General features: G+C 33.5%; 1 protein-coding gene across 3 annotated transcripts; it reads left to right on the forward strand.

Moving 5' to 3' along the window:
* Window positions 1–7899: 7899 nt before the first annotated feature.
* On the forward strand, window positions 7900–80578 carry LOC118199212 (uncharacterized). 3 transcript variants are annotated; one of them, XM_035371015.2, is made up of 5 exons: window positions 7900–8055; window positions 56063–56196; window positions 61136–61254; window positions 72597–72776; window positions 78320–80578. In XM_035371015.2, exons 3-5 carry the CDS (start codon window positions 61161–61163, stop codon window positions 78559–78561), a joined length of 516 nt encoding a protein of 171 aa, XP_035226906.1. In that variant the 5' UTR covers window positions 7900–8055; window positions 56063–56196; window positions 61136–61160; the 3' UTR covers window positions 78562–80578. The 3 variants fall into 3 exon arrangements, with proteins under 3 accessions (XP_035226906.1, XP_035226905.1, XP_035226907.1); XM_035371014.2 differs by having other exon boundaries at window positions 56063–56192; XM_035371016.2 differs by lacking the exon at window positions 56063–56196.
* The last annotated feature ends 47805 nt before the right edge of the window (window positions 80579–128383 follow it).

A 128383-nucleotide genomic window follows, 5' to 3' on the forward strand; every position in this document is an offset into this window, starting at 1 on the left:
AATGAGCATATTATATTACAGCATTTATTACAAGATATTTGTCAATAAGCGATTTCAGAATGCATATACAGAATTTTCTCCTGTGTACTGTACTGGTCTCGTACTGTTCGACAGTGATGGGATTAAAGTGATTTAATATTTTACTATTATTGTTTGATCGTGTTAGTTCAATGACTGGAAAATTCGGCATTTTACTTCTTAAGCTAATGTTAGTAGATCTTTTTATAAGCTTTAGTTCGTTCATGGTTTTTGTCGCTGTGGTAAAAAGTTTATCATCGATTGTTAACCTACTTCTGATAAGCTGCAAAGTTTACGTTTTGTACACATGCTGTTTGTGGATAACAATACAATATTGTGGAGCAATGTTTTCAAAATTTGATATAATTTTTTTTAATTTAATGCTTAAGTAATTTGACATATTTTCATTTAACGAAATCCTAAAAATCTCAGAAATTTACAGTTTGCAATTTGCACCATCAGAGAGCCGCAAAATATTTTTTGAATGAAATAAGTATCAAAGTTTTAACGTAGTTTTTTTTATTTTCCGTCGAATTTTCGAAAACTGTTCAATTTTTCAACTGTTTAACGACCATGATTTTCAAAGCTCTACATTTAAAAATGCATCGATTGCAAAGTTTTGAAATTTTCACGTGTTGTAAAACAAATTCTTCTCCCTCTTTCAAAATAAGAATAATATAATATTAATTTAGCATTTTCTGTAGCTTTTAAAAAAATATGCTACAATGTGTAACAGAACGAGAAAGTATCGCTTCTTCCTTCGGCGTTGCTGGAAAACGTACTCATGTCATTACGTCACACTATTTTTTCTTTCTTCAGTAGATGTTCTATCTTTTAAACGATATTTATAAGAGATTTTATCGAAACTTCTTATTTTCTAGCTGGCTAGAATTTTAGTTACAGGTGAAAACATTGTGGCAAAATCATTGAGAATGAAAACATCGGGGGGGGGGGAACAACACAAGCAGAAAACATCGTGGGAAAAAAGAAAGCAAGGAGAAAACATTGCATTTCTAAAAATATCATGGTAGAAAATAAAATGGTGCAAAAATTTCGCAGTTTAAAAGCATCATCGTACAAATATTGTGGGAAAATATAGCACCTTCAAATCATCGTGTAATGTTCATATGTTTTAATACATTGACGTGCGTTTTCTAACTGAAAAAAAATGTAGAGAAATCTCGCGTAATGATTTGTGAACGCAATAAAAAGAAAGCAGTGTTTTTACCTCTATGTTTCATATTTTTGCATTAAAGTTTTATTGAAAAAGCAAAAAGCAATCAAAATCTGGAAGTTGGTAAAAAATTAATGCTACATATAAAATCTTAAGAATCTTTTTTACGTTATATTTTTCATGAAAATTTGCTAATCCATGTTTATAAAAGAGGTTAATTGAAAGATGACAACAACAGAGTTAACAACATAACACCCCTTGTACAAAAAATTGCAGTTGTACCAAAAATATGATAAATATATCGTTGTATCAACAATATATCGCTGTACCAAAAAGTTGCAGTTGTACCAAAAATATATTGCCTTCTCACACAGCAGAAAAGAAATAGTCCCGTGCTCAGATAATTTTACATTTTAGTCGAAATTTACAATTTACATTACAGTACTAAAGTGTTAGAGTATTAAAGCTAAGACGCTTCAAAAACCTTGTTATTACGAGATATTTCGTTTCTAACAAATCAGAGGGATAAAGGATTTTTATGATAAAGTCTGAGTTTTACAATGATTTGACCCTTTGTCGAATCTTCCGTAAACTTCCTGGGGCGTCTTACCGATTCCCATGAATGGTATTTGAATTTAGAAAATCGACCATTTATGCTTATATACTTAAAATTAAGTATTTATTTGAACACGTTATTGAAGATGAAAGATGACTGAAGTTAAGTTTCTAACATCTAAAATAACTTTTTATGATAAACAGCTTAAATGTTTTTTTAAATGTTTTTTAAACTTTTTTAGTATATACAGTCGCAAAGAAATTTTTTTTTGAGTACTTAGATAATAACCCTTTCTGAAACATAAGGCACGAATATTTTTCTCTCGCAATTTTATTTTCAGCTTTTTAAATAAGTAAACATTTTCTGAAGATGTTCTCTGTAGTGCAAGAAAATTTAGAGAAATAGCTGCACTAAAAACGTAATTTTGGTAGCTCACAGCCCGTTTTTAAGGAATAATCGTAGTTTTTGTTTAAAAACAAGTATAAACCCGGTTCTTGTCCTAAAATAAAGTTGAAGACTTCATGAGATTTGCAGCAGACTGAGTCGCCGCTTCAGAAATGTCTCTCTCATGGATTGCTTATGTCTTTCGACTTCATCCAATTTTCCGATTGATATTGACTGAATGGAGATTCGTTCTCAATGAATAATAATATAATCAATACAATCTAAGAAAATTTAAATGCTGCTTCTTTATTTAGTAACTAATGGAGTATGGAACTTTCAAAATTCGTATAATTTTCATCAGCTGATTAATCTCCTCAGTTCTTCGATAATTGCTCTTTACCACTTTTGGAAACTCTAATTTCTGATGTAATTTAAGGAAAAATAAGTAAAATATTAAATGAAAGCAACTATTTCTAACTGCTTACTAATAACGTGAACTACTAACTCATTAAATTTACTACTTCTGTGAGGTTTCCCTTAGTTCAAATAACCAGCTATACAAATTTTTTTATCTTTCTCAACTCCTTAACTTTCCCTCGCCTTCCCTCGCCAGGATGCTAATTTAAAGTTAAGTGAAGTGAGTATTTAAACGGGTGAATCTTGGAGTTTATTAGAGCGTGTTTTCACTAGCCAGTGCACGTTTCGTTTCTGACCTTTCTGTTACGCGGAATGGCTGATACGCCTTTTGACCATTGAATAATTATCACACCTGGGAGGTTGTCGAGTCAACCTAGTTAGCTGTGACTTAAAGTGCTAGTCCAGCACTACACTTTTTTAGACTTGGATTTATTGTATTACAAATTCTTAGTTTCCATCGCAAGTTGTCGGTGTTCTTGTAAAACATGAAGTATGTACCTTTTTGGTCATAGTTGAAAATAATAAAGAGCTATTTTCACTCTTCTTCTGTGCAGGTATTATTTCACCCTTCTTCTGTGCTGGTATTATTTCACCCTTCTTCTGTGCTGGTATTATTTCATCCTTCTTCTGTGCTGGTATTAGGTATTTCTGTGCGAGAACTCTCCAGGTTCATTAGTAGGATCTAGATTAGTTTATGTGGCCAAAGAGAGTTAGATCCTATTCTACTAGCTAATATTTACTACTAATTAGTAAACATAGTTATATAATATACATATAGTTTTCCCTGCAATTTTCACCGGGTCAGAGCTAAATTTATCTCCTGCCCGACGTTAAATTTATCAGCTAAGATTCATTCTCTTCAGCCCATTAGCTTACGCCCTTTTCTTAAGAAATTATTTCACATCGCATCTTGAAAAATTCTATAAAATCTATTGCTGAATGCAACATTTAAATTTAAGCAAAAAAAGAGCCCTCAGTTTCACGCAGGTTTTGAATAAAACTTTATCAATTTTGAAGGCTACGAAAGCTATCAAAGATGTCCTTGTTCTTCAGAAGCAAAACTGTTGTCTTTTTGCCTAATTTTGAATTAAGGCTGTTGTTACCAGTCACATTTCTTTACTTAACAGTGCGATTTGAACTATGTTCTTATTAAACTTATAATACTTAATGTTCATATTTAAATACTTTATAACTAGCAATGCATCATAAGGTTAAATTTCCTTTAATGATTTAATGCAATATCAGATCAATGCGAAAAAAGTACGAGTTAAGCAAAAGGAGGTGTTGATAAAACTATTGATGAGTCCTTGAAATGGTTGATAGTCAAACATGTTTTGTGATCTCTGTTTTATTAAAATCGAGACAACCTAAATTTTTGAAATGATTATCTTCAATGAAGCAAGAGTAAATTGCATAAAAACTTTTAAATAACAACGGAATTTTTCCTGAAAGTATCATTCTGGAGTATTTTCAATCAAATATTAGTTCCAGCTATGAGGATAAAATGGGTGTTCCGGATTTCGCGCATTTTCTATATTTGTATATTTTTAACATGTGATGCAAAATCTGCTCTATCACGAAACATGAGAATGAGATTCTTTGTTAATTTAAATCGATTACAGTTTGAGAATAATTACGTTCTAGCTCGAAGTTTGATCGAAAATAACTGCCATCATATAATACATATTGTACAATAACAACATATACACATACATGTTGTAATCAGCTGTAGGCTGCGCAATTCCAATTGTGCATCAGCCATCTGCTAGCTGGACGTGCTCAAAACTTTTGCTTCCGAAAGCACGCACGGAATGCAGTAAGTCTTTACATTCCTCAAAAGTGACTAGAGAGAAGCATGAGACCTAATTGACCAAATACATGTGGTGAGTAATTATCATCCCCAGATCGTGGATAATTTGAGCGCCACGGCTATTGCTTTTTGGAGCGGATAACGCAAAAATTCAGCTGTATCCTTGGCGGGATTCAAATTATGGATCTACCACTTGTTGTGCGAAAATCATCTTTTCCTACGCTGACATTCTAACCTTCCAACTACTCGCTGCACATGCTAACCACTTGCACCACTAGAGCACGCACAGGAAAATGCGAAAATGCCTTTCAGTAGGAGGTATAAGTAATTAGAATTATTAAACTAGCATGTGCAAGATTTAAAATGACTTTCCGTTACTTGTCTTCTAGTTATTTATTCCGTATATTGCCTAAAGGAAAAGGTCACAGATGGCGTACGTATCCCAAATGAAAAGAGAATCAGCAAAAATATTCTAATTCCTTCTCAAAAAAAGCGTAAGTGTGCTGTAAAATAAAGAGTCACTTTTATATCCCAGAATTTTTTATTAGCGTAAGTTATTTTTAGATAAAAATATCTTTTGTGGAACGTTAAGACAAGATACGCGTAATAACTTCAGCTAAATTCTTGAGTGTTCTTTTGTAGTACTTAACGGATATTTTTAAATAATATTATCGTGAATCATTATCTTCGTTATTTTGGGAGAAAATTCTTGGAGAAGATTTAGTATTTCCTAGACATTTTCAGCGTAATTTTTTTACTGACGCGTAGTCTCATAATTTATAACCGACAGAGATAATTAAAATGTATTCAAATTCACATTCGAATTCGGATTCAGTTTTAAATTTATAAGAATATTACAGTGCAGCTTATCTCAATTGTAATTTCTGAGAGCTTTGTGATAAATCGCTAAAAATTCCATAAAAGTTCACGACGAATTTGACCTCGATACATAGATATGCGGATAATCAAGCGCAATGTCTGTATAGGGTTTCGTTATAATATGACTATTACTTCTATTGCTCACCAAGGTAGGTATATGAGAAAAGCTGTTCTAGAGTAACAAACCTGTATTTCATTTCATTATCAGACTCTTTACATCCGCTAGTGGACAAAAAACGTTATGGTTGAATTACTGCTCCGAATTCAAAAATAGTATCGACATTTAGTATCACTTTCAATTTTCCCAAATATCATATTTAATCAAAATTACTTATTTTGATTCATTGTATTAGCTGCTAAAATGAACATTCTAAGTTAATTATATAGATTTGATGAATCGAATAGAATACGTAACTAATGCATGAAGAATTTATTATTGAATTTAGTATAAATTATGAAGTTATGATGCTTTCTGATATTTTAGTGACTCCACTGGAAGAATCCTTAAGGCAGTTCTTTTGCAAAATAAGAGTAAATATGCCCTTGCACTTGTTGGCTCTTCTTAACATCTCCATGAAAACTGTGAAAGTATGAAATCAGACCCCGCACATATAAAATAAAATCATAGCAGATATTTAAATCTTATTATATATATATATATATTGGTTAACAGGAAGGTAAGAGATGCTGTACATAGTTCTTGGGCTTCACATATGAATGTTTAATAGAGAAAAGTCAACATTTTTAGCAAAATCACTGACCATTAAGAAAATCTCTAATTTCGCAGAAGAAACCTAATAAAACAGAAACATTTTTTTTTACCACTACTTTATATAAAACGAGATGTTGTGAAATAATTTTGAAAAGTATTAACAAATAGTGGTAATTTCTTTGATTACCTTTATGACATCAGAAGCCAAACTAAAGGAAAATGTCGCTGTCAGAACAGACTTTCAGAAAATGTTACATGGAAACTTTGAATTTGTCGTGATGTAAATTGAACAGGAAACTCAGGTTTCTCTGAAGGACAGCATGATTAAAATTTTTGATACCACTGAGATTAGCTATATGTCATAGCAAGAGATATCCTACAAAATTTCAAACAGTGATTATAAAATTTCATTTTTTTTAAATACGCACCTTTTCCAGAACATTTTAATGCACTAACGATAAAGTGAGGACTGTACTTACAAAAAGGCATTACAGAACTAAAAATAAATAAGGAAACATTAGAATTGTCTATGTGATTGCAGATTACTACTAAATGTTAGAATCCAAAATCACTGCTAAAAGTCACATTTCATTATGATTGCAGATTACTGCTGAATGTTACATTACAAAAATTAGAAAATGAATGTCGCATTACAAAATCCAAATGTTACATTACATAACGTTATGGCTTTCATTACAAAAATGTTGCATTACAAAATTTGAAATGCTAAATGTTATATTGCAAAGTACTGCTGCATGTTACACGGGCACAACGATTTTACTACCAGAAAAGCTATTGATCAGGACGGCTATACGCGTTTTATAGTATTTTTATTGCTTGAAATAATCGCATATTGGTGATCCTAATTCCCTTAAAGTGTTTTTTCACAAATAAGTCTCCTTCAGCGTTAAATAATACGTTATTAGCAGTTGGATTGAAATTGACGAGTTTTAGTTTGGAATGTCACAAATTACCAATCACGCTATTAATTATTAGTTTGGGTTTCCTTATTTCTAAGAAACGCGCGCTGCGCGTTTTGCAAATATATTCAATTAAGGGTCTTCTGTAACTATGCAGAGCTTGTTTGAAATCAGTAAACGCAAAGTTGATGAATGAATAAGTTCTCTTAAAAGTTCTGCTCATCGTTACAATTATTTTTATTCGTTTCGTATATCATTCTCTTCCATTTTGCTTTCTTTCTATCAATTTAAAAACCTTTCTAGCCTTCTTGTTCTATACTAATTTTATAATATAATTAACCATTAATTTAATAGTGTCAAAATTACTAGTACTTATAAAACAGTTTACTTTCGCTTAGAGATATTTAGAAAAATGTTGATATAAATTACAAAAAACTTAATTTGAAAAATAAAGTTTATATCACATAAGAAAAAAACATATTTAAGTTTAAAAACTCTTAATTGTAGTTCATTGGTCATAATTTTGAAAAGTCAAATTTTATTCGGTATCACTGATTTTTCATGAAAAATTTCTCTACATTTCGAAACACAAATTTAGAACTCTGCGTCTTCAGGAAAAAAATTACTCCTGAAGAAGACATTGGTGCAAGTTAGAACGGCAGAAAATTGCACTTTAGAATGTTATCCAAGTCTATGAAATGTAAATATGTCTGTGCTGATCGATCGAAATTATAAACTAAGTTTACGGATTATTAAAATCCCTTAACAAAGAATTTAATTTAGATGCCTATTAAAAAACAGACCGCTTTTTATCAGATTGGTATTTGTTACTATTTACAGTTCTTTTCTCATTTTCATGACGATATTGTTTGAAATTACTAACTTTTGTTCATTCTTTTCGAGAAATATGAAAATCCGTGGTCTTGTAACAAAAATATCTTTGGCGACTTTCAAAATTTTGGCGCGCTCACCTGGCGGCTGGCGATTACTCCCCAAAATATTTCTTCGTTCCGTTATTCCCCACTCAAACTCCTACCTCTTCGGAAGCAGCGGAGAACTTTGTTAAGTTTTCTCTTCCATTAACAGCTATGTACAAAATTGATACCATTTATGGCAAACTTACAGCTTCAGAAGTTTAGATTTGTTCTCTTAATTATTGTACTCTGCTAAACTTTAATATTCTCGGTAAGTATTGATTTTTTCATACTTTAATTAAGTGCATGTTGAAATAAGTCACGCAATGCACAAGTTAGCTCAGTTTTCAGATGGAGGTTAAATAAACTTTTCTCAATATGTTTTAATGTGATTCATTTGCGTATTCCCGTCTGAAGACTTGAAAATGGTTTCAAACTTATTTCAGTTTGCGTATTTTTTATTCGCTTAGAAAATCTGCTGCTTTGTCTGCTTAGCAGTAAAAAAGCAGAAGAAGCGTTTACTTTGTAAAAGGGCTTAGTTACTTTGAAAAGTGTTTTAGGGTTTTTTATGAGAGTAGAAAAATTCTAATAAGTTTTTAAATATACGTTAACGTGTTCATCCTCATCAATCCACGTATAAATAGAAATTTCTATATCATTTCTTCTAATATATCTCTTAATTGTATATTTGTTGAATCAACTATGTGAAATTTTATATTCAACAATGAATACCATTCAATCTTAAAGCATTTTCTTAACTATTGGGCATTGTATTATATCCAGGGCAGAAAATATTCCTCCCTTCAAGAAAGAGTAGATGAATAACTTACTTCCTAGTATCTTTAAATTAAAAATTAATGTCTTATATTTCGTAATTTTTTCCTTAATTTGCTCAGTGGCAAAATTCCTTAACAGCAGTCTTGCTGACGAGGTTTTCTTTTCGGGGGGGGCTTGGTGGTGGAAGGGTTTGTAAGATGTTTATTATTGTTTATGATGTTCGATGCTGCAAGCACAGGACAATTTTGCTTAGAAACTCCTCCACAAAAGATCGCTAAGAATGCTTCCCCATGATATATTATCTCTTTGCACTTGACTACATATTCAGCTTTCATACGGTAGAAAAAAAGACGCATCATGTAAATCAGAAAAAAACTATTTTATTTTAGTATTACAAAATTATTTCATGATGTACTAAGAACAAGGTGTAAAACTAATTATACTAAGAACACAGTGAACTACAACCGTAAAGCATTTTCTAATTCAGTAGTGTATTCTACTGAATTAGAAAATGCTTTACGGTTGTAGGTTAGAAAAATGAGTAAGATAACCAAAACATGTGGCCAAGTAATGCTCTTAAATTAATTTGATTTAAGAGTATATCCCTTTGTAACTTTTTTTTAACTTTTACATAATCTACATAAGAAATTTCATAATATGTTCGACTATAATACCTGCTCTTGATTTTAAAAGTAAAAATATTATCGGAAATTTTGATTTTTCTTTCTGCCTAATACTGAGACAATTCGTTATTAAAGATAATATCAGGCTGTATTAAAGTCTGTTCAGTTAAAATTATATATAAAAAACATAAACTTTTTATATTTATATACTATTTTTTATATTTCTATATTTATAATTTTTATATTTATTTTTCTGTTATAAAATGTTTAATAAGGAATAAAATGTAGTATAAAGGAATCATAATATCAGTCTAATAAAGGAATAACCGCCTTTTTAATGTGTATTGCATATTTTTTTGTAAATTCTAATACTTTAGATTTAATTTTGTCTGCGTAAAAGAATGCTGTAATAGTTTCATTAAAAAAAATTGTTCAACGAGCAGTTTAAAGTATTGGGGTAAATCGATAATGCAATCAGATCCTTGGTTTTTGCTTGAATAATTTATCTAAATAAATCCTCTTAATGTAAGTTCACGCAGTAAGTTCAGTAAATCAAGCTATCTGTAACATGATTACGAGCCAGTTTCGTCTGAAATGCCCTCCATGAGGGCATTCCCCCTCCTTAGGCAGATGACCCTTGCATCCCGTGTTGTTATCCAAATTCAAAAATCATTCTGTTATGTAGGTTTCCATTCACTTATTATCTAGGCTTCTATTGAGACTTCAAGGCAACTTATCGCCTCATCTATCAAAGTATTACAACTCAGAAAAAGGTTTAACAATCCTTTATTAAGAGCTTAAAAAATATACGGCCTATACTTACATTATAAACTCTGCAGCTTGCGAAAGTTCAGTTAACATAAAATATAAATTTAAAAGAAAAAAAAATCTGAAAGGTTTCAGATTTTAAATTACGTCTACAGGGGCGTTTCTTTAACGTTTTGTGTGTTACCTTTATTTATTAAATATCATGTTCTTTGCACTTAAACCATACAATTCAATTCAACAGCTATGTCGCAAAATAAATTTAAAATGAGCATATAGAATTTCCGATACACAGTTCCGCCAGTTTGGAGATAACAGTTTTTTTCCCTACTTGTAGAATGTTGCCATTGCTCGCTTTTAAATCGGTGAGTTTGTTAATCAAAAATTCGTTAAAGTTTTACAAAATATAAAATCTATAATGAAACAAATTCCAAATTTCGAATTTTGGCTTTCAGATGCCCATATTCGCAGTAGGATTACGTCATTCAAATTTGGATGGCTCTAGGTACCGTTGTTTTATCACAATGCGAAAAACATACATACATTTATGCAGATTCTTCATTATTTAATTTCTTCAAATATAATACAGGGCGATAGTATTTGGTGGCAACGATTGGAAAAGTGATACAGCCTTTTAAAATTTTCAACACAAAACGAAAACAATAGTCCTTCAAGGACAAAGCCCCTTTAGACTAATAATTTAACGCCGAAAGCCCATATTGCATTTACATTAGTTTGAGCCAATTTTTGATAGCAAAAGTCTATCAAACGTGGCTAAAATTAATCTAAATGCGCGAACAACCTCGGCTAGCAAAAGGTTAATGCTAATGTTAAGTAATTCTCTGAGATGGGAGACAAAATAGACCAAAAAGAAGCTTATCTGCTAAACTCTCTCTAACTTTCAAGAACTTTGTTTACATATAAACGTACCTAATTTGCATTCTAGTTAGAGCTTACGAAACGCAGAAGTTATAGTACATCTAAAATAATAAATAAAATAAGATAAAGGGTTAATTAACATAGAGCTTAAAGTTATCATATAAAATTATGTGAAAGTGAAGTTGTCTGAATTATGTAGAAGAAATGAATTTATACTGATAAGATTTTTATAAATGTTTCGATAAACTTTCTTACAAATCAAATACATTTCTTTTATTAGTGAATAGTAAAATGCGTTTATAGAGAATGATGTTGTTAAAAATAGAGCAACGAGACAATGCATTTTTTCCAAGTTTGGGTATGCAGATATAAAAATATATTTGTAGAATTTCACAGTTAATGCTTATTATGGAATAAAATTGTTAAAGCTCTTTAATATAAAATTATGTGTAAGTGAAATGGTCTGAATTATGTATTAATAATGAATTTGTAAAGATAAAGCTTATTCATAATAATATCTTTAATACTATTTCGATATACTTTCTTACAATCCAAATACCATTCTTTTATTTTTAAGTAATAAAACACATTTATGAAGAGCGGTGTTCTAACTTAATATTTCTAAAGGAAAAAAAAATAACTCAGATGTTCATATGTTTCAAATGTTAAATAGTTTTATTAGTTCAAATTTTTGGATTTCGTATGTACTGTATTACGCAAGAAAAAATGTTTTGGTAAAAATTTAGGAATGGTTGCGGATTATCATGATGATGAAGTTTGTGCATAAAGATGGAAATTTGTCAATGAAGATGCACTCTTAGCGCATTTAGTAGAATATCTTTATTTCATCATAATTTCTAAAAAAAAAGCAAGGTAAAAGATGAATACACCCGCTGTAAAATAATTTTAAAAACGTATTTCAATTATTGCAGCATTAAAACTGGCGATAAAAGAAAGACTATAGACGAAATATTCTCTACGTGAATACAAGCGTGAGAAGAGAAATATTACTTGATTATTGTTAGATTAGGAACAGTGAAGCTACTATTATTTCTCTGTAGTTAGGCAGAGTTTCGTTTAATTATTATTTGTTTATATGGTATTTCTGCCGCCTTCCTAGCATGCCTTCGTAGAGTAGTGGTCAGCACGCTCGGCGCGTATTTGAGCGGTTCGTGTTTCGAGTTCCGCCCGAGGGCATTGCTAATTTTTCCTCTCTCTTGCTTTCAAAATTACCTAATGACTCTACAGTGGCGCCCGAACTAAAAAAGGTGATGGATGAGGATTTCTCCCCCATCAGGATTTGGGCGATTAGGTCCCCTAATCCCCAATTGCTCTTTAAAATGGGGAGTATATAAGGTATATTTCTACCGCCTTCTTAGGATGCTTTCGTGGTGTAATGGCCAGTACAATCGGCGCGTATTCGATTGGTCCGTGGTTCGAGTCCCGGCGAGGGCATTGCTCATTTCTTCAACTTCATTCTTCAAAAAAAAAAAACATCCTTCCTGACTCTACAGGTTGATAAAAGTTTCCTTTTGAATATTATTAGACAAGCATTTTCATTTTAACTTTCTCCGTAATGGAAGTACATGTGTCATTCACGTTGTGCAAGAATCACATGATATGGATTAATTTTGGAATAACACATTTCAGAAAGTTTTATCATAATCATTTTGCTGTTTTTATACTAGAAAAAGAAAGTTTTAAATAGGAGACTAGGGGCTCAACAAGTTAAAATTAAAATTTTATTTTACATACGCGTACATATGTAATATTTTATTATCAGGATCATATCTGAAAAGGTACCTCGTTTCGCTCTTCCAGTTAGGTAGACTCGTTAAAGTTAAAAATCAAAGTATGTTTGATGGTATCTAACGTTAACAAAAGTCCGTGCGTATGAAAACTCTTTTCATATAAAATAACGATGATTGACTTTTTGAAAGATTTAAAACTTTTCTTAATACTTTTTTTTTCTTCTGAACCAATTCATAATGTGTTTTCTAGAGATATTTTTCCAGTCGTGCATTTCTTAAATTTAAATATAAAACTTTAGCATTCACTGACTGAATGCTGGATTCTCAGCACCTTTCTCGAATTGGAAGCGTGGTATTGCATTCTTGACATTCGCAAAGCTCTCATGTCATCTGAATATTTTACGTCTGAAAACATGTTTCCATCGAGTAACTGATTAATCATTCAAGTCTGTGTGAATTCACAGGTATTGCCTTCACATTCCTTCAGGAAGGTTAGTTGCAGATGTTTCCTGAATTTGATCCTCAAATCATATATTGAAAAGTTTAACTCCACTGAATAGTTTACAAAGGGTAATTTTGTATAATACTCAAGTTTCTAGAAAGGACTATAGATCTATAGGTAATACAGAAAATTCTGTAGAATAAAATGTTCGAAAATTTAATTGAAAGCGAGATATTTTAAGCTTATTTTACTAAGCAACGATAAACATGTTAAGTACTGACTACGCACTATTCCTTGCGAACTTTATCTTATTCTCTAAAATATCACTCAATCTGAAAATTCACAAATTTAGGTATCGATTATCAGAGTTAGTTTCATGCTTATTTATATTAACGTTATGGCGTATGACCTCTGTCTAACAGAGATATAAATTGATTCAAGAAACTTTTAAGATTTATGGGTTTCTGTTTTTCAACTTCTATTTCCCAACGGTATGTAAAATATATTGTTTAAAAATTTAGCAAATTAATTCACTAAATTCAATTGCGTATATTATTGCAATGAAACAATTCTTGCTGCAAAATGTTTTTAAACAGCTATGAAAGTTCTTAATTTATTACGAAAATTCTGTAATATGATAATCGTTAGTTTATGCACATGGAGTGAAGTGCAAAGATATTTCGCTTAATGATTACGTACATTTATTATACAGTCACTTGAAGGCGAAACACGTAATGTACAGAAGAATAAAATGACTTATTTGGAGCGCTCCACAGAGCACAACATGCTTAGGTTTAAAAATATATAAGCTCCTGTCAAGCGAAACAGAAAAGAGAGATTAACACTGCTTTTTTTCTAATGTATTACGACTTGGCTGAAAAGGGAGAAATCAGGCTAGCACGAGTAAAATTAAATATTCTGTCTCTGAAGATGAAGCACCTGCTGGTCTATTAAACACATCAGATTCGTTTAATACGCGAACTAAAAGTTTAATATTACTTTAGTATATTGAGTTGTAGGATAAAGAAGTTAGAAATTGAGAAGTACTAACTTCTCTTTTGATTATTACTGTATGAAACTATAAATTGTATTTTATCTTCAGAAGAGTGTCTTTTCAATTATTTAAGAACATATCTTGAAGAATAATTTACCTGAGTGATAAGGTTATTGATGTCATTATGATAAAGATAAAACAGTACCGTATTTATGAAGAACATTATTGCTTTTATAAAATTATGATTTCTTTCTAAGCTCAATAGAAACTTTTTCTTGGAGGAACTGTATCATTGTATGCGCTAACAAAACGTAGGCTAATGTTAAAGTGTATAAGAAAAAGAATTTTCACAGATTCTCCGAATTGTCTCAAACTTTCTAGATACTTCTAAGAAAGGTTACGCTGACATAATTTAAAACCCACAAAAATAAATTAACTTAGTCGGAAACCTTTACTTTACTGTTTGATGCTCAAAAAGAAATTGAATTACTTATAAAATCTTCGAATGTTTTTAAAAGTCATACAAATATCTCGATAATCTTTTTAGATTAAAATAATATCTGCTGTTACTAATTCATGAAATTAAATGTTTTTTGTTAAATAAAATTAAAGCCCAACTCAAAAAGGAATTTCAGTTTTGAAAGCTTTGGTCTACGTTACTAGAAAATTACGTCATTAGTATTCAATCTTATGTCGGATGCATGCAAGTGTGGACAGAAAATGTTGAGTTAGAAGTTCTGTAAAGACTATGTTTAAAGTTGTATAAATGTTTTACTTATCACATTTGTAGCATAAAATAATACTTACTGCAAAATATTATTTAGAATAGAGATAAAGGACTTTTAAGTAATTCGCTTTCCTAAAATGATGACCAATATACTGAAGATAAATAAAAATCTTACGTGTCTTTGATTGGCAACAACCTGGTTTTGTACTTTTAATTTTCCTTTCTAACGATAAAGGAATTTCTAAATAAAGAGTTATAATCTATAAACAAAGAATTATCAGTCAAAAAGCACTGAAATTTATATTACACTGGCTAAAGCACGTGAAATCTTGAGCTTTTTGATACACTTAGCTCTCCTTTATCAGTGGTAAGAAGAACGGGGAAAAAACAAGTACCTCAAAGAGGTAGGTCAAAAGAAAAGAAAGCCCCACGTTGCTTTACCAGAAATATCATAAAAAGGGAAGCCCTGGGGAAACTGGAAAACTAAGTCAAATTTGGAACACCCACATAGGTGAAATCCAGAGAAAGCAATGTGAACATCATAAAGACCTTGAAAAAACCATGTAAATACCGGAAGAACGCAACTTTGAAATTGGCACATTGGAAGAAGTGGGGGTTAAACTTTTGGATGCGGTTTACGTGCATTTTAAACACTTGTTAATAAAGTTTGGAAAACTTTCAAGGTTCAAAAAGAAGGCGACCAGTCTTCGTTGGCACACTACTGTTCGGTAAAATGTAAACTCTGAATAAAACTAAATGGTACTCCGTAGAATGCCGATTGTCCAAGGCATGTTGATGTTCAGCAAACCGTGAGGTGAAATGACTTTTGCCCCTATTTAATTTGATGAAAAACGCACTGTTTTATTTGATTCATCTGCTCCTTCTTCTATTATTGAAAAGGTTGATGATTGGAGGAGTTGAAGCAACAAGAATCAGCGTATTTATAAATATTCCATGTATGAATATTATGATATCTATGTCATTTACTATTAATTATTAATATAAATTTATGAATATATAAAGTCATAATATATACATAAATTTATTAATTCATTTATTTATTATTACATTTATAGAGACATTAGGTTATTTCGAGGCCGGAGAGATGAACAACGAGCAACGCCTTCGCCGGGAATCGAACCACGGACCTCTGGAATACGCGACCAGCGTGCAGGCCACTACACCACGAAGGCACGATTAAGAAGGCGGGAGAAATACCTTATATACTCCCCCTTTTAAATAGCGATTAAGATTTTAGGGGACCCAGTCGCCAAATCCTGGGTGTGGAGAATCATCATCTACACCAACCTTTTAGTTCGAGCGCTACTGTAGAGTCATTATGTAATTTTTTGGAAGCAGGAGAGATGAAAAATGAGCAACGCCTTCGCCGGGGATCAAACCGCAGACCTCTGGAATGCAGCGTCCAGCCTGGAGACCACCGCACCGAGAAGGCGGAAGAAATACCGTATACATTCTTGAAAAGAAAAATGCAGTTTGTAATTAAATAAAAAGAGCAGCTAGGGGCAGAAAATAAAAATGCAACTTGTAATTAATATAGCAGAAAAGAAGCAAATTAAGTAACGTTTGTCATCAAGTAAAGCAGAAAAGAAAAATGTAACTTGTAATTAAATAAAAAAAAAGGGGGGCAGCATGCGAAAAGAGCTAAGATAGCTTTGTATTTAACAAAGAAAATTTAAATTTTTGGATTCCTTGTCTATGTAGATGTCAATGGGGCGGCTGATATTTAACGGGAAAAAGATAAATAACTAGATATACTGGTATCTGAACATGTCTAAATGCATGTCATGTAGAAAGCAGCATTGGTACTAAAGTTTAAATATGTTTAATAACAAAATAAATGTACAGACCGAAACTTAGATTAAATGTTATTCTGATCGCACACTATAGTTGTCATTAAATACTTTTTTTTAATGGAAAGACAGTTTCTAACGTAGCAATTCGTCAGAAAAGGCCAAACACATCGACTTTTATATGTCTCATTACCAAGAACATTGCCTAAGGTGCTGCACAGGGAGCACACTGGTATGGCATTTACGAGAAAAGGGGAAGGACACACACAAACAACCAATCCTTGGATGAGCATTTAACTCGAACTCGAGTTCGGGCTAGCTGTCACACTTCGCTTGTAAGGATTTTAAGTTTTATACGCTTACTTTTTTTAAAGACTTTACTATCCTCTCTTATTTTCCATTTCCGGCCAGAACAAACGCGAACAGATTTAATGGAAATTGAGCTTGCAAACTGTTAAGTATTTAAGTTGTGGCTTTAAGCCAAGGAGGAAAGAGACTTCTGGCTACCTTATCTCGTACGCGCTTGTCAGTCAGTTCTTGTCTGCCTTAGAGGCCAGAACTTAGTTCTCTTTAATACTTGAAGACGTATTGTAGTCCCCGTATTCTGCTCACTACATACGTAAACTTTAAAAGGCCAATCTTCACGTTACTATTCTCTGTAAAATACGTATCTGAATTTAGTTCTTATTTAATTTAGTTTGTAGTTCTTATTTTTACGTTTCAGACCATAAGTACTGGTCTTTGTATCCCGAAGTGCGGCAACAGCTGTAAACTGTGAGGAATAAAGGGGAATTAAAACCTTCTCATTTGTGCACTTAAAATAGTAATTCCATCCTACACTTGTACGAACATAGTTTAAAGTAAATTTCCTGTTCTTAATCAGGACTCTAGTATGTTTGCAAAAGCAATCAGAAGAAATAGCAGTCCTTATACGCTCACCAGACGATCAAAGCGACGTGTCATTAAGTTTTCGAAAACTTATCTCTCAAATTTGCAGCATTTTTATGAAAACTTGTTTTTATTTCGTTTCATCAATCGTAAGACTTTGTGTCCTCGGTGTTAAATTTCTTTCAAAATCAGCTTCTCTTTGTTTGCAGAATTTAATATAAGGAATAGGAAAAACTGATGAAAGTGAGACGTATTTCAGACCCTCGGGTTTCTTAAGAAATAATATTTCGTAGTTGTGTTGTTAATGCAACTTCATAAAGAGTGCGAGAAATTCCTTCTACCCTTTAGTTTTAGCGGATGAATGCGAAAAAAATTGTTGGCAAAGCTTTAGTTTTATTTGCATGTCTCATTTCATGCACGAAAGCGCATCATGCAGTTTTTCTTCTTAAGGAAGGAATGACTATTTAAAATTAAAGAAGCGAGTAATATGCATCAGGTTATGAAATAGTTTCATTATATCTGAGATAAAATTCTTAAATATAATTCATTCCCTTTATTAATTGTGACTTTTCAAATACATAAATATTACTAAACAATTTTAAAATGAAAATGCGTTTGATTAAAACAAGCTTTATCTACTATTTAAAAATTGGCGCTTGATATTAGGAAGAGCTTTTTCTCATGTAGGTAACGTATATATTATTAACAAAAGATTCCCATATTATATTTCATAATTATTTTGTTGTACAGGTCCCTCTTCATCAGGAGCAAAGAAATATGTTACATTTTGTGTTTGTATTATATTTGATTACATTCTGTATCAGAGTTTCAGTAGACAAATAAGGTAAAAAGGAACGGGTAAAAGAAGGTTAACAGTGTATCAGCTGTTAAGTGATATAACAATATAATCGTACCTATATATGATATAAGCGATATATAATTTGTAGCTTACATGTTTAAATAGATGAATCGTTCCCTTGTATTAATTTTTGAACTGAAGTATCATTAAAATACAAAATTCGTAGTTTAATTATTAAATTTTAAAATTAAGATAAACGTACAATGCATATGACACTCCGGAATTTCAGCAATACAACAGGTAAGCGTTTGTTCTTCAAAATCTCTGATCAGTTTAACAATAATTGGATCAAAACTGAGTTCCGGCAGAATATTATATATTTCTTGATCAAGAAGCATAATAAATCTACAACTGAAAAGCAAAAATGCTTTTAGTTATTTTTAGCTTTTTCACAATACCTCTAGTTTCAAAACACTAGATTTCTCGTGTCAAGTTCAAAATACTTGTAGTGTCATAATAGTAGCGAAGTATTGTGACTTCTGGTGCCTAGAAGTCACAATACTTCGCTACTTCACTACTACACAATGGTTATATAACCATTTTCAGTTTACAGTCAAATGTCTGTTTTAGTAAGGTTGAGATTTTTTAAGCATAATTCTTTGGCATACTGACACAATTGCTTGTACTATACCTAGCCATACGCATAAGATCTAGTTAGAAAACTTTTGAATTTCAAATACCGTAAGAGGATTTATAAAATGTTTTCAGGCTTGCGATCCAAGTGACACATGTATTCGGAAACATCCAGTTTAATTATAAGTGGGAATCAAGTAATATAAATCTAAGTAGCCAAATGAAAAACTAAATATTTCTTAAACAGACAAACATCGTGGGTAATTTTGCAGTAGAAATTACAATTCTAGAACTAAGAACTTCTTTTTTAGAAAAGTGTAATATTTTACACGGGTCACATTTCTTGTTAAAAAAACAAAAGTTACTGAAAAGTTAAATTCTCTATTAAATTCTTGGATTATATTCATGGGTCCTTAAGAGTTTTAATCTCATGTTAACATTTAAAATTATTAAGAATTTTGCAGTATTTAAATATTAATTATTTTCTGTTTCCAAAATTACTTTTTTTTTCAGTTTCAAATGAAAGCATTCTGTCACAAAATTAATCATGTGTCATATTACGTCATGTTTTGTTCATGAAGCATGTTACTGAGCTCATTATTTACATTTACGTTTTGAATAAGTTCATTAACCCAATAAAATTCATTTATAATAAAATGATTGGCTGAAAATGGAAATACATCATTAAAGGATTTGGCTGTTAGTTAATATTTTAAACATTTACTTTTTAACTGGTAGAGTTGCGCGCCTCCAACTTGCATGCAACCAAGAGGTGACTGTTGAAACTGGAAAATAGACAGAGTCTTGCTAAGGGTTTAAGTCCTTTTTATTCAACTTAAGAAATTACAATTGCGTGTTCTTGACGCTCACAAACTACGCCGACCCGGCGGTAAAATAAAAATAAGAACCTGAAAAGAAATTAATAACAAGACTCTAACTACGAGGCTCTCTAAAAGTAACTAACCTCACCGCGTTTTACAATACCACTGCTAATTCAGCAAACTTTGAATATCACGTTGAACGATTAACAATTCTCCGAGGCAAGCTCACAGGCCGAAACGCGGGGTTCTTCAATTTCTGCTTAACTACCTCCGCGCTCGTGAAGTAAGAACAGCACACCTCGAACTCGTTTCCTTTCTATTTAACTCAGAATACTTCCGCTGATAATTTGAATCCTTGCGCGTTCTACTAAAATTTACATACTCTGGCATTGGCAGTTCCAGGGCAAAGTAAGGCTTGACAGGAAAGATAGTTTAAACTTAAAATAAATGTTAGTTAAAATAAATATAAACCCTACATTTGCCGCTGCCAGAATTTGGAAAACTTGGAAGCAGGTCCTACAAACGACCTGTTGTAAAGTTTCTATAATTCTGAACTAACTCTCAAGAGCCTCGTTTACACAAAAAAAATCTTATGTAACAAAATGTATACTAAATTTCTGTCGATACTTATATAAATCTCTCTTCTTACAGCAACTTTTCCTGGACTTCATCAATCAATCTTGTTCTTTTCCTTCCAGCATCTGGAAGGAATAAGTATCAGTATCTTTCTAAATACATTATAATTTACACTTTCTTGACACTGAATAAATTTTTTTTAAACGATTCGTTTTCCTTAGTTACTGCTTAATTCACATTCATTCAATTATTCAAACATTAATTTAACTTTACCCTGGCTCTCCACCATGTGTGGTGTCAAACGGGAATATTCGTGTTTTAGTCTTACAACACTTCCCCTAACCACCATGATTTGTTAGAATTCAACGACCAAATAGACACACCTTACTCGACATTCTACAACTCGATGAGCTACTTTAACATTCTTAATAATTCAAGTGTAGGTGGAGAACCCTACAAAACACATTCATTCTAACTTCCCCCTCATTCATCTTTAGACATGCAGGCATTCGCTCTAAAGCATGATTTTATCTACAGTTGAATACTTAAATTTTGAATTCATTGCTTTTAAGCATTTACTTTTAGCATCTAAAATTTTATGCTTCTAGACTAAATTCTGCTTTTACATAACATTCAAGTATTTACGTATATTTACAAAATTTTAATACATATGATTTTTACAATTTACCATAAAATGAATAAGAGAAAATAAATTTTTACTTTACTCATTCTTCGCCAAGCTGACGGCACTGAAACTAAAATTCTTATTAATACAAGAATACGAAGTTATTTTTATCTTCGGCCAAATTTTGGCTTTAACATAACAGAATTAGTCTTTCGACCAACAAAAATGGCTTTTTCTTAGATTTTATACTTAAAGAAAATAATACTTTTGCCTTAGCTAAATAAAGTAAAACAAAATTAAGCCTCAACCGAGATATATTGACTTTCGTCAAAACATAGAACTTCGTACTTATGCATAACATTTCGGAACAAAAGAAAAAATTTTATAGAAGATTTTAACTTATCTTTGAGTTTTCGATGATTGAAACTCCGTCATTCTTTTCTGGCAGAATTGTTCCCACGTTATAGATTTCATGGACGTCAATCTTCTCCTTACTGACCTCCGAGTGTCTCCACATTAGTTTTTCTTTTGCGTCCTCTGCATGCTGGCCTCTTGCCGTAGCAATCGTCGGGTTGTTGTCGTTTTCGTTTTTCCATTGGACGGCTGGTCTTGACGTCCTCCGGTCTGGAGTCCTTCTTGAATTTTTTCTGTTGTTCCTGGTATTTTCGTTCCTCTTGCTGTCGTTTTAGTTTCCGGAACGGCGGCCTTGCTTGCACCTGATTCTCTGGCCCTAGGAGCGTTCTCCTTGATGTATAATTTCTACTGCGATACGTTGTAGGTGGTGTTTTCCTCTTTACCAAGGTTTCTTTACGCGGTGGCTTTGCATTCTTGTTTTTCTTAAATGCTGGAGTTTGAAAGTTTTCATTTTTTCTTTTTGGTACCGTCGTCTGGGTTTTAGAAGGGCTAGGTCTCTCTTCAGTTCTCTGCTTCTTGGGTGGTGGAACAGTTGTCGTTATTTCTGGACCTTCTACTTCTTTTAGACTCGAGTACTGCAAGAAACTTTTAAGGATTTCAAAATCATTTGGATTATAGTATTTTTTCACCTGGTCGGGACTTGCTTTACTGATCTCCCCTCTCTCGTTCTTAAGGTACAATACGACTCCTTTGATTTCCTGAATTACATAGGGGCCTTCAAATTTTGGAGCTAACTTTGCAGTAAAATTGTCTGGGGCACTTGATAAAGAAAATTTCTGCTTCAATACTTTGTCCCCAACTTTAAAATCTGCTTTACGGCGTTTTCTATCGTAATACACTTTTTGCTTATTTCTTGCCGTATCCGAGCTTTTAAGCGCCTGATCAATAAGTTTTTGCACATCTTTCTGTTTAAATTCTTGCTCTCTTTGTTGCACAAAGAATAATTTATCCAAAGGCGTAATTAACTTTCGGCCTAAAAATAATTCTGCTGGGGTTTTTTCCGTAGTATCGTGATTTGCTGTTCTTAAAGCATAAGCTAATTCATTTATGTAGCCATCTCAGCGCTTGTGATGTGTGCTAACGTAACTGCGAATTATTTTTACAATGTTTTTGTTCACTCTTTCTGCTATGTTTGCCTGTGGTCTATACGGAACCATTTTGATATGGCGTATGCCAAGTCCAGTGCATATGTTTTCAAATATTTGACTAATGAATTGTTTTCCGTTATCGCTAATGACTTTTATCGGTGCACCGTATTTTAAAATATATCTGTGTAAGAATGCATCTGCGACTGTTTTGGCTGACGCGCGTTTAAGTGGAACAATTTCTGTCCATTTTGAAAAATGATCTACTATTACTAAAAAAAACGATTTTTATTTAACTCGCTCTGGGGGAAGGGACCAAGAAGATTTATGCCTAAAATTTCATTCGGAAATGTAGCGCGAATGCTATTTAAGTACCCGGCCGGGCTGTAATTAATATCATTTATTAACTGACGTTGATTGCAGGACCTGACATACGCAGTTACTATTTTGTATAATTGCGGGAAATATACCGCCTCGCGTACCCTTTTTAAAGTCTTTCTGACCCCTAAATGACCCGCTGTTTTCGCGTCGTGTAATTTCTTCAAAATGCTTAATCGAAGCGAGGCTGGGATGACTGGTTTGTACTCGAGATTTTCGTTTGTTGTTTTCGTATAAAATAATAAATTATCTATTATTTCATAGTTTTCTGCTCTATTTCTTATCGCATCGATATCTGTGTGCTCAAAGCTTTCGGGGTCTTTCAAATATGCATAGATATTTCCAAATTCAGGATCAGCTTTCAGTTCAGTGATAATCGTATCTCTAGAATCTAAAATTTTTGAAGTCAACACAGCGCATTTAAGTTCATTTCCTTCATCGTCCAGTTTTATACGAGAAAGTGCGTCAGCTACATTGTTTTCCTTACCCGGTTTATATTTTATTATTAGATTATATTCTTGGAGTTTTAAAGCCCATCTTATTAACCTGGGCGTTAGGTTTTTCCCCGAGTAAAGTCTACCAACAGCCGCATGATCCGAAAAGACTGTTACTGGCGCTTTGCGGAAATAAACTCGAAATTTGTGTACAGCCATTAATACGGCTAATGTTTCTCTCTCTGTAGCTGTATAATTCCTTTGTGTCTGATTCAACGTTTTACTAAAAAAATGCCAGAGGATGGTTATTTTGCATAAGAACCGCACCCACCGCATAGTCCGACGCATCTGCTGTAATTTCCAGGTTTTCGTCCCCCTCCGGGAATTTCAAAACAGGGGCATTGATGAGCGCTTCTTTTAATCTTTCAAATGCTGTATTAGCTTCCGCTGTCCACGTAAATTTACTTCTCTTTCTTTTAATTACTAAGAGTGGTTTAACAATATTAGCGAAATCTTTTATGAAAGACCGATAGTAAGAACATAACCCAAGGAAAGAAGAAAGTTTCTTGGCGGTGTTGGGCGGTGGGAAATTCTTGATTGCTTTTATTTCTGAATCTTGCGTTTCTATACCCTTTTGTGAAAATTTATAACCGAGATATTTAAGTTCTTTAGTTGCGAACTTGCATTTTGAGGCGTTAATTGTAAGACCGGCCTCTTTTAATAATTTAAAATCTTCTTCTAGATCTTTAATGTGTTGTTCCAACGTACTACTCGTTATAATTATATCATCTAGATAGATTAAAGTTGATTTTCCTAGGACAGGCTTTAGATGTCCATAGCTCTCTGGAATGTTGATGGGGCCCCACAGAACCCAAAGGGCATGCGTAAAAATGCATAAGTGCCCGATTTTGTTATAAACGCGGTTTTATGTATGTCTTCGGGTCTCATAGCTATTTAATAGTAGCCAGACGTTAAGTCCAAAGTAGACATGTATCTTGTAGATTTGATCTTTCTAATAATTTCCTCTATAACCGGCAAAGGGTAAACTGGGAATTTAGTAATACTATTTAGTTTTCTGTAATCGATAGCAAACCTCCAAGCCCTTTTATCCGAAGGAGGAAACTCGTGCTTTTTCCTACATAGTTTGACTGGACTCGCGTACTCACTATTTATGGGCGTTATTATTTTATTCTTTAACATCTCCTGAATATGTTCTTCGATGATTACGTCTTTTTGTTTGTCATAACGATATGGTTTAGTCCTACAAGGTTTTTCGGCAGTTAATTGTATCTGATGCGTAACTATTTGACAACTACCAGGCTTTTCTGAAAACAAGTTAGAAAAATTACTCACCACTTGCTGGATGGCTTGACTTTCATGGTCATTCAGATGGCTAAGGTCCACTTGCGGTTGTTCCACAGGTTCCACCACCCTCTGGTCCATCTCCAGCACAACTGAACTGTCTTGAAAATTCAATTTGGCCCTCGCGGCCCTTAAAAACTCCATACCTAAAATAAGAGGATTTTGCAGATTCTTCACTACAAAAATTAATACTTTGAGGCTTTCCTCTTTTACCTGTATGTTTAATGATAATTTCCCGATGCAGTGACAGGTTTTTCCTTGCGCCGCTATAATTTCCGTATTTTTGGTTTTAAATAATCGTAACCTATAAAAATTCTTTTTGAAGAATGTTTCACTCATAAAATTCCCTTCTGCTCCTGTATCGATGAGGGCTTCTACTGGTACATCGCCAACCAGGACTTGTATAATTGGTAGATGTGAGTTCTTTACGATGACCATATTTAAATGTCTTTTTGAGGTTTTTTTTAAAACTTCCGGGGTCTGGACCCTCTCTTTCACAGGCCCCTCTACTCGTTTAAAGCTTTCCTTTCAAGTTCTGCCTTCTGGGTACGCGGATGTTTGTTTTCGAATTTTCTTTTTGGGCCTTGACCTTCGAGGTTCGATGAGTTAGCTTGATAGCTCTTTCCCCATAAGAGCGGTTTGCATTTCTGGTTTGCTCATTTGAAGATTTCCTTCGGGTACTTTGAGAATACGTTACCCCTCTAGCTTTTTCCGCTATTCTGCGATTTTGAAACTTCACCGCCAATTCGAAGAGCTCCTGCAATGTGCTTGGGTTTCTAATTTCGAAGTAGTCTTGAACAGCAGGTAACAATCTTGGTAAGATTATTTCAATAACCTCCGCGTCGGATTTCTTCCCATACAGCATATCCGTCAGCTTAATTTTTCGCAAAATAATGTCCGTCAACTCTTCTATATCCCGTTGATAGAAACTATATAGTTCGGCTTCCAGCCTTGCTCGATCTTTCACTATGGGGAAGGCCTTTACTAACGATTTTTTGAAATTTTCAAATGTGTATGTCTGGCTTCCAAATTCCCCTAATAAAAATTTGCCTATATTCTTCCACCATAGCGCGGCCTGTCCTCTTAGTGTGGATGTGGCGATGGCAACTTTTTGTCTTTCAGGCACAGGGTAGAGCTGAAAGTGATTTTCTAGGCCTTCTAGAAATATCGCCACCGAATTTTTTCCGTCGAAATTGACGTTTGGCTTGATTGACGCTCTCAAAGTCTGGACCAGGTATCTAAATCCTTCCAATTAGCCTGCCATTTCTTGGTGTTGTCCCGCGGCTTCCATCCGATTTTCGGCCATTTCAGTTCGAGAAGTGTTCGGGCGCCAATGTAGAGTTGCGCGCCTCCAACTTGCACGCAACCAAGAGGTGACTGTTGAAACTGGAAAATAGACAGAGTCTTGCTAAGGGTTTAAGTCCCTTTTTATTCAACTTAAGAAATTACAATTGCGTGCTCTTGACGCTCACAAACTACGCCGACCCGGCGGTAAAATAAAAATAAGAACCTGAAAAGAAAATAATAACAAGACTCTAACTACGAGGCTCTCTAAAAGTAACTAACCTCACCGCGTTTTACAATACCGCTGCTAATTCAGCAAACTTTGAATATCACGTTGAACGATTAACAATTCTCCGAGGTAAGCACACAGGCCGAAACGCGGGGTTCTTCAATTTCTGGCTAACTACCTCCGCGCTCGCGAAGTAAGAACAGCACACCTCGAACTCGTTTCCTTTCTATTTAACTCAGAATACTTCCGCTGATAATTTGAATCCTTGCGCGTTCTGCTAAAATTTACATACTCTGGCATTGGCAGTTCCAGAGGAATGTAAGGCTTGACAGGAAAGATAGTTTAAACTTAAAATAAATGTTAGTTAAATTAAATATAAACCCTACAAACTATACATATTATTTTAACATTAAGTTTCTGTAATTATAAACACTTCTTTCATCATGACATATCGCTACTGTGGGATTCTGACTTTCCTTTCAAGAATATATAATGTGAACGCGAACCAATTTCCCTTAGAAAGTCCTCCACGATGATATTCTTTTCCTTAGGCAGATAACCCTCGTGTGCTTTACCACATTAAGATAACCTAACCTCCCTTTCAACAAGTGGTGGATTCGACTTGCATGTTCAAAATCTATTTTAAATAGTTTATATCGGTATACTTAGGCAGTAGATGCAAACCAACGACTATAGAGCAACAAAGCAAATTCAGAATAGTGAAATGTATTATGATTTTTAATCTGAAAGCTAAAAAAATTAATAGAACCCAGGAACTGGAGTACGGCTTCAATGAAAATACCGTGTCGATACATTTACATATCTTAAATTTCTCATTTCAAATTTCCAAGTTTATTTGCTTATTTATTATATTAAGCATCAATTTTCCTTGACAGTTACATAATTGAAAGACAGATCTTATCGCAAAATAGGAAGAAAAATGTATTTGTTATTTTTCCTGATATGTATCAGACAGTTCCTATCCATATTATAGTTCTTTGACTCTGTTATAGACTGCAACAGCTCTGTTTGGACACACGATTTTTAAAGAAAGATTCGAAATGTCCCAGCGCGGCACTTTCTTTATGCTTAGTATACTGCAAAGGTTGCTAATGGCAACCTCACGACTAACAAAGCGTTCCATTTCACCTGCCAAGGGACAGACGAATCACGCAGCCAAAGATCACGTTTCAGATGTTCCCAGCTACAAAAAATAATAACAATTGCACGATATCGACTAATAAGTCCTTGACATCACATGTATTCAGAAACATCCTAAATAAACACAGTTAATCAATATACTGGTAATATTTAAAGATGTTACCGCCTATAGCAAACTAACTCTGAAAACATACTCAGTTTTATCATTTATTGCCCTTTAACATTCAGTTTCAGTTGCATTTGTTGAACTTCAATGCGCCAATTAATTAGCTGATATTTCACTTCTCTCTATAAAACATACAATTACTCTTAAAACAAGTTTTATAATTCATTATAGTTGAGCAAGTTTTTTCCCTCTCGTACACTTAAACTTCCTTTCTTAAACTGAATTCTAACAATGTATGTTAAATATATATTTTGGGAAAAAGGTAAGAAAAAGTGTAAAAAATAAAGCATTTTAACATTCAGTTTCTTCACTCTTACTTATGCATATATTATTTTGAGAAATTTTAAATCATCTGATTAATAAACAGTGAAATTTGTTTAAAATCTGCTAGTTCAGCACCAAACATAAATAGATTTAGAAACACAAAATTCATAATATTTTGTTTCCTTTTATGAAAGGGATTTCTGTATACATTCCATAATATAAAATAAAATCGTGACGTGTACTTCTAATATATTAAACTGAACCGCTTGAATAACAGTCACAAATACTTGATGACTGTTATATATATTCATAACGGTCATTAAGCTATTCGATTAATACTAAATGTTAAATTAATTTATATTTTTTAATACGCAACTTCTGTGCTTATTGGTCCCACCAGAGGTCGAGACTGCTGAATACTGGTTGATCGACTTGGATTCGAACCCACGTGAACGAGCTAGATGCATTGTTGGTTTTCGTGGATTTCCATGCATATCATGAATACTGGTCACTTTCCCTTAAAACGTCCTCACGAAGACATCTCTTCCTTCTAGACATATAGCCTCGTATGATTTGCCATACTCTAATAATCTAATCTAATATACTTCTTGAATTCTTGCTAAATCCTTTTAATTATACACAGTGTGAATTTTTTCTTCGCTACTAGCCAGCTAATCTGATTATTGGGAGCAGAATTCTAAGGCTGTAATTTTACGCACATTCTCCTCACATCTATGTAAGTATACTATTTTTCTGTATGAGAACTGTCTGCATTGCAGAACTTGTGGAATTTTCTTACGTTTCTCGAAACATTATCCTTAAATGTATTATGAATTTTGAGTTTCTAAATTTATATGTGTTTTCTGCTCAAATAGCAGATCTCGAACTAATTTCACTGTTTATTACTCAAGTGATTTAAAATGTCTGGGAAAATGTATATATTATAATGAGCGAAAAACATTGAACTTATTGTACACTAAATCATGTACTTCTCGTTCCTGAAGTTTAAGTTAATAACAAAATGTAACAAAATCAGAATATTTGCAAACTTGCAATAAGCTTACTTCTTTTCAAGCAAAAGCTGTAAATAGTGAAGGATTGCGACTCTGCTGTTATATTTCGCGTAAACTTATGTGCAAATAATGGTTAAATTAAATAAGTTTTAAATATTTTTATTAGAATACAGTACGGGTACAAAGCTATTAAGTCCAATCTACACTGATACTGTACAATCAAAAGGACATCTTGTCTTCTCCACTGCGTGCTCTCTACACATAAATAGGACCAGATCTGGTTAACAAATGGTAAGATGTGGGGATCGAAATGCGATGAAGACATAGTGGATTTTTCACGTTTCCTGCTTCAAATAAAAGCTAATAGCGTACATATCTCCAAATTAATGGTGTAGTATTTAAATGCGAGTATTTTATTACAGTAAAATTAAGTTGTCATATCACTTCAAGAATAAAATGGCATTTCCTAGTTTTAGTACTTGTAAATGGCTTGTGAAAATTGAATGTTCTGCGCATCCGATTTAAAAGCTGAATTTAAACCATCATGATAACCTAAATAGAAATGTTTTGAAAAACAAGGTTAAAAAAACAGGATAATATAAACACTACTAAAAAAAGAAAAAAACCCTTATATACTATCCAGTTTGATAAAATAAGACTTCAAAAAATTAAAGACACTAATTTTTGAATGAATAAAGTGAGCAAATGCTTATAACTTAAATAACATCTTGATTTTTTTTTCTTTCGAGACTTTTTTTCATTGCCCAAATTATCCATTCAGTCAGAATTTATGATGATATTGCATTATATTTCATACTTAAAGCATAGCCAACAATAGCATATTACTTTCTTCTACAAACAAAACACGACCCGCTAAACTCAAGTGAGCATATTGATTTTCAAATTTTTATTTAAAAGTTCCTTTCAAGAGAATACTATGACTGCTTTTTGTTTTGAGATGTCTTTAATATGCTGCGTATGAACTTGAGCGTTTTACCGCAATTTTTCAAAATTTGCGTGTAGCATTCCAGCGGATTTGAATGAACAAGGATTTGTTTAAAGATTTCTCTATTATGATCCAAAAACTAGTCATTAATACAAGTGAATTTATCCGTAAATTGATAGGAAAATGTTTATATAAATGAATAACGGTTCGGTTTATTTGGTTATGGCAAAGCCCTCGAGGGCTATTTGCCTAAAAGTGAATAACGGTTCTAGACATTATTCGTGTATATTTTGCCACCTGAAAGAATGAGGTTTATTGCGTTAAAATTTCCTTGCAAAATGAAAATTTTTAATGAAAGATCTTGGTCAAGTTCCAACAAAATATCAATACATGGACCTCAGGTTCTCTTGTTCGCTCTTCCCTCAAGGGTCTTAGTCAATAGATATTGTAGATGATAAGATTGCTTTTTTTAGGTTACCATCAACATAGTATCAGAGGTGCCTCTGGGGGCAAAGGCAGCCAGATCCACTATTTCCTCGAGCAAAACATTTCTTCCTCCTGCGGTTTCATAATTATGAGGCCTTACCCCCCTGACCCCCTTTGCTATCGACAGGCCTGTTCTGGAATTGTTTTGCTTTAGACAGTTTAACAACTTAAGCTGTGAGGGAAAATATGCACAAATGAAATTTTTTGAGTTGTCCTTTTCATTTTTTTTTTTTTTTTTTTTTTTTTTTAATTTCATCAGGTTTCCATGACTTTCGTTATGAAAACCTGATGAAATTTAAAAAATAACACTGAAAAGGACATCTCAAAAATAAGAATTTATCGCTTATCGCTTCATATTTATATAGATGCATAATTCAGTTTGGTTTCTCTCTTTGAACTGATTAATTTTATGCCTAATCTAAAATACTTTTAAAGAGCAGATGAGATCTTACTTATTATTTCTGGAGTTTCTTTAAGAACAAAGGTAAAGTAATGATAAATGGAAATATTATTGAAGTTATATTAAATAATCCTTGGAAATAAATTTATGTTTTTGTTATAGGGGATAGGTCGAAAATTAATAATTAAGGAGTTGGATATATTTATAACTGATTTTATTTTAAATCTCAGACACAAAATCTACCCTTACGTCATGTTTCTGTTCATTAGATTCATGCATATAATAGCTTTGTTAAACCGGGAAATAAATTTTTCCAGATGTCAGTTAGATGGCTGCCATAATTATCTCTTTTTTCAGCTAAGATTATTTCACGTATCCAAATACTACCGTAAATTTGAATTTAAAACTTTAACGACTTAATTTTTTTTAAATTGCATCTCTGAAGTTACTGCAAGGAAATGCAAGCCAAGCTACCAAAAGTTGTATCCGAACCACAGAAACGGTGGAAGATAACTCATCACCATCTAGATTTGACCAGCCTGATAAGGTTTTACTTCTACTCTTTATAGCCGCCTTTTTCAATGTAGGAAAATTGAAGGAATTAAAACCATTCTTTTTTTGTCTCCTTGTGATGAAGTGGGCAGCGCATCCAGCTAGCAACGACGGATTTGATTTCAGTTTCCGAAGAGGATATAGCTTGTGATCCAAGGTTTACAGCTGCAGAAAACTTGATGACTAAGACAAAAAAAAGCATCTAAAATACATCAAAATAAGCCTAGTGACCTAAAATTGATTTCTTAAGACAGTCCTTGTTTTCATATATTTACCTTTCAGTTGAAATCTTGTTTTATTCGATGGGTCAGCCCTGCAAGTGAAACTAGTCACACATAAGATGGCTCAAGTTTATTTTTTCCACCGTATACAATTTATATTCTTTACTTTATTATTAAAATATATAATAAAATGTATTTAAATACCTTACCTTTCCAAGAATGTGAGACAAATCTATGATTAATATTGTCGATGCTCAATGTTAAACTGCAAAATTATGTTTGTGCTATTAGCTGATTCGACCTCAGAAATTGAACGTAGGGTGAACTATAATTGTTAAATGGCTCTTTTTGTTCGACCACACATGAATCCGCGTTTGTATGAAGAATTGTTTGCTTGTTCATTTAATCAGTTATTGTAAAGCGCTCGAGGATTATCACTTCAGGAAAAGACCTTCTGACTTTCTTGTTTTAAGCTAAATGATGCACATGAGATTATTTTGAAGAAAGAAAGATATAATGAACGAAATGTGACAAGACAGACGGTGACACATATAACACTTCTTGTATTACCCTATCAAAATTTTAACGTTTAAAAAATCATACTTAGAAAATGTTTCTCATTTGCGTTTGTAAATTACAATACACCTAGAATTAAAAACGGAGTGCTAGAATCAAAATTATACCTACCTAAAGTACCTATAACTAAAAATAGAACATATGCACACATTTCATTCTCTATAATTTATAAGAATTTATATAACCGCATTGAACTTTTAAACAATAAATAAACACATGTCAGATTCTCTAGATGGCAACATTTTCATAATCAAAAGCTATATCATACAAACAAGTTCTCTGAATATTTTAGTTACCTACTATAAAATGGCAAGCACTTAGTGCAAAGCCTTCCCTTCTGAGGGGATTTACGATCATTAATCATATCAAAGTTATGAGCAGTGAATATTCGTAGCTATTTCTAAAGAACTAAGCACGTTTTCTCGTATTTTGTAACACATTTCTTCAACTTAACTCGCAAATTATTTTCCTTCAGTTCATGTCCCAAAAATGTTGTTGTTGCTTGTTGTTGTTGTGACTTATCTCATTTGTTTGACAGAAACATCAAAGCAAGTTGACAAAATTTAACGTAACAAGGAGGCAAGATTGCGTCAGGCAAGGAGGCCTGATTGCAAGAGCCTTGAATACCATACAGGTGACAGTACAACTTTGCTCACTTCTGCCCCCAGTTTTGAAGGAGAGCACCCCTGGGGGGACGGGTCCGAGGGTCTTCCACCCCTCTTCCCCAACCTCCAAACTCTGAAGAGGACTTTCAGCTTGCCAAATATTTGGAGTGCCCAATGCCGCAGAGACACTATACATTTACAAACATCCATGCCTTCTCCGAGATTCCAACCCGAGCCTTTTGATACGGCAGTCAGCGTCACTAACCACTATCCCGATTGAGAGGCCCCAAAAATCTACAAAGAAGGAAAAAAACTGCCAAAAAAGAAAGCATTTACAACATTATATGATTGAAGGAAAGAAATTACTTTATAGTAAGTGGTGAAAATATTTTATTTTAATATAGCACGCACTTATGTAATTTTCATGTCTAGTCTAGGCCTTATGAAATTTAAGAGCCCCATTCAGAGATTTTTGTAGTGTCATTTTAATTTTCTTTTTTCAATCAGTGGATGTTCATTTTCAGTCAGAGTAACAGACGTTCAATTGTTACTTTCATGGTAACAATTTCTAATTCTAATCGACAGCACTCGCTTAAAAAAAAAGAAAGAAGAAGAAAAAAGAAAAAAAAAATATGATCATCAAAATGACTTCATTCAATCCAATTTGTGGGAAAAATCGATCTTTCTGAGCTTTAGATATTTGGCTGTCAAAAGAATGAGATGGATCGACGGAAAGAATGGAACAGGAAGTTCTTGTATTCTAATTAAGCTTAGATTTTCAATTCAAAAATGTAAAAAAGACTTAAAATTCAGAAACTCTTAATCTTAGATTGGATTAATTTAGAAATCTGCTCTATATTTTTCGAAGGAATCTGGCACTTCGAAGAATCACACGTTCATCAACATTCCATCCTTTTAAAAAATAAGATAGGATAGAATACTCAGAAAAGTGCTTAAATTTTGAAAAGTTATATACACTCTTTCTAAAAAAAATCAAAGCACCAAGAAGAACTTTTGCGATCGAGACAAAATTTGGTATGCAAAAACATCTTGATCGAACATGCAAATGATAAAAATTTCAAGGCAAATGAACAGGAATTGCGATCATAGCGAGCATTTCTAATGCGCAGTTCGCAAAGTATAAAACCAGTAACAGAGGCGGGAAATTATCTTTTTCTGTTGCTTCCATTGTAATTCCGTAAAGAAGCAACTAAAGATCCCATTACGACGATATCGAAGACCTTACAGACAACTAAACGACTTCAAACGTGTTCGCATTGTAGGGTTGTGTGAAGTTAGGTGGTCATACCAAGCAATAGGCCGCCATGCAGCGTACAGACACTGCTGTGCAAAGATGTTGGCAGCAACGGTTGCTACAAGGAAATTACCGACGAAATGAAGGTTCTGGAAGGCCAAGGAGCACAAATGCGAGGCAAGATAGGATGATTGGCATGCCCGAACCGCCCCAACGGTATCATTGTCGACTATTCAACGCATTACAGCTACGTCTATACTTCCTGTGGTACCGTCCACCATCTCACGGTGCTTGTTCTGAGGCGGGGTTACGCTCACAGAGGCCTTTAAGACGTTTGCCTTTGACCCCACAACATCGGCGGAGTCGTCTGGAGTGGTGTCGCAGTCGATCAGCATGCCATGACTGGCATCATGGCATGCTGATCTGGCATGCCATGACACTGGCATCGTATAGTGTTCCGCGATGAATCCCATTTCACTCTTGAAGCAAATGAGCACCGTGTTCGCGTCTAGAGAGAACGGGGCCAGCGGTCTTAATCAGCTTTTGTTTTACAAAGGCATACAGTCATGACCCCTAGTGTGATGTTGTGGGGCCCTATTTCTTATGACAGCAGGTCATCTTTAGGCATCCTCCGTACATCTTTAACAGCTCAACGATATGCTGATACCGTCCTGCGGCCGGTTGCATTACCCTTCATGGCATGTCATCCTCGAGCCATTTTCCAACAAGATAATGCCAGCCCACATACCGCTCGCGTATCTCTGGACTGTCTGCGTGCGATTGATACTCTTCCTTGGCCAGCAAGGTCACCAGACCTTTCACCAATCCAGCATGTCTGGAACATGGTAGGCTGCCAGATTCGGGCACCACAAAATATCGCAGATCTGGAGTGACAACTGATGAATCCCTGAGAGAATGTGTCACAGAATGACATTAGGAACCTCTACCACTCCTTACCTCGACGAATTCAAGCATGCATTGCCTGCCGCCAGGGGCGGTTCGACCAACTACTAATTTGAACACTCAATGGGTGATTGTGAGCCGTGAACAGGTACTATGACCTTGATTTTTTAATCATTTTATTATCTGTGTATGAACTATACACATATTCAATTTCATCAAAACAACATTTTCCTTCATGGTGCTTCGATTGTTTTGCAAAAGAGTGCATTTTAATTTCACGCTGATAAAGCTGATGTATGGTAAAGCTGGTACACTGATACTGTGGGAAAATACTGTTTAAAAAAACTTAAGCATGAAGAATAATCAAAAAACGGCGTAAAGGATAGATTCTCATATGAGAATTTAAGTGGTCTATTACACATTTCCATACAAGTTTTAGATATTTCTGGAATTTTGCAAATTATCCCCTATTCCTAGATTTAATTTGTTGCGTACATTCCAGATTGGCCCTTAAATAATTTTGTTTTGTTTCCAGTTTTTAAATATATTTCCAAGGACCAGCAGTCATATGTATGAAAACATTTTAATGCGGAACTTTATACCTTTGCCTTTTGATTCATCTTTTAAATTTGTAACTAATTTAATAACATAAATTGTTATAACGTTCATTTTCTAAATCTAACGCAATGGATGGTTATCAGTAACTGCATTCTGGCATATGCGATGCCATAAAAGATTTTTTGCGATGTGAAATACCCATTATATAAAGACATTTTCATGCGTTTCATGAAATATTGCTTTTGAATTTTAACGCTATGATGTATTTTATTTCCTTTGAACTCAAACATTGCAGTGAGAAATCATATGTTTAGCTCTAATGCCTTGATTTGAAGATTTACTTGAATAATTCTTGCAAGGTATAGAAATTCTGCAGCCCGTGGAAACTATTAGAAAATTTTAAACGGTTCTTTAAATTTCCCATACATATACATACATGTGTGTAGAAAGGTACGTCTAAATTTTCGCCAAATACTGCTTTTGGGAATACTGCAAAAGAGTTTGCAAGTTAATATTTCACACTGATTCGAGACACATTTTAACACAGAATAAAATATGTTTATCCGTCATATGTCTTTTTCTCCTTCGAGAAATCGTTTCATGTGCATAGCGTTAAATAAATAAATTTTTCTAGATGTGGCAAGGGGAGAAGTATTGTACAATTTCTACGAAAGCTATCAGAATGCAAAAAAGTAAAAACAAAGTCCTGAATTCTCGTTTTAAATTATGTTTCTAACTTTTCTTGCATTTAACTTTTAAATTTAAATCATCAACTAAAATTATTCCAAAACTTCCATGATTTATTGGAAGCATGTTTAAAATCATTTCTTCATCTTTATATTTGTCCTTCTCTCCTATAAAATATTGTAATTAACAATAATTCTACAGGAAACGCAATTTAAATTTTGGAGATACGGACCTAATTTTTTAATCTTGTTTCCTTTTGAATCACTTTGCAATTTAAACTCAGATTTTTGAGACTTTATGTATTAGTTACGTTTCTGTGACTTTAAACGAACAATTATTTTAATGTAATAGAGCGTTTTTCTTAGAAACAGGTGAACTTTCTTGCCGAAAAAAGGCATTAAATTCTCATGAGTGTTTTATTTCGGAAGAGGACAAAATTTCTCAGAGAGAGAGAGAAAGCTTTCTCAGAAATACAAAGATTTTCTTTAATAATATAATGAAGTTCTTGCACATTGCAGGACATTTCAGAGTAGAAGCAGTGAAAATTATAATCCACTTCAGGTAATATAAAGCGTGCAAAGAAGCTCAAAGAAACGTTCAAATATAATTTATTTTTAAGTTGTTATAATTCACTTTTTTATAGTTGACGCATGATTATTAGAGAATAGCAAATAAAAGCATCTTGTTTGCAATTATTACATGTTAAACAGCGTGATCCTTCCTCGTGGAACTGAATTTCAGGAGAGTTTAATTTACACAAAATCTTCGAACGAACTTCAAAATTACTACTTGAACAATATATATTAGGCGTTTGGCATGGTAATAAAAAGGCGTGGATAAACAAAGAACTTTTTAGAGACTAATTCGTTGCATATATTTCTCTCATCACTTAAAAATGATGCAGGAATTTTATTTTTAAAATTCCCTGGCCCTTATATAGTACTGCAAGACATTGCATTTCATTTTGAAATTTATATGCAAACATGAAAGTTTGATTTCTGCCATAGAATCCAACATCATTATTGCATTTAATGGAGCAAGGGGCGATTACATCCTTTAAAACATATCATCCTAATACCTCGTGCAAATATTTGAAGAAGCATCAAGGGTTAGTGAAATTATATATGTACATAATTAAAAGAGATACTGTATAAAGCAAATCATATAAATTATGAATATCCTTGAAAAGCATAAGCTTTCCGAACATGGGGGAAAATTTATAAAATTTTTGTAGCACTTTGTGCGAAAGGCTGTTGTATCTTTATCAACACCATTGTTCAAAAAGTAACTGTTTTGGAAAAGGCGTTTGTTATGACGTACAAAAATTATAAAAAAATGGAAAAGAAAATTTCATTCTTCAAATCCATTAATAAGACGAATTTAGTGAAGCTGTAGTAAAATATGGCAAACTTGCTTAAAACAAGTCAAAAGTGTTTATTGTAGTAAAAGCAGCTGAAAAGATTTAACCGAATCGAAGTAGACAAGGATTTGATAATTAAATGTTGGCCTTGCCCACCAGCGACCGAGCGGTAAAAGCCGCTGAGCACTGGTAGTTCCGTCCGGCGTTCGAGTCCCGGAGAACGGGCTGGCTGAATGGTCGTTTTCGTGTTTTTTCCCATGTGTAACGTGGACGCGAGTCAGTTTCCCTTAAAAAGACCTCCACGGAGCATCACTCCCTTTCCGTTCCTAAGGGCAGAGCATTTAACGAAATGTTGGCCTCAATGTAGAACGAAACACGGAATAACTTATAAATTTGCAATAGCAAGAACTATATATATATTGAATGCACACAGTCGATAAAATTTATTTTGTGAAAAGAAACACTTCAGAATTCTGGAATTTTCCACAGAAATACTTTCACAGGTGAATTCAGCATCACAGAGTACAATCAAAACTACTAAGAATGTTAAACACAATGCAATGCTAAAGAGAAAGCTAACCCGGACATGTCTCAGTACTCCGACCTCACGCAGAACTGACAACTCGCAACAACAGCAACTGAGAGCAGATGCTCTTTCCGCCCTTTTATAGTTTTTACCCGGCCGCTGAGATATTTCTATAGTACTTTCTGCTTCACTGGAAGGCAATATGAGGTTCGAATTACAGTTACAGATAATATAGTGAGCAATTACATTTATTCAATTACAATACATAATGTGGTGATGCAAAGACCGGACCAAAATATCACCAATGTTGGCGACTTTTGTCAGTTTCTCGCCAAAATAGTTGCCAGCTTAGCGATATACCTCCAAGTTACCGAGATACCCATTTACTGAATGATAAATTGGACTTGCACCTGTATTTTTACTTTTCCAGCGTAGCTAGTTTCTCTAGATTTTTCATGTTAATTACACAGAAAAATACAGCAATTTCACATACAATAGCACTGTACTAAATTCGTAATCAATTCAATCAACTTAAAATCAAAATTCAATCAACTTAAAAAATATTTTTTGTAATTTTTTTTTTTTTTTTTTTTTTTTGTGTGTGTGTGTAAAATAATATTTTTTTTTTTTTTTTTGTAAAATAATATTTTTTTGTAAATAAAATAACTATAATTATTATTATGCAATTTTGAAATAAGTCGTAATTATTAAAGCTGTATTTTATTATCTTTCAATAATTGTCATTACACGCAGATTAAATTTTCGTAAAACACTTTATCAAATATTTTAATAGATAAGATTGATGATCGTGGATTCTCTCTAAATATTCTTTTGATTGCATTAATTGCTTAACATTGTCTTTCATGATTCAAATTTGAGATGTATTAAATCGCATGCAGAGGAAACTAAAGTTCAGTTATTGAGAAAAAATCATTAAAGTTGTAGAGACATTAGGTTTTTTTTTTTTTTTTTTTTTTTTTTTTTTGGAAGCAGGCAAGATAAAAAATGAACATAAAAAAATGATAAAGATAAAAAAAATCGTTAAAGTTGTAGCGACATTAGGTTTTTTTTTTTTTTTTTTTTTTTTTTTTTTATGGAACCAGGCAAGATAAGCGAACTACGGACCTCTGAAATACCGTCCCAGCGTGCAGAAACCACTACACCACGAAGGCTCGCTAGGAAGGCGGGAAAACACCTTGTATAATCCCCCTTTTAAAGGGCGACTAGGGTTTTTAGGGGACCCAATCGCAAATCCTGGGAGAGGAGAATCATGATCCAACACCCTTTTAGTTCGGGCGTCACTGTAGAGACATTAGGTTAATTGGATGCAGGCAAGATGAAAAAAGAGCAATCGCCTTTGCCGGGAATCGAACCACGGACCTCTGTAATACCGGCTCAGTGTGCTGACCACTACGCAACGAAGGCACGCTAGGAAGGCGGGAGAAATACCTTATAAAGTTTAAACTTTTTTAAATTGATTAAAAAGCAATATAAATATGCTTCATAAAAGATCTTCAGTGTTCTTTTTGGCACATATGTGGTTTAACTAGAAGTGTGGTATTAGAATATATCTTCTGTTAAAAACAAATTTTCAAACATTTTCGATAAAAGTTAGAATTTAATTCTAATTTAAGAACCAAATTCATCAAAATTAAATGAAATACTGGTATATATTACTTCTTTTCCAGAAATGTGAGGATTTTTTACTTAAATATATATAAACCATTTTTTACGTCAGAATCAATAAAACTATAATTTGAGCTTTTTTATGAATATATTTGTATCAAAGAAATCTTTTAATTTTGTCTGAACTTTGCCCAGTTTTTGAGTTACGGAAAATTGAAGTACGGATGCTAAGGAATGCAATTTGCCTATTGAAACGACAAACTTTTATCACCAAACTCTCCCATGATAAATTTTCTTGGCAGGAATACAGTGAAACAGATGTTGATTATTAAATAAAACCCGATTTCTAATTTCTCTTTACGTGTTTTTCTCTCTCTGCCTGAGACGATTAAAGTTCTTCGAAAGAGAAAATTCTTCAGAATGATTTTTAGACTCATTTATGAAAGTAAGAAGATTTTCGGAACTTTTCTGTATGTACTTTGTATTATTTATATCTCATTTCGCTACTGAGCACTGAGCAAATAGTTTCCATTCAAAAGAAGTTCCTCTCCATTTGAAATGGTGCTCTTTGGTTCAGTTTTCTTATTCGAACAAAAGTTATTCCTTTATAAATTATTTTGTGTAGAAATTTTAATAAAACTTTTAAACTAGCTTCGTATCATTAGCTTAATAAAATATTTTAATGGAAATTATTTGCTGAGACTATTATTGAACTGATGGCTCTAAAATTTACTAATAACTATAATATTTTGCTTTTTGATTCATTTGAAACCAAAGAATCATCGGAAAACAATTATTACATTTAAAATGTATCTGCTGTAAATTATTTGGCTCACTATCGCTCATTTTCCGTTTCCTGATTCTGAAATGTCGAAATGTAAATCATTTATAATTCCTTTGCTTATATGCCAACTTAAACTGATAGGCTTTTCTTCCTACATATAAATAACAACAATATTTAATATAAGCTCACTAGAAGTTAGGTTCGATTTTCAGATCTCAGCAATTTTACTGCGTACGTGGTATAACATATAAGCTATGTTGCTCTCATTCATTTATGCATGTCATATATCATAGTCTAAAAACTGATTTATGCATATTACAATCCCAGCATATGCATTATTAATATTCGTAGAAATAGCTCAGTATACGAACCAATATAAACAAGAATGTATATTTGCTTAGTTCAGTTTACAAAGCAAATAAAATTTATGTTAATGAAAACACATCATTATTTTCTACCAATTTTTAAAACGAACAGTTACGAATGTTGAAATTGCCATTATTAATTTTCCTTCCTTCTAGACACAGTTAATTAATTAAAAGCAGTCTTAGTTTTACAACAGGGTTATATCAAAGGAATGTGGTAGCACACAAAAGTATTATTTGATGGTATTAATAAACTTGCTGCATCAAGTACTGTAAATGATTAAATCTTCTGTAGTTATTTAGCATCACCATAGATTTAAAAAAAAATAATAATCGTACTTCTAAACCGTGTGCGACTAATTCTAAAAAAAATTCTTTGACATATTGTGACATCCATAATATTGACTGAAGAATTTGAATTACAGAAGTGAGTTATATTTACCTTTGTTAGCAATCGAAACTGAAACCTGTGCTTTACTAGAATACGATTTAATGAAATACGAATCAACTGGCTTCACTTTTTTTCTGGTATAAATAGCTATAAATACCCAGTATTCCTCACGAAAGTAATCCTTCGATTGATTTTGATAACTAACATGAATTGGGAATGATAAAATTGCAAACGTTTTCGGTTTCTGATTGTAAATACTCCATATCGAAAGACCAAGCATTACATGAAATTTGATACAAATTATATGTTGATAATTCTGCTAAGTCTTTATATTTTGGAGTATTCCTCAAATTTATTTCCTTTCATGAACAAGATTACCGATACTTAAATTATCCTTTAATTTTAAACAATGTTGTAGAATTGAAACACCAAGCTTTTTCCTCCGCCTGAAGTTCCAGATTATTTTAGAGAACTTTACTTTCTGAGTCGAATGCTATGAAAATTAACAATATGGCATACAGAAAATTATATTTTAGACGTAGAACATTCACACAGAAAACCAGAGACACAGTATATGATTATTCTAAATCGTTCCAAAGTACCTGACGAGATAGCATCCAATGAAAATAGAAGGAAGAGAACCTTAGAAAAGAATGGTTCTGGTGCGTGTAAAGAATTCATTAGCCAACGTTATAGCAGCTGGATTCTAAAATGGGTTCTGAAGAAAATGGTTCAGAGAGGACGAGCTAAAGAGAAATGCCTTTTTTTGATTCTGTGCATCTGAGGGGGAAAGTGGGAAGGGAAGTTAAAAATGTATAAATTTTCAGTCAAAATTTTCATGGCGATCTGATAAATTCACATTTTATCACATGACTTATGATTTCCAAACATTATTCTCTAAAACAAATCCTTTCACTTATAAGGTATTTCTCCCATTTCCCTAGCGTGCCTTCGTGGTGTAATGTTAGCACGCTGGGCCGGTATTCCAGAGGTCCGTGGTTCGATTCCCGGCGAAGGCGTTTGCTATTTTTCATCTTTTCTGGCTTCCAAAAAATCCTAATGCCTCTACACACTTCTCAGTATAAACAGTTTGAACACAAAATTTTCAGCTTACACTTTTTTTTTAACATGAAAGTAACTGAACTAAGTTAGCATTGATTTCATAAAATTAATTACACGTCCCCAATATCGGGACAAATTTAAGTTCCCGTAAATGCCTTCCGTTTTCTTTGTATCAAATTCATTAATCCCGTTAATACGTTTGTTATGTTATTGAATATGTTGTTCTAAATTTCATTTAAATGCAAGCTCTGTATTGTTACGTATATTCTCGCAAGTTACTTTCCCCCACTTTATCGCCTGCTTTCGTGCTGTAATTAGAACTTACGTCCGGAGTTCGTGTCCTGGCAAGGGCACTGCATATTTTTCACATGTCTCCTGGTGCATCAAAAAATGCCTTATGGTCTCTCCATCCTTACATGTTACCTGGAATTGAGAGAAATAGATGAAAATATACGAAGCTTAAAAACATAAGCACTAACTATAAAAAATGAAAGTTTAGGGGAATTATAATGCTCACGGCCACCCGCGAAGAATGGATGATTACATTAACAGACAAATGTTAAAAATAAAATGCCTCTAGCCTTCGCCTGTGCCGCAAAGAGTAAGATCACGAAAACCTCGGGTATCAGATAGATCCTGCTTTTAAGCTTTAACTGGAGCATAGCAATGATTCTGAAGTATTTTAAATCGCTTAAATTTTGACAAATACTAAATATATACTTTTTCATTTCATCAGGGGCTCATCCACCATGATATTCCTGAGTTTATTTCTATAAAAAAGCGAAACCTGTTAGTACCAGTATATTTACATAAAATTAACGAATGGGATTTCGATGTCTTTTTTAATCAGAATTTATAAATATGAGTTCTTTAACTACCATCCACATCCATAAAAATAGATTAATTTTCCACCTACTGGTTCTAGCTTATTTGAAGTTTCGTGAGTTTTGTTATTATAAATAATTAAAAGTTATCTCATATTTTCGATGTTGGACTTTGAATAGGTTAATAACTGTTTTTTTTCATAATTTTTAAACTTTACTTCAGATATGACTTAGTTCATATAAATTCTCTAACGTTTTGGATGCTTAAGCTTTGTTTACTCTTTCCTGAGTAACTTCCTTCGGTTATATTTGCTTCTCCTTTTAGAAACGAGTTGAAACTGGTTTCTGCAAGTTGTAAGAAATAATATTACTTCTTGAATTAACAGTATTTTATTGCTATTCGAAAAGAACTATAGATAAAAAATGTCAGTTACTAATCAGTTGGATAAAGTCCGAATCTAAAACATAACACTGATAATCGTAAATGTACATTGCCTTTATGGAAAGAGAGTCGTCCAAACTTTTCTCGAGAGATTTTTGGTAAAGGAAGAGGAGTAGAGGTACAGGTAGAAATAGGCGTGACACCAGAATTTTCCCATTGGTCATACAGTTACCCACAATTACCAATTACGCAGCTCCGCCACAGTTTTCATGGAGAACACCTCGGGAGAGGGATCCGAAAATCTCTCCACCCCTCATCGCTTGAAAAAAACTTTGGGATCTACAGCATTTTAAGTGTCCCCCATGCCGCACATGGGCCTATACACTTACAAATATCCATGACTTTCCCGGGATACGAACCCTGATTTAATAATACGGAAAACATCGCTAACTGATCAGCGACTGATCAGGTCGCTGATTATTACTGATCAGGATAGCAAAGGAAGATGAGTATGAGGCCTCCAGATATCTCCCTAAAACTGAGGTGAAACGGGATATAAAATGGATCGGTCGCTGCAGTTGCCCCTGTTCTTAGGCAAACGATACGCTCATTCGTCGACACCCGTGACTACCTATAATTACTCATAAGACGTTCCAGGATAATTATACCCTCGGACATGGAGATAAGCCTCGGTAACAGCAGCAGCAAGAGTTTTATCTTCTCTGTTCATGCTGTAGTGAATTTAAGTAGAATAAAAATCAGTTTAACCGGCAGCAGTATAAAAATTTTCCCTTATATTGCAGTCTATCTGAATTAAATCAAAATTAAATATAGACTTTAATATTATTATCATCTTTATCTTTTATATTTAATTTCATATACATCTCCAAAATGTAGTTATAGCCGTATAATAACCTATCAGGCTTGGAGACATCGTTGCAATATTTTTAGTAATCAACCAGATAATATAAGAATTCTAGATTAAAGATACTAGTTTGAAATATTAATTTACAGTTCAACTGAATTTCTCTAGCTTTTGTTAAGATGAACCAGAATTTAGTTGACAGTGGTTTTGCTTGGTGGTAAGACAGCCAGCTTTCATAGCCTCGGGCCCGGCTTCGAACTCCTGAGAAAGCATGGATGTTTGTACTATGTCTTTCTCGCATATGGGGCCCTTAAAATACTGTCCAACCGAAAGTCTTCTCTAGAGGTTCGTGGTAGAACGATCGGGTTGGGAAATCCTAGGCTACGTCCTACCTCCCCACCTCCCAAGATTTCTTTTTTCAAAATTAGGAAGGAGCTGGGCAAGTTTGTACTGTCACGAATATGTCGAGCTACCGACAGGCGTAACCCTTGCCTCACTCATAATCGTAATCCCTCGTTATGGTGTAAGAAATTTAACTGATTATTCCATCTCAGTTGAAATATCAGTTTATGAAAAGTACTAAACGCAATACAGAATTCTCACCATTCTGAACGATTAGGAAACTTGGACATATTATCAATTCAATACACGGTTATTCTATTGCTATAAGGGCAATTAAAATAAAAATTAAATATTAAAGAGAATTATAAAGAAAAAAGTTCTAAAATTATCCCAGAAATAGAGATTAATGCCTACCTTCATAAACGTTAAAATTTCCTTCACACAGATAAATTATTTACGAATATACAAGGTATTGCTTCATCTATTTCTTTATCTGGCAAAGCTTGATAATATCGGGAAAACGTATAAATAATTTCGTATGCACGTAATTAGGTGTGTCTGGTTGTTTGTTAGTTAAAGTATTACGGAAAGAACGCAATAACTGCCTACTTGAAAAGATATGTTTCTTGAAGGGTTTTTTTTAAAGGAAACTGGCTTGGGGAAAACCACAAAAACACAATACAACAACCTAAAATTTTCAGGCAGCATAGCCCTGTACGAACCACCTGAGAAGTCTTATCTTCTCGTCTTAACACTAGTAGACACTTCACTGGAAAAAGTCTTATCACTGGTAAGTTTCGCATGCCTTTGAACATTTTAAAAATTTTATGTCTATCTAAAAGTAATCAAAAATTTAAAATTCTCCAGCCTGTAGCGTATTTTAAGCGAGTGTTAGGAGGAGTTAGACCTACGGAGTTAGATTTTCCTAAATCAAATGGCACATTTTTACTTAGGCCCTAAGCTCCTACAATAAAGTGCATTTTAATTATGGCAAAGCACACAAGGGTTATCTGCCTAAGGGGAGGGATGCCTTCGTGGAGGACTTTCTAAGGGAAACTGACTCTTATACACGTTACACATGGGAAAAATAACGAAAACGCCCATGCAGCCAGCCCGTTCGCGGGATTCGAACCTCGGACCGAACTACCAGTGTTCAGCGACTTTACCGCTCGGCCGCTGGTGGGCCACTCCTACAATAAAAATAAACACTGATTATTATTATTATTCAATCTGATTTAGTTACAAGCTCAAAACTTCATACAAATATGATAAGTAGGCTTGGGACAAGGGTTAAACGAGAAAAGCACTTGTCACAGGGAACAGTTGGAAGGAACGCCAAACTGCATGGCATGAAGTACTAAGTTGCGCACATGGCTCCAATATGTTCCTTTTATTCTGCGTAAGAGTGAATATTTGCCTTTCTGCTTCAGGTGATGAGAGCCCACACATGGGGTCTGCTTGTAAGATATACTTTACTCACACTGTGTTGAAGAATATCATATAAAGAAAGGAAGAGAAAATTTAGAACTTAGAGGAAGTAGAAAATATGAAACATTCAGAAGTCATATAACTCCCTCGTAAATATTTTTGGAGAAAAAAACACTTTCTAAAATTTCAATAAAAATTGCTGAAAATACTAGAATACTTTTTTGAGTGTACTTACGATATGGTAACTTAGATCTATGAAATCCGTTAAGAAACCCTTTTACCTATCATGGGAAAATAAGACAGAGATATGCTATTAATGACCACGAGGAGTTGCTTAATTTGTGTACTCAACATTTTGATCAGTGTTGCGGTATAGTATACCAGCAGTCATTCATCTTAAGCTAAATCAGCTACAAACAAGTTCCTGCTTTTCGTAACACCCGACGTTTTGAAACTTGTGAAACATACGAAGAATAATCAACTTTTCAAAATGTGAATAATGTATTGATGAATGTATTTAAGAGCATCATGCAATTTTCTTGCCAAGTCTCACATTGTGTCTGGTCTTTCAAAGTGTCTTCTGTTTTAGTTTTAACCCTTCAATAGCCGAGGAGTTAAGATTGCTGAATACTAATAGTTCTATCCTGCTTCTAATTCCAGCGAAGAGCTGGTGCTTTCTAATCTGCGTGATTTTCCCCTGAATAGTAATAAGAAATATCTCTACGAAGTATCCTTCAGCTTAGGCAGACAAATCCGCCATAATTCAAATAAGTCAAACAAATCCTGCTTTAATTCTGCTAGGTTTTGAACATATGTTCCATATTCCTAAGCTTATGGAAGTCTACCTCATGAACCTTTTTACCTAAACTCTAACTTCCTTTAAATTTTATACCAAATGACATTGCTTCAGCTCAAATACCCTAAACTAACCCTGCTTCAGCTCAAATACCCTAAACTAACCCTGCTTGAGCTTAAATACCCTAAACTAACCCTGCTTCAGTTCAAATAACTTAAACTAACTCTGCGTGAGTTCAAATAACTTAAACTAACTCTGCTTGAGTTCAAATAACCCAAATTAACCCTTCTTCGATTCTGCTAGATTTTAAAGAGGTGTTTCACACTCTTAGACTCATGGAAGTCTGCCAAATGAACTTTTATATTTGGGCTCTAACTTCCTTTAAATTTCATACCAAATGGTGTTTTTTCTTTCAAATGTCGTCCAATCGACTTTCAACTATTGCAATTGATATTTACAGTAGACCATACTTTAAGTACTGTGCTACAAACTAAAATGCATCTTCTGAGATACCCTGATTATTAATATAAATACTGCATGTGACTTAAAATTGGTTCTTGCTATGAACGATTGCAATCAGTTCCTTGTAGCTTTGAAAAAAGGAAGACACATTTCTTGACAAATTTCATATCATTTCATACCTGAATAAGATCCGTAATTTAAGGAATTAGGTACTAAGAACGCCGGCAGCTTGTTTCTTCTCATTTCCATATGCCTGTTAAACCGCATTTTCGTCATTCATAAACTGAATACATTTTCGTAAATCGTAAATCTCAGATCAGCACAGCCTACAATCAGCTTCATAAAATTCTTACCTCCTTAATTCAATACTTTCTTCAACAAAAGTCTGATGAAAAACTTCTTACTGCATGTAGACACAATTTTTTAAATAAAATGTAATTACTTTTAAAAGAATCTATGAAGAAGCTATACTAATCACTACATTGATAAAAACAAAGTTAATTGATCCTTAAAAAGTTTCCGGATATTCTTATTTGTGGTACACAAAATCAAAGCACATATGAAGCAGGATTTATTTTTTTACAAATATTTACTCACGAATGTAAATCAAAATCGGAAAATAGTTAGAACTTAGGCTTATACGAGCGGTTAATAGATTTTGGCAAATCTCTTAAAGACTATCTGCTTTGTCTAATGGAGGAGATGCCTTTGTGGAAGACCTTTTAAACAGAAATTGGCTTCTCTTTTCTTTACACATGGAGAAAGCCGCTCAAAACACCATTCTTTTTTACCGAAACGAAATAATAGTGTATAGCGTTCTTAGCCAGTAGGCGTGTATTGAAAGGTAAAAATGAAAGCAAAAATGGTTTTCTTACAGTAAAGCAAATGGACATATTTTTTATTATTTACTGGATCAGCAAAACAAGTTTAACCAGCTACTTTTGTTCTGAAACGTGGGTTTTTTTTTCATTTATTTAAGAATAGTATCATTTGCTCTGACTTTTGTTCAGCAGTTTACATGAGGAACGGTTATTTACATAGTTCGAATTTTTTAAAAACATTTCCTCAAACTAAAATAACATTGCTGGCAAAATGTTTTGTTTCTATTCTTATAATCCAGTGATAACTTGTAGGGTTACTCTCTGAAAGTAACTAAAAGTTCTGTAGTCCTACTAAGACAATCGAAGGAGTTATCGCTGTTTGTGAAATTAACTACTGAAACAGAAGATTTACACAACCTTTTTAGTGAAAGCTTTCGAATGAATGATTGCACGACTTGGGCTTACAATTTAATTCTCCGCAACTTGCGAGAGATCAGTAACAGAAAGGATGAATTTAAAATTTAAATTAATTCGACGTTGGACCCTATAAATGTTAAAGAGCCTAATAAGCGTTGGCCCAAATTACTATGTGCTCGATTACTTCGGCTAGCTAATGCCGGATAACTAATTATCACAGCTGAGTGAAAGAAAAGTATTACGTGAGCTTCTCTCTAAAAGCTCTCTGTCTAAACTTTCAAGAAATTTAATACTCGTATCTCATTTACGTCCTGATGAAAGTTAATAGAAAGCGGAAGTGACAACAGAACTCTAAATAGTAAGAAAGTAGGTTAATTAACATAAAATACACTTTGCATTCTATTAAAGCATATGGGAAAATGTCGGTAACTGAGTATTTTCTATTCCGAGTTTTTTCATTTAAAGCATAATTTTTTAATTTAATTCTGAGGCAATGGCACGGTGCATAATTCTTAAAATCTGGGGAAAAAAGAGAAATAATATCGGTTTGATGCATCCTTAGGAAAAAAGAAAGTATATCTTATCTAAGTTTCAGGGTGTTTAAGATCACAGTTAAACGAAAACTGGCGCATTTAATTTACCCTGAACAGCATTATAATTTAAACTGAAACGATTTAATCCTTTGTTCTTGAAATACTCCACCATTGCTATTTATCCATTTTTTAATTTCATTTTTTTCTTACCCTCATCTTATATTTAATTTTCAGCATTATCTTTAGCGTCATATTTTTATTCAAAAGTTTTGAATTTGCTTGTTTGGTTGAATATTGCAAAGCACGAATGGGCTATTTGCCTAAGAGAAAGAATGGCTTAACAAAGAATTCTCTAATGCTAATTGGCTCGTATTCATGTTACTTGTGAGGAAAACCACGTAAACACTTATTCATCTAGCCCGTTGGACGTGAACCTAAACCGAGAGGAACTACCAATACTGAGCAGTCTTATCCATTCAGCCATTGATGGGCCTTTGCAACCTTCAAATTTGTGTAAACACTTATTATACATTTTACGCGAAAGCCGCTTCTTTTTCCTTCGCATATCGAAGAGCATTCCGAAGAGATCGTAATGTATCGATGTGGCAGTTCACTCTACTCTTCCCAGGCTTTTGCATTTGACTCCAAGAGACAAGTTTCAAAATATGTAATGAATCATATTTAACGCTTTTTCTCACAAAGATGTCCATAAGATTGAGAAAGTTGAATTTTTGCAAAATGTAAGCCATCAGAAGGAAATCTGGGATGCAGAGTATTTCAACTTGTTCATTGTTCACTTTTTGTAGTTGGAATGTGAACATCTGCATTAATTTGGCACATCTTCTAATGCTTTCGTGTAGTTATTATGAATGAGTTGTTTCTCATTATACCTCTATCTGTAGTTATGAATTTTCTTTTCTATAGCATGCAAATTTACCGACATAACCTCAGCAGCATGCAGATTTAACTGGGTAAAGAAAATTATCTCTTTACAGAGAATAAATTTATCTGTATGCGTGAGTCGGCCTATAGGAAAACAGAGGAAATTAGTTGTTTTCGGATGCTGCTCACATAAACCAGAGTTTTTAAATTCTAAGAATTTTAGATTTCTCCCGTGTTTATTTGTTTTGTTTTGTTTTTGACTTGTCAAAACATTTAATAGCCTTCTCTGAAAAGCCTTATGCTGTGGCATTAGGATTGATATGCCAAAACTCTGATATTTTTATTCAACTTTCAGGCTTAAACATGAAAATCAGGAAGCCACAGAAAGATCTTTCGTATAGAACTCTCTAAGAAAAAATGGCTTATTCACGTTACTTAGCCATAAAAGTAAGCCATAAAAGTCCTAATCATTCAACCCACTCACTCGCTGTTATATCATTGAAAACTCTGAAAACTGTGTAGTAAAAGGTAAATCGTTCTCAGTTAGAAGAGAATTCTATTTCATATAGTCCCAGACATCAACGAATGAATTTAGATCATCGCAAAGTCAAACACGACTCAGCTCGACATGCTGAGTTAAAATGGCCAATAATATTTGAATCAGTTAAAAGAAATTTATTCAGAATGGAACTCTAAACATCTGACACGTTTAATAGCATATAAAAGGTAATATTATGCTTAACTTACAGACTTTAAATTTCAATAATTTAAAATCGGAATTATTTTATTTATTTTGCTGTTACCTCACCTTTTCATTAAAATATTTATACTTAATCGGTTGACTATCTATAAAACACTAATCAAATTTTCTTACGTCATTCTAGCTTCACCATATAAAAATCATAAAATATTTACCTCTAAAAAGTATTCATTGGAGATAATCCTACAAATAAATCCTACAAAATTCCTTCCCTGGAAAGCTAAAAAACTTCAATAATCATACATAGACGCTATAATAGGTCCTTTGCGTGACTGCCATTGCAACTTCAGAGTATTTTTATACAAATCTTATACCTAAACCATTAAACTTTAATACTGTTTTATTAGACATTGATGTTACTTCTAAATTTTATATTTCAGAGCACTTCTGAAAAGGAATAGACATCTGGATGTCATAAATTGTCACAAAGTAATTTAAAAAGACATTTACATAGAAAGTTTTTAAATAAGAAATAGACCTTCGGTGCAATGTTTTATATAAGAGTTTAATAATTCATAGGTCTTTCCTTTTCCATTAAATTTCAGAATATAAGTAAATGTTTTGTTTTGTAATCCAACAGTATATATTTGAAACAAGAAAAGTTGTTCAAAAACGTCGTTAAGAACGTATATTCATTATTTGTTTAGTCTAATTATAAGTATATTTACTCTATAACTTCAAAATTCTTTAAAATATGTAATTTGTAAATTCGGTTTCAGATACTTATAGTATCATAATCACACTTGGATTTATGTTTTTCCTATATGCGTATCCTTCGGCTCTGTTAGTTAAATGGAATTTAAATGCTGCCATTTTTAAAACTAGCCTTTTTCGTGGTCAGCCGAATAAAATTATTATTATAAAAAAAGAAAAATATGTAGTGATTTTAACGAGTCAAGGTAGTATAATTTCTCGGCTCCCGCTAATAATTAATAGTAATAGAAATGAAGAACTGAGTTTATTATTTTAAACTACTTAGCTTTTTAATTAATAACATATAGATTAAATTTAAAACGAAAATTAAATATCTTACGCTTGCCGAGGGATAGGTGCGTCGAAGATAAAAATATTTTATAGTGGGCAGTGGTAGCACATTTCTTTTAATTCGCTGGGTTTGTTGAGTAAATTTAAAAGACAAATGTGTTTCACTTTTCCGAGTGACAACACATTTCTTTTAAATCTCTGAGATTTCTGATTAAACTTGAGACATAAATATCTTATTCTTAGCAGAACGGCAATGCATTGCTTTTAAAAAGCCGAATTTGTTAATCAAAATCGGATTAATTTCTCACAGAATACGTAATAAATAAGACTTAAATTAGAAAGTTGGGTTACGAGATTCATATGTTCAGGTGGAGAACTATAATTCAAAATGTAGGTGCCGCAGAGTTTTTTCGCAATGTCATAAATACACATACAGAACTATAGATTCATCATTTTTAATAATACAGATAAATACAGAAAGTATCAGCATAAATTATAAATTATAAATTGGATTACTTTTTGAATATGATGCCCCCTCTGCACAACACATTCATCTAGGCGGCGTTGGAAGCTTGCCATAACTCGGCGTAACGTATTCCCTGGGATATTGCCGACGGCAGTTCGGATGCGATCCTCCAACTCAGGAATGGTGACACAAAGTGTTCAGAAAACTTCTTGCTTCAGGTGCCCCCAAAGTTGGCACATGAAAGATCAGGTGAGCGAGGTGGCCAGGAAATGTCACCAAAATGGGAAATTACTCTACCTGGAAATGTCTGTCGCAATGGTCCGTCCATCTGGAACTTTCCCATAACGTCCCAAGTTGAAATGTTGCCGAAATAGACGCTGAGTAGCAATAATAGAGTAGTTATTCTTGAAATAGCTTTCAACAGCAAAGGCACGATGCTGTTCACTCCAACGATCCATATCACTGTCACACTCGAAATAGCAGCTCATTAGTACACAAATGCGGCACGAGCTGGCGCGGATTCATGCCCTGTACATCGTAGCGACTTCCGTACTCAGTCTTCTTCAAAGAATCGTCTACTGTAGTTTCAGAATATTTAGTGTGATAGTTCATGAACTGTATAACATGAATTTTCAGAAATAGCTTCTTCTAATCGGTTTTTGTTTACAGAAGATGGTTGTACAGAGGGGGTACCATGTTCGGGGCTGAAATTTTCCCTCTTAAACTCCTCAAACTGCCTTCGCACTATCTCATCAGAAACAGCACTTTGTCCATTTATGGCATAAATTTTGCGAGTAGTCTCACTAGCATTTTTTCTTTTTTAAAATAAAAGAGCATAATATGATGGAAATGAACTTTGGGGTTCTTCGTTCTTAGCACCGCAGTGAAACACAAATTATACCGTAACACTTGCTAGAATTATGTAACGGGAGCAAAAAAGATCATGTTTAAGCACGTGAATCAAAGTCACTGCTTACCAGCTGTAACAAAATGATAACGCGCTTCGATTCGAAAAACCGCAGAACTTTTTAATATATAATTTTACTTATAAACTTTCCAATATACAATTTACAGCTTCTTTTACCATAACTGACAACTTTAAAAATGTTTTGAACACGATTTCCAAGTCTCCCAGACGGTATAGTAGTTAGGGGAGCCTACTTATGGCACCGAAGGGCTCCGGTTCGAATCTGGAGAAGATATGGATGTTTGTATATGTATAGTGTCAATGCGGCATGGCGGCACTCTAAATATGAGGCGAGCCGAAAGTCCTCTCTTATGGATTTGTGGAAGGGCAGAGGGGTAGAAGACAGGCAGATTCCCCCCCCGGGGTACTCTTTCTCAAAATTAGGGTGGAAAATAGAACTCCAACCTCTCTTTTGAGTATGCTCTGGCAACCATTGTTCCATGTAATATGGACAAGACAACAACACGATTTTCCGAACTCAGATTCTAAACTGAATTCTTGGATTATCTTTAAAAGATCTCATTTTGCTTCAGAGATCAGAATTAATGAAATAGCATGGCTTTTTTTAAAACTAGATATTTTTGATGCGGTATCTGCTGAATTTATGTACTTAAATACTAAGTTAGAAGCTGGCCCTTTTTAAACACCCTTTTAGTCAGAGAGGCCTTGTGTGCTTTACCAGACTCCACCTAGCATGACCCCAGTGGCGTAGCTAGGGTGGGGCAAGAGGGGACATCTGTCCCCGGGCGCAGCCTCCAATGAGCTCCAAATTGATGGTACGAAACTTTAGAATGAAGTGTTTTCCATTCGTAGCGCACAAAAAGGGGCTCAAAATCTTCAGTTGTCCCCGGGCGCTTCAAACCCTAGCTACGCCTCTGCATGACCCAATCTTACCTTTAAAATACCTACATCCAATGATACTTGCATTAATTTTTCATGAACTGGAAATCGAGAGTATCTAGATGATACTTTATATCTTCATTTAATTGTGGTACTAAAAGATCTTCTATTTCTACTATGAAAATATATCATTCTGATAAATTAGTTGTTGAAAAGAAAGGTTAGTAAATCATATGTTCTTTTATTAAGTGATTTAACAAAGTATGCGTTCTTTCATCAACTGACATTAAGTATGATTTATTACCCTTTCTTTTCAACTTGGCTTTATATTCTATTAATATATTCATTATTTATAATTAAATTTTCGTAGTTGTCAAGAACATTTTTCGTAAAGAAAGATATAAGCCTTCTTTTATTTTTGTTTGTTTAATTCAATGCGGCAAACGCACGAGGGCTATTTGTTTAAGGAGAAAAATGGAAAATGCCTGTTGACGGACTTTACAAGCGAAACAGGCTCGTATTTACCTTTCACGTGGTAATATTACGGAAACATTGCAAGTACATTTGCCGGTATTTGACATCAGCTTAATCTCTGTATTAAGCTTGAAATCTTAAGCACTATATTTAAAGCTTTTGATCACAATGCTTTATTTACATTTTCGTTCCCTTGAAGTATTAAGTTCCACGAACTCATACATAAAATTTTAAACTGATTTGCTTAAACAGCTTATCAGAATCAACTTACTGTAATAATTTATCATTCAGCGCCTTACATAAATTTTAGTATCGTATAAATACGAAGTAATAATAATGAGGTGAAAACTATGTAAAATATGAGGTAATGATTTTTGGCCCATTTTAAATATTAAATCATTCACAATTAATTAAATATGTGATTTCATCTAAATATTGCTTAAAGAAAATTACGCGAGTAGTGCAAGTGCTCAAGAATATACAGCCCTTTTATTGATTTACATTTCTTACTTTAAAACGGTGCTCTTCGAAACATTTCGCTACTGAAAATTTATTATCATAATTTATTTTTAAATGTACTTCTAAAATTTTGTAGCTAATCTGTAGCTTCTCCTAATCTTTCACCTGAAGCAAGTGCCTCACTTGCCTTATCCTTGTCCCAGGTCTGATATACACCTGTTTATAAATTTAAAATATTAAATGAAATTAATGCTAATATAACAAAAATTTTCTCTTTTATAAAGGTTTGAATTGATACCCTGTTCTTGTACGTTAAACAGTCATTCACACGAAGTTCGACAAAATTATTTGAACTAAAATGAAATAACTTTTCACAAATTTTTGAAAACAAAAATTTTTACTTACGTTGCATTTCAAGAAAACACGTACACATTCCTTTGCGTGTATTTTCCTGGTAGCTTTTTCAACTTTTTCCTATATGATATTAACTTCACGTAAAGGAACATAAAAGTTATTTACTACTTGATCTTCGCTTGATATTTTTCGAAGTATATATAATTATAAATATTGTAAGGATTATGTTAATTTTATTAACAGTTAAATTTTAAGTTCCTTTCCTATCAAATTCTTAACTTCAACTTACTACTTCCGGCCAGAACGTAGTTTTGGAATCTTTCTGAATTTTAATGAGGAGGAGCGGTATTTAAACCGCGAAGTTTACTTGCAGAGTTAGAGAGAATCAGAGTTTCTGATTTACGCGCGTCTGCCTTTTTGACCACTCTCTCTCTCAAAGCTATTATTACGCTCGGCCGTACTCAGGCCCTTGCTAAGCTTCGTAGTCAAATAAGTTAAGGGGCCAACTCGATTTGAATCTTGATAGTTTCAGTTACATTTCTTTTTAGTTAATCTTAGTTTTAGTTTAATTCTTAGTCTCTTAAGTTCAAGCCCAAATGTCGGCTTTGATTGTACAGTCCAAGACGGAGTTTTGTTAAATCTTATTGGAATAATAAAGGGTTAGTTACCCTACCATCTTGCTGTTTCTTGACACACGAACTTAAGCGATTATTCGCTAGCTAGTTCTTAAGATTCGTCACTTTCTACAGTAACTGAGAATTACACTAAGTGAAAGTCTTAAATATATATATAAGAAAATTCAGTCGTACTGACCTCGTTAAGCCGAATTTAATTATATAAAACAATACTATATAAAACTGCCGAAACACATTCTGGTGAACGTTGAAAATAAAATTGATGGAAACACAGTTCTTAGTATTTGAAACTCTATGATTTCCTTCAAGTTTTTATTTAGAAAAATTTGCATTTTGGAGTTTTATGAAACTTTTTAATGAAATTTAATCATGTGATATTGCAGGTTTTCAACATAAGGAGTTTTCCATTATCCGAAGGAAGTTTCAAGCCATTTTAGTCAAAAAACGAAACCAAAAGTATAAGAAAGATGTAAATCAATTTGATTGTTTATGCCGTAACATCCTTCCATGACCGTAAGTACGTTCCATATGTAATTCTTCAAAAATTTAATAATATAGAAACATATTTCAAATACGTTTTCTCTTAAACTTTATCTTTTCCATGAACAACTTATTTGGATAGTAATAATAACATTTCCTTTCTGAGTTAAAAATTTCAGCAGTAATAAAAAATAAAATTCATTCCAGAATTTTAAATACTAAATTATATTACAAAAGTACAAAAGAAGTGAAATTTTTTGGGTTATAATCTGAGCCGTTAAGATCGTATTTTAGGGGTTGGACATTGAAACTGCGGTTCCTTCATATGGAGTGCAATTAATTTATTAGTACATGGTTGGCCTCGTTTTCGGGTCATTACCACATGGATTCTTCTTGGAAATAAACTATCCCATCTTGTTCAGCCGTCAAAAGTATTTTAGGATTTCCTCCTGAAAATAGGAGGCTATTTACTTCATGATGGTAGAGAAGGAAAGCGTCTTCTATTTCTATCCATTATCAGTATAAATAATTAATGGATTTACCTGTGCATGCTTTCTTGATGTAACTGGTACCACACCGCGCTAGCATTAGATGATCCGTGGCTCAAATCTCCGCCAGGGAATAATCAGTTTTTTATATTTCCTGTCCGAAAACCTTTGTAGCGTATCCAGGATAGACTCAATGATGTTCTGATCAAGGGATTATATACGGTATGGAAGACTTTCAGGCTCACTTTCATGTTCTTCAAGCCACTATGTGATCTGTTTCGTGAAATGAACTTGCGCATTGTTATCGTGATACAAGACATATTGTTTAAGATATGCAGTTTAAACAACTATGTGAACTTGTTGGTAGTGATGTGACCTTCAAGAACAATCAGCGTTACAATAGCTTTCTACGAGAAGTGGCTCAAACAGTCACCAAAGAGCATCCATGCTTCACTCTGGGAACGAGACAGTTGGGATCATATGCGTCTGAAGGGGGGAGCTACCCAAATATAAACTATTACCAATGGGAGGAAAGATGATGAATGTGGACACATCTCTGAATAATCCACATTTTTCATAACTGTCCAAGTGTAGCGTTTCTGATACCACCGAAATCAGCGTTTAATATGACAGGTGATTAGCAAAATCTTTGGAAATTAGTGAGTTTAAGAGAATGATAATATCTGACATAATTCAAATAATCTTTGTTTTATGTTTTTTTTACTACAGTTATTCTTAATCTAGCATTCCTATTTCTTCTTTTTTTCTAGCATTACTTTCAAATAACTTCCTTTTACATGAACAATAGGCAAAATATCTTACAAAACATTTTACGGACAATGAGTTCTGATATGTTTGCAGTGTATACGATAGGCTGTGGTTTATAAAAGATTTAACCTGCTGTGTTGTGCGAAGTGTTTTCAGACGAAGATGTACGAGGTTTCGAATTGTGCGGTTCTTGCAAATCCAGAGTTACGAAAGGGAAGAGTAAGTCCATGCATTAAACCCCGTCGGCAGTTTGGGAGAGGCAATTTTTATTATCCGCGTAAAGATAGAATTATATCAATGAACAATTTATCTACTTCATTTTGCTTAATTGTTACACTGTTAATTTCTTTAAAAAATTGGCGTTATTAAATTGTTCATTGAGGATAGCTAATGCTTCGTTTTATTTATAAATATTCGTTTTATTTTTGAACATTTTGGATTTATTTTTCCTGAAAAGATTATAAATTTGTTCATTTTATTTATTATATATACATAGACTGGGGCCATTTTTTGTGTCTTGATACTGGAGGAGGAAGTGTTTTAAAATGCTGTTTAAATCACCCTCGTATCATACTGCTACCTAAAGTATCCCCGCCCTCTTTGCCACTTTGATATGAAACTGGAGCATGTAACAAACTGATTTCTAAGTACATATTTGTAGTTTTTAATGATGTTGCAAACTAGTTCATTGCAAAATGTGTATGGTTATTACATATGCTTGAGAGAAATGAAATGTTCAAAGTATTTATTGCTGTGTTCAAGGCGTCATGTAAACAAGTTCTATGGCAATTCCCCTGAATGATCATGACTGTTTATAACCTTAACACATCGCCAAAATGATATCCGTGCTGAGTCGAGCCATATGGAATTGAGTGTCATTCAAGTGAGAAATTTTATTGGAAAAGAAGAAATGAATATATAACGAAACGAAAAGATGCATAAAATAACATAAAAAATTACATGAATACGTTTTAAGAAACATGATACAGCACATGTTGTAGAGTCCTTAGGTTTTATTTTTATGCTGGAGACGTGAAAAATATGCAATGCCCTCGCCGGGACTCGAACCCTGGACCTCTCGAATACGCTTCGAGTGAACTTCCAATTACACCACGAAGGCATGCGGAAAGGAGGGAGAAAATACCTTATATACTCCCTTTTTTTAAGGGCGACTGAAGATGAGGAGACCCAGTCGCCAAATCCTGATGGTGGCGAATTACCGTCTGCCATCTTTTAGTTCGGGCGCCACTGTAGAATAGTTAGGTTATATCGATGTAGGAACTTGACAAATTCTTTTTCATTTTCAATTTTTTTTTAATATTCACTTGCATTGTTTTCTTCGTTTCTGAATTTATTAACACAAATTAAATCCACGTTGATTATGGTAATTGAATCACATACAACCAAATTATAGTAATTTAGAAAAGAATTCCTTTACCATTATCTTAGTTCATGTGATTTGAAATGATTTTAAAGAAAGACTGAAATAGTTACGGAATACGAAAACCTATATTATTTTTTCTCTTCACTAGCGTATGAAGAAATTAGCAGAAATTAAGACATACAAATTACAAATTGTGATATACGATCGTATCTGCTGGATTCAAAAAATATAAATGTTTGAAACTATAGAGTTATGTGATCGGTTTATGTTTTAGATTTTTATTATTTAGATTTGAATATTTTAGAACATTTTTAATCATTGTGGAAACCTATGAAAATGAATCTATTTAATTAATTTAATGAAATTTTGTAATAGTTCTGACAGTTGAAATGTTAAATATACGGTCAAAATATGACAGATAGAGCAGTTTTTTGCTTCGAACGTAGAGTTGTTCTTTTATTTATCTCAAATTTTTTCCCAGAGGCTAAAAGAATTAAACGAAGTGAATTCCGAGTAATTCTGATTCGAGCCAAGAAAAAAATATTGAACAGTTGTTATCATAGGAGGTAAAGCCCTATTAAATGGCAACTTGATTCATGTACGAAAAAAGTTATTCCCACAACCCCGCATTCAATTTATGAAACCGGAACGGGTCGAAACTGAAAAAGGGGCAACCGTGATTCTAATATGCCACATCTGATACCTTAATCTCTAGCCTCCTATTATCTTAAAAGTACATTTTTTACTTTCTTCTGAAAACGCACAAGGCATGAATTTTTAAGTAATCTTCAAAACCCCTATCTTCTATTTTCATCAAAGATCTGAGGCGGACATATATGTATACATAACTCTGGCTCCTTTTGTTTCCGATGTTTAAAACTTTTATCCACTATCTTTCTCTGTTTAAATGTTTGTCTCTAATATTGTAAAATATTATCATCTCTAATATTAGAGACAAACATCTCTAATATTTTACAATATTAGAGACTTAAAGGTAATTCGTAAGAGCTCATAGCTGCACATACGTGTAAATAGCTGAATAAATGCTACATAAATTTTACCAAGAAATGCTTTTTCACTAACAACTTCTTTCAAGAAAATGAAAATTCAGGTACTATTTCGAAACAAATATTGTTGAAATTTACTTACCGAAAATGCGCAATGTGGAAATTGAACCTCAATTTCATTTCAGTAATTTTATTACTTTACTTTCATCAATTCGCTGACATATAAATAGCTTTAAAATCTAGGAAATAGGACTGTACATGAAAACCTCTCATTAAAGTTCTGTGTGAGCGATAATCAGCGCGATTAAATTACATGATAATGTTTCTGCCACTTTACGCAAGTGATTGATCATTTAAGATCATCATTTCCTTATGTTACGAGGATATTTTGTTGCCAATATGCAGAGAAAGTTTTGCTTCAGATTCGTCAGTATTATTAAACTAGGTATAAAAACTGAAACATGAAATTTATTGCACTGAAGAAAAACTGTGCAACAGTCGAAATTTCTAATCGTCTCTCCCGCCCTCGAGCGACCTCTTAAGTTCGAAATTCATGATATATAACCTGAACAGTTTTATAAAAATATTGAAATATTTTGAAAGGCAATTTACTTTTGTGTATTAGCTCATGCTGTTCTTTCAGTGCGATACGTTTAACCGTCACATCAGATTTTGATAAAGAGCAAAATTATCTTTTTTCCTCCAGTAACGAACATTAAAAATCTTTGATATTTTGAAGTTTAGCGAAACCAAAAATGTGCTCAAGACTGAGTTAATTGCAAACTTGATCACATTAAGTATTCTAAGGTAATTTTGCTGATTCTGATAAATAAACTCAAACAGCTATCTTGATAGAGTAATTACCAGAATAAAGATAACATCGAACATGAACGAAGCATCTTTATTTAACTTTTTGTAATGTAGCTCTGTCAAACGTTTAGACAGCGTTTAGTGTTTCAACAGCTTATTTTTAGTAATTGTTGATGATTTCATCCTTTATCACAGGTTAGCATTTTGTTTCTAAATTTATTATAACTGGTATGTGTGTTATAATTATTTCGCTGCTTATTGTATTCGCTTAGTCCGCATTAGTTGAAAGATTAATTGTGTTAACGCAGGATTTTCTCAGATTGCATTTGCAACTCTTAATTACAGTGCTACATTTCTTTAATAAAGAGCTATAAAACATAATCACTAAACACTATAATTTAAGGATCATAGTTGAAACAAATTTTTTAATGTTGAAATTTTGCATTAAGCATTTTCCTTTCTTCCTCGAGTTTTAGGAATATCGCTGCTGATTAATACAAAAATATGTTGCTTTTGCAGGCTTTTTACAGGCTTCTTGTGAAATATGATCAGAACTCTAGTGTCCCATTTTTATGCAATATCTCTGAAGAACGAATCGAATAAGCTATTTGTTTTGTTACTGACAACATACTTTTGTGGTAAGTATATCCGCAATTTAAAAAAAAGTCTTTAATGTAAGCCCTATTTTTCCACAGGAGCATGTGTTCAGTTCCAAAGAAACTCAATGCAACGTATGCTTACAGAATGCCAAAAACATAAAAAGAATAAATGTTTCTTCTTTAACCATTCTGTAAATTAAGAATGACTGTTATGTTTTCTGATCATGAAGGGTACGCCAAAAGCTAATATTTGAGCTAGATAATTGACAAGCCATCGTTCTCTCAGAAAATCATTAAGAAAAATGGCGTGCTTTCCGCTTTCATATGTTCATCATATTATACTTCGGAAAATATCGATTCAAATTCCTTTCTCTAATGTACATATATGTTTTACACATTTAAAGCGAAAATTAATTTGATACTGAATTATTTGCTTATGAATGTAAATAAAAGTATTTTGAAAATTTCTTCGAAAAAGGTTATAAAGAAAATCACAATGAAATAATAAAACGAGTGACCTTATGGTGATTGCAAGTAAATAATACTGCCGAGAAAAACGATATTTTTTTTCTAAAATTTGCAGCAAACATTACTTGGACATCGTAAACAGCAATTGTTTGAAAGGTATTCATTGTCATATAAATGATAATTAAAAGGAAAACAAAGCTAGTGAAAACTCATGTAGTAATCTCCAATTTTCTTTATGCCTCTTCTTTAATTTATTGCTGCTTTACTTAATTATTCATAAATTATAACTTTGAACTAAATAACTTAAATATTGGGAAGATTTCTTAGCGGTTTGTATTAAATAAATAGTAGGGATTTTTAAATAGTATCCTGTTTCGAAATAACTTATTTAAAATAAACCTTGAAAACTGGTTGAGAGTCGTTGATTTTGACTGCAACGAAGACCTTTAATTAGTAAAAGGAAATATATGCGCAAAATTTTAATTTCACAATTTCAGTCTAATTCTAAAAATAAATAGCATGCAGATAGATCCATTTCATAACATAGGTCCATCTTCTACAGGAGAAAAAAAGACACTTTTTTTAAAACCCTAAGCCAATCTAAGGTTGCCTCTTAACCTAACTTTAAATTTTGCATTGGCATGTTTCTCTCATTTATTTTCCGTTTGCTTTCCAATACGGTGTTGCCAGAACATTTTCAACTAAAATAGAAGGAAAAGCATGAAAAAGTAACAAATGGCGTCATACATAACGTGATAGGATGCCATAATTATGTAAGTTCACATAACCTCTGACGTCAGCACAAATTCCCTCTCTATTGGTTCCGTAAGCTGTAATTCGATTCTTAGTCGCTTAATTATGTATCTTAAATTTGACGAAAATTTTCAAACTTTATTGCTCATTGTCTATTGTTTAAATACTCATTTCTTTCTTTAATAAACTCTCATTTAATTTAGGTTTCTACGTTTAAATTAATTTGTGCATACCCATTCTTAAGTGATTCCTCGCAGTTATATTGTTAGCACTTTTGTACTAATTTTTTTGATTTGGCAGTTAATTTTTTTCATTCATTGTTTTTTGCTTAATTATGAATGCTTTAATTGTGAGCAGCTTAACTGTGAATGCTTTTCAGTGAATTTTCCATTCTGCTTGGTGGGCTTATTTCACTTTATCATATAGAGACATTAGGTATTTTTTTAAAGCAGGAGTGATGAAAAATAAGCAACGCCCTCGTCAGAAATCGAACCACAGACCTTTGGAATATGCTCCCAGAGTGCAGACCACTGCACCACGAAGGCACGCTTAGAAAGCGGGAGAAATACCTTATATACTTCCCCTTTTAAAGGGCGACTGAGGTTTTTAGGGGACCTAATCGCCAAATCCTAGGCGTGGAGAATCATCATCCACCATCCTTTTGGTTCAGGAGCCACTGTAGAGACATCTCTCTTCGGGAGCCAATGTAGAGACATTAGGTATTTTTTGGAAGCAGAAGAGAGGAAAAATGAGCAACGCCGTCACCGGGGGGGGCGAACCACGGACCTCTGGAATGCGCGTCCAGCGTGCAGACTACTACACTACGAAGGCACGCTAAGAAGGCGGGAAAAATACCCTATGAAAACCTTGTTTTTTCACTGTTAAATTTGTTTCTGATGTTATTTTGAAAAATGTCGTTGCTTTGATTTTTAAGTCATTTCGATCATTTAGTTCTGACCAATATTTTAAAGAAGAGAATGACTTTCATTTCTTTCTCTGTTTGCGTACCCAGTCTATGACACAGTCTATAAATTCTTAAGTTCTATTCGTTATTACCACAGAAATGGAAGAGAAACTGATTTGAAAACCAAATTTTTAGAGCATTAAAGGTACAATCATGCTTCATAACTTCAGAAACATTTTTTGCAAACTACAATTTTGCAGCAAATTTTTAACTTTTTTATAAGATTTTAAAAAGTATAAAAAATGTCGTATTGGAATTTTATAGATACTATACCAGGGATTCTCAACCGGTGGTAGGCGTACCACTGGCGGTAAGCAAAGAAACAAAGTATTTTTAACTATTAAATTCAAAAATATCGTGAAGAAAAAGAACTATTGATAGAAATTTCCAGTGATTGAACTCTAACTGAAGATTTAAAAAATAACACACTTGTTAACTTTTGGCTGAATCCAAGAAAACAATTTAAAGGCGTTTCAAATAAAGCTGTTATAAATTTTTACTGCCTTTTTGCACAAACTACTCGTATTTGTGTTAGCAAGTATTTTCTTGCACGTTTTATTTGAAAAAGAAATACAGAACAAAATTAAAATTGGATCCTAAATTACGGTTAAAGTTAAGTGAAGTAAAACCAGACATAAAGAAATTGATCTCTCTTAAACAGGCCCGAAATTTCACACTAAATTTTAGAATTAAAGTATTATAACTTAAATTTTGATAATAAAAATGGTAACTAATCTTTAATCTAATATTTTTATGTGTGCATATTTAATACAAATGGCCAATAGGTTGTGCAAATGGCAATATTTATTTATTTTAATGTTTCTTTTGAGAAATAAAAAAATATTTATTGTAAAATGTATTGGTGGTACTAAAGTGTTTCAATTTTTGTTTAGATGGTACGCGTTAGTCAAAAGGTTGAGAACCGCTGTACTATACGATAGTAATTCCGATTATAAACAGACATTCATGTCTCAACTTCTAAAGTTTTAACTCTATTTTGCTTAAACACCATGCATCAGTTATAAAAGTGTCTCATTTTAAATCTAATGAATTAGCATTTGAAATATATTATAGAATAAACATATTGTAATTATAGAATAAACATATTATAATTATAGAATAAACATATTCTATAAATATATTATAGAATAACCACAGTAAATACTCTCTAAGACAACCATTCATGATTCCAGATAATTATGATTTTCTGGGGAGGTAACTGTTTTCTAGAGCTAATATGTTCTCATAAATCCAGGCCAGTCTCAGATACGATTGTCTCGAAAGAATTCACCATAATCATATTCTTATCTGCTGTAAAGAAATCTTATCTAGTGTCATAGAAAAATAATTTTTTTGTATTGAATTAATCCACTTTGTTTGGTCTATATGGTATTTGGATCATACAGAAATGATTAACACAACGGCTCTCACAACGAAAGTATTACACTATGCGAAAGGAAAACAAATTAAATTGAGACAAGTGGGCGTGACAGGACAAGACAATGCATAGATGGAGCTAGCCCCAAGCCCCCCCCCGAACGGTCAGCGCCCGTCCCTTTCGCCGTCGTCATTGAGAACGTGGACAGCAATGATGGAAAGTGATTATCACAGTCAGCGTTGGACAGCTTGGTTCCTATGGTAGGAAGAGATACAGGGTAATCAGATCCATCGTCGCATGGTGTCGGTGTGCGGGAAAACTGTATCCCGTATCCTGGGGAACTGTATCCCGTTGTTTGGCCAAGTTCAGCAGTGGAATGGAGACCGCAGCCAAAGGTGTCAGCGTGGGACGACCAGCAACATCGCATACAGCAGCAAATGTGGCAGCCGTGTCGGATTAGGTCATGGCGAACAGGCGCATAACGCTCAACAAGATGTAGAAAGGGACAGCGCTAGCACAAGAAACATTGCAGGCGATTGTGCATGATCATATGGAGATCGCAAATGTGTGTGTAAAGTGAGTGGAGTTCGAACCAAGACCTCGGACTACACCTTGCTTGACAACATTAAGGGCGCAGTCAGGGGCCAACATGTTGAATCTTCTGCCGAATTGCCTGCAATTGTCCATAGGTGGTGCACCAACACCTCACAGACTGGCTTACCAAAGCCCTTCGGGATCGCAAATGTGTGTGTAAAGTGAGTGGAGTTCGAACCAAGACCTCGGACTACACCTTGCTTGACAACATTAAGGACGCAGTCAGGGGCCAACATGTTGAATCTTCTGCCGAACTGCCTGCAATTGTCCATAGGTGGTGCACCAACACCTCACAGACTGGCTTACCAAAGCCCTTCGGGACCTCCCAGCCAGATGGCAGAATTGTATTGACATGGGCGGGGATTATTTCTAACTGATGTGCTATCAGTCTTTTTGTTAATAAATTGTATACCGCTCTGTGGCAGCATTGTGTCATTTATTTCTGTACGAATTTATTTCTGTATTTATCGTGATAAAATTTTTCTTCATTTTAAAATAAATCGAATGGAACTTGAACTGAAATAATATATATATAAGCTCTCTGTAAGCATGGATGATAAGGGTATGAAATCAATACAGCAAATTTCTTTTCTTCCAATGACATTTTTATTTGAAGTATGAAATTTAGCAGTTCCAAACATATTCTATTCCGAAGTTTGTGTTTGGTAGAAGTGTCTCTTAAAAATACTCTTTCTGCAGTTGCATTAGTTATTGGCAAACTGTAACGTTTAAAGCAAATTCAGTATATCTTTTAAAGCAGGATTGCCAAGAGAATCTTTAACATTAAAACCTTAGTTCTAAAATAATATACCATCATTTGGAATTCCCGAAAGAAAAATATCATTCCAGTCAATGTTGAGTAGTTGGCTCTACTGGTTATCAGTTATATCTAATTTAGATTGATTTGCAAGTTCTATGGAAAATTCAAAAACCAGAGGAACAATATGACTGAGACACTTAACTGGGTGAAATGTTCTCAATTGTTTATAGTGCTGTGTAATTTGGGAGAATGCATTTAAAAACGCTCTCTGCATGACCTTTTTAAGGATTCGTAACATTTTTTATAAGTAATATTTGAGAGTCTGTTGAAATTTCATTAGCTTTATTTACCATACGAGATTAAAAAAAGACAAAATCAAATTTTAATTACAATCGAATTTTCTGTTAGTAAATAAATAGACCCTCAGGCCATGACAACTGCACGATTTATATCAGAATAAACTATCCTTCTGAACATGGAAAGTGTAAAAAATTCAATTTCTCTGAGGAATTTACAGTGATCATTATGGTCACGAGAAAATGACGACTAAGAAAGTCGAATACAATTTATTTGTTGAATCTGTATACATTTTGTGGAATTCTCTAGCTAGATTTTAATCTCGATGCACTTGCTCCTTGCTAGCCAGCTGTTTACAGAGAGAGGAATTAACTAGGAGTGGATACTTTCCATCATTTATTTTTTTTACCTAAATCCATTTAAGATTCCTCTCTTAAAGCAGACTGGTGAAACCAATTAGAAGCTTCTCTAATCATGTAATCTAGACTAGATCGTAACTCTTTAAATGCATGCGAACTAGCCGAGTGCAAAGAGCGGCAGATACATTTAAATACCTTTCTTCATCAAGGTAAAAAGTGAATGTTTTACTCCACATATATTAGATGCTCATCTGTTCCAAGAGCAAAACAATTTCTTAAATTAACACCAGTTTTCTAGAAAAAATCTTGTACATGCAAATACAATGCATTATCAGTAGATTCTACAACTTTAACAAGTCCTAAAAACTGCGTCGCTGTTTTATTTTTCTTTTAATGAGAATAAAGAACTTATAGGCATAGATGTTTGCAAAGTGAAAAGTCTGTAGACTCATCCAATATAAGCGAAAACGAGAATTTATTAATGTCAGTTACTTGTTCTTTGAGCAATTCAAGTGAAATTACCTTCTTTATCAATGCTGTGCATTTTGTCCTGTCTAAACGAGAAACTTCAGATGAGGAATCTGATGGTATTTCCTTGTTAAAAAATTTCACTCAAATGGTCGATGGACCGTACGGAGGCTTGGCAAGCAACAAATGCATAACGTCTGATTTCGAACTAATTTATACTACTCGGTTTTCCAAATGCAGTTTTAATAACGCTTTGGGTGAAGGATTTGTTGAGAGTTTTGTTTATGCTTTAAAGAAGTAGCGTCATTAAATCAGCTTTGTGTGCCCTCAGTTCACATTTACACAAATTTACGCAAAAAGCTCAAGTCTTGCCTGTTTTCATTCTTTAGAGTCAGTTCTCAAACCGAGGTATTTTAAGCCAAGTCCTTTCAAAGGTGGTGTTGAACTTTTCAGTGCCACTCATAGTTCACACTTTCATTAGCACAGCAGCTATAATCACATATACATTTTCCACGCCTGCCCACAGATCACCGAAAGATTAAGCAAAGCAATTAGTCAAACACATGAAAACATCAGCCACTAGCACTGAAAAATATTTGCACCTGCTCTTTGATTTTAGGATTGCCAGATACTAACATTTGCTTAAGCCTAAACAAACAGATTTTTTACAAATTAATTTTAATAGACACAATAATAATTATTATTATACTTTACACATTATTATACTTATATATATATATTATACATCATACAATACATTATTATACTTATATATGTTATTATTATTATTATTATTATACATTTTTATACTTATTTTAACATATAAGCGTTTAACGATAAATTAAAAAATCTTTGAAGTATCGAAAGGTAGCATAAAAAAATCATGGAGTCGCAAATATTTTGCAAAATCACATGCATTAAAATTTCAGTAGCACAGGTTTGTCAAAGCAGCAACTTTGTAAAAAAATCGCAGGATCTGGCAACATTGTTCCCAGTACTTTTTTAAAGTTTCGTTTGAACTGAATCTGACGTAAAATTTGAATTTTATATCAAACGAAGTACTTCGTTTAGATGGGAGTACGTCGCTTTAAAGAAAACGGAACCGATCAACCAACCACAGTATAACATATGATCAATCCGCTATTTTATCTAAACTTGCATAATCTTTGCTTTAACGAGTAGTCAGGTGTTGGAGGAATTAAATTTTATTTTATTATGAATATGTATTTAAAAAAGGGATAGGCGCAACTGTAAGATTACTTAAGCTTAAATATCCGCTCTTGAAAAGCAAAGGGCGTTTAAATCATGTGATGGGCGAAACAATACATTTATTCTGCCTGAGCTAAATCTATGTTTCTCTAGAAAAAGTAGAGCATTTTCAGTAGCGTTGTCATGAAAACTGTGTTTGTGAGCTTCAATTACTCGAAAAATAATTCTGTTAATGGATGTAGGCGTATAATAATGGACAACTGAGCAATTCTAACTACGAGGAAAGTAAAGAAACTTAAATGTGGAACACTTCTACTTTGGTTATTAGGTAATTGCGACTGTGAATAAAAACTGTTTTACTCACCTAATTAACACAAACTTGTGATTATAATGTGAAATTTTATTTTTGTTTCATTGTTTTATGGAGTAAAAAGACTCATAATTCGGAATATATATATATATATTACAGAAACACAAAACATTTTTATACAGAAAAATATATAATCATTTCTAAGTCTTTTCGCGCATTATGCCTCTGAAATTGATCAGTAAATACAAAAAGAAAGAATTTTAGAAATAATTTTTCGCAAAGACCAAACATTGAAATTGTTAATCAATAAATCCTTTAAATGTAGAATAAGAATTCTATAAATGTTAAAAGAAAAAATTAAAATAAATCATCACAAGAAAAACCAAAAATAAATAAATTATAAAAAATCTGAAAACTTTCAGATTTTATATTACTTCCAAAGGGGCGTTTTTTTAACGTTTTGTGTGTTACTTTTATTTATTAAATATCATGTTCTTCGCACTTAAACCATAGAATTAAATTTAACAAGAATATCGCAAAATAATTTTAAAAGAGCATATCTTTAGAGTTTCTGATACGCAGTCTCGTGCGCTGGAGATATTTTTTTTTCTTATAGTGTCGCCATTGCTCGCTTTGAAATCGTTGAGTTTCTTAATCAAAAACTCATAAATGAATATGAAATAGATAATAAAACAAATTCCAAATTCCAAATTTTGGCTTCCAGATGCCCATATTCGGGTGGATACTTAACGTTGGCTCTAAATACCGTTGTTTTATCACAATGGGAGAAATTTACATTCATTTATGCAGATTCTTCATTATTTAATATCTTTAAATATAATACAGGGCGATAATTTGAAAGGTGATTAACAACTTTAACGTTTTCGACGCAAAATGCCAAAACGAAATTAATAGCCCTTCTGGGCTAACGCCCTTTGGGATACAAAAATAAAAAAGAACATGAAAGAAGAGGAATCCAATTAACCCCGATATAACGTTGTCATGAGGAAAAATCTTCCATTTATGGATTTTACTTGGTATGTTTGCTTTGTTTTTCCTTGTTTTTGGGGAGGACCAGAGTTTTCAGGTGAACTGTCAATATTAAAAAATACATTGAAATGGTTCATCAGTTAATTCTGGACAGAGAAGAACAAGGATTTTCTTATGGAATAAGAACTGTAATTGAAAGTTCAGTGTATCCTCCTCCTGACGATGTTATATCGGAGTTAATTGGATTTCTCTTCTTTCATGTTATTTTTTGTTTTTTACTTCATTTATTTTTGGTTTAAATCACTAGTTAATAACAACTAGATTGTCGATTACAAACGAATTTTAGAAAAAAACGTGTTTTAAGAAAAATAAATCGAAATGATCGGTAAAATAATTTTTTAAATATTTCATGAGTTAAAATTCAGTAAAAATGAAAAATAAATGCAATTATTTCACTGCTGGAACAAAACTTTTAAATGTATAAAATGCCAATAAACAGTAGGTGATCAGAAAGAAGAATGTGTTTATTTTTGCTCAAGTCTGTGTCACTGTTTCTTATAGTGCCTCTCAATAACTGCAGTGCTGCAAGTTGTAGGAATTTCTTATTGCTTTAATAAATAAAAACAGAATTATTTGAACAGGTCTAAAGATTGTAATAAACTGAACAGGACTGTTTTATGTATCATAAATAGAAGATGCGTTTGTGCATATTATTATGTTTTTAATTTACGAAGCTTAAATGTAAGTTTTCTTCTAATCGCATAGCTATATATTCTGTTACTGTACTCTTTATGAATTTAAAAATTATATAAATGACAATTCAGGTAAATTCATTTTTTTCATCATAAGCATACATATTTCTCCAAGTCTTGAGGAATTTACCAGCATTTTTTAAAAAATTTTGTTTCTTCAGGAACCTTAAAAACTTTAAGCGCTTTACTTTATACACAGTTTTTTAATAATTATCAGTAGTTTCTTCTTAATGAAAAAACGGACAGCAAACATTTTGAATAAAATAAAATGAAGGAAAAGAGGGAAAGAAGTATAGTTAAATTTTTATAAAGTTTGGTTTGGGGCGCCTGGAGTCTGAATCTAGACTTATAGCAACTTTCTTTATTTGAGTAAAAGCAAAGTAAGGGGGAAAAAATGCATAAGACCTCCCACAGAGTCTTTTTATTGTCTATGAAAAATTACAGGAAAGTTTACCAAATTTGCTCTTTTTAAACATCATAAACCAAGTTTATAGCATTACGAGATAAAAGTCATTAGCCACGAATGGCTTAAGCGATTAGAAATTTTATCCTCTCGAATTTAAAGAAAGTTCAGTTAGGAACCTTTCTAGATCAAATAGTGTAAGGGTATTCCTAAAAGAGAGACAAGGTTTAACGAAGACGAAGTGAAGCTGTGAAAATAAAAGGAGATTCTGAATACCTAAATATTTTTTCCAACGTCCAGACAACTGCTGATTAAGCGTTAATGTCTGAATATCTAATTCATGTTAATCTATACCGTGTCTACTAAAATCCTTACCGGGCATTTATTTTTTCAATCGTTGGTCGTAGGCATATACTTTCAATATAAAAATGCTTTACATGACGCAAATATATTGAAAAATTACTAAATTTTTATACGTTTTCCCGGTTTCTATACTTATAGATAGGAAAATGTTGTACTCGCTATAAAAAGTAAAACACAAAAAGCATGATTCGTGTACGATAAAAATTATCCGACATATTTGATATTAAAATTGGAAATCATATTCAGGAACCGTACACAAATTGAAGAGCGAAATATTTGCATCTCTACGTAACAAAAATTAAAATATAGTTCATAGAAAATTTTCTAATATTAAAAGATTAAACAACGAACAATTTAATACAGATTGTTGCAACATATTGACCAGTATAACTTTCCTTTTTCAAAATGGACATCTTATTCATAGAATCTTATAAAATTCATATTCTAGAGCACTGACAAGGTTCAGCATTGGTACGTAGCCAACCCGTAATATTATAGGCATTAAATAAAAATATTTTTACTTTAATAACTTTTCACGATTACCATATTATGATTCTAAAGTAAAAAACTTCATAAAAATACTAACATCGAATTTTTAGTCTTAAAATTTATAAATTACTTCTGTGAAAATTCTTTCAGCAGACCAAATGTAAGATTATAAATTAAAGATACTAGTAAATCATAACAAAATTACTTAATGGCATTTAATGAGAGAAAAATTAAGCTGTAGCATATTGACCGGGGGAATGTATAAAAAGTTAGATTTTGCAATATTTACAAAATTGATGTCTATAAATTTAAAAATGTCAAGACGTAAATACTTGCTTCATTTAAAACATTTTTGTAACTAAAAGTATATACTTACGACTAACAGTTATGAAAATTAAATGTCGAATATGGAGTTTTGTGATCACGGGGTATATCGAATGCTCATTTATATCCTGCTTAAAAATAAGGGAATGGACATTTGCTTAAGCGCTGTTTTTACACAAACTTCTAATTTTCACTTAACTCTTTCCAAGAAAAGTGAGACTGGAACGAGATCAAAATTCTCAACGAAAGTCATTTTTAAATACATTCACTTATTCAGGTTAATTTTAACCTCTGTGCTTCCGAAGCAAGAAGCATCTAATAACTTTCACTTCTTGATTTTGGATTTGACTTCACTGGTTGAATTGATTGGGATATGACTGGATAAGACTTTCATAAACTGCCTGTATAACCTTTACATTTTTTATTTTTGTTTTATATTTTTGTTTTGAAAATCACCTTGCAACTGAATTTATAGTGAACAATGTTTTTTTTCATTTCAGGTTGCTACTGTTTGGATTGCTTTAAATGTGTTTCTGTGGGCGGAGATAATCAACCCTGTGAAGATCCCTTCCATAATAATTATACTACAGACATACTCGAGGCTCCATGTTGGGCCGGAAGAAAACAAAGAGATGGAGTTTTTCCCGCCACAGCTTGTATCAAACTTTCTGGAGTGTATGGTATGATAGATAAGTCTTAATCACGTTTTCAAATCTTTGAAGGAGTTATATCATAAAATGCATTTAGCACTCCATTTATATTATTTTCCATTAAATAACATGCAGTTTCTAAAAAAGGAACTTGATAAAAACCAATTTGCTCCTCGTAGTTATCATTATTTTTTAAAGGCATATCTGGGTTAAACTATTACCCGAACCTTTTACGCAACTTTATTTCTCCTGCCTCATAGCTAGTGAGGTCGAAAGCTCAAATATTTGATAGAAAATTTGGAATAATATTGCGACAATAAAAAATTCGAATATACTTTTATTTTATTTACAACGTACAGTTTATTTTGACTCTGTAAATTGATTTTCTTAGTTATTAGAACCAGCTTTGACTCCGTAGTTGATTTTGCTTAGTTTAATTTTGTCAGAATTTCATTCAATAATTTTATGAGATGTAAAACAGCAGGAGATTTAAAAAAATACTGAAGTCGCTACTGATAGAGAAAAATAACTATATGGAGAAAACTAAAAAGGCATGGAGCTGAAAAATTTATGTAGAGAGAAACTGGGAGATTTTGTTGCTAACAAAATTATATAGCATAATAGGTGAGTTTCACAATATGCTTTACTTATACTTAGAATAATGGTGCTGTTTTAGTTTTAGCTATACTCATAGGTCTAAAAGTTAAATTAATCCGAACTTCATAAACCAATTTAATTAGACGCAAATTTTACACTGCATTAACATCAACTCCTCAGGCCTGCATTTGAAAAGGTGATTCCACATGCAGCCATTTTTCTCTCTGATTAAATAAAGTTAAGGCATTAACAAAGAGTCAACGCTAATTCTTTTATAAGATCCATATGTTAAGTAACTAGTATGATTTTGATCTTTACTTTAACTTTTTCCTACCGTATTCCTTAACAGAATGCAAATTATCTTTAAGTGTATTTAACCCCAAGGGTTTTTGGATTTATGACAGAGAGAGCTTCTGGCACTCGCATGGCTCTGATAGACTTTTGCCAGCTCCATCTAAATGCAATTATCTCGGCTTTGCATTCTCTTGCAACCGATTTTATTAAACCTAGGAGCCGGTAAAGTTACTTTTGCCAGCTTGTAACATATTTTACTTTGCAGTTTATTTATTAGAAGTGATAAGATTATCTGGCTGTATAGCTTATTTATTAGAGCTAATAATATGTAGTTAAATAACTTATAGCTTTATATTAGACTACTCTTATCAACATTTAAAATTAAGTACCTGATATTGTTCAATTTACATCGCAATAAGTTCTACATGTAGCACAAGTCTTGCCATTTTCTATTACAGTTTAATAAAAAGTTTGTTTAAACATTCGCCAGTCTCCATTATACCATTTTAAGATGTAGCGATAACTCGCTAGTTGTCTAGTAATATTGTAGAGCTCAAACTGAAGTATCACTTCAATTACAGCCCTAGACATATGACATATTACTGCAAACTTTGCTTGAAATCTCCCTTTCAATGTGGTTTACCAGACGCATATACATGTTGTTATTAGGATGGTTGAAAGCAAGTCAGAATACAATATGAACACACTGGAATCTCAACGTGGAGAAAAATTTAGCATTCCCACCACGAAGGCATTTCTTGAACGGAAATAAATTTGTAGATTCCACAGTAGAATATGAGCAGTCTTATGAGTTGTTTCCAGACAACTGGCAATTGTGTCTAACCGTCAGGCAAAGAGACCTTCTGTACTAAATTGCGTACGCTCCCTCTCTGTCGGCATCCCAAATGAAATGACGAACGCATATAAGTACGGAAGGGGGGATATATAGTTGACCCATAATCTTTTCAAATACTGAAGGATTTGAAATCTGAACGGAGCATATTTTAATCTCAATGCTTGTAGCTGAAAAAGAATATTAATGTTAAGGATTAAAATGCATGAGGCAGCAGATAAATAAACAACTAAATTAAGTTAAACGAAGATAAGATACTTTGCTTGTCATATCTAATAAGCCAGCAGTAGAATTATGCGTGTAGAATAATCTTAGCAATAAAAGGCTCGTTTACCTGTTCCTGTTGTCAAAAGAATTGTTATGAAAAAAATACTTTATACAAAGTTTAAAAATGTTAGATGTTTTATGAATTCGTATCCAATATTTCTAATAAGAAAACTACAGTCTTTAAGGCATTCAAGGATAACAGTCAAGGCATTCAGCTGTCGATTAGATTGGCTTAATAATTTATAATATGATCCTTTAGGGTCTCAAGGTAATGGATACTTTCTTGGGTGAATTTCTAAGGGAAATTTATTTGCTTTTTGAGTTTTTTGTTATGACACCTGTTTATATTTGAAATACTCTCGTATAACAAAATTATGTACAGCTATGTGTGAGTTCTAATAAGTTTTATTAGATCTCTTACCGCGTGGTTTTTTGAAGGGAAGGAAGTGCAAAATTCATTCAGACAGAAACACTGAATAAAATCAAACTAGTTTTCATAAGCCTCTACTTGAGGTTCTAAATTAAAACATTACAAAGCAATAGTCTACTTGACTTAAATACTTTAGTTATAAAATAAATTTTTAAGCTCAAATAACTAACAATTCAATTTAATTTAATAGAAATCACAATTTTTCTATCGGATAATTACGTGTTTAAAAATTCGTTTGCAGCTTACCGTTTGGATAACTATTTCGCTGGACTCTTCTACAGCGGCCAGATTTATCATCAGTATGTAACCAGCAGCTAATTCAATACTCCGAACGCTTTCGCGTATTCGGTCGTTGTACTGTTCCGTTATACACCTACATTTGCCACTTAAAATTTGCAGAATTGTGTGGAAAGAATGAGTTGCCTGATTGAAGTGAGAAAGGGCAGTAAATATACAAATTAAAATAACTTGTTAGTTATACTAAAACTAAATTGTCACAAGCTGACGAAACCACGAAATCCCAGTCACCTACTCCATTCACTCAGCGCGTATCTAGTCCAAGGCAAACTACAAGTGTTCTACAAGCTTTAGCCATTCGGTCCATAGCAAGCCATTCGGTCCATAGCAAGCCATTCAACTTAGTAGGACTTAGGAAGATTGGAATTTTATATCCAAGGGGAAAATCTAAAGTAAAGCACACAACAATCTCCTTCCATTTCCAGAAATAGGGACCAGGATGATTTATCTCATTTTAAGGATCATTTCACTGTGTCGTTTTATAGGCGGTTAGCATGCATAGACATTGATTTTAAACTAAAATTTTAAACTAAAAATTGAAGTCATCACTTTAACATGTTTTCCTTAATGGTTTCCTTCTTGGAAATTTTTCAGACTACTTTCCTTTCATATTTTGAATAGAAACTTAAGGGAATCGAGCTAAAAATCTGAATTATAGTGCACAGTTCTGAGAAAACTTCTCTGTCTTTAACGTATTTAACTTAATCTTGCTCCGAAAAGCTACCGTTTTTGAAATTTACTAGTGATTAAATAGCACACATTAGATAAAACTCAAATTGAGATTTATTACTACTAAGCATAAATTTATTAGTCATTAATTACTGATTAATCTTACTGGCTACTAATCATACAAATTAAGCTGAAAGTTAACAAAACTATTCACCGCTACTTGCGGAGTTTCAGTGTAATACAAGTATTTAAAACGCTAAAACCCAATTTAGATTTCGTCTAACAATAGAAGATACAGAAATATGTTAATATGAAATAACTTGTTAGTTAAAAAAAAACCTTACAATATATTATGTTTCATAAGCATTTTTTATAAATATAATATAGTTTTAAATATTCATTGTGTTATGAGATTTTAAGCTGAATAAAGCGCGAGTTTTATTGAGTGGGAGGATTTCTAGAGGAAGGATTTGCAGATTATTTTCAAAACCGCTTTTATTTGATGACAGAAATATTCTCAGCAAGATGTAAAGCTTCTCCTAAAAAAACCGTGAAGAGACGAATACGTAGGTTTTTTTTTTTTTTTTTTTTTTTTTTTTTTGACATCGCGTTTCTGTTATTCCTTCAAAAGAGTATGTTGAATGTCTTTCTTCGTTCTTTCGAAGAATATTGCGTAAAAACGCAGGAAATTTTGCTGTCTCTGTTAGTAAATAAATAACTAAATAACGAAAAACGAAATTCGCTGACGGATCGAATGCTTTTTAAAGAACTGGAATTCGAAAAGAGAACATATTAGTTCATGGATGAGCTTTCTAAAGACTCGCCCTTTTATCGTACAATAAATATATACAGTTCCACTTTTTTTCCGGCCCGCATGTGTATATGGCAAGTTTGTTTTCATACAAAGGGTCTGTTAAAATAAATCAATGTATTTTCTAGCGCTGAGCATTTTAATAACATTAAAGTCAGGCTCTAACTTTTTTCTCCTAATAAAATTTTAAAGGCATGTGTTTCAGAAAGGCGTGGCAATAGAATCTATATTAGCGTTCTAGCGAAATCTAAATCTTTCTAGTACTAAACTTTCTTTCTAGTAAATTACTAAACTTTCTTTCTAGTAAACTAAAAGATCTTCGTAAATTAACTACTTCCTAGTAGTAAAAATCTACGTAAACTTGTAAAATAGCTACTTTTAAGTTCAGAAAATCCTGCATAAATGTTTACAACATATTCAGAGCTTAGAAACGCATTTTCACTTAATGATTAGAAGTGCGCTCTTCTCGGTAGATAATAAACTCGATTTGAGACTCGCGGTTAGCTTCAAAATGTTTAACAATACATTTTAAGACTTATTTTCTGGACTTAACAAATTCTAACATATCACGTAGATGCAAATGTAGAGATATACTACCTATAAGTCCCTTGATTTTAACGATGCTGTAAGTTCATCTTTCGTAATTTTAGGAAATCCAAGTCCTGAGTTTGATTGCCGACCGGTATTACCGTCGACCTCGGGGACGGTCTTCCCTCAAAAAAAAAAAAAAAAAAAAAAAAAAAAAAAAAAAAGTGCCTTGTGCCAAACTGAGTGAAGTCGTACTATCTGCCAATCATGAGGTGCCCAAACACATTCCTGAGTTCCTCGCCAATGAAACTCCTCCGCGATAAAATTCGTGAATTTTATCTGATGTTACGGTTAAACAAGTGAAATAAACCACAGCGTAACTTGTTGCAAAACGGTCTTCTGTATTCGAGTCTGAGTCCTGATACAAAATCTCAAAAAATGAATTACCCCATTTGGAAATCAGGTAGCTTGCGTGGTTCTAAAACTAGTCGTCATTAATAGTTATGATACTTAAAATTAAATTATTTGATACTTATACATAATATTAAAATTGTTGAAATAATGATGCTTGAAATTAAAATATTTGAACCTATTACTAAAAAAAAATAGGTTAGATTTTTAAAAAACACGCAGAAAAAAAATATCAGTTGACCAGCTTTCGTCATCTGTCATTAACGACATTTTCAAAAAAAAAAAATATTAATCTATGGTCAAAACGCTAACATAACAGAAGAATAAATACATATTTATATCAATGGCACTGATTTACCTTTCTTGATCAAGCATGTTATTAAAATGGAAATTAATGTCCTTTACTTTTCTTTTAGAGGATACTGGTGAAAAAATGATTATCCGAGGATGTGCCCTAGACAGTGGAACTCTGACCATCGACACAGAAATTGTGAGAATGAGTCACTGTGGAGGATTTTACTTTGGAGATCGTTATGTAAGCGGCTGCCTCCAAAGTTGTTCGGAAGATGCTTGTAATTCAGCTTCATTTTCCAAAACATGTCCTCTTTTATTAAGTTGTTTTATTATTTTCCTTTTCCTAAAATGGGTAAAGGATTAAAAAACGATCTCTGAGAAGCTAACTATGTAATTATATTCACATCCAAGCGATCATCATCTTCCCTTCACGACTAAGCTAATTTGTAATAACTGTACAGAACACGAACTCCAGTAACTACTTTTATACCACACAAGTGAAAAAACTGTTGAAAATCTTTTCCCTATAAATATAGTTTTTTAGAAATTCAGCTTAGAACAGATGTATCTGTCATTGTAGCAAAATGCTGTACTGATTCTTCCATAAAATAACCTGTAAGACGTTATATGCTGAAATCTTTTAAAGACATTTCTTTGAAGTCTCAATTAATGTTCTTTAAAAGCATGGTATCTAAATAACAATTTTTTTATCACAACCTTTTCACAATTTGCACAAGTAACTTTAATTACATCACTTAAAGTACATTTTAGCATTGACTTTTATTACTTTTAGAATATATATCTAATTAGCAGTAGAAATCTGTAATATAGCAAATAGCAAGTAGAAATTATGTGTAAATAGAAATATCTCGTTACTATTGCCCATAATTTATCTTTTTAGTCTCTACTAGTAAGAAAATATTATTTGTATTATTTTCTTTCTTACTTGTAAGTGAAAATGTGCACGTAATCCTTTCTGAGGAAGAAGCCTTACTTTTTAACGAAGAATTTCTGAATATATAAATTTCTCATAAGCTAGAAATTCGAACCTGGACCAAATTACCAGTATTCAGCTACTTTCCCATTCGGCCGCTGGTGGGCCTCTAAGAAACAAGAGAACAAACAAAATATATAATAGAAGCTTGCATTCTATAATTTTTATAAAATAAATATATATATATACTTATATGTTTTAAATAGGTGTTTATAGTGAGTACTAGATATAGTATTTCTTTGTTCAGTCTAATGTATGCATGAAAATAATTGCTATAAAATATTTACAATTGTGAATTTTATTTTATTCCTCTGCTTTTTATATTTATTCTAAAAATGCCTTAAATTAGGAAATCAGGATAGATCAAGTATATATTTATTTCATAAACTGTAAGGAACTAAAACGTGTAAGGTAGACAAAATGTACTTTTTACATAGATTTCTTAGCTTCTTTCCCTTGTAGAATAAGCTAAAGTACATGTTAGTTCTAAACTGAGGCAACGTAATAAGATGCAGATAAAGACTTACTAACTTAACATCGTTAAGGTGAACTGGAGACTCTGTTCTGGAGAATTTAAATTCTAACAGCCTAAACAAGAAACCTTGGATGAGATGTATACAAAAAGAGAATATTTTAGCAGACTTCTTCGTAAATTTTTCATCTCTTTCAGTAAAAATTAGTATTTTTTAAATTTGTATTATATTCCTTCCTATTTCTTCTATCAGTCTTTTATACAAGAAGTGAAAATTTAATATGGTATATATGCAAGAGAAATAGAAAGAAATTATTTTTAAGGGAACTCATTATTTCAAATCATTACACAAAATATAAAAAAGTAAATTGCATCAAAGCCAGTCTATTATAAAATGTGTATATGTATGCAATTATTTTTTAAGCAATGCAACTTTTGAATTTTACACCTGTGCATCCATGGTTTAGATGCAAGGGGAAAACATTAAGAAGATAATATTCTGAGTTTAACTTAAAATATAAATAAATAAAACAAATAATTGGTTATGTACTTCCAAATTTAAGGAGATTTTTGCATGCGAACATTATTACACACTTAACATCTTTCTCTTTTATAAGCATCATACATATACATACTATATAGTATTCTATATTAAACTACTGCACACATACACACAATAATGTATAAATATTGCTCTTTAAAGTGAAAGTGTGTATTTACACATGCTGCTGTTTGAAGATTTATAACTACGGATTTTCTATTAAGTTTACTTTTGAATCCTTTTTACTATATCGATAGGTTGTAATTACAGATTGAGCTTTGATATTTATGTGAAATATGTAAGAAAATAAACTTATTTGACTAAATTTTATGAATTAAAATCTATGTAAAAAATAAAGCTATTTTTAAAAATTATCTTGGTTTTTTAATACTAACTTAAAATTATACTTGTCATATGACTCAACCCTAACGACCAACTTACACTTAGTATCAAGATGAGTTATAAAAAAAAGACTTGCAGTACAGTTTAAATAACAAATATTTTTTCTTAGTGCCACTGCTTGAGGTTTATAACTTAAAACAAACTGAAAAGCTTGTAGCTAGCGGACGGTTACATTTACTTGGCCTAAAATAGTTGACAATTACAGTTTAATAATTTATCCACAAATATCTGGATAAAGTCTAGCTCTGATTATATAAATTCAATACGTTACTAACAAACCATTCAGAAATTCTTAGCCAAAGCGGGGGCTAGGGGAGTCCTTTAACTAGGAAATAATCTTAGCAAATAAGAACTTTTAATTAAAAATAATCTCGATTTAAACTTCACGTTCGTTTAACTAACATTTTCTTTGAACTTCTGGAGTGGATCAACTATTGAGACGGAAGACGAGAAAAACGTTAATAAGACAATCATAGATTTAATTTTTACTGAGGAAATTAAAAATACACGTGCTTTCATTTCCAATAAAGTTAAATTACTAAAGCAGTATAAATGGAAAAGTGTATCTCTTTTTTTTTCTATATCGAACAGTAAAAACATAACTTTGTAATTATTTATGACTAAATAGTTGCCTTATGAACATACATCAGAAATTTTCTCCCGCTCGCTCAGTAAATATTAGCTTTATATAACTTTAAATATGTATTTACATGTATATATAGTAAGCGTAGATGTATTTTGCAATCAATAAAATATATCACTATAATTAAGCAGAAAGGGTAGTTCACGATTTTATCTTTCATTAGAAAGAAAATGAGATAAGAGTAAGATGTTTCGTGATTCCAAATTTTAAAAAAATAGCAATAATGAGCTGAACAAATGGAAATATCCGTTACTAATTAAACCAAATACTACTAAAAATACATTTCTATTACAGCTCTTCTAAAGATACAAGTTATTTGCCTTTTTTTAAAAATTTCAATTACTTATCAAACTAAATTATTATAACATTTAAGAACGTGAAAGAATTATGGACTGAAACATTTCCTGAATCTCATATTATAAAATAGTATACACAGTTCTATCACTAATAGTTTCTGCTTTTACTTTTCAGAAAAAAGTAGCCTTACGTGTTTTTTAATTCCTGCAGTATTTCGGATGGATGGAAACTGCCTTACTCCTTTATGCTTCATTATCTCTCCTTTGACAAATGCAAACAACATGAAAAATCTTGTTAAAACTAAATTGCGTCTAGTAACTTAACCCTCAGCGGCAAGAAACTACATTTATTCCTTTCTGTTTATCATAGTTATTCCACCGTATAGAGATTCCACGTATTAAGTATATAAAGAATTACAACCATTATTACTATTTTAAGAATTTATACCGCCATATATTCTTCTCTATATGTGACGTCTCTAAAACGTTATGAGACTTTCATTTTTTTGACAGATTTTTTCTAATTTTTTTTTCAAATTATGAAGAATGAACGCAGTACTCCGTGCTTACTGTTGTGATGTTTGCACGTCCAGATAAGAGTTGGAAGAGAATTCCAGTAGCATCTTTCTAGCTTCAAAAATTCTAAATGTCTCTATAATGGCGGCCAATATAAAACGTAGTGGACAATAATTTTCACTACTCAGATTTGGTCGACTCTCCAAGACACCTGTTAATGGACGATAAGGAATTATCATATTTTCTTGTGTGTTCTCTTGTGATGTAAGCGAAGCATATTGAGATATCAAATGGAATATCCGTAGTTTGAATTCCTATAAGGACATTATTGATTTTCCTGTTTCTTCTTTCAAAAAAACCTAATCGTCTCCACAATGGCGCCTGAATTAAAATTAGGTGGACAATATTTATTGCAGCCTGAATTTAGTTGACTGGGTCTCGTGCTTCTTCCCACTCGCCCTTTTAACACTTTAACTGCCACGCGACTTTGTAAGAAAATCTCCTTATGGCCATGAACGCTGCTATACTATGCGTGAATTGTTTCCGATCGTAGGAGTTTAGAACATCTAGAACGAAACATTTTGGAACATACTTTCAGTTTGAAATCTTTCCTGAAGAACGAAGTATCTGAGAAAGTGCGTGAAATTCGAAAATTATTTCTTCTTTTCCAAATATTTTTCCTGTAGTGACAAATGGTTGAAATTTTTTTGTGTTAAAAGTGTTGCCCCAACGTTTCGAGTTGTCTAAAAGAAAACTGGAAGAGTAATTTTTAAGTGAATCGGATGGCAGGAAGAAGAAACCTGTTGCAAAGCTTAAAAAAATTCGAATAGTAATGATAAGGAAAAGTCGAGATTTTTCAGAAAGATAATTATAAACAAAATTATATCTTCAGATTCTGATTCGAATACTGATAAAGTTAATACCGAAGAACAATTCACAATTCAGTTTAGTAAACGGAATAAATTTAAGCTGTCGGTAACAATCATTTCCTTTTATTTCTTTCAGCACCTTTTTTTTTTTTTTTTTTTTTAAAGTGCAAAGGGGCTTTGTCGCTGAGGAACTATTGTTTTTGTTTTTTGCCATTTTGAGTTGAAATCCTCAAATGGCTGTATCACTTTTCAAACTGTTGCCACCAAATATTATCGCTCTGCATTATATTTGAAGAAATTAAATAATGAAGAATCTGCATAAATATATGTTTGTTTCTCGCATTGTGATAAAACAACGGTACCTAGAGCCATCAAATTTTGAATGACGTAATTCTACTGCGAATATGGGCATCTGGAATCCAAATTTGGAATTTGTTTTATTATCAATTTCATATTTTGTAAAACTAACGAATTTCTGATTAACAAACTCAAGGATTTCAAAGCGAGCAATGGCAACGTTGTACAGAAAAAACATTTTTATCTCCAGCGCGTGAGACTGTGTATCGGAAATTGTAGATATGCTCAATTTAAAATTATTTTGCGATATAGTTCTTGAACTGAATTTTATGGTTTAAGTGCGAAGAACGTGATTTTAATAAATAAAGGTAACACACAAAATGTTAAAAAAACGCCACTTTGGACGTAATTTAAAATCTGAAACATTTCAGATTTTTTTTTCCTAAATATCTACTTTATCTCGTAAATACTCAAAGAACTGTCACCCGAATACGGATGACGCGGACTAATCAGAATTTTTGCTGTCACCTGAATAAGGGTGACGCGGCAGTGAAAGTGAAATGAAAAATCATCGCATTTCTCCATGTGCGCACTCATGGTAACAGTGGTAGGACGTTTCGCTATCAACTGAAAGATTCCTAATTCTATTCCTGGACAGGGCATTATTGACTTTTCCCATTTCCTGCTTCGAAAAACTCTAATGCCTGCATATAATCAATTTTCACTTTCTCTAATTCCGGAGTATCACACATTTTTATTTGTGCTTGATTTGTGCATGTGTTATGATTTTGATAACTACTAATCGTTTTGCTCATCTGAAGTGTAGCTGTTTGACACTGGCTGTTCTGTTTCGATTCACTATTTTTATTTTCATCATTTTTCATCTTTTATTTTGTTTTGGTCTTGATTATCGTATAATCTTGTATTGTTTCTTTTATTTTACAGTTCTTGATAACGTTCCCAAATCGTGTTAATTTTGAAATTATTTTCTTTTGCAGTGTAAAACCTTGGCACTCCCAATGCAATAGTTAGTATTATTTTAGCAAATCTGCTCGGATTTGAAATATAACAAAATCTGATTTCTGCAGAAATACATATTATGGTAATATTTATTATTATACTTACTCTACCATTGGATTGCTGTATTTTATCACTACAAAATTTAATACTTACAAGAATTAAATCTAAAGTAATTTACGATTAATCTGTGCATTGTGAATTCTTTGTGAATTTTATGCAGTGGTTTATATTTTAGTTTATACTTTGTAATGTTCCTCACTTTTATCCTGTAGAGTTCCTCACTTTGGAATTTCTAAGTTAATGTTGGAAGTGAAGAATCTAAGAATTGATAAGCGAATAATCGCTTGAGTTCGGTGACAAGAAACAAAAAGATAGAAAGGTAACTAATCCTTTATTATTCCAATAAGATTTAACAAAACTCCGCCTGGGAGTGTACAAGCAAAGCCCGCACTTGGACTTGAACTTAAAAGACTAAGAATTAAACTAAAACTAAGATTAACTAAAGAAGTATAGCAGAAGCTATCAAGTTTCAAATCGAGCTGACATCTTAACTTATTTGACTACGAAGCTTAGCAAGGGCCTGAGTACGGCTGAGCGTAATAACAGCTTTGAGAGAGAGAGTGGCGAAAAATGCAGACGCGCGTAAATCAGAAACTCTGATTCTCTCTAACTCAGTAAGTAACTTCGTGGTTTAAATACCGCTCCTCCTCATTAAATATTCAGCAAGATTCCAAAACTACGTTCTGGCCGGAAGTAGTAAGTTGAAGTTAAGAATTTGATAGGAAAGGAACTTTAACTTAAAATTTAACTGTTAATAAAATTAACATAATCCTTACAATCCTACTAAACTAAGTGTCGAAGAACCTAGTGAACTACTAAGCGAATGATCGCTTAAAAACAAAAACTTAAAGCCAAGAAGGGTTAATTAGCCTTCATTGCTCAAAATAAAGATTCACAGATGGCCCTTTTCTCAGGCGTACAACAAAGACTCCACTTGGGTTTAAACTCAAAAATGCAAGAAATAAGAACAAACTAATGACTAAGAGATTTAGCCGAATCTAACACAAATTCTAAACTATTTGGCTCATAATATTAAATTAGCTAGCGAATCTTATCTAAAGGCACTTAATACGGCCGAGCGTAGTAGCAGTTAGAGAGACGTAGCCAAAAGGCAAACGCACGCTATTTAGGAATCTTAACTCTATTTCTAAGTCAGTGAACTTTGACTTAATACTTTCCCCTTCTCATTTGCGTTTAATGCAATTCTAAAACCTCATTCTGGTAAGAAATTGTAATCTGAAGCTAGAAGTGCGTGTGTGATTATGGCAAAGCCTCGAAGGCTATCTGCCTAAGAGGAGGGATGCTTTCGTGGAGGACTTTCTAAGGGAAACTGGCTCGTATACACGTTACACATGGCGAAAACCACGAACCTTACAGCTTGTATATATAAAGTCTGATATTTAAAACTATTAATGCTTAATACTAATGTTATTTTTTTTTTTTTTGGACTAAAACAGTTCTCCACAAGCATGCATTTATGTGTTCATTGAAAGTTCTAGTTACAGCTTTAATTGTGACTAATATTTGAAACTTTATACTATGAAGTTTGTTTTCGCTTTTGCTTTTGATCTAGTTGATAAGATATTATATAGCTGTGCTTCCAAGAATTTATTGTCTTAGTGATAAACATCTTTATAAAACTAACATCTACAAATAAGAAACCATGAATTCGTAAAGAAATTTGAGAATGAAACTCTGTACAAACTCCAAAACCACAGTAATTCCTTTGTCACTAATCAGAACATTACAATAATATCGCGTAGATGAAATAATCGTACAAATAAAGAGGAAAGTACTCAAGACTTCAACGTCCTAGAAAAGAGAACATACTCCAATAAATGAGACATAAAGGATATAAATTAACAGGAAAAAAAATTTGACAAAAGCCAATTTTTAGATCTCTTAGCTTCGATGACTTTCGAACTTACGAACTTTAATTTCCGAATTCGACGCCTTGCCCACTCAGCCACAAATGTTCTCGGTGGAAATGAACAATTTTTGCTGCAGTAGGATAACATATAAAAATTAGTAGTAATATTATCTTCCTTTTATCAACATTTTACTGTATTTGTTAAAATTATAAAATCCTTTGTCAATAGATATTTCACAAATTATAGTACTTGTTCAATTTAAACGTCTTGTATTCATAAAGACAATCAGATTATGTATAAAAATTCCCCCTTTTTTCCCGCACATTTTTTCAAAGGAAGTTTAATTTGAAATAAAATGCAGTTTGTATTTTTAATCAGTTTTTCTAGGCTGCTTTTAATCATTTTCTCTTCTGTGCAAATATATTTAATTTTCCGGAGCTTTTCACAAACTTAACTGTAAAATTAGTAGGACTTTATCAGCAAGCCAACTTTCTGAAAAAGGTAAAAAATATAATAATAATAATAATGATATTGATAACTAATTTTGAAGTTCTTCATTCTATTTGAGAAAAGTGCAAACGAGTTTTATTTTACGTTACGAGTTTTAAGCATCATGACAACCTCATTAAATTCTTTAAGCTGTCATTTTATCAGTTTATAACTTAGAAAGCATCGTCACAATTTCATTGAATGTTTATATCAACTCCAATTTGCATCTTGAAAAACATCATAACAATTTCGGTAAGCATTTCATTCTTTAGCGGTTAAATAAAAATAAGTAATAAACTGAAGAAACTCAGATGAATATATTTGAACCATCAAAAAGCTTATACACCTGCGCCCACCAGCGGCCGAGCGGTAAAAGTCGCTGAACACTGGTAGTTCGGTCCGAGGTTCGAATCCCGCGAACGGGCTGACTGCATGGGTGTTTTCGTGGTTTTCCCCATGTGTATACGAGCCAGTTTCCCTTAGAAAGTCCTCCACGAAGACATCCCTCCCCTTAGGCAGATAGCCCTCGAGGCTTTGCCGTAATTAAATAACCTAACCTAACCTTATACACCTGCCTAATACTTAGTAGGTCTTTCACAGGAACTGCAAAAAAAATGGACTCCGTGAGTATCAGAAAGTATTCTTTAGAGAAATAAAACCACATTTCCTGCAGAAGGGTTATATAATTTATTATATCTGAAAGTTCAGGGTTTATGTGTTCCACAGCCGTACAGCATGAAGTACCAGATGTATTTATTACCCAATGTGGTCTGGTTACTTATACAGTCAGGACAAGACTCCAAAATCGGATTAATATTCTTTTAACCATAATTTGGTATCTCCAGAGATAAGGGTGCGCATTTTCCTCTTCAGAAGAGGTCAGAACATACAAACTAATAGAAATTCATGAACGAATGTAACTAATTCTTTAGAAAATATGTTCACACAGTGTTCACTTACTAAAAGCATTTTTCGTTCTACTCAATGCCAGTTAAATAAATTCTATACTTCTATGAAGCCAAATCGCAGAGTGCACAGTCTCCTGTTGGTATGTGAGATCCTTGAATTCAAGGAATTTTCTCCACATACATACCCTTTCATCTGGCCGCAGCAGTTAGAAATGAAATTGATCAGATCAGACTATTCGCTTCCAGTCTTCAAGTGTCTAGCATCTGAACTCCTTAGTACAGGCAGGATGCATTTAGCCAAGTGTGATACATTTATTCATCAAGGGTTTTTCTGATTGGGTAGAGGCTTCTAAAGCTCATACGATGAAGGCAACGTTCCACAGTCAACATTTTGACGCTTATTGAATTTCTAGCATTAAATTACTTTGAAACTTGAGGCAATGTTGTATTCTTGTAACGTGAAATGATTCTTGTTAACTCATGTTGGTCATATTTGTCGGAAGTCTTTTTGCAGTTGTATTGTTGTCGTAAGTTTAAAATATTGCACTGTTGCTACCAGCAGTGGTCACATGGGGGGCCATCAACGATTGCAGTAGCGTCATCTGGCACCAGCTTTCGTTTTCTATCAGACCGAACTGCTAAGGATACTGTTTCTTCAAAATTTTAATCACGTCTCTCAATACAAAAGTGACAGAGGGATTTACGCATGTTGTTACAGCTTCTAAACTCACGAAGAGCGGCGACTGTGTGCGATTAATGAGGATAAAGCAATATAAAGTAACGCACGCTAAGGTACAGGTGATAGAGTACGGGGACGCCTAGTGTTTAACATAGGTAAGCAGGCATGCGTCCCGCGTCCTTCCCTATTTAGAAGCAACAACTCCCTGGAGCCACAAAAGGCTGCACCGGGAGTTTATTATGATTTTAAAAATAGAGGTTACAGTGTCATACTGGAGGGGTTTCAGCTTTACACATGTGGTAGAATAACATAATGTTGTGATTGTACATAAATGCATATAAATATAAATAAACATAGGAGAGTAACTAAGAGAGAAAGGAGGAGAAAAGATGACAGTAATTGAAAGTGCGGAAGCGTAGAGGAGAGTTAAGGTACAGTTAGACGGTTAGTACGCTAAGGTACAGTTAGACGCATTTTGAACCCAGGTAACTTTCGGAATTGTCTTCGGTTCCCCTCCCCCTTTATCTTTATAGACTGAATTACTGAAACTGCTGTCGCTTGTGTAACCATGTATTTGTATTTTAAAAATTTTACCTGAGCGTTACGCAAATTTTCAGCTGCATAAATTACAAGAGCTCCACATTTCACCTATCGGCGACTTTCGGAACTAATTTTGTTTTTCATGGAATCTTTTTCCCCGTATTGTTATAGTCTCCGTACCCAAATTAGTGATATTCCAGTTGATAGATCAAACTACAGATAGCTATGAGTAGTGTCAGTTTAAAAGCAAACACCTTGTATGTGCTAAGTAGTGATAACCAATTCGGTGCATGAGTAGTGTTATTATATACTCTACATAGTTTTATCGTACCAGTTTTTATTCATAACTTCAATTGTATTACTCATTACTCAAGAGACAAGTGAGAGATTGAAATACTGAACTCAAAATTTAGAATAATGGAAAGTACAATTGAAGTCTTACAAAAAAAATGAAACGGGTTACAAACTGCGTTGTTTATGAACGTTTATTGTCACTTAGTTGGTAATGATAATAATTTCGAAACCATCCAAACAGAATATAAGGGAGGAAAGGATTCATTCTTTTTGAAGCCTTTTATTTACTGCTTCAGGTATTTCTATGCTTATCTTTTGATGATAAAAGTGATTAATATACTTGAATGCTGAGCATTATTTTCATAAAATCGTTTATTTGCAGACGTTTATTATCAATCCTGTTATTCAATAAAAAAAAAGCCGTTCATAAAGAACGTAGTTAAATTGAATTGCAAGATATTAAAACCTGGGAAACATTTAATCATTCATAAAGGAAAAATTTGTATATGTTATTAATTAAGGTGAATAAAACAAGAAAGCAGTGCGATAGTTTTTTAAAAGAAGACAACATTAATTATTTGAATAAACGCGCACTTGTGCATTGAAAAATGTAAGGGATTTTATGCAGGTGAACAAATGCACATTTGATGGATTTAAATTTTGGCTCTCGGATTAACTTAGAAAACATCATTCTACGCATTGCTGAAATTATAAAATGATTTATTTTGATACTTTGTAAACTGTCCATATGGGTATTTTGCTGAGACTACGATTTCCTCGTCTATAGTTTGAAATATTTAACAACCAAAAAAATTTTACATTTTTAACAAACAAGTCTCCATTCATATAAATGCTTCTACAGTAATTCCTCTTGTACTTCTGTATTATGTGGAACACGACCAAAAGTTAAATATAGTCATATGATTCCATCGTAGTTTTAAGTAGTTACACACTCAAGACTGTTCAGTCTTTCATCCCTAAAATTTGCATTTTATTTGTTGAATAGAATGGAATAATTTATTTGAACTCTTTGGCCAATGCCAAAGCCAACATTGGTAATTACTGATCAATTTCTTTTATCATAAATAAAGAAACCAGCTTATTTCTGTACACATCATTGTCGATGGTAAATTTATATTTCAATATATTTTTGTTCACACTAAACCTTTGAAAATTTCCGTTTACATTTGAATCACTTAAGTTGAATAATATGCATCGTCAATTAGAGAAAACTTTTCAAAACGAAATGATACTTAAAAAAATCATAAAATTAAAAGTACTGATGACATCCGATAAGTCATCGTAAGTTTCTGTTTCAGAAAAACCTCTTGTGAAATATTGTCAACATCAATAATTGGATGTTAACAAATTCTTCATAAAATGGCGAAAATTAACTTCGGTTGCACTGAAAGTTTCTGTTATTATTAATTAAATCTTTGACTCGCCCAGACGGTATAGTGGTTAAGGGAGCCAGCCTACTGTGCAACCGAAGAACTCGAGTTCGAATCTTAAAGAAGGCATGGTTGTAATTGTCCGTTCCTTCATAGGAGGTAACAGTGGCCCACGTATTAGGTGCTTCCGCAATAAAAAAGCCGCCACATCCGCAGTGGTTATGGCAAAACCTAAGTCGACTAAGTGCCCGCCAATAGAGGGGGGAAAAGTTTAAATCTTCGATATTTTCGTTGCACCTCTCAGTGAAATGTTGCAATAATACAAAGCCTATCTTAACTAGCATAATCCATTAATGAACGTTTACATATTTAAAAGTCAATTCTTCGGAAAAAGATCTCTGACTCTACTATTTTTCCGTGTAACTTACTGAAATCACTTTTTACGTTGTAAAACATATATTTGCTTCTAAATAAAAAAATATAACAGATCTCTGGATAACATAAATTATTTTTCGGATAGGTAGGATTTCAGTCCTTTAAGCCGAGGTTAAAAAAGTATAAATAAATATAAAAGATACTCGCTGAACACTTACTTAATTGAATTTTCAGAACATTGTGCGTTTCTTAGAGCAATTTTAACAACACGATTTTAATTGTAGCTAGAGAAGTCTCGCAACAGAGGAACTTGTTGCTAACAGAATTTTAAAAAGGAAGAAAAGAAAAAGAAAACATAACTCTAAAATACTTGAAAATCAAGTTTCCTGATATTTTTCAAACGTTTCTAAATAGAAACTAATTTTGACCATACTGTGCAGCCCAATATTAACTTGAAAAACAAAAATGTCCTTTAATACGACTTAATACCTTATAAACTGCTCTCATATCTATATGTTTTTCAGTATCTCTGAACTACTCCAGTGTTTTTTTAATCTAAGCTTATAATCTTCAAACTGTGTTTTTACCTACTTTACTGAGGATTCCTTTCTTGACAATGTATCTTCCTTAGTATTTCTTTTGTTTCTTCTTTTTATTTGAGCTCAGTATTGGTGGCGTGAAGAAGACGGCTGAACACTTTCAGTTTGTAATGGATTTAGTTATCGGTGATCGGGGTGGCTGCACTGGCTTACGAGTCATTTTACTATAATAATTCCTTCATGAAAAGCATCCTTCCGTTAAGCAGATAGCCCAAGCTCGTTCGTTCATAGAATCAAACAACCATTCTTGGTGAGCGAGCCGGTTGTATGAAGTTTCATGGTTTCTCCAAAGGATAACATGAATATGAGCCAGCTTACTTAAAATGTCCTCCAAGAAGATATTTTTCTTAGGACAAACAGGTAGGGATTGCTTTGTCACAAACATCACCCAATCATATCATTTTAACTCTGCTTGGACATTTTCTTCAGCTTTTGTGATGATAAAGTTGCTTTATTGGCCAAAGCTTATTTTTCGATTTTAAATACTGAATTTACATCTTTCATCTCCTTAACTAATATAAAACATCCTATTCGTGATACGCTTCATTAGTTGCTTGATTTCCGCTGTATGTTCTTTTTCGGTTATAAAATAAACACAAACAGAGGTCGTTGCAGCAAGTACTCAACCCGAATCCTTCTGTCATATTTTTTCTATAATACCATTCGTTTTCCTGTTGCAAAACAATCAAGAACTCTTAACGTTAAGTGAAATTATTACCTGATTGTTTATTTACATGCACATGATCGGCCACTTTTAGAAAGAATGTGCATCAAAAAGCCTGTTAAATCAAGAATCTCCCTTTATTTTTCGAATATTTTTTTAAGTTAGATTGATATTCTCATATATTAATTTAAAGCCCTCGTGAAGCTATTAGAATTTATGGAAAAAGAAAAATCTGAAATATTTTTGTTTGTTTTATTACATTATTCGCTATGGTTAGTGAGTCTATCTATAGTGAGTATACAACACCAACCGTTATGTTAAAACTTCTGGTACCTTTAGAGTTGGACATGTGTAGACACAATTATTTTATCTTTTAAATTACCTCGAATTTCGCTTCCGAATTAGACCACTACATCAGAATAACGACATAGATTTATTTTATACTCTTTTCTTTAGAACTTCTAACGGAATATTATGTTTTAATCAGATGAGAAATTTTATTTAAAGCGTAAAACTAGAAATGAAGCAAAGTTTTGCAAAGAATAAGCTTAATTAACAATTTAATTACACTCGTTGTAAATTTAATAATTACTAAATTTCACCTTACTAGCAAACACAAAGTTTGTTAGCGAAAAGTAAAATCCCTCTTTACTAAAATCCAGTTTCAAAATTCTGTAACTCTAATTTTAGAAAATATGCTCTAAAAATCAAACATTAGTGAAAGCAAATGACCAGAAGAAACATGAAATTTTATATATTTAAAATTAGTTTCACTCAAAGCTTTGAAAATTGATTTCTCACATTGATTGTTCGATGTTCAACAGGAACGAATAAATTTTTGACTTCATTTGCGGCGGATACGACCTTTCGTAACTTGCCTAATTTTCTTCCTTTGGGATTATTATAGATCATTATATTAAAAAGTAAAATTTAATTTATTTATTTAATTTCAAATTAATTTAATTTAATTTTTACTTCCGTGATTTCAATTCAAAAGTTGATGAAAACAAGCCGATATCGCAGAAAAAGACTGTTTCGAAGCCGTGTAAAGAAAGACTTGTTTCAGCTAGGAAAATTTTTAAAGCAGTTAACCTCATTAACAGAAGAACCTGTGAATCTCAGCATATTAATATGAAGCAACTTATACTGACCACCATTTAGAAATAGGGTGATGTCAATGTTATTAAAGGGTACATCAATACATATTGTCTATTGTTGCATTTTGGATTACCTTCGAATATGTAAATTTCAGGTACTTGTGAATTTAGATCAATCAGTTGTTTTAACTGTTTCAAAAAATCAATCAGTGTTGATATGCAGAGTAAGGCAATCAAGATTGCGATTTGATGATGAGAATGAGGTTAAATGTGAAATGGATAATTGTTATTTATTATATTATCAGTATATATTTTATTAACTATTAAGTATATTGTATTATATATATTTTATTAACTATTAAATATATTTTATTATATATATATTGTATTATAGATATTTTATTAACTATTAAACTGGGTAAAATAGCTAAAAGAGGCATTGAATGCTCTTCCAAAATATATTTGCTAGAAGATTTGGATTTTATAACGAATGTATCTAAAAGTGTATTTTAAGTCAAAAGTCATAAACTTGATATCTAAATGCAAATATAAAATTATGTATGTTAAATTATTTTTAATTAGGCACATAAGTCAGATTAATGTTTTTAAATATGGTAAAGCATGCAAGGGCTATTTACCTAAGGGTTAGGGTTATTCAATTATGGCAAAGCGCACGAGGGCTATCTGCCTAAAGGGAGGGATGCCTTCGTGGAGGACTTTCTAAGGGAAACTGGCTCGTATACACGTTACACATGGGGAAAACCACGAAAACGCCCATGCAGCCAGCCCGTTCGCGGGATTCGAACCTCGGACCGAACTACCAGTGTTCAGCGTTTTTACCGCTCGGCCGCTGGTGGCTATTTGCCTAAGGGAAAAAATGCCCTCGTGGAGAAATTTCGAAGGAAAACTAACTTTTAAATGCGTATTAAAAAATGCACGTAATTTTCTTTCAATTTATACTTATACATATTTGTGAACAAGATTCTGATATATTCTGATAATACTTCTTATTGTAAATTACTTTACTTGAAAAATATACTGAATGCATAGAAATTAAAGATTTGCACATGCCGAAAATGAAAAATATCAAATATAAATGGATATTTATGCATATCTTTGTAAAAAGCATGTATTTGCCTTTAACAAAATACACAAATATTTATAAATGTAAATAAACTCCTGTGAATGCAACTGTAAAGAAATCTAGTTAATAAATATATCTAAATTTATAATGATTATAAATATTATCTAATATATAACAGTTTTAACCTTTAATTGTAAACATAAATTGAAATTATGTTGACAAATATATTTATAAAACTATTTAAGCAAGAACTGCTAGTACTGGAAAATAATCTATAAAAAGATGTTTTAAAGCCCAGTCTATGAGATCGGTATTTAAGGAAGCAGTAAATTAGAATTTTTAGAATGTGTGTTGTTGAGATAAAAGGTAAAAACAATGATAGGTATTAAAAGAATTATTTCCTTAAATTTTATAGTAACTCAGTTACAAGTTTTTAAATAATATTGAAAAAAACAGCTATTGTTTATCCTTTTGAGAAATACTCATAGAAGGTTAAGTACATGGAAATGAGCAGCAATATTTAACGCATTTCACTATTATAATAAAAGGTGCTCTGAACCAAACAGAGCATTAAATATAAAGTGATTCTGATTTTTGATTAAAAAGATGCCTCTGAAGCTAAATATCATCTCATATTTGAGAAAATATTTCAGAAAGAAGCTCTGTAAATATTTCTATTTTAATTAAGAAATTATACCCAATTATAGTACTAATAAAATGATAAACTTTGATTTTAATTTTTGTAATCGTTAACCGAATAAAATTGAATTACCTTAAAATTTATCCCTAATGTAATTAACGAAAACTTGTAAAAGTATTTCATTCAAATTAAAACTGTTCTGGAAATAGTTCCCATTTAATTTTGTTCAGAATGAAATGTTCTTTAAAAATATATTCTTTCACATATTTAGGACTCTGAAATATTGTAGAAAAAGAAAATATATACATTTATACGTAAATTTACAACGTAATTACAAAATGTTTACCTCCAATCATATCAAAACCTATTGATCTTATGGCAAGTCACTGAATGTTTTGGTCTCCAGGAGGGATGCGCCATTGTTTCAAGGCAGTGCACGAGAAAAACCACTTACAGCCTGTCCTCTTATTTCCTTCATGGCGTAAACTTATGTGGGGGGGGGGGGGGATCAGGAAAATCTTTTAAGTACCTAGAGCCTCTAATAGTCATAATTCGGCCATGATTTTGCACACTTTCATAAGAATTGCCGATAAATGTTCATCATCATCAACGAATGATGTTGAGAAGCTTTGTTGTATATCCAGCGAACTTTTAAACCTACGGTGGTAATCATACAAGCAGACAGCCATTCGAAGTTACATACCGTCACACTTCCGTAATTAATTAAAATAAAATCGTAAATATCATGCGATAATAAAATTGGATAATTTTAGAATGCCGTTTAACTCTTTTTTCCCTCTGAAATATAAAACTATGTGCTTGTATTTTAATTTTAAATAAGCTGTGCGATTTTTGATATTATTTACTTATCGTGGGCAATAGATCAAAAAACACGATCGCCGGATTTCAAATGTTGCAATTTCTACGGATGGCATTACAAAACACGAACAAGTAAGTTCTAGATATATAAATTCAATTATCCGAGAAAATCTCTTATCTAGAATCGACGACGTTCCATTGCTTTGCCGGTTAAAAAAGATTCTATTGCATTTTATTTTTCAGCTTTCGCTTCTGTTAACTTCAATTTTCGTCTATAGATGGCGCTTTCGTCATCAGCCTAATTCGAAAAGTTAAATTGTAATTTAACTTCTGAAAGTCGGCACTGAGAAGTTAATTGCTCAGGATTTTAATGTTATGTTATTTTAATTTTGCATTATGAGCAGAATTATCAGACAGTAATCTAGAAATATTTTCCAGAAAATAATTTGTAATCTACTCCATCACTCAAGTAAATAAAAATTTGTAATTCTTAATCCGTGTCTTAATCAATTAAATTTCATGCAGTTCTAAAAATGAAAAGGAAAGCAGAGAGAACCCTAAGTGTGTTTCGATTTCCGTTTCACAGAAAAATCGCATCTGAGAGAAACTGTAATTTGCGTGTTGCACCAATAGATCGTTCAGTTACCTTTCAAATGATAATCAATTATACATTTCTTATCAGCAGAACCGTGCATAGGTATTTTGTCAAATTAAATGTAGCTGTCAAGTTAAATGTTCATATTCAACAAAGGTAATAATTAATTTCGAACTAATTCTTTTCATGCAAATGTCCGTCTTTTCGCGTCTTGCGAAAGCTTTCCTCTAATAATGAAAAACACATAAAATATAAGAATCTCTACGCTTATGATAAATAATCAGCTTTGAAGTATTAATTTTTTAAAGTCGATTCGTCAACCTTTAAATGCGATGCTCTTCATTAAATTTTGAGATTTTCACTTACTACATTAAATATTCTTCAAACAAGAAACTGTAAATATAGAATTTTCTGATCGACTTTATAGAGATATGGTTAGTTTCATTTTGATTATGGCAAAAGCGCACGAAGGATCCTGCCTAAGGAGATAGATAACTGCAAGGAAGACTTTCTAAGGGAAACTGCTTCGTATCCACGTTATACATGGAGCATCCACTAAAACGAACATACAAGCAGCCTGTTCGCCAAATCGAACCTCTGGTCGAACTATCAGTGTTCAGTGACTTTATCACTTGACCGCTTGTGGGCCGAATTTAATAAGGGAAACCGGCTTCCATTCTATTATACAAGAGGAAGACCGAGAAAACTCCCATAAAGGCAGACCGTTCTTCAGAATTTGAATCCGGGTCGAACTACCAGTGTTCAGCTATTTTACGCCTTGGCCTCTGGTATGCTCTGAATTCAGCCGAAGACCGACTAAATTATTGGTTAGTTTTCTGAACGGAATTTAAGTCCAGCCGGAGCTCCAAAATAAGATGAGGCCTTTGAAAATCTCTCGCACAAAAATCTGGACTAGGAATTTCCGCGTGCAGGTAGCAAGAAAGCCTTTTCTTGGAGAGCATTTAACACATAAAAAAAGGGGATCGTTTTGAGAGATCTAAAATATAAATTTTCTTACATTCCAAAATATTAACTATGCAAGCATTATAAGAGTTGTTTATACCCTCTTATTATTAAATTCCTAAGATATACAATTATTTTTAAAAATAAATTTTGAGACTTTCCTGAAATTTTCTTTTCTGGATGCACCCTTTTTCTGCAAACAATGGGGTATTTTTTTGTAAACAAAAAATGGGGTATTTTTTTGTAAAAGCGGTCCCCAACCATATTTGGCGATGTTAGATTTGCGCCAAAATATCAGCTATAATTTCACCAACCTCATGAAGTGCAAATGTAAAAATAAACAACACAATATATAATAATAACAATAATACTCACATGTCGTTTCCTAAGAATATTAAGAATCCTTAGCCTTATTATTATTATTTTATCGCATGTAGTTGTTCCAGTCAGCAGTAGCACTTTCACAGTTATTAAGCTCTTTGTTACAACATTTCATGAACTCCTCTACCCATAAATCTAATAGCAGTGACAAACGATATTCTGGAACCCCTGAACCATTTCCAACACGGAGACCCTTCTTCTTTTCGCAATTTTTAACATTGCACCTCCAAATGGTTTCGTCGTTAACATAAAGTTTCATGTGGTGGCCATTTTCGCATACTCGTTTTTCAAGTAAAAGACCTCTTTCTTGAAAAAAATGATATCGCATCCACACGTTACTTGATAAATTAAAAAAAAGCTTTGTTAACGTCATATTCACAAAAAACGCAATGAATATATTTAAAAAAACCAATGCGAATTCGAAAACCTTATCATAAATTAATAATATGTAGTTCATCATAAATTAATAACACGTTGTGAGAGCAAAAGTGCAACACGGGGCTAATATACGATTATGTGGCAAGGTATAAGAGTAAGCAGCCGGATTTAGGCGGAAATGTCGGTTGATAGGTGATTCAGTCTGGGAAGCCGCTATAACAAAGAAGTACCCATAATATAAATATTTACATAGCTGGCATCCACAGTAATTTTATTGTTTCAAAGAAAAAAACAACGGAATAGACAGCAACACGAATAAACTTAGAAAACTTATTTTATTCTCTGTACCTTAATCATCATATGGTCTATCTTTATGAAGAGAGGATCCTTCTTCGCTGTCCATTCTCAAGGACAACCAGAAACTTCCTCAATTCATCACCCGCTTCGAAGGACATCAAACGGTGTTAAATTTGATGATTCGAGGTCGGCTACATACCTGTTACCACCCTAATGTGATTTAAATTATACCTGTTGCCTAAATATTGAATAATAGATAAATAACACGGTCATAAAAAAAAATATTCTCATATCGATTTTGCGCGATTCTTTTCCTCTGGCAAGGTCAAACTTCAGTTAGTTTCATAACAATGTTGATATTAGCATTCAGTTCTGAAATGTACTTTAAGAAAATATGCTTTTCGCAGAAACCTTTCAGTTCTTAGGTGCAGTAACATTGCAATAATTTAAAAAATTAAATTAATTAAAGGGATAGCTTTTTTTCAGAACGTTTGACTTAATTTCAGTATCTTTTGAATTTGTTCGGCTAAACGTTATGTTCTGGCATTGCGTAAAGTATTTAAATATTTCGATTTTCCTATAGTTCTATTGTCAAAGTACTGGCTATGATGATACTGGGAGTTCACATTCTCCACATAAAGCATGAATATTCATAATATTATTTTTAATCATGTCTTAAAGAGACACAGGTCCTGTATTAATCTTTCCTGAATACCTTAAATAAAGAGTGTCACTCATTAATATCGATGCATTTCTGAACACTTAAAATAACAAGCTATTAACGTGTTCGCAATAGCACTTCTGAGCAGTGACATAGAAGGATCAATGCTACGTGCTTTTCGTCTTGCACAGAATGAAGTTAATTCCCTGTGCTTCCTTTTTTTAAAGCTCGGTACATAAAAATACTTTCTTCGGTAAATGTCCGTCTACTTAAGAAAATGAAAAGATTGAACAGACAGAAATTTCCATTTTTAAAAAAAAGGAAAACTATTGATTTATTTGGAATAATACCAAGCTGATATTTTCTTGCATTTTTATAACAGACATTTTCTTGCATTTTTATAACAGACATTTTCTTGCAAACAGCTGCATATAGGCCTATTTCATAATTGTACTTGATATTTAATAGGCGATTAATTAATAAGCAGTTTTAATACAGCTCCATAAAATTGATAGATTATTTTACATCTTATACCGTAAAATTCAGCAGACGGATTTTCACAGTTCTAGTTAAATATACCTAAAGTTTGAAAATTGAAAAATGAATTCTTGTTTGGTGATTAATATTTGTACTATTCATCATCTCATCAGCTCATGGTTAGTCTTTTGTTTTATCTGATTACGGCAAATACTTGAGGGCTATCTGCCTCTGGCTTGTACACATATGGGGAAAAGCCCGAAAACGCACAAGCAACCAGCCCGTTCTCGGGATTCTCATCTCACAGTTAAAAATTAAAGTATAAAAGCATTATATTACTTTAAAACTTTAATATTAAAACATTTCAGTTTTTCTTAATTACTTTAATTTTTTGCAATTTTCACACAAAATATCTTTCACTTAATTTTTTTAACAATTTTCACAATTTTTCAACAGAACACACATTTCAAATTACAAACAGTTTACATTTTTTTCACATACCACTTCACTTTAATTTCCTTCAAGCAAACATACATCTCTTAACTGGCTCAGTTACTTAACTCCCTAAATAATTGATATTACTACCTTTAGGATTTTTAATTTAATTAATATTAATATTTACAAAAAAATTTTTACTATAACAAAGATAGCAGCTTGACACTCAACTTTACCTACATAAGCGCCATCTATATAATTTGAAGAACACACTTACTTCTCTTTCACAACACTTTTGCAGACCCCAACACTCATATAGTAGGTAAGTTAGAATTAAAACTTACTATTTACTTGCTTTAAGTACTTTTTAAAAAAAAATTTTATGTAGTATCTAAGTATCTAAATATGAAATTATATTTTTAAATATATATTTATTTTAAAAATTGTGAATTAGTTCTTTTTGTTTTTTATTTCTTATTGGTTTATATGGATTATGTATAGTTATTTTATAGTTTCTTTTTATTGATATGCATATTCGTGTAGGGGAAGTTTCTGTAGACAAGGATTTCTAAAATACATTGGTTTCTAGATTTTTTTTATTTTATAAAAAATTAATTTTTAAAAAATTTAATTTTTTAAGAAAAAGTTTAATTTATGACTTTATTTGCTTGTTTCTCAAAAGACTTAATTAGTATTTTCCTTTTTGAACTTTAATTCTTAAATGTTAATACTTAAATGTTAATTTCTAAGGGTACCACTTTATTGGAATTACTTTTGGTTTTGACTTTTACCCTTGCCTGCATGAATGACGAAACACGAATTGAATGATTGGAGAGTTAGGTTTGGAGGCAACTACCCTTTGATAAGTCTGTCTCCTGCCTACTCTACGATCATTCACATATGCATTTTTTAAAATAATTGTTTAATTTAATTTTAATTTATTAAATTAGTAGATTTATTTTCATGGATAAATTTTGCACTTGATTTGCTTATGCTTCTGAATTTAAATGATATTGTAGATTAGTTCAAGAATTAAATCTTTTACATGTTTGCATATTTTTAAATTATTTTAAATTATTTTGGCTTTTTTCCTTTTTTAGAATTTAAATTTGCTTTTTTACTTTTTTACTTTTATACGTATTTGTTAAGAATTTAAATTTGTTTAAATTTAAATTTCATTCCTTGCAGCAATGGCGCAAAGAATATTTAATTAAATATGTATTTAAATTTAATTTTTTTAATTAAACTCAATTTATTCTTATGAAACAACTGCTGGCCATTTAAATTTTAACACTAGGAAAGAATGGTCTGATAACGGTGGTGGTGGTGTATTTAATTATGGCAAAGCACACTAGGGCTATCTGCCTAAGGGGAGGGATGCCTTCGTGGAGGACTTTCTAAGGGAAACTGGCTCGTATACACGTTACACATGGGGAAAACCACGAAAACACCAATGCAGTCAGCCCGTTCGCGGGATTCGAACCTCGGACCGAACTACCAGTGTTCAGCGACTTTACCGCTCGGCCGCTGGTGGGCCGATCTGATAACGGAGGGGGGGGAATTGTTTGCTGCAATATGCAATTTGGACGATAATCTGACATGTTTGATAGCAGGCATCTCTCAAGTCCCAAACGTATAGGATAATCGGACTTTTGCTATATGCAGTCAAATGTATTTTATACTTTTCCCTTTCTATTCTTCTATTATTTACATCTTTCCTTAACAGTAATTTTAGAGTCAATACTGAATCTTGGTAAATAAGTTACTAAATTTAAAACTATAAGTCTACTAGTTTAATGCTTTGAAAAAAAGGCAGTCTTTAACATGTGTGCCTTTGCTTTGGCTATTTAAATTACAAGAGTTGTTTAAATTACTATGTTGCCGAATTCTTGATCGTTAACATTTACATTGTTGGATTTTTTTTCAAATGTTGGGTGTATCTGAAAACGCTGGATTTTTCGACATTGAAGAATTTACTCTGAATATGATTATGCATTGCATTAGAGTTTATCGACTTGAAATAAATATAAGTGTTAACTAACAGAGTTTAAAATCTCGCTCTGAGCACAACCTAGCCATTTCTTCAAATGAAGTTCAAAGCCAAATGCGTGTCCCTATAAATAATGCAATTTAATTATGTATGTATGCTTTTACATTTGACAGCTGTAACTGCTCTAAATCGTAATCAATAGTACAATTTTCATGTCCTGAAAATAATACATATAGAGGTTTATATTTTTTTAAAAAAAGTTCATCTCTTTACTAATTTAGTCGAAACATCAAATGACTTGAAATAATATAAATAGGAACACAATTAAAATAGTAGGTATTACAAATAGAATAAAAAGGAACACAGTTAAAATAAAATGTATTGCTCTAATTTTTCGAGCATTTCTTTAAGTCTAATTTTTCTTGCTTTTTATATAAAAAGAAATCATCAATATTTTTTAATATCTGCATAATTATATTTTTTCGTATTCTAGAGAAAGAATAGCTATGCTTTACAGTTTTTCTTCACCAAGAAGAAATCGCTTGCAGTTTATTAGTTTAAGTTTAGTGGAGCTTCTTTCATCGCTGGCAACCCTGGCAACGTTAAAAATACTCCTAACAAAGTTTCCAAATTAGAATAATACTGAACTAAACTCGAGTCACAAATTCTTTAAATGCTTTACACAAATCAACTCTTAATTCTGCTCAAATTCATCTTCAGTAGAATTAATAGCTAAACAAGTTTTAATGTATCCGAACATATTGAAAAAGCCAATTTTGACCCAAAATACCAATTTTCTGTTATTCATTCATTGTATTTATTGAACCGTTTATTTAGCTTTACGGATGTTTTTTTTTTTTTTTTTTTTGTCTGTTTTGTTTTGTTTCTACGTTAGTTAGAAACCAAGATATCAACGATTTCATAAAAACGAACCAGAAGTGAACATTTAATCACCAAAAGTCTGTATTCAAAGAGCAGAAAAGTGACAAAATAAGCATAGATAGTTTTTTTTTTTTTTAATATAATTTAAAAGGATTTTAAGGAAAGAAAACTAAAAGAGTCTGGTGTGGCAACATGAAATTGCTTCAAATAAAATGCAATATTTTTATTATTTACGTGCTGAAAACGTATGTTTCTCGCTAACGTATGAGTTTCATGCGAAATATTATATATTGCATTAGATTTATCATATTCTTTGATTACACTTGAGTTAAGAGTCTAGCGATGGGTAATAAAAAAATCGAAGCTGTACTTGTAAATGTGTAAGGAACAAATTTATGAGATGCGTTGCGAAGAAAATCGAAAATAATGCTAATAAAGCAGTTCCTATATCTATTGAACCAAATCTAAAAAACTGCTTATCAGCAGGAGAGGTTTTTGAACTTGATTAATGGTGAGAAAGGTATTTTTGTTGTAAACAGTGTCAGCAAGTAATGCCGTACACAGAATCGCCTTTCAGGCTTAGAAAATTGAAGGGAAAACAAAAAAGTTTTGATGGACCGCTCAACGTCACTCACTAACGGAAAACTTCAAAATTACTATAAACTCGCAATCAGGAAAAATATGTATAACTTACAGGGAATGCAAAGTGCAGTAACTGCTCCATTTTGTCACACCTGTTGTAAGGCAAAACAACATACGGATGGCAGTGTCCACAGCTGAACCAGACAGAGGATGTAAATATCAGGGAGCTGCGTCAGTTGAAAGAATGTAGACACACATATCCAAAGAACTGCCAAAGAATGTTATTAATATTCTGAACCCCGTATATAAGAAACTACGTGAGCAGAAGCTCTCATAAAAATGAGTACATGGAATGACGCAAAATGCAAACAAAAGTTTTAATGTCATTTTGTGGAAATTTATAACGATGGATGTGCTTGTGCAATTACAAACTCTTAAACTGGGGTCATACATGTCTGTTATACATTTTAACAAAGGGTTTCGAGACGTATTAGATATTTTACATTATATAATATAAAGCATGGTTAATATTCATCTAAAATGATTTAATAAGCTCGACATGGAGCGAATAAATGAATCGAAATGTCACTCACTACCCAGAATAAAAATGCCAGAAACAACAAATAAGCTGATTATGAAACGGAAAACGCATAAAGATGAGCAAAAGGAAAGTGTAACCTATAGATCTGTAGAGTTTTAGGTATCTGGGTGAAGATTTATTTGTAAAAAGATAACATTTTAAACTTTAAACGCATTTTTCTCAAAATCTGTTTTTTCTCAAATTTTATTTACTTCGTGCATGATAAATAAAATTATTATTATTTTATTCTAATGAAATACTGTGTACTTATTCTCTGTATAGCTATCTACAGAATGACGTACCAAAATATTTAGATTGTAAATATTTTTCAAATTGTGGCCTATTATTAAAATAATAACATCGCGAATTTATTGAAAATCTCATAAAAAAATTAATTTCAATAAGCTGAAAAGCTTTTATTTTTCATAAATAATTAAAATTTTATGTCACTCTCTAGATAAAAGCATGAAATTTATTATTGTGTACTTTTTTTTCATTCAACTGCAATAGTTTTCCATTTAGGTTGTTTCAATCATTTCCTTAAAATTTCACTTAACCCTTTAACTGTCAAGTTATTTTGATGATTTGGGTACACAAATTGTCAAATTTTTTTATTGGAAAAACCAAATGTAGCCGAAATAAACATCTCCCGATATATATTCGTGTATGACAATACGATGCACTCAAAAAAAAAATTACCCCGAGAAATACTCGGGCGTGACATTTTCGAACACCAGTGCTGTGCCCGAGATAATCTCGGGCATGACAGTTAAAAGGTTAATATTTTAGCAGGCTAATAAAAGTATTTATTAAATCTTGATATTCCATAATTAAATTTGTCTAATAAAAATAAATGAAAGGTGTTTATAACACAACTAAACTGGTCTTTTGAAAAAAAGTGCGCCGAGCGTATTCGGATACTCATGACTTATATGGATACGACGCAGTTTCCCTTAGAAAGTCCTCCACGAAGGCTCCCTCCCCTTAGGCAGATAGCCCTCGTGTGCTTTAGCGTAATCGAATAAACCGAACATGAAAGATTTAGCATAGTCATCAACACAATAAGAGTCCTTCGTCAGTACATAAGTCCATTTAGTAGCATTTACCCTAATAGCAAAAGCAGTGTCATCGTTCGAAAGTTTGACCCTCCAATAGACTCATCGCTCGCTTCGTCAGTTGTAGTAGTGGAGGATACTCGTTCCCATCCGTCGCGCACACAAAGCAAAACCCGGGAGTGTCACAACGAAGAACCTTCTATCACCACGGCCACAGAGCAAATAAAATTTTTCTAGCACAAGTTTGTCAAAAGTAGCAAATTTTCGAAAATTCGCATCATTTGGCAACACTGACAATGGCTAACTCCTTCAATTGTCTGAGGTATGAGCAGGGCCGGATTAAGACTTTTAGAGGCCCCAAGCACTTAAAAGATACTCGTGCCCCCCCCCATGATACGTTTCAAGTATTTATCTGGTTGTAACAAAAGTTTCCCACCAAAACACTTTCTTAATAAAGTTAGAAAAAAACATGAAAGCAGTGCCTTTTACGTCAGTAGTAACCGGGCGTCCTCGTGCGGCCAAAGGATGCCGCCATGACGTAAGAATGCCGTGCCTTTGATGTGCCGCCGTCATCATGGATCACGTGACAACCGGAAGTCTTCGACTTCCCCGGAAGTGACGTAGCCTTGTTTTTAATGACGTCATAAAAGTTTCGTTTTATTGTGTGGCAACACATTATTTTTTTCAAAATTTTATTTTTTGTGGCAATGAACATTTTTTGGGGGTTTGTGGATATTATTTCATGAACTACGTGCTTCGAATCATATCAGTTTGATTTTTTTATTTTAAATATTTACACTTTTTAATTATTTAACAAGTGATTAATATTAATTATTTTTAATTATTTAGAACGTCATTAATTTTAATTATTTAATAATTTTAATAATTAACTATTTGTAACTCGACTGTGGGGCTACCACTCACGACAAAAGCTACATCGTCCGCGAAAGCGGTACATTTTGAGTGTTGGGAGCCATTTGTGCTTTATTATTTTGTCAAACGTCAGTTTCCAAAAATCTGCACCTAGGAATGAGCCCTGCGGGCTGCCTCTGAATCGCACTCTTTCAATTGTACAGTTGTTACTTATACTGACGCTGCGTCTATTGGTGAAATAATCTTGAAACGTTTTGTAAATGTTTTTGGACAGTTCATGTCTTTCAGTGTGCCTAGAACCTCCGGCCACCAAAGGGAATCAAAGGCTTTTTGGAGGTCTAGTGCTGATTCTGTACTTTATTTCTTTTTATCTACTCCAGAATATTGCATGTATAGTGCTAATATTCAGGGAAAATCCGAACTGGTACGGGCTTGCTGTGTTTGACTTTCTTATATGATGCTTCAGGCGGTTCGCCAGGGCTCTCTCTCCAGTCCTTTCCCTATTGCAGGAAGAAGGTTTATTGGGTGATAAGATAAGATGATAACCGGGGTTCGATGCGTTCTAGCCATTTTCATTAAAAATAACTAGCTGGCTTATTTTTAAACTTGTTGGAAAGAGGCCTGTTTCTAAACACTTATTAATTAGGTTAGAAAGTAGATATGGAAAGTTCTTGTGCAGGATCTTGATGAGTTGGTTATCTATCCCGTCCGGCCCAGGTGCTTTTTTGTTTAGTAGGATCTTGATTATGTTTGAAATTTCAAAGGAAGAGAATGGAATATCGTTACTTGTTTCTGGGGGGTGGCTATTATTTTTTCTGATACTCTGGAGTGGTGAGTCTTTATCTGGGGAATCATGAAGGAATACAGAATCCATTATTTCCTTGATGCTTTGGGTTGTTGCTCTTCCTGCGTATTGTTTTGACGGAGTTTGGGATAACAATTTGACACGGATGGAAGACTTTGTTGGTACATATTTTGTACACTGATCCGTACAGGTCTTTGTTGTTGGTTATATACTCCTCCAGCAGTTATTTTTTGTGTGTGTGAATCTCTTTTTTGTACATAGCTCTTTGTTTTGTGTACAACTCGTGTTCTTTCTTCCTTTCTTCCTCAGTTCTCGCCTTTTTCATCTCCCTTTTTAACGCTGTAGTCTTGTTTTTCTCACATCTGAGTGCGGTGATGCACCAGTTGACCCGTTTGATGTCGCTTGGGCATTTGATCTTGAAAAAGCTTTCACAGTGCTTTTAAATTCTGTTTTGCAGTTTTTTAACGGTGTTATCTAGATGCGCTTTGTTTTCTGATCAATTTATTTCATTGTCGATTTCTTGGATAGCACTTGTAATGGACTTGATAAATTTTCGTGTTCTTGATTGGGTGATTTGGGATCTTGAACTCAGAAAGAGATTTCATCTCAATTCTCTCCTATGGTCTGAGATATCCTCTTCGACGTAGATTGTCCAGTTCTGGATATACTACGCTATCGGTTGGTTTGTGAGCGTTATATCCGGCCATCCATATCCATCGATGGTTTGGAATATTGGTTCAGATGGATTATTGTTAATCACTGAATCACACCAGATACAAAGCATGATCATTTTTAGTCAAATTGCGCTTTTTGACGCTTCTCACTGTGCTCAGACCATCCCCCTTTTCGGCCTATGTTGTTGAAGTAAATCCACTTTTCATCACAAGTGATGATCCGGTCCAGAATTTTGTCCTTGCCTCGATATTCAAGAAGATTAGTGCAGGCCTACACACATCTGTCCTTATCTGCTTGAGTCAGCTCCTGCGGCGCCCAGCGATTGAACTTGTACGTCAAGTTTAAGCGATGCATAAATTTGACATAGACACTAATGAACATGGCACTAACGTCTAACTCCTTAGCAAGCTCTCGAGTGGTTGCATACTCTTCTTCTTTCATGAATTCCCACAGGCGGGCCTCATGAACCTGAGTAGACCGGCCAGAGCACTCTGTTTCTTGAATGTCATAGTCCTTGTTTCTGAACGTTCGGTACCAACCCTTCACAGTGTCATATGATACAACACTAGTACCTAAAGCTGTACACGTGACTTGGTGACATTCTGTAGCTGACTTTTAGCAATAGAACTAAGTGATGTTTCTAATCTGGTAGCGGGATAGTTCCATTTCAGACGCCCTGTACTTAATGATAACGATATTTGTTTATAAATTTCACAACACAATGTTCTAAAACAAGTCTCTTTCTTTCAAATGCCAAAATTTGTTTGACAAAACAGGATTAAACACACCAACGTGAACTATTTGCGCAGACGGTAATTGCGGTGGTAGGAAATTTTCGTTAAAACCCAATATTTATTACGTACTCCACCATTAGATACTACACTGAAAGACAGGAATGTTTCGCGTAGGACAGTTTAACGGAAATTGGCTCGTATCCATGTTACAGAAGGAAAAAGCCACGAAAACGCCCATGCAGCCAGCCCGTTCTCCGGTACACGAACCCCTGACCGAGCTACTAGTGTTCAGTGGCATATACAGCTCAGCCGCTGCTTGGCCTACGTTTAAAGTACACAGCTGGCCGTTAAAATTGCAACACCAGGAAGAAATAATCGGACGAAGATCAAATCACATTAAATGAAGAAGAGATTGGGATATGCTAATGATTAGTATTTCAGCGCATTTAGACGACACAAGAGGGAGAAACGACGTATGAACAACATAATAAAAGAAAAGTTGTGTAGTGTATTTCTTATTCGGAAAGCGCTTTGCAAAGTCGGCGTTTGCTCAGAATATCGTGTTATGTCTCGAATAATAAGAAGAAATGGTTATCAGCAAGTATCGGAATGCGACAGAGGCAGGATCGTGGCCTATCGAGAGTGTCGAGAGTGTAAATTATCGTTCCATATCACCCGTCGCGCTGATCAGCATCCAGCCACTGTCATGCCAGTATGAAATCAATGGGTTGCTGAGGATCATACTGAACAGCATGCAGGATCGAACGCCCTCCCATGAGTAACGCCCGAGAGGAAAGATATATTGTGAGGTCAGCAGCCCTGCAAAACCGTACAACCATATCACGGATCATTAGTCAGGAAATGAGCATGTTTGCAGCACGCCCAGTATCCGCTCGTAGGGTACGTTGACGTGTGCAGCAGCGTGTACTGTCAGCACGACAGGCATTACTTCGTCTTGCTTGGCAATGCAGCATAGAGAGAAACGGGGACTCTGGTGCGCTGAGCGGCAAAGCTGGATACAGGAACGGCACAATGCTGTCTTTTCAGAAGAGTCCCGGTTTTGTGTGCATTATTCTGATGGCTGTATACGTCTCTGGAGGCTCCAAGGAGACCGCACGTCGCCTGCTTGCATTCGATTCCGGCATAGGGGCCTTGGACCTGTTGTGCTGTTTTGAGCAGCCATTGAAACACATCTCTAGTTCGGATCGACGGTAATTTGAACGAAGATCCGTACATTTCTGACATGTTACGTCCAGTCATTGTGCCCTATCTTCGAGGCCTGCCAAACGCCATCTTTAAACAAGGTAAAGGCCACAAGTTGCACGTCGTGTTCTTACCTTCCTCTATACACGGGGTATTCGTTTGCTGCCCTAGCCTGCACGGTCTCCAGATCTGTCACCCATTGAGAACATCATGGTCATGGGTTGCTGAGATGACGGCCCGCCAACCCGGTCCAGCTAATCCGGTTAATGAAGTGTGGTATAGACTTTAAGTAGCATGGAATGAGTTGCCCGTTTTGTCATCGAAACCCAGTTCGGCTCCAAGCCCAAAAGGAAAAGGGCCAGGGCTGACAGGGCTGGCAGCTGTTTCTACTAATTTCAAACCCTATAAACCCCCAGACTGCTTACAAATTTCATCACTTTGTCTTCATGCCATACTGTTTACGCACAATAAATATTTCTTTTGTATTTGCTTTCCTTCATGGTGTTGCAATTTTAATGGCCAGCATTGTATGATAACTTTTTCCCAATTTTTTGGTTCTTGGTTTAGTTGCACCATACTTTCCCTAAGTACGTGTTTATATTTCTTAATGGTTAATACAGTTGTGTGGGGTAAATGTAAATAATTGAAGATGCATTCCTCCCACGAGATTTTGGGGAGCAGATGACAACACATCAGAGCGTAACACATGAATTCTGTTCCGAGTGACTTGGTTGGTTATTGAACCCGAGATTTCTTTCTCAAATATATCTAGCTCGGATAAGTGAATCCAATCTGGAACAAACCAACTACAGACTGCGCAGATGAAATCATCTATTGAAGCTGACAATATATATATATATATATATATATATTCACCGCAACATCTGAAGAATGTCGACTTTCACAGGTGAATGTGAACAGTCACATAGTCTCTTGGTTGGTGTCCGAAATATTTTCCAAATACTCTTATTTCTGACATACACCGGTCAATGTCGACATTCACCATGTACAAATGGTGAATGTTGAACATATAACAATATTATATTTTCTTCTCCGTAATTCATTCGCGAATAAACGCACTTGAAACTTGAAATAAGAACTTAAGAACATGAGAACCTTGTAGGGTTTATATTTATTTTAACTAACATTTATTTTAAGTTTAAACTATCTTTCCTGTCAAGCCTTACTTTCCCCTGGAACTGCCAATGCCAGAATATGTAAATTTGAGTAGAACGCGCAAGCATTCAAATTATCAGCGGAAGTAGTATGATTTAAATAGAAGGAAACAAGTTCGGTGAGAGAGAGTTATTCTTACTTCGCGAGCGCGGAGGTAGAAATCGAGAATTAAAGAACCCCGCGTTGCGGCCTATGTGCTTGGCGGGAAGTAGTTGCAATTGTTCCAGTGAGCTTCAAGTCTGCTGAATTAGCTGCGGTAGTTGTAAAACGCGGTGAGTTAGTTATTTTAGAGAGCCTCGTAGTTAGAATCTTGTCTTTATTTTCTTTTCAGGTTATTATTTTATTTTGACTGCCTAGTTGGCAAAGTTTGTAAGCGTCAAGAGGACGCAATTGTAAATTAGTACGTTGAATAAAAAGGGACTTAAACCCTTTATAAGACTCTGTGGTTTATACAAACTTTCACAGTCACCTCTTGGTTGCGTGCTAGTTAGAGGCGCGCAACGTTATATTGGCGCCCGAACACTTATCGAACTTAAATGGCCGAAAACTGGATGGAAGCCGCTGGACAACACCAAGAAATGACAACTCAGTTAGAAGGATTTGGATACCTGGTCCAGACTTTAAGAGCATCAATCAAGCCAAACGTCTATTTGGACGGAAAAAATTCGGTGTCCGTATTTTTAGAAGGTATAGAAAACCACTTTCAGCTCTATCCTGTGCCTGAAAGACAAAAAGTTGCTATTGCCACATCAGCACTAAGAGGACAGGCCGCGCTATGGTGGAAAAATATAGGTAAATTTTTATTAGGGGAATTTGCAAGCCAGACATATACATTTGAAAATTTCAAAAAATCGTTAGTAAAGGCCTTCCCCATAGTGAAAGATCGCGCACGGCTGGAAGCCGAACTATATAGTTTCTATCAACGGGATACAGCAGAATTGACGGACTTTATTTTACGAAAAATCAAGCTAACGGATATGCTGTATGGCAAGAAACCCGATGAGGAGATTATTGAAATAATATTACCAAGATTGTTACCCGCTGTCCAAGACTACTTTGAAATTAGAAACCCAAGAACATTGCAGGAACTCTTCGAATTGGCGGTGAAGTTTCAAAATCGCAGAATCGCGTAAAGAGCGAGAGGGGAAATATATTCTCAAAGTACCAGAAGGAAGTAGGAAACAAGAAATGGAAATCGCTCATATGGGGGAAAGAAATATCAAGCTAACGCATCGAAACTCGAAGGGCAAGGCCCAAAAAGAAAATTTGAAAATAAGCATCCGCGTACCCAGAAGACACAGAGATTGAAAGGAAAGCTTTAAACGACTAGAGGGGCCTGTGAAAGGGAGGGTCCAGACCCCGGAAGTTTTAGAAAAACCCTCAAATAGACATCTAAATACAGTCATCGTAAAAAACTCACAGCTACCAATTATACAAGTCCTGGTTGGCGATGTACCAGTAGAAGCCCTCATCGATACAGGAGCAGAAGGAAATTTCATGAGTGAAAAGTTCTTCAAAAAGAATTTTTATAGGATACGACTCTTTAAAACCAGAAATACGGAAATTATACCGGCGCAAGGAAAAACATGTCACTGCATCGGAAAAGTATCATTAAACATACAGGTAAAAGAGGAAAATCTCAAAGTATTAATTTTTGTGGTGAAACACCTCCAACACTCTCTTATTTTAGGTATGGACTTTTTAAGGGCCGCGAGGGCCAAATTAAATTTTCAAGATAGTTCCGTGGTGCTGGAGATGGACCAGAGGGTGGTGGAACCGGTGGAGACACCTGAATTGGACCTTAGCCATTTGAATGACCAGGAAAGTAAAGCAATACAGCAAGTGGTGAGTAATTTTTCTCATTTGTTTTCAGAAAAACCGGGAAACTGTCAGATCGTGACTCACAAGATTCAACTAAATGCCGAAAAACCTTGTAGGACTAAACCTTACCGCTATGACAAACAAAAAGACGTAATCATCGAAGAACATATTCAGGAGATGTTAAAGAATAAAATAATAACGCCCATAAATAGTGAATACGCGAGTCCAGTCGTATTATGTAGGAAAAAGAACGAGTTTCCTCCTTCGGATAAAAGGGCTTGGAGGTTTGCTATCGATTATAGAAAACTAAATAGCATAACTAAATTCCCAGTTTACCCTTTGCCAGTTATAGACGAGATCATTAGACAGATCAAATCGACAAGATATATGTCTACTTTGGACTTAACGTCTGGCTACTATCAAATAGCTATGAGACCCGAAGATATACATAAAACCGCGTTTATAACAAAATCGGGCACTTATGCATTTTTACGCATGCCTTTTGGGTTGTGTGGGGCCCCATCAACATTCCAGAGAGTTATGGACATTGTTCTAAAGCCTGTCCTAGGAAAATTAACTTTAATTTATCTAGATGATATAATTATAACGAGTAGTACGTTGGAACAACACATGAATGACCTCGAACAAGTTTTTAAATTATTAAAAGAGGCCGGTCTTACAATTAACGCCTCAAAATGCAAGTTCGCAACTAAAGAACTTAAATATCTCGGTTATAAAATTTCGCAAAAGGGTATAGAAACGCAAGATTCAAAAATAAAAGCTATTAAGAATTTCCCACCGCCCAACACCGCCAAGAAACTTTCGTCTTTCCTTGGACTATGTTCTTACTATCGATCTTTCATAAAAGATTTCGCTAATATTGTTGAACCACTCTTAGTAATCAAAAGAAAAAAGAGTAAATTTACGTGGACAGCGGAAGCTAACACGGCTTTTGAAAGATTAAAAGAAGCGCTTATTAATGCCCCTGTTTTAAAATTCCCTGAGGGGGACGAAAACCTGGAAATTGCGGCAGATGCATCACACTATGCGGTGGGTGCGGTTCTTATGCAAAATAACCATCCGCTGGCATTTTTTAGTAAAACATTGAATCAAACACAAAGGAATTATACAGCTACAGAAAGAGAAACATTAGCCGTATTAATGGCTGTACACAAATTTCGAGTTTATTTCGGCAAATCGCCAGTAACAGTCTTTTCGGATCATGCGGCTGTTGGTAGACTTTACTCGGGAAAAAACCTAACGCCCAGGTTAATAAGATGGGCTTTAAAACTCCAAGAATATAATATCACAATAAAATATAAACCGGGTAAGGAAAACAATGTAGCTGACGCACTTTCTCGTATAAAACTGGACGATGAAGGTAATGAACTTAAATGCGCTGTGTTGACTTCAAAAATTTTAGATTCTAGAGATACGGTTATTACTGAACTGAAAGCTGATCCTGAATTTGGAAATATCTATGCTTATTTGAAAGACCCCGAAAGCTTTGAGCATACAGATATCGATGCGATAAGAAATAGAGCAAAAAACTATGAAATAATAGATAATTTATTATTCTATACGAAAACAACGAACGAAAATCTTGAGTATAAGCCAGTCATCCCAGCCTCGCTTCGATTAAGCATTTTGAAGGAGTTGCACGAAAAAAAAACAGCGGGCCACCTCGGGGTCAGAAAGACTTTAAAAAGGGTACGCGAGGCGGTATATTTCCCGCAATTATACAAAATAGTAACGGCGTATGTCAGGTCCTGCAATCAATGTCAGTTAATAAATGATATTAATTACAGCCCGGCCGGGTACTTAAATAGCATTCACGCTACATTTCCGAATGAAATTTTAGGCATAGATCTCCTTGGTCCCTACCCCCAGAGCGAGTTAAATAAAAATCGTTTTCTTTTAGTAATAGTAGATCATTTTTCAAAATGGATAGAAATTGTTCCACTTAAACGCGCGTCAGCCAAAACAGTCGCAGATGCATTCTTACACAGATACATTTTAAAATACGGTGCACCGATAAAAGTCATTACCGATAACGGAAAACAATTCATTAGTCAAATATTTGAAAACATATGCAATGGACTTGATATACGCCATATCAAAATGGTTCCGTATAGACCACAGGCTAACATAGCAGAAAGAGTTAATAAAAACATTGTAAAAATAATTCGCAGTTACGTTAGCACACATCACAAGCGCTGGGATGGCTACATAAATGAATTAGCTTATGCTTTAAGAACGGCACATCATGATACTACGGGAAAAACTCCAGCAGAATTATTTTTAGGCAGAAAGTTAATTACGCCTTTAGATAAATTATTCTTTGTGCAACAAAGAGAGCAGGAATTTAGACAAAAGGACGTGCAAAAACTAATTGATCAGGCGCTTAAAACTTCGGATACGGCAAGAAATAGACAAAAGTTATATTACGATAGAAAACGCCGTGAAGCAGATTTTAAAGTTGGGGATAAAGTATTGAAACGGAAATTTTCTTTATCAAGTGCCCCAGACAATTTTATGGCAAAGCTAGCTCCAAAGTTTGAAGGCCCCTATGTAATTCAGGAAATCAAAGGAGTAGTCTTATATCTTAAAAACGAGAGAGGGGGAAATCTGTAAAGCAAGTCCCGACCAGGTGAAAAAATACTATAATCCAAATGATTTTGAAATCCTTAAAAGTTTCTTGCAGGACTCAAGTCTAAACGAAATAGAAGGGCCAGAGACTGCAACAACTATTCCACCACCCAAGAAACGGAGAACTGAAGAGAGACCTAGCACTTCTACAACCCGGATGTCGGTATCAAAAAGAAAAAATGAGTTTCAAACTCCGGCGTTTAAGAAAAACAAAAATACAGATGAACCGGGTAAAGAAACCGTGGTAAAGACGAAAACACCACCTACAAAAGATGGCAGGAGAAATTACACATCAAGGAGAACGCGCACACGGCCACAGAGTCAGGTGCCAGCAAGGCCGCCGTTCCGGAAACTGAAACGCCAACAGGAGGCACAGAAGTACGAGGAACAGAAGAAATTCAAGGACTCCAGACCGGAGGACGTCAAGACCAGCCGTCCCAGGCAGAAACGCAAAGGCCAACAACCGGACGATTACTCCGTCAAGAGGCCAGCATGTAGAGGACGCAAAAGAATGATTAACGGGGACGACACGCGGAGATCAACAAGGAGAAGATTGACATCCATGACACCTCTAACTTGGGATCAATTTTGTCAAAAACGGATGACGGAGTTTCAAGCATCGAAAACTCAAAGATAAGTTAAAACCTTCTATAATTTTTTTTTCTCTTTTGTTCCGAAATGTTATGCATAAGTACGAAGTTCTATGTTTTGACGAAAGTCAATATGTCTCGGTTGAGACTTAGTTTTGTTTTACTTTATTTAGCTAAGGCAAAAGTATTATTTTCTTTAAGTGTAAAAGCTAAAAACAAGCATTTTCTGTTGGTCGAAAGACTAATTCTGTTATGTTAAAGCCAAAATTTGGCCGGAGATACAAATAACTTCGTATTCTTGTACTAATAAGAATTTTACTTTCAGTGCCGCCAGCTTGGCGAAGAATGAGTAAAGTAAAAATTTATTTTCTCTTATTCATTTTATGGTAAATTGTAAAAAGCATATGTATTAAACTTTTGTAAATGTATGTAAATACTTGCATGTTATGTAAAAGTAGAATTTAGTCTAGAAGCATAAAATTGTAGATGCTAAAAGTGAATGCTTAAAAGCAATGAAGTCAAAATTTAAGTAGTAAATTGTAGATAAAGTCGAGCTTTAGAGCGAAAGCCTGCATGTTTAAAGATGAATGAGGGGGAAGTTAGAATGAATGTGTTTTGTAGGGTTCTCCACCTACATTTGAATTTTTAAGACTGTTAAAGTAGCTCATTGAGTTGTAGAATGTCGAGTAAGGTGTGTCTATTTGGTTGTTGAATTCTAACAAATCATGGTGGTTAGGGGAAGTGTTGTAAGACTAAAACACGAATATTCCCGTTTGACACCACACATGGTGGAGAGCCAGGGTAAAGTTAAATTAATGCTTGAAAAATTGAATGAATGTGAAGTAAGCAATAACTAAGAAAAACGAATCGTTAAAAACAAAAATTTATTGTGTCAAGAAAGTGTAAATTATAATGTATGTAGAAAGATACTGATACTTATTCCTTCCAGATGCTGGAAGGAAAGACCAAGATTGATTGATGAAGTCCAGGAAAAGTTGCTGTAAGAAGAAAGCTTTGTAACGACTAACAGAATTTTAATTGTTACATAAGATTTTTTTTTTGTGTAAACGAGGCTTTCGCCAGTTAGTTCAGAATTAGATAAACTTACAACAGGTCGTTTGTAGGACCTGCTTCCAAGTTTTCCAAATTCTGGCAGCGGCAAATGTAGGGTTTATATTTATTTTAACTAACATTTATTTTAAGTTTAAACTATCTTTCCTGTCAAGCCTTACTTTCCCCTGGAACTGCCAATGCCAGAATATGTAACTTTGAGTAGAACGCGCAAGCATTCAAATTATCAGCGGAAGTAGTATGATTTAAATAGAAGGAAACAAGTTCGGTGAGAGAGAGTTATTCTTACTTCGCGAGCGCGGAGGTAGAAATCGAGAATTAAAGAACCCCGCGTTGCGGCCTATGTGCTTGGCGGGAAGTAGTTGCAATTGTTCCAGTGAGTTTCAAGTCTGCTGAATTAGCTGCGGTAGTTGTAAAACGCGGTGAGTTAGTTATTTTAGAGAGCCTCGTAGTTAGAATCTTGTCTTTATTTTCTTTTCAGGTTATTATTTTATTTTGACTGCCTAGTTGGCAAAGTTTGTAAGCGTCAAGAGGACGCAATTGTAAATTAGTACGTTGAATAAAAAGGGACTTAAACCCTTTATAAGACTCTGTGGTTTATACAAACTTTCACAGTCACCTCTTGGTTGCGTGCTAGTTAGAGGCGCGCAATGTTATAACCTAAAACACAATACATTCAAAATGAGAAAGGAAAATAATAGAAGTTAAAAACTTACTTAATTATACAGTACGTTCTAAATGAGAAAATAAAATAACAGTAATAAAAAACTTACTAAATTCTGTAATTCAAATCTTATTTATTGCAACAATTTAAACTATTTTGGCACTTTATGACCTCTCTTTTCGACTTTCACCAGAGCATATCTGTGATTGTTGACATACACCGGTGAGGGTCCGAATATACAAGAATGTAGTGAAATATTCGGTCTTTCACCGACGTATTTGGTGAATGTTGATATTCTCCGGTGAAAGTCGACATTCTCCAATTTCGGTCTTTCACGGTAACATATATACTGATAAGAAAATACGCACTGTTGTGAATGCTAATAAATCTGACAGCAATCTACGCTTCCTGATAATATCTAACACTTTGAATAGAAATTTTGCATTTTTCTTTTCTTTATATTTTCCAGGAAAGCAAAACTCTCGCATATTTTTTACCAAATTCGACAGCCAAACTTCGAGCTGCCAGGAGGTATTTTCTCCTTGTCCTTGTGACGAACCTGTTTTGCGAGTTTCCGAGCATGAAGCCGTTTAGCCCGCGCTCGCGTGTTTATTGTTAGCGAGCAAGTATTTTCTAATCCTTCGACTATCTGCGTTGCAACTGTGTTTCATGACTAGCAATGATGATTGCGAAATTATCTCGGGCAGTGAAGATGATACTTCGATTAGTGATTTAAAAATGACTTCGGACAGCAAGGATGATATGCTATATTACTTCTTAGCAAAAGACAGTTGCGAAACAAGCCGACTTCAGTATTGCGATGGGCTTCCCAAAATACCCTGTGAACTCCTATGCAACGTAAATGTGTATATGTATAATATAATTTTCATTTAGAAGTAACAGAAGCGTCAATGTAGAATTATTTTGAGCTCTGTTTAATTTTTCTGAGAGCTACACTCGCCGCCCAGGAATAGAAAAGGTAAAAGATATTTCTTTTCATTTTAGGATCATGAAATTTAGAAGATTATGTCTGTGATGAGACAAATTTAGAACATTAATCCTGTGGTGAGACCACACTTTCTGGCATCCGCTGTCAGGACGGCCGAGTTTGAAAACAAAGATTTTGGAATACGCAGTTATCGTTTACGTATTCATTTTGAAGTGCTCGGGACATGTCTGAAGATAACTTCATAACGTTAAAAACGAAACGAACTGCTCTCCGAATAGCAGTAACGAAATCTCTTAAATATCTGGGGTTGCAACTTTCGGAAATTGATCCGAAAGTTATTCATTTGAAAGGAAATTTAGAAACATTTAAGAATAATTTCAAATCGCTTGAAGTTGTAGATACAGAATTAGAACTTTGATACTGAATTCCAAAAATCAGAAGAATATCGTCAAAAGTTCGTTAAATGCAAATTTTGTACCTCTAAAAGAATCGAAATGTTAAAAGGTTACTCTACTAAAACTGTAGTGAATAACCAATTTAATACTGACGGTCAAAAGGAAGAAAAATGAAGCGAGACTCTTCGAATAAAGTTACCTAAATTAACTACGAAATTCACGGAGATATGAATAACTGGCTTACCTTTTGGAAGCAGTTTCGAGCCTGCAATTCATAAAATTGATTCTTTGGATAAAGTAGATAAATTTCTTTAAATACAGCCAAAGGATTACCTATTACTGCTGCTAATTTCGATTCCAAAATTGATCTTTTAGAAGAAAGATTTGCCAAAACAGATGCACTCATTCGCACTCATATAAATAACATTTTAAACACTGAACCTTTAAAATCGAATGATGTTTGCGCCTTTGGAAAATTTTATGAATATATTTCCATTGAATTAAGAGGCTTAGAAAATCAGGGTCTATAAATTTTATCAAGTGCCTTATGTCCAATCATTCTGAAATCACTTCACACTTCATATTTTGATTGAAATTTACAGAACAAGTAAGGGCAGCGTGTATTGCAATATCACGTGTTTATGCTTCAGCACTCGTGCTTATGCAGGAGTTTATGCTTAATTACAGTTCAATGTTTAGATTCGCGGGAAAGAGCGGAAGACAAAAGTAAGAATTTATATCACTCTATAGCGAATAGGGGGTCGTCTGGAGCCTCCGTTTACGATTTCAAAAATAAAAACTCATAATTATCGCGATAGAAAGAGCAATAAAACAAAAGCGAAAGATTTCCCTGCCTCTGATTTAGTGTCTACAGGCGTTAAGGAAATGAAGATCAAGGCTTGATTTTGCGGAGATTTTTCTCATTCAAGTAACAAATGTCCCACTGCACATAAAAAAACGAATTACGAAAGAGTTGAAATGATTACATAGAAATGGGGCTTGCGTTAGGTGTTTACAAAATAGCGGACACAACAGCAAATTTACGATTCTAATATTTTTATCCCATTGTCACTTTAAGTATTCTACGATTATGTGTAACACAATTAATTCCGAGAATAAAAAGGGAACGATCAAAGCTTTTAAGAAAGTTGAAAATAGAGTTCATTCGAATCAAAACAACCGTTTTGAAGTTTATTTACAAATTCTGGGGATATGGGTAGCTGTAAAAACCTTAAAAGTTTCTTTAAGATTGCTAGTAGATGCCGTAAATCAGAACTCGTACATACGTTAATATGCTGCTAAAACGTTAACATTAGAGAAGATAGGGACTCGACGAATTAAACATGGTCTATGTTGTGGTGCAGAAGTATGTGAGGATCATAATCGTTATCAATTAGATTTAACTAGTTAAGGGGGAAGATGCAGTTTCAAATCTAAACACTAAACCCGAGAAAATTTTGTTCCTCATTACCTAAGATCAACGATGAAAAGTTAATTACAGCATCAGAAAAAAACGGGAATTCTCATCAACGACAATCGCAAGAATGGAAATTTCTGCTTGTTTCAAGAAAATTCTAAAGAGATTCATACCCTGTTAGGAGCGGAGACTGGGGCTCATTTGTTCACTGAAAGAGTTTAATATTTTACGGAGGGATTACATAACCTTTGGAACCAAGTTACGTATGCCAGTAAAGGCTCTTATGCCACATATGAATTTTTAAAAGCTGAAACCATCGAAGGTGTAAAGATTCAGTTGGTAAGTGCTAGACGTCGAGAAGCCCCAATTAAAGCGCTTACGATTCCATGTCTCGAACTTCTCTCGTGTCTGATGGGTGCCGGACTTGCAAAATCAAGTCTATCGTATTTGAAACTTAAGAAATGTAGAACAGTATTCTGGATTCATCTACAGCTTTGGGGTGGATAATTAGAGATCAAGCATAAGTACGTTTGTTCACAATCCAGTACAAGAAATAAGATCGCTTACCGGGATTTCGGACTGGAGACATGTACCTGGACGTATAAATCCAGCAGATCTCCCGTCGAGAGGATGTACTGTTGACCAAATGAAAAACGTTAGCATGGTGGGACTGCCCATCCTGGCATTACCTACTAAAAGATGAGTGACCCCGTGTAGAAGAAAAGACTGATGGAGAACTAATGACCAAGAAATAACGAAAAAAGGTTTGGACTCTTCTAGACCTAAACCAGTGAAATCATTTGGACAGGTACTGTAAATACTTCTTCTCTTCATGCAGGAAAACCGTGAGATTAATCTCTGATTTTTCACATTTTATCATAATTTAAAGAACAAAAATAAAAACTTAACCCCGATATCTCAGCTGATGAAACTTAAAAAGCTGAAAAGGCACTTTGTAGATTGGTACAGAACTATTCATTTACAGGCATAAAAGAGCCCACTACTCGGGCCTTGAGACCTATCGTAAAAAGAAATGGAATTGTCAGAGCAAAAGCGAATGTCTTAGAGCTTAAAGACCGGTGTGGGAGTGGTGATAGAACACCAGAGTGTCTGGGCCGAAGGCCTACTCTTGATCGAACAAGAAATTGTGCTTTTCTTAATCATGTCAAAAGTAAACAGCTAAATAATTTGAATCATAATGAATTTTGATACACGAATTGAGTTCAACAAGTTAACCTAAACTTAATCCAAAAGGTATAGAATCGTGAGAATTTGTACTAAACTGGGTAAGTATTAACAAAATGTGCTCGGTCCAAGTTCGATAAGCAGTTAAATCAAGCATCTGGTAAACCGTTCAAGCTAATGACAGAAAGTACTGCAAAGGAAATACATAAACATATATATAGATAGTGGAAGTACGAGTCTGTTGGTGAGAGGATATAAATTAGAGAATGTTGGAAATGCATTTAAGTAGTATATACAAGTAAGACTCTGATATAAGCAAGCAATAGTTTACAATATACAATAGAAAATATTTAAATAAGTGGTGAGATACATATAAAATATTGGCAAAGGCACAGAGGAGCATCAAGCCAGGTATTTGAATATTACTTTTAAATATTCGTGAAGGCATAGTTGCTAATATAATAACATTATTATTTTTTTTAAATTTATACATACATATATGAGTATCTTCTTATTAAGAACTGTTACAGTTACATAAAGCAGTGCTCCGCAAACGGTGTGCCGCGGCACACTGGTGTGCCATGAGTAGGATATAGGTGTGCCGCAATCAAATACATGTATTTGACATTTTGCAATTTTTTATCATGTATTTAATACACAATGACAATTTTTTGTCCTTAATAATGTCTATTTTAAATGTTTTTATATATTTCACTGTTGTGTGGTTGTGTGTGTGATTGTAAGTGTGTCAGCATTTGAATTTTTTCGGCACTTCCTTGATAACTTGGAACTCTTTGGTGTGCCACGAAATTCCAGAAAGATTTTTTGTGCGTCGCAGGTGAGAAAAGGTTGCGGAGCACTGACATAAAGTACTTAATTGTTATTGGCAAAAATGCCAAAAAGTAGGAACAGTTTATCTATTGCATGTTCAATGGCTTGTATTTCCGGCATTTTAGCCACTATTTTCTGAATTATATTAGACAGGGAATAACCCTTGAAGATATTATAGCATTCTTTAATTAATTTAAAGATTTCGACAAGTGATCCAAAACTTGAATCGTTACCATTATTAACATTTTTATCAACATGTGCAGAATTAGGAACATTTTTGGTATCAGTGCTAGTCTTAGTAACACTTGCATATGAATTGCCAGGAATAGCATAAGAGGATTTAACCGATTTTGTCAGAGTCTTTAGATTTTACAGGTATATTTTTAAGTTCAGATTTTTCAGTAATATTTACATTTTGATTAATAAATTTGGGGAACTTAGAACATCCCCCTATAATTGGCAGAGTGGCCTTCTTCATTACAGTTGCAACACTTGAGTTACGAAAATTCTTTCAGCAATACAATCGGAGGATTTATGCGGGCGAGCGCATTTATTACAACGAGGCTTCAATTTACGTGTTTCAGAATTGTTGTAGAGACATTAAGAATTTTTTCGGAAGCAGGCAAGATGAAAAATTAGCAAACGCCTTCTCTGGGAATCGAACCACGGACATCTGGAATACCGGCCCAGCGTGCAGAACCACTACACCACGAAAGCACGCTAGGAAGGTGGGAGAAATACCTTATATTGTGATGGAAGTTTTTGCAGTTATGACACTGCACAGCACCCCCATTCACCTTATATTCTACAATTTCAACAAAAAATAACAAATATCAGATTTTTTCAACTCCAGGAACATTTGCGAGTTGAATTTGAAATAAAGGCATTGGCACCTTTGACTTCAGTCGGTGCATTTGAGATACTATTTTTACATTAAAACCTAAGGTGCATAATTCACTTTTAATATCATCGACAGGACAGTCTATCGGCAAACCTCTAATTACGACTTTAATAGGTTTGTCACTTTTTTTAGTAATTAGGTAGTGATCTACCTTCTTCTCTTCTAAGTACTTGCTGTTGCCTCTATGGTCATCCTCAGATTTTGGAAAAATTTTTAGAAACTCTCCAGACACCTTTCCGGCAAAGTTTAACTTTGTTTATTCTTTCATTTTCTTAAACAATTCAGAATATTTAAGGTCAGGTTTGGCCATTATGGGCCTAATTTTTGGAGGTGTCACCTCAACTACTGATGCAGTGTCCATAACATTATCAATATTTTCATCATTTACCAATTTTTCAAACTTATTACTAACACATATTTTAATATTATTTTTAACAAGTTTGGATGAGCCTAGCCACATTCCTGGGCAAAGTGAACCCATCCACATCCTGAGTCTGAGTAATTGAACGTTTAATACTTTTTTCGAAGGCCGCTTGGGCTTAATTTTATCATTATCAGAAAGAACTCTGAGTTTTATCAAAACTTTTTCAGGCAGAGCAGCATTGCTAGATTTAGCATTAGTTGTTTTGGCAGGTATAGAAACAATGGGCACATTACTAGTAACAGACACATTGGGTGCATTATTTTCATTATCATGTACAGAAACGTTGGAAGTATTTGAAACCTTAATAATTATAGGAATTTGAAATACATCAGTTTCCAAAATATCATCCGGAGCATCATGGCATAGAATATGAATAAACTTTTTCGCATCCCTGGGGATGCCATACTGATAAATATCACTAACTGTTTTATCAACGCTAATCATACAAAGAAATATTAGCAAGATTAGGATTAACTTCACCAACAAACTCGCACTTACCTTGAAATAACTGTAGGAGTCCCTCAGCTATACCACATTGCCGTCCGGCCCATGCTAATAATTTCGATTTAGCTTGATCATTAACAATTTTGCTTAAGGGATCCTTGCACTGGTCATAAAATTGGGTAAGAAAAGATTGAATTGTTTCAGCACTTTTCGGCACACTAACAACATCTTGAATAGTTAATTTATCCTTCAGTAGCAGTTCACTCCAGTCCTTATCCAGTAATCCGTCAGCAAAATTAGTAATTTCTTCCGGTAGGTTACGCACGATGTTACGCACAAGTTCCCGTGCTTCAAGCTCTTCCTACATGAGGAAAGCAAAATCCATAAAAATCACTTAATATCTCATCACAAATAAGAACACATTCAAAATGCAGCTTAAGATGAAGAACGTTTCCGATGTCCTTTCATTTTACCTCCAAAACGCCTTCATGTTCAGAGACTAATGTACGAGAAACACCTAGAACTCCAATATGCTGGTATCAACTCTTTAACAACATATCTGAGTGAAACATTTTGATGAGGAAATGTGTAACAATTAAAAGATTTGTAATATACACAGTAGAAATCGAGCCAGGATTTCCACGCAAAGACCCAGTTAAAGAAGGAGCAGTTTCTGAAGTCGTGGATATAGATTTGGTGGGTGTTCTCTATCTCTGTAATGGATCTAAAGCATGGATATTCTTGTATACGTGTGCTATTCACCTACAGCTAGTTACTTCTCCATCCACAGAAACTTTCATCCAATCCAATTAAAGAAGTTAAAGAATCCAGTTAAAGAAAAGGCAGTTTCTGAAGTCGTAGATGTAGATTTGATGGATCCTCTCTATCTCCCTGATGGATCTAAAGCAGCTGTTCTCAACCTTTTGACTAACGCGTACCATCTAAACAAAAATTGAAAATCGTTAGTACCACCACTACAAAGTACTACTGCCACCAGCACTCTTGAACAAAGCTCAGATCGCAGAAATTTACGAGTGTTAGTAGAGAAAAAAACTCAGTCAGGATATTGGGGTTTTAAATTTTGAATTTAATGCTTACAAATACTTTGCTTCTTTGTGTACCACTTTTCTCTCGCGTACCACCAGTTGAGAATCCCTGATCTAAAGCATGAATATTCTTGTATACGTGCACCTACAGCTAATTATTTCCCTGTCCACAGAAACTTTCACCCAATCCCTACGTAGATGCCTTACCAGAAGAGATAGACCTTATGTGATATATTCTGACAACGGAACTAATTTTATTGGAACTGGCAGTGTTCTTAATGAAGTGAGTTGGAACGCCATATTCTCAGCTGCTTCTATCTAAATCATACGATGAAAATTCAACTTTCTGACTGCCGCCTGGTGGGAAGGTTGATTGAAGCGACTTGTGCAATGGTGGAAGAGAATTTAAGAAGAGTATTAGGTCGAACCTCCTTAAATTACGAGGAATTAAGTACAACTGTGAACAAGTAACTGTGAATGCAACTATGAGGAAGTGATTAATTTGCAACCTGTCACATACGTATCGTAGGACAATCAATATCTTTCACCATTGACCACTATGATGTTCCTTTAATAACTGTCATTATCAGACGTTCCTGATATTGATTGCGTAGAGTGCAAAGAATTAAAGCGCCAAGCCAAGTAGCGACACAGAATAAGAGACAATGTAATAAACAAGTTTCGTAGTGAATATCTTGGTCAAATGAAACAACAGGCGAAAAAGATGGGAAAATTTCCACATTTGCAAGTAGGCGATGTCGTTCTGTTGGAAGACAGGAAGAAACGGTATATTCATTGAGCTTTAGCCAAGATAGTCGTAAGTGCACCATTAGGAAATTTCTTAAACTCCTTCAACATTAGTTTTTACATTGCACAAAATTGACAACCCTTTTAGTCTCTTGCAATTTTTAAGTATATTAAATATTTAGAAATTTAAAGGGTAAAGGTATAGTTTAGGGTACCCCTTGACGAAACTTGGCAATTTTTGGCGGTACATGGATACCGACTTTGTGCAATTCTTTGACTCGTTACTTTAGCTTGCGAGGCGGCAATTTTTGCCCCAAAAATCGCCGCTACACAAAGCCAAAATAACAAGACAAACAATTGCACAAACTCGGTATCCATAAACACATCGACTTATTTTCACTTAAAAAGAAATCCCCGAATTGCACAAAATCGGCATTGCGCACTCCTTTGACCTTATCCATGTACACGTCGACCTATTTTCACTTAAAAAGAAATCCCCGAATTGCACAAAAATGGCATTGCGCACTCTTTTAACTTTATCCATGTACACGTCGACCTATTTTCACTTAAAAAAATCCCAGAATTGCACAAACTTGCATTCCGCACTCCATTTACTTTGCCCATGTACACATTCATATATTTTCCCTTAAAAAGTCAAAGGAGCACCGAATTCTACAATATAGGCAAACAAAAAATACATAATCTCAATGAAATACATTTTAAACCAAACAATAAAATAACATAAAAAAGGAAAAAGACATGTTATACATTTAAAGCACTACGAAAAGCAAATATTCACTTACCATGATTTTCGAGTTCGCTTCGTACACCCAGAGCCACGTAAAAATCAAAATATCAATCATACTCAAATGACTTTTTTCAAACCAGGTACTCTCTATGATCGAACGCTTCACATAGTGACCATCTGAGCCTTTCTTCCTACAAACCCATTCAAATCCATCTAAACGGTTTTTAACGTTCGACTAGACGCATATCCTTCCTACATACAAGACACTTATAATGGCTACTAAGTAAACCTTCATTTACACACCAGCCAATTAAAGCTCTTTTTCCCTTTCGCTCCAAATCGTACAGAAACTTCAAATTAATCTTACTACATTCGGCCATTCTACCGTCTAAAGAATCAAACCAGCACACACCACAAAAACGCTTACAAAACATCCCATGATTAAAAGTTTTCCAGAATCATGCACCCGATTACGTCACAATAGGGTTTCCATAACATTCAACTACTCAGGTTACCATAAATGAAACAACAACTTGGCGATAAATCAAACAACAACTTGGAAATAAATCAAACAACAACTTGGCGATAAATCAAACAACTTGGCAATAAATCAAACAACAACTTGGCGATAAATCAAACAACTTCGCCATAATACAAGGGGTACCTTAAAGTCTACTCTACCCATTTAAAGTTTTATTATAATATTCTCTTTTTCCTGCTTTCCTACATTCTATTTCTTCATTTTATTGCAATTTTTTCAACATTTTAAGAGCAATTTTGATTGTACTTTAAATTTGGGTTTTACTTTGAAAGAGTTAGATTTTTTTTACACTAAGGTATAACTGTTTGTCCTCTGTTTAGTTGACAATTCAAAGTGTCAGTTTGTTTTTGAATTTGAATTTCAAATTATTTAGCGTTCTCAAGATTTTAACTAATATGCGTTTCTTTGAAATTTAAAATTCTTTCCTTTGTAGCATTAAATTCACCTTCTTAGAAATTACTTTATCGCCTACGGTTTTTAGTTTCGCCAAATAGGACACACCGGCAACCCTTAGATTCTAACGGTAATTTTCGATGCTTCGAATTGGTGTTCGATAGGAGGTTTTTGCAAAGTTTTTTTGTAAAACATTTTTTCTACATTGTAGATAGTTTTTAATTTTAAGGAATTGCCAAGTTGTTGTTTGATTTATTCACTAAAAATATTTGACAGTTGCACTGGTTTCTTTCTACATATTATGGGTAAGTTTTCAAGTTTTAGAATGTTTCATTTTAAATTCAGGGAATATTTACATTTTACTTTGTATTTTTGTTTAATTTTTCCTTACTTTGGAGAGGACCAGAGTTTTTGGGTGAACTGTTTAGGTTAAAAATGTATTGAAATAGTTCATCAGCTAATTCTTGCTAAAGAAAAGCAAGGATTTTTCCTAAGGAAAAGGAACTGTAATTGAGTTCGATGTATCCTCATCCTGACCACGTTATATTAGAATTAATTGGCTTCCTCCTCTTTCGCGTTCTTTATTGTTTTTTTATTTTATCTAATTTTGTTTTTTCTTGTGATGGTTTATTTAAATTTTTCATTTAACATTTACAGAATTCTTATTCTATTTTAAAGGATGTATTGAAATTTGTTAATTATGGACATCAATTTTTAGTCTTTGTGAAAAATTAGTTCTGAATTTCTTTCTTTATCTATTTATACACACACATACATATACATATAAACACAGATGTGTGTGGGTGGGTGTGTATGTCTATAGCACTTGTCTACGAACATAGCAAAAAATGGCAGTTCAAATACAATTTTCTGTTTATTGAAGTTGAGACAAGCATGTTATTCTAGAGTCTACTAACGATGGTTTACATTAGCTTTGGGCTACTTACCTACTGGAAGTTGATGTCATGAAATCTAAGCATAATGTCTGAATTTAAAATAGCAATTCGTTAAAATTATGGAACAAGCGTAACTTTTTTCTATAGTACTTTCTATAGTTTCTATAGTACG

Source organism: Stegodyphus dumicola, chromosome X2 (assembly GCF_044657685.1).
Source record: "Stegodyphus dumicola isolate Sdum_Otavi_A_Nest chromosome X2, ASM4465768v1".
Classification (NCBI taxonomy): Eukaryota; Metazoa; Arthropoda; class Arachnida; order Araneae; family Eresidae; genus Stegodyphus; species Stegodyphus dumicola.

What these genes read in the sequence shown, in the direction of transcription:
- LOC118199212 (XM_035371015.2), top strand. Translation starts at nt 61,161, where the DNA reads ATGATCAGAACTCTAGTGTCCCATTTTTATGCAATATCTCTGAAGAAC. An exon ending in ACTGACAACATACTTTTGTG is followed by an intron (nt 61,255 to 72,596) that starts GTAAGTATATCC and finishes TTTTCATTTCAG; the next exon opens with GTTGCTACTGTTTGGATTGC. An exon ending in CAAACTTTCTGGAGTGTATG is followed by an intron (nt 72,777 to 78,319) that starts GTATGATAGATA and finishes CTTTTCTTTTAG; the next exon opens with AGGATACTGGTGAAAAAATG.